We start from the raw sequence: 144,179 nt of genomic DNA on the forward strand, positions 1-144,179 counted from the left end.
ATCCAGCCACCAACACAGGGAGACAGAGATACTTGTCTGTCTCAATCTGTGGTTCACATTTATTTAGGCTTTTTCCTTAGGTCTTCCTTCCTTCCATCCTTCCATCCTTCCATCCGTCCTTCCTCCCTCTCTCCTTTTTCTTCTTTTCTTTCTTTCTTTCTTTCCTTTTTTCTCTAGATTTTATTTATTTATTTGACAGAGAGACTGAGAGAGCATACGCAGAGGAAGTGGCAGAGGGCGATGGAGTGGCAGGCTCCCAGTTGAGCCGGGAGCAAGATCCCAGGACCCTGGGATCATGACCTAAGCAGAAGGCAGACACTTAACCAACTGAGCCACCCAGGTGCCCCTTCTTATGTCTTTCAACTAAATTTTACCATTCGATCCATAAAGGTCTTGCCCATCTTTTGTTAGATTTATTCCTGTGTATATTATTTTGTTGGTGACATCACTATTATAAAGGTGCCTTTTAATTTATATTTTCTGTTGCTAGTATAAAGAAATAGCACTCATCTTAAATCCAGCAATCTCACTTAGTTCTCTATTTCTTTTTTTTTAAATCAACATATAATGTATTATTAGCCCCAGGAGTACAGGTCTGTGAATCATCAGGCTTACATACTTCACAGCATTCACCATAGCACACACCCTCCCCAATGTCCATAACCCCACCACCCTCTACTATTTCTAATTGTCCACAGATGCACACGTATTTTTTATGTAGCTATTCATAGTATTTGAAACTAAGGGAAAGTATCGTTTTACTTTCTAATTTTTAACCCTCTTATGCTTTTAACTTTTTCAACTACAGTGGTTGGATTTCCAGTACAATATTTCATAATAGAATTGATGCCTTATTTCTTTTATTATTCAAGGCTTTAAAAGGATGCTTCTAATGATTCACCATTAATAATAGTACCTTCTACAGGTTTTTGGTAAACATTCTGCTCTGAAAGTGTATGATCAATCACCAGCCCCAGCCTTCAGAGGACAGCCACTGCTGAGCCTCCCATCCATCTGGGTGCCCTTCTCACCAACATATTCGTCTCCACTGGATAAAGCAGTAGTCCTCCAACCCAGTCAGAAGACAAAGCAGGCCAGTGGATTTCCTCATTCTCTATAATGGTGCATTCTAGCATGCACTTTTCTCCAACCCTCTTGATTCCTTCTTCCACATTCTGCAGCGGAGTTCTGATGTATTTATTTCACTTCATGTGGGCCATCACATTCATCTAGGCTTCAAGATCATTCAAAATAAATAAATAAATAAATAAAAGATCATTCCAGCAGCTACCAGAAGCACCTTCCAGGGTTCTTGCAAGATTGTGAAGTCCTATGTCAAGGGAGAGTGCTCCCCTGTTTAACAAATTTTCCCATAGAGATATTTTTATGTTTTTGCTGTGGAGGGGGGGTTGGTTGTTGGTTTGTTTTGGTTCCTTTGATTCAGTCCCCACTGAATCGACTTGCAGACACACTCTCCCAATCTCTGCCCAGGTCATATTATCCAGGCCCCAGAGAAAGCCCTGTCTTCTCAGCAGTCTCAACAGTTGCCCAGAGGTTTGACCCTTATTATTTTGTCTGGTGATAAGAAGGGAACAATGAGGTAGCTGGTAAGGAAGTGTCTTACAAGACACCTGCCTCATTTAAGGAATCTGCATGTTCTTCCAGCGAGGAGGGTGTTCTTCCTTCCAGCAAGATGTCAGAAGTTTGAGAGGAACCTGGAGGTTTGGGAATTTCCAATGCATTCATCTATATATTCCCATTCTGGATTACAGGGTCTCACGCCTTCTCTCTCAAAGCTCTGACTAGGTAAGAGACTTGCCAGGCTGAAATTCAGCCTTCTCCAAAACTCTTCCAGTCTCACAATTAAGTCCTAGATTTGCTCTTCAGCTTTGTTTTCCCTCCTGCTGCAGGACATGAAGCCTCTTTCTAGGAGCAAAGGAAGCATTTGACTCGCATTTTACTTTAAATTGGTTATTGATTGCTCTGATCCTGCATTTTTCTCTCTTCAGAGGATCAATGGCATTCTGCAACAGCCACTCAATAATTTTTCCCAGTATCTCTCAAATAGAAGATATTCTATGAACCAGTTCATCCCATTCACGTGAACTCTGTCTCAGTTCAGCAGATACAGGTGGTATCTTAGCATTTACGCTGTAAGAACATGCCTAGGGAGTAAAGGGGCTCTTAACACTGTATTCACCACCGTGATGGAATCATATTGCCAGAAAGTTGGCAAATGACCCAACACCAGAATGCCATCCTTAGAGTCTCCTAGCAGCAGGTCTTAGAATGTGTTCCCTATGTGCAGAGCCTAAGGCAAGCAACTGGGCACATGTGGTATGTGGTAGAAAAACCCTTCAAGAGAAACACATAAGAGGGTAAGAAAGGCTAGACAGAATTGGAGAAAGAAGAGTATGGACTGGGGCACGTAGGTGGCTCAGTCAGTTAAGTGTCCTACTCTTGGTTTTGGCTTAGGTCATGATCTCAGAGTGGTGCAATCGAGACCCACAATGACTCCATGCTCAATGAGGGGTCTCCTTGAAATTGTCTCTCTCCCCCTTCCCTTTGCCCCTCCCCCTGCTCACAAGCATGTGTTCTCTCTCTCTCTCTCAAATAAATAAATAAAATCTTTTTAAAAACAAAAAAAGGAGAGATGTGGTCTCAGAGAAGTTCTAGCCTTGCCCTAATCCAAGGAGATCACCATAAAGTTCCCCTCTCTTAAGGAAAGGGTGTGGTCTTTTGTATCCCTGTGCAGTCATTGTCCCAGGAGGAGGGGTATATGATCTCTTGGCAAAGAGACTCTCTTAGTCAAGGGTGCTTCTCTAGCAATGGAGAACTTGAGCCATTAGTTACCACCACCAGAGAAGCTGGAGGATGGAAGCACCTGTCCAATATAGGGGATCAAATTAGGACATTACAGCACCCACTGTGCTCCTAAACCTTTAAACAATGCCCTGGAAAACATCCATTTAGTGGTCAGCAAATTCTCCCATGTTATCAGAACTTTCCCTCTGCCTCCCAGCCTTAGATTAGTCAATAGCCACTATCTTGACTTTCTTAGCCCACTTCAGCTGGACTGCTGTCTGCACCGTTCCACTGAGGCTGCCTTTGTCACCACCATTAATTAGGTACCTCTACACTGCCCAAATCTATAGTCACTTCTCTGTATTTACTTTACTTTTCTTCACTCAGTAGCTTTTAGTGCACCCCTACATAACCCTTCTCCTCTCTACCTACTTTCTTCCTAAGACTTAAATACCATCTCTCTGAGGATGATCCCCCAATCCATATCTCTAGCCCTAGTCACCCTCTGGAATTCCAGACTCATATATCCAGTTGGCTACTTGACATCTCCGAATGTATATTTAATAACCATGAGATGTTACTAACTCTTGATTTCCCTCCCCTTTCATATCTCCTGCTCCTTCTGTCTTCTCATTCTCACTTAGGTAAAAATTTTAGGAGTCATTCTTAACTCTTCTATTTCCCTCACCTCTCACATTAGATCTTTCAGCAAGCCTGTTAAAACCTCCCTACAAACATGTAACAAATTGGCATTCCTTCTCTACATCTGTACTATGACTGCCCTAATCTGTAACACCATCTTCTCAACTTTGGACTACATGCATGGTCTTCTCACTGGTCTCCCTGCTTCTGCCCTTACCCTCCTACAGCCTATTACTCTCCACAAGCAGTTGAAGGATCTTTTTAAAGCATAAATCAAAAAAAAGCAAAAATCAGATCATACCTTTTCCCAACCTAAAACTCCCCTAAGAGTTTCCATCATCCTAAAACAAAATCAAATTCCTTATTCAGGTTTACAAAGTCCCAGTGTATTTCTCAAGCTTTATCTTCTGTGCCTCTGCCACTCTTTCCTGCACACTCACATCTCACTGTTCTTTGTTCCTCAGACATATCAAATTCACTCCAGCCTTAGGGCCTTTGCATTAACTGCACCCTCTACCTAGGATGCTCTTTTCTGGTTGGTCCCTTCTTACAGCCAATGAGACAAGACTCAAATGTTATTTTGGAAAGGCCTTCACTAAACATCCAATCTAAACCAGCCAAATATTCTTTCTGCATAATGCCCACTACAATTTAATATCGATGGATCAAGTGATTGACTGGTTGGCTGGCTTTCTACACCAGAATGTAAGTTGTAGGAAAGCAGAGACTCTACCTGATGGTTCCAGACCATTTCTCTCCCCTAACCCTGCTCCTTTGAGATATGTGGCTTTCAAAGATACCACTTCCTCCCTCTCATTGTTGTTCACATCTCCCATCCTCAAGATCCTTCCATTCACTGAGCACCTGCCTCAGTCTAACTTTCCTCCCAACTTCTGCCATCACTTTCAACGATGATCTGCCCAGGTAAGCCATTCAGCACCCTTCTTAACTCTTTGGGCTCTACGTCTTTAGTGAATTTTCTCTTACCCTATTTAAGCCGTCCATCCACAGTGACAGCATGGACCTGGTCATTACCGGAATTACTCTTCCTTTAAATTATGAATACACTATTAACAGGATCTAACCACAAGCTCCTATTCTTCAAGCACTATGGCCCAAACTGCCCTCCCCCCAAAAACCAAGTAGCAATCAAGACTCCAAACCACTGGACTTTATCTGTACTTTATCTGTATTTATCTGTATTATACTTTATCTGGTACTTAGCGATCTTGTTCTATTTTATTTACTTACCAATATTAGATTCTCTGGTTTATTATGACTATTATCTTATAATCTCCCTCAACTATATTGTCCGTCTTCCTCCAAATCACACTTTTCTAGAAAATCCCCAAGTCTGGATAAAACACAATATATTGTCACCAACCTCAAATTGACACACAAAACAGCCCAGCAATTCTCAGCATTTCTCAAGGAAGTTAATTTATTCTTCATATTTTTTCCACCACCACCACAACCCCTCTGATCTTTTATCTATCTGATAACCTTGTCTCTCACTTCATAAGAAAGCACAAATGAGAACTCTCCACTATTCCTATGACATCCTGGCATCATCTTCCTTCCCATCCCAAAGGATAATATATCCCACCCTTTCTCAAGGCCAGTTCATTCCTATGTGGTCTGGATCCTCTTTGTTGATATTTAATCAAGAACTGTGTTACTTTTTGTTACCACCCATTCTCTCTGATATCATGAGGCTCTTCCTCCATTGGCTCATTCCAGTGGCATAAAGCATACTTTAATTAATCTCCTGACTTGAAAACAAATAAAACTTATCCTTGTGACATCATTCCTTCACTCCCATCCCATTTGCCGCTCCCCTTTTCTTCAAGCTATATTAACTCTGTCTTTTGTTTCTTGTACTCTGATGCACTGACATCTGGGACACAATGACCCTGGAGAGACAATCCCTCCCAGGGCTAGCCTATACCTACAGATAGTAGATAATTTGCCCACAAATGCATTTTTCAAATACAAACTAACCTATCCAGTGTCTACACCCCAATCAGCTCCTTTATCAGACTCTCACACTCTAGGCCATTATCCCCTGCCCTAATTACCCCAGGGCCAGGGACCAGATGACTAGGAACAGCCCCTGTGCCATGGAGCAGGCTAAAATTATCCAAACTAGCCAATCCTTCACCTGTTTCCCCTGCCTTCCTCATTCCTTCCTGTGGAAACTACAATAAAGACTCTTGCTCTCAGCTCCCCCTCTCCATCTAAACGACTCTGGTGTGCCCCTGTGTGACCCCTAATAGCATGGCATGTCCCCTCCCCTTGGGAACTAGAACCATCTTTCCAATGACACTTGTCTACTGATCTGTTGGCCCTACTACACCTCAGATGTTCTATTTTTTTGAAACTCTAGGCTTCTTGAAAGTATTGCTTCTAGACCTGTCTCTCCTGTTCATCCCCCATGCCTCAACTGTTCCAGTCTAGTTTCTTATCCCACCAGTGCACTGAAGCTGCTCTTACCACGATTCCCAATGAGGATCAAATTCAGTGCTGTCAAACAGAAGAGACATTTTCTGACCAGTCACTCATTCTTTCAACAAGTATTTATTAAATCTCTCTTATGAGAGGCATTCAGACTCCAGCAGTGAAAAGGTCAGATAGGGCCCAATCACCAAGGAGCTTACACACACGTGAGGCAGACACACAATGAGCTAGTGTAACAGAGTGTTAAGGGGCACATAACAGGCAACACTCCTGCTGTCTTCAAATGGGCAACTAAGGCTCCAAACCAAGGATAAAGGGAAGCTAAGTACTCTCCTTCTCAAGATAGCTGCGGTTGTCAAGAGGGCCAGTTACTCTACCACAACCTACCAAGAGGCAACACCCTCCACCCCATACCTCTGTGCTGGTAAGATAGAGGCCTGGGGAAGGAAGAGAAGGGACAGACTCAAGTCTACAGTCAGTGCCTTATGGGGAGTGTCTGTCAATACTAAGAGACTTATCTCTCACCTCCCTTTCTGGGCAGAAAGGGTATGCCCAAAACCAAATGAAATAAGGGCTCTAAAATAACTTGTCATAGAGATTGGGGTTGCCAGCAAGAGGGAAAGAATGTTCTCTCTCTCCTTGGAATGGCTACTGGCTGAGCCACAGAACCTTGTGGCTCAATCTGGTACTGCTAAGGGAGCTCCCCAAGAGAGACTGATGTTTGAGAGTAAGTGTCAATACAGAGAATGCACACCTCCCACCCAGTGTTTCTTAAAGGAGGGGTGCTGACAAGAGTAACTCCATCAGAAAGGTTAAATGATTTCCCTAAATTCATCAGACTCAATAATGGCAGAACCAAGACAAAGGGGGTCAGGGATCTGGGGGGGATGGGGAGCAAACCATCATAAATACAACTGGTTTATAGACTGGGGCTGAGGGCATAAAGGAGAAAGGCAATTTCCCAAAAGCAGAGTGAGTTACAATTTGAAATTTCAGGGTCCTGGGAAAAGATCCTGCCCACCTCCCCTGATGAAGAAACTAAAGTATCTTGAGATCTTTCCTTAACACCATGTTTGTGGACAGAAGGATATGGGGCACTGAACATAGAGGGGAAAGGAGTCAATGGAAACAGGGCAAAGGATCTCAAAAGGGAAGGCCGGGGACACAAAAGGAAACTTCTGCTAGTTTATAAGTCTGACGTGGGCTCACCATGCAGTCTGCATGAGGACAGAAGGTCCCTTACCGCCCAGGACCAGCCTGGTTTCCTTCTAAAACCTAAAAGCAAAGGGTCTTGACCCCAGAAATCAGTCGTGTTTTGAGGTTTATACAGCTTACAAAGTGTGCTTATCACGTGATCTTTCCCCACCTTTCTTTGTCACTGTCATTTAGCTGACTTCCCACTAATAAATGTATTGGCTTTGCTTGGCAGGGTCCCAGAGTCTCATTCTCCAGAGTCAGGGGGCCTCACTGGGAGAATACAAGTATCCAGGCACTGGGTCGTGTCCATCTGAAAGGAAGCCTAAGGGAAAAAGTACAGGACCAGAACTAATGTCTAAGGGCTCTTCTTATTTTCTAAGCAACTTCTTGCTGCCTTGAAGCCTTTGCAGAATTGGACGGGCTGGAGGAAAGAAGGGAAAGGGGGAGGAAGTGATGCTGGGCGGGGGGGGGGGGGGGGGGGGGGGACGTGGAAGGAGGGAGGGGGAGGGGAAGATGAGAAAAGAGATATTGATTGGTTGACTCATTTGTTGGTTCTCACCCTCTCATTCCTCTATAAAAAAACAGAAATGCCCAGTTTACTTAAGCCGTAAAGTTACAATGAGCCGCAAATGAAATACATGTGGAAGAATTATTTAAAGCATAGAGCACTGGGTCAACGTGAAGTTACGGTCAATTTTAAAAATAGATTGAAATCCCTAAAATGACACAATTTAACACAGAGAGGGGGCCTCCTGATCCATACTACTTATTTTTTTTCCCCACTAATTTTTTTTTTAAACTCAGCTTTGCCACAGAGCTGACAAATGTGACAAAAATGTTCTTTTCCGTCCACAAGTTCCTCCTGTCAAATACACACCACTGGGAGAAGATGAATCGACAACTGGGGTTTGTTGCCTCATGTATCAAAATTGAGCAGCTGGCCCGTGCAGGGGTGGGTTTGATGATGTAGCCATACTCATTTATGTAAATAGGAGGCTGTAAAATGGTCCTTCATGTATCGACTTTTAAAAATCAAGTCCAGAGTCTATAAAAAGTACCAAAAAGATTTTCATAATGGCCTGCTAAGAAGAAGGGAGGGTAGAGGCCGTGAAATGGAAATTAGATAGGGATGAGAACTGCGACCAGTAATCAAGGACAAGGCAAGCTACCTGGACGCTAGATAGAAAGCTCCCCGGCATCACAGCCCCGTCTCACAGCATTCAGGGAATTTTATACAGAGACTTTTTACTCCATGGCAAATGTCTTTAAATTCGCAGATGGACCTATTTTTGCTTTGGCTGTGCTTGTTTGGCTGATGGGTTGGTTGGTTGGTCTCTGCACTTGAGACTCTGAGCATAAAAGGGATATCATGGTATTTGCCCTGCACCCAAAGACCAAATGAAATTAAAACCAAGCATCCTATGAAATGATAATCAGAGAGTACTGGAGAGATAGAACACAGGAAGGATATCAGGAAACAAGAAAAGGGTACCTGGGTGGCTCAGTGCGTTAAGCCTCCAATCCTTGATTTTGACTCAAGTCCTGAGATCAAGCCCTTCCTTGTGCTCTGTGCTGAGCATGGAGCCTGCTTAAGATTCTCTCTCCTTTCCCTCTGCTCCCTCCCCCCACTGGCATGTGCCTGCACTCACAGGAGTGCTCTCACTCTCTAAAAAAAAAAAAAAGAGAGAGAGAGAAAGAAATAAAGAGAGAAAAATAATAAAGATGGTGTGTTAAGGGAGGGAAAGCATGTTTATTTAGGCCATCAAATCCACCAAATCAACCTTGGGAATGATGGAATGAGATGGGAAGCCTGCTCATCCCTTCAAGTGAAGGGAAAGAATAATTCAAGCATAGAAGAGTATCGGCACTACTGACTCCTGTGGTGACATTTTGCCTCAGGCCATCTTCTGTTAGAGTGGGGGTCCAGTTAGACAAAGATGGAGTCAAACAAAATCTGTCTTCATCCCATAATTGAAAAGTCAGCATATCTTCTAGTTTGTAAGGATCTCAGGCCACGTAAAAAAATCTACCAAGTGTAAGAACTTTATGGGCATTAGACACTGAGCTGACCTACCCATTAGTTTTTGCTTGAGTGTTATCTTCCCAGAGAGGCCCATTGAGGGGTTGTTTTAGGGTGCAAATGACACCCTCCCTCTGCACTTCACCTGTCCCTTATCCTGCTCTATTTTTCCCCCCAAAGCACTTATCACCTTATTATAGTCTACGTAATTTTCTTATTGTGATAATTGTTTATTGTGAGTCTCCCCGCCACTAGACTAGAAGCCCTAGAAGAATAGAAACCTTATCTGCTTTGCTCACTGATGGATTCCAACTGAATGGAACAGGGACTCACACATAATATACCCTCAGTACATATTTGCTCAATGAATGAAGAGTCCTTCCTTAATCTCCAAGCCTCAAATCCTTCCAGAATCAGGTTGTCATGAGTTTAAAAATTTTAGGGTTAATCAGAGAGACCTAAAGCCAGAGGTGAGATTAGAAGATACCAGAAAATACTTCCTAGGTATAAATAAAATTAGAAAATAAACTTTTTTAGCAAATGTTTATTTATATCAAAATACAAAACATTTCTGAAGCAGAGTAATGTTACATGAGGAGCAATTAAATACTCAACTTCTTTTAATCAGTTTAACTTGCAACACTCCCAGGATACCTTCACCGGCTACACATCTTGTCGTTTGATATGCCCTTTGTCCTCTTTTTGTTTGCGTATGTACGTGTTTGCTTGTTTTGATTTTTAACTCACTATATGAACGTGCAGTGTTACTGGCGATGAGTTGGTTAGTATCCAGCAAGCCTGAAAGCACCAGCAAGTGGAGCCTGGCATGACAGCCTGAGCCAACACAGGCTGCAGATCTCCCTAACTGAGTTTGGGGTGTCACTCGGTTTTTTAACTGGCAAGAGTCTAAGGCCAAAGGGGTCCTTGGTAGCCAGGGCAGGCATTATTGCTTAGGGCCACAGAGCAGGTGTGGCTTAGGGGTCATCTCAAACCGGGTCTTCTTTACGGTTTGGGAAGCAGGGGTAGGACAACCAATCGGAGTCCATCTGGAGGGGTGGCAGCTAGAATAGACCTGGAGCCCAGGAATGGAGGTCAAGGGACCCTGCAGGAGGAACCCCCTTCCCCAAGAAAGCAAGCAAGAGCTGGAGAGATGAAAGGTTTCTCCCCATCTTGGCAGTCTGTGATTTGGTGGTTGGAGGTGCCTGCCTCTTGGATGGGCTCTTCATAGATGCTTAGCATTTGGAGATTTTGAGGGAAAAGCACCTGGTTAAGAGTGTAGCTGTTTCCATACACCTCCATTCCCCGACAGAGAGGAAAGGGAAGGACAGGAAATAAGGGAGATGACACGCTCCCCCTTTCATTACAACTAACCCACTTCCAGAGCCAACCTGGGTCTCCCTTTCAGACCCCCATTAGTGGATTCACTTTGGCATTGTACACCTGTAAGCACACACACATACACATGCACACAGGCACACATACACAAATGCCTGGTTTCCTTTCAGAGCAGAACAGTGTCCCATCTTCACCATCATTCTCTGCTCCAAGGTGTCCCCTTGACCCACAGGTCCCCCAGCCCCAGCCCCAGCCCCAGGCTTGGCACACGCTGGCATTCCCAGACTTTTGAGAGGAGGGTGAGAGAGAGCAGGAAGCTCACCAGAGACAGGCTATACAGAGTGTAAGTATGTTCATATAAGGCTTTGGTATAGCACCGATTTAATGTTCTTATAGTTTGATTTCTAAATTGTCTCTTAGAAGAAAAAAAAAAGCTTACTGAAAAAATAGTGTTTTTATTTACTTTTGAGTTACATACCTGAAGTTCAAAAAGTAAGCCTCTAGTTGCCATTCAAATTCACACTTAAAGGTGTTCTGTGTGCAGCTGTACAATTTGTTGGTTTGTCTTTAATAATTAACCAAATTCAGCCAACCAATACCATGAAGTCAGCTGCCCATGATAACTGACTTTAACCAGTCCATACATGAAGAAAAAGGAGAGAACACAAAAGCCACCCCCATGTCTCCCACCCCCAACCCCTAGGGGGAAAAAAAATCAAATAGAAGACAAAATACAGCAAGATTTAAGGAACCAGTGGGACGAAGGAGGTTCAGGCCAGCTGGCCTCTTCAAGAACAGCACCATAAAGCACCCTAGCGCAGTTATGTGGTAATACTTGACATTCAAGAATGGAAACGAGGTTTGAATGGTCTTCACAAGAAGACCTGGCATGGGTGGGGAGCAACTCCCAAAGAAAGCTGAATAAGGAAAAGAAAGAGGTTGAAATGAGAGCAAGAACTCCCATGATGAAACTGACAGTCACATCCAGATTCATCAGAAAAGAACTCATAGAAGAGCCTACCAGGCATCTGGAGGTATGGAGTTTTTAAGAGGTCTTGGGGAGGCGGCATTGGGAGCCCCTCCCCACCCGCACTGCGTAGCCACCCCCACCCTCTGTGTGTCCGCAGGCCACCGGGTGAAATGGGCAAAAGAAATTCATACAAAATTGCCTCCAGGTGTGTGACGGAAGAAGTCTACTCAGGATGACAGAATCTGTCCTGGTAGAAGAGAAAAAGCTGAAGGTGAAGAGAGCCAAGCATCCCTGGCATGAAGCAGGATGTGGTCCCTGCAAGTCAATGGTTGTGGAAAAGGAGCAACGGGGGAAAGCACATGCCATCCGTGCCCTTGGTCTCTGGCCCCACAGATGGTAGTGTGGAAATGAAATCTGAATGAGATGTCCAGATCTTTTAAGATTGATGTATATGACTTGGTACATGAGGCTTTAAACTGCTATTCTTCCCTAAACCAACCATTCCATCTAAAGTTCCAGCAGTTGAGATCATTCCATAAAGCATTCCCTCCCAGTCCCTGGGCACTGCAGTGTGGTTTACTAAACAACAGGAGAGACGCCCACCGTCCAGTATCGTGGTCAATCCCTTAAGGACAAGCAGAGTGCTGTGTAGGCTCTCCTGTTTCCCCATCTCCCACTTTTTACATTTATATTGCCCAAAGTGGGGCAGAATGGACATCTATAGCTAAGGAGAGTAGAAGGGCCTACCAACAAGCCAAAGAGCAATAGATAAACCCCTCTTCCCCAAGCTCCTGGTTGATGATAAAGAGGGAAAGGATATGACCCACCCAGATCCTTGGGTGAGAAATTCCCAGTGACTGGGTCTACTCGGAACTCTTGTTCCGTCTAGCAGACAGAGGTAGCAAAAGTAAAACAACTCCACAGATTCCGCCACCAGCTACCGAAAGGGAAAAGCAAACATTCAAAATCCCTTCTACCACATGGGGACCAAGGAGCATGGTGCAAGCTTATGGAACAGCTCATGTTCCCAACAGGGGCTATGGGCCTCGCAGGCCTAATCAGAGCACCCATCCCACCAACCTGTCCCATTAACTGAGAGGTTCAAAGATAGGAAATCTTGCTTACTCCCTATGTAATCAGATCTCAAACCATTTTGCTTCCTGTGCCTTTGTAAAAGGCTGGTTCTTCAGAGAAACTGGAGATCTACATTGGGTTATCTATCCTTCCCCCCTTCAGTGTCTATCTTTTCACCATCTTTCTGAGGGCTTATGGCCAGGATCATGAAAAGGGTAGAAGAAAGCATTACATCCCCTGCAAGCTCCAAAATTCCAAGGTAAGGGCTATGTCCCCTGTCTTCACTTTTCCTTCCCTAAATGAAGAGTCAACTAAAGGTTAAAGAATGAAATGGGAATGTGGTCAACAACTTTTGACCTGGTATACTTTGATGCTGCTGAGGATTCTTAAGGATCAAGCCTTGAGTATAATGTGGGAAGAAGTAGAGTTTTAGAGCAACTGTAGATCTACTGAGGGTACTAAAACTCTGAGAGGCCTGGGATGCTAAAGTGATTTATTTTGCTGGTTGCATGAGTACCATAAATGGGACAGGGTTTATGGAGAAAGAAAGGATGACCACTTTAAGAGAAATAACAAACAAACAAACAAACAAAAGCCAATAATGGAAAGCCCTCTTTGTGTGGAGGCTTGGGTAGGTTAGAAGGTGTTAGGTTGTGAGCTGGGAAGGGACATAGAACGCGCTGCTTTGTCTCTTGCCCAACCTTCCTGAAAAATCTTACTAAGAAACATCTGGCTATATCTTCCTTTGGCCTCCTGGAAGACTGCAGAAAAAGTTAGTCAAGGATGGACACACAGCCAATTGGACTCATATTAAAGCTCTTCCTGTACTACATGGACAAAGCCCGTTTTCCTTCAGTATCCTTGGAAAATCAGAAGTGTTTTGAGCAAGTTATCCTGGGGCCTCTAGGATAGTGCCTGAGTGAATGTCAGAGCCCTATAAGGTCTACACGGGGGTGGGGGGGCAGTCAGGTCAGAAGTCAGAGTCAAGTTCCATCCCAATCTACTCTTCCCATAAAACTCCCCAAAGATAAAGAGAGCCCCTTCCAGTGGCTGAAGCATCTGAGTCCATCTAATGATCAGACTCCCTAAGACAAAAGCTCTTGGGTAACATGACACTTTGGTTGGGGAGGAGGAGTTAGTATTGCCTTTTGTAGTTGATGAGCAGGATGAGAGCAGAGAGATTGCAGCCACAAGTCTCTCCCAGGCTGCCTGTACCATCTGGCCCTTTACCAGCTTCAAAGACATTACTCTGAGCTCTTGGTAAGTCAGAAGAAAAAGCTAGCATCCAAGAGACAATTGTTGAGGCTGCAAGGTGCACAGCCCTTGCAGCATGTGAGGTCCTGAATTCTCAAAGAGGTATTCTTCAGGCCACACAGAGTTTCCTCCTCCAATACAAGTGAGCTCCCACTCTCTAGAATCTCTGATTCTGGGCCAAATTCTCCCAATATATTGTTGGGTTCTATAGGTTCCAGGCCAGGTGGCAGGAGGTTCTACACAGCCTCATCCTTCCCATCTTGCCCAAAGTTCTCTCACACTTCATCTTCCACTCAGTATCCCAGGATGGGACCACCCCATTTCCAACAACACCTCAATTTCCAATTAAAATAATAACTGTAAAAAGCATATATGATATATCTATATTAGATATCACATTCACAAGGGTTCCAAGAATCTGCAGCAAAAATGACCAGGGTATTCTTCTCCATGTCGGAACCTTTGCAGGCAGCCTGGCCAAGCTCTGTCAAGATGCTGCTGTCTCACAGCCACACCGTCCCGGAGTGTTCTGAGTCAGGGTGCTACAACCAGGACAAGTACTTCTGTAGGCCCATAGGTAATCCTAACCTTCTCCTTTCTAATGCTGCTAAGACAGATTCCTTCAGAGGAACTGGGTACCAACCCTCAGCAATAAGAGAATAGATTCACAGTCTTCAACTCTCCATACTCACTGTAGTAAGCACCTGTGCCAATGTGCTCAAGCCTCAGTGTCCTTACTAGTGACAAGAGATACTGGATCTGTGTTCCTTGTGGCTATCAGATCTAGCAGCTTCCCATAACCTTCAGCTCACTTGTCCTTTCTGCAAGTGTATTATTTGTCTTGCTATTTTTTTTTTTAATTTCATATACACACATTTCTATCAGAAAGACCCAAGCAACTCTGAACAGAGAGTATCTCAGAAGAAGAAAGGCATGGAGAAAGGACGGGGGAGGTGGGGACATCAAGGCATGAGCTAGTATTCTAGACCACCTGCGGAAGGCAGTCCTGCTCAAAACATCTCTAAGCACAGGTACAAAAATAAAGCAAACTATGACTTCATATAGATATATAGATATATAGATAAGCTAGCTAGATAGACTTTATATAGGTTTTCTGTATATTTATATATGTGCGCTAAGGGGGTGAGCCCCACTCCTCCTGCCTAGCTTGAGTCTCCTGTCCTCCCACTTCCCACTCCCCAGATGCCCCATTTGCCTGAAGCCTCCCACTCTTGACTACTGCAACTGATCCTTGCACCCACCCACCCTTACATAAGTTCCCCTCTCTCCTTAAAATAGAACAAATTATATGTACTTATATAATTTTATATACAATCTCCATAAAAAATACATTAAAGATGGTATATTCCTAATTTCACCCTCCTACCTAAACAGAAGTTGCCTATCAAAGAGTCAACCAGAAAGAGGGTCATCTAGGCCTGCCTGATGCTACTCAGGCAAATTAGTGTGTCCTTATAAACCCTACACACACGCACGCACACACACACACACCCCAAACCACAAACACACCCCATACCAACACACGACAAACATGCCAGACACAAACACCCACACACCACAAACACACATACCACACTCTGACATACACATACCACAAACATGCCAAACAAAAACACCCACATCGCACCACAACACACATGCCCACAAACACCACATACACACCATACCCACTCACATCCACACACTATATACTCTCACACCCCATACATTCACACACACAGACAAACCAGACACCCTCACACCCACACAGCGCACACATTCTCACTTCCTGAGCCCAGGAAAGGAACACAGACTAGACAGCTGGCTGGGACTGGAGACCAGGGAGATGACCTGGCAACTTTAGGGGGCATGTGAGACAGCCCCATTTCTCTGACCCAGCTAGGACGCTGTCTACTCATGACAGACCTCTCATTGTTCACGTAGGCAATATAGATATTCATTGACAGAATTACAATTGCCTTCCAAGGGTTGCAAGATGACCATGAGGAGGTTTATTCCTCTCCATCACAGACGAGGTTTCATAGATGACCTAAGCCAAAAGGAAGCAAAAAGCCTCTAAGTCCTCATCACCCATGAGGGGGGTCAGCATTTGCCCCTTCCACTACTATGGAAAAACCCCATACATCACCCAAAAGCATGCTCACAGTATTTCTAAGGCTGAAAAATGTTAAGTCCCCCGTCCCAGCCCCACCCATCTCCCCTCCCAGATTCCCTGCCCCACCCAACCATCTCCCCATCATAAACCATGCACAAGTTCAAGATCCCTGGAGCCATAAAGAAATGGGGTAAGAAAGGCCTAACTGGTGTGTATATGGAGTGGAGGTGGAGAGCTTGCCCTAGTTCCTAAAATAAATCCAGGAAATCCAGTGCCAGGGAGAGGTGGGGATGGTGGAGCACATTTCAAGACTAAAAGGAAGAGGCCCAGACAGCCATTCACATCCCTGTCTAGGGAGACAGGAAAGGCAAACAGCCAAGGTACCAGGGACAGGAACTGAGAATCTGTACCCGATTCTCCACAATCCAGCTCTCCCAGCCAGGACTCCAGAGCTAGCAATTACTTCTTCATCCCTCTTCAGAAACCCCAACTACTACTATAGACCCATCACAGAAAAGAATACCTAAGTGATTTCAATTGCTGGTTGCTCTCCTACCAACATATTTATTGATCAAGATCAAGATACTGCAACTTTTCCTTCTATAAGGTATGGCAAGCTATTAATGATATTTGTACTAATGCCTAATTTTTCTTTATCCTACCCAGAAATCTTTGGGGTAAGGAGGGTCTTTGAATCAGACCCAATCTATTGGAAATTATTTGATCAGCTTAAAACAAGGTTATGAAAATACTTCTACCCTCTCAGCAACCCAAAACACAGAGCACGTGGTGAGGATATTTGTTCATGAAAGACTAATATTTGAAAGTATAGACAGGGGGCCCAGAAATAAAGCACTGGACCAGTTTGGTTTTGCAACCAGTTGGAAGGAGGGGTGGTAATGGATCCCCTCCCTAACCCAACATCAAGGTGCTAGGAGGGCTAAAGTCCCACCTGGGCTTGATTTTTATAGACTTCTTCTAAAGAAGAGATTTTTAATTCTGCCTCTCGATCTGAAAAGAGGCAGGGTTGGAGACATCAAAAAGGACAGTGGCATAGCTGGTCTAACTTTAGGGTGAAACTCGTTTGTCCTTCTATGTTAATCAGACTGTGGCCATACCCTGTCAAAGGAGGAGAAAGTGAGAATCAAACCTCTAGGTATAAAGCCACTGTGTGGCTTCATGGTCTGAAGGCAGTCTCTGTGCCTCAAGAAGAAAAGGTGACAAATAAAAAAGCAAACCCCAGTCCTTCCTCTCCATCACCAGCAACATCTTACGAGCAGTTTAAGATCATGGGAGACAGGGAAAAGGCCATCTGCCATTTCCACTTATGAAAACAAACTAATGAAGCCTATGAGAATGAGTCCTGCTTCTCTAATGACATAGAGCTGGCAATACGATGGGGATCTCAAGACAAGTCTAGCTTTGGGCCTGAGGAACTCTTAAAAACAAACACATGAAGCTGAAAGACATCACAGAGAATATGACCATGTTTGGTTTGGGCACTTAGTGTTATAGGCTAATTCTAGAGGAACCAAGGAAGTCCGGCTAAGAAGCAAGACCTCTTCCAAGATCCAGTCTGGGCCTATGTGCCAAGACCCCTTACTCTTTTTTCAATGACCATATCACCCTCCCACATCTGTCCCCTCAAATGACCTTCACTGCTACTACTCTCCAGCCTGCTCCACCCCAGACAGCTGCTCCTCTTTTTCTTTTCTTGGGTTGACCCCCCACTCACTTGTACACTGCACCCTTAGGGGTAATAAGTTATCACATGCCCCATAGAGAAAGGTGAGGCTTAATGTCCCTCAGCTTTGGCCTGTCATATCTCAGAATCCCCACCTTCTTTCTACTTTGTGATTGACCTAGCTCTATATTCCCTTTCTAGCCTTACAGACACTAAGCCAAAGAATCTGACCTCCTTTCTGTCCTCCAACTCTCTCCCTTTCTTGAAGCACCCCACCCGATCAATTCCCTTATTCAGTTTAGATTTGGACCTTCTCCCCAAAGCAACAAGTGCAGCCCCATGGGGCTCCAACCCTCCGGCCTGCCAGAGCCTGCCTCCCTTTATTTTGGAGAAGATATGAAGGCAGAGCTTGCCCAAAAGGGCTAGTGAAAATGCACACTCTTCCCCAGGGGGAGCAGTGGGGATGCGCTCAGGGGAGCTGCCTTTCACTCCTACCCATCTTTCCTCTTTGACTCCTTCCTACTACTCCCTGGAAATCCCTATGATGGCGCCCAAAGCTTTACATGCAAGCAAAGCAAGCCCAAGATTAACCATTAGCTTCTCTTTTCTTATGTTTCTATGTAGTAATAAAATGTACTTTATGTACAATTCTCCCCCTAGCCCACCCCAACCCCCCAGAAGGCTTTTCTAACAAAACTGGAAGAAACAGCTGCAGCCCTGCATCCCTTGGCGCTGGATTCTAATCCCGGCGAGTGGCAAAGTCACCCTGATGCTTTGCAAAGTCTGTTTCTCCCTTGAAGCTATTGTTCTGTCAACTCAGGAAAAAAAAAAAAAAAACAAGATTAAAAAAAAAAACCCAAAACTCGTCAGAAAATTCCACATCTGAACCCTACCCAGTTTCCTCTGTGTAAAAGACATAGGAAAACAACTGGAATCAGTACAACCCTAAATATTTTTGATCCCAAATCAAAATAAAGACAAAGAGCATTGAAAAATATTAAATAATTACTCACCCCAATCCACCCCTGCTTGAGATGCCCCTAAGAGCATGATAATTGGACACAGGCTCTTCAAATTGGGGCACAGACCCCACCAGCCCTGTGGGATGAAGCACCCTTCCTTCCTACAGAGAAAGTAGAATCTCCAAAGGTCTCTCATACCACCCCCCACCCTATCTCTCAAGGAAAGAAGCTAGGGAAGCAGGTGGGGAGACACGGTGGTGGGGCTCACCAGCACATGCTGAACTTGGTCACAAATGATGATCCACACACAAGACCCCATGCAAGCCATGAAACCCACTCAGTGTGGTCAGCCAGCAATCAAAAAACAGGATTCGCCTTCTCCTTATTGCTCATTTATTCCCCAAGCAATTGCAGTCTCAGACCCTCCTACATGCTTTCAGCTTCAGGCTCCTTCAAGAATCATGTACCTTTGTCCCAGTCTGCAAATCACTTAACCCTGAAACAGTCAGTTTCTAGTCAGGGTGCAGAATGAAGGGGCAGGCAAGAGTCTGAGACGCAGGAGTAGGCGCTTATCTGAGCTGCTTCTACAGCAAAGGTACCAGACCATAAAAGAGGAAGTCTGGAAGACATTTGATTGCCCACAGAGTGGAGCATGAAAGTCATAGGAAGCTCACGAGCGCACATGGCAATTGTTCAAGGGCCGAGTACAAAGGACATTTGGTCCCTAGAAATGGCTACACCCCCATCACACAAAGGTGCACAACCACACCCTCACATATGTGCACACACCCAGCATGGAAGTGTGTACCTACGACACCTTTACTCTCCATCACACAGACAGAGGGGACTATATTCTGCCAATTTCCACCACAGCCCTTCAAGGAAGAACTGAAATAGCTCCCAGGGGTGCAGGAAGGCTGCCAGCCTTCAAGGACACTGTCACAAGGAGGCCATCTTGGGAGGAGGAGTGAGTGTGAGGCCATTGAGAGATACGTTGGTTGTGTGTCCTTTGCCTAGCCTTGGGAATGCCCCAGCACAACTGCCACTGGGTGGCCAGCAAAAAGCACAGCTCCCACTATTTGGTCTGATGTGCTGAGGTAAGGGGCACTGCCAGAGGAAGAAGAGAAGACAGGAGTCGAGCACCTTTGTTAGCCCTGGAGATAGCTTGCTGGTGGGCCCCCTGGGAAAGCACAGCCATAGTCTGAGGCACCTCAGCCCAAAGACTGGCTCTCAGCCTTGTAGGATATCCTAGAGAGGCAAAGCCTTCCACCTCATCTTCTCCTCTTCTTTGTTAAGCTCAGGACCTGGAACTCCTAGTGCATGGGGATCAGAAGATTGGCCCAACTCACCCTGAAGTCCTACAGCTCTGGCATCCCACATTCACATTTCAGCCAGGATCCACCCTGGTCAGCAAGCCACACACCAAGAAAGGCTACAAATTGAGCCAGTGTGAGACCCGTGTCCGTTCCCCACACGCCCTAGGAGAGGTACTCAGCGTGTCACTCATTGGGCACGGTAGCAGAGGTAGTGCTTCCTCGGAAAAGCAGACGGAGTTGCCCAACCTCTGCTTTCCCGTTTCGCTGGAGCTGCTGCCCAGTGGTAAAGTCAGGGGTTTTAGATGCCCAGAGAATGGCGTTAGCCAGAAGGTCCAGGCTCCACCCCAAGAGCGCAGGCCCAGCCCAGAAGAATAGAGCAATCAGCAAGATGAGGGCCAGAAACTGCCCCCTCTCTCCTCCATCACAATGACTCATCGCCCTCAGAAATGAACTCTGGTTGTGACAGAACGGTCCCCCCTCGCTAGGCGAGAGAAAGGAAGCACCAGGGCTGGTGTGGCAGAGAAGAATCCACTCCCCTAAGATGGAAGCTCCCAGCAAGGAGCAGCTCCCCAGCTCTCAGAGCCTCCCCCTGCCAAGGTCATTGGAGCTAAGCCACTAGCAACTGCAGTGAGACCAGCAGAAGCCTCCTGGGCTTTGACCTGGCCAACATCCAAGCAGGCAACGGGGGAGAGGCAGATGTCCCCAAACCCACCAAGACAACAGCACCAAGAAGGAAATACTTCAAGGAACCTGATAGCCACCTTTATTCCCAGGCAGCCAGGGGGCAGGCTCCAACAGAAGAAGAGGGGAAAGAGCAGACACACCCCCATATATCTTCAGGACCTTCTGCCCTGCTCTTGAGCAGCACCATTATCTCACTGGGAAAGAGCGATCTATCTTTAGTCATTGTAGGATAACCTCACAGAAGCTTCTGGGTGCTAAGAGTTTGAACTAGGACAAGATTTTGGCAGAAAGAAGGATCAGAGTCCAGGCCCCCACCTACCACCCATTCCACCTTCACCCTCTGCCTCAGCCAGCTCCATGTAAATAAACCTTGAGGGAATGAGGGGTGCCAGGGGACCCCCAGAACCCAGAAACCTGAGGCACCCTCGCTTCATCCGATCCCATCCTGTTGGAGCTTGGGTCCACGGGTTGGAGGAAGGCCCAGGGCAAAGAAGAGTCTGCAGGCGGCACGTGGAGAGATGGAAAGGAGCCGCAGGCGGGCTCCCCACAAGTGGCAATTAATCAATCTGGGGAATTAGCTCCCACAAAAAGAAAGGAGGAATCCAATCAGCGCCTTTGGAACAGCACTCCAGAGGGTGCCGAGCCAGAGGCAGGATATAAATAGAGCCGCTGCAGCCTGGCGCTCCACACAGATGGCTCCAGAACAGGAACCGGCCCTCGGGCCACTAGGCCCCCGGCCCCGGCTGCACCAAGAGGGCCTGACAGATGAGCTTGCGTTTGTGCAGGACCTGCCTCTCGGCCCTCCTGCTAGGCAGCTGCTACTTCTGTAGCAGGAGCCAACCCGTGGAAGAAAGACAGACACCAGTGTGCCCTTTGCTGGCCACCCTCTCTTCACCTAGGAACCAAGAAGTAAGGGCTTGCGTTTAGTTCTGTGGTAATTCATTACCTCCCCGCCAGAGCAGGCAGCTGGCCATCATGGCAAGCCCCATTTCTGCTCTGGAAGGGAGAAGGTAGAGAGATGAACGGTGAGTTCAGCTGAGAAGGCATGAATCCTGTTTCAGGAGGAATGACACCCTGGACAGACATCAAGACGCCCAGCCGGCTCTCTGCCGATCCTCCTTACAAACCCAAGTCTGCTGCCCTCCTCCTCCTTCCTTCCCTGACCACAGAAATAAACAGCACTTGGCTTCAATGTACATATATATACATAGAGAAACCCACAAACTACATACAGATGCATTTGTATCTATATCTATATATATGTAGAATTGGAAGATGGGGTGGGCAGTCCAGCCCTCTTCCAGGACTTGAAAAAACTGAAACAGAAGCAGAGAGCAGTAAAAGCCATTGCTTTCCCCTTCTTCACTTCCAAAGGTATTTGAAGAGGTGAGAAAAATCAAGCCAGTGAAGAGGGGAGAGGTGGGAAGGAGGCCGATCTCTCCCTGTCCCCAGTTCACTTCCTGATCTCTACCTATAGGTCTGCCCCTGGCCCACTGTCCCCAAAGTGAGACCAGCTGGCCAGGATTTGGAGGAGGCTGCACTCTCGCTGGAGAGAGAATGAGCAGAACAAAGGTCGGAGCAGCCCCCCAGACTACCCCTCAGCTGGCACACCGTCATCCTCCCTCCCCCGCCCCTCAGCCCAGCGTGACCCCCCTAGGACAACTTAGAGTTGTGTCGCGTCACAGCAAGGTGGCGTGGCCAGGGTCATCGTGATCCACGCTGTTAAGAATCGCCGTCTGGTCTTCCGGAAGCTGGCGGTGGCACAGGTCTGAGAGGCGGGCAAAGGGGTCAGGCCGAGAATGTCTCTTCTTCTTTCGGAGGCAGACGGCTTCATCGGGCCACAGAACCTGGGAATCTGGAAGCTGCTGAGCCTGGGAGGCAGAACCGTCTAGGGAGAAGGGAACAGGTGCACCAAACAAACAGGAAAAAAATAAAGTGGGTGAAAAGGAAGGTGGTCCCCTCACACACTCACCATTTTCATCTGCTGAGACATATATCCTGGCTCTCCAGTAGGAGAATAAGAATCACCAAGTTCAACAGGGCCCTGGAGCCTGGTGGCCAAAGGGCCTCCTGTTCTAAAGCCATCTGTGCTGAGAACCAATGACCTGAGTCTGCTCCCCTGGTCGTACCGAGGGTCAAGAAAGGAGGATGGGTCTAGTCTATTAGCATTTCTTTTTTATCTTTTATTTAATATTAAATACTTTTATTTAAATCTGTTATCTAGTATTTCTAGCATTTAAATTTTTATTAGAGTAATATCTGTTTATTTTTTAGTGCCTCCTGGGAACCAAGCATCATTCTAGGTGTTGGGGATCCGGGCTTCTAAGAGTGGGTTGGAACTCAATACACTTTCTTCACCCCCTTGTCCCCCAGCAGTGACAGACTTTACCCAAGATTTCCACCCTTGCAACAGAGCCAGGTGTGGCCCTTCCTAGACTCTCTGGGCCCCTCTTCTATCGCACGGCTCTTCTGCAGATACGGCAGCAAAGTGCTGGGTTTCTAGAAAACTATACTTTAGTGTGAAGTGAGAAGGAAGAGACAAACATTAAGGACTTAAAAAATACAGAAATGAAATTTCCAGATACTGAAAGACCTACAGAGAAAGATGCAAACAGGGCCACATGAGGGCAAAGGACTACAGCACAGTTCTACTCTCAGAAGAGGAGTAGAGTCTCGAATGACAAGCCTTCCAAAGCTCTGAGTGAGAAGGGTTCCCAGCAGAAGGAGGGGCAAAAGTGAAACCCACAGCTTAAGAGTGAATGTGCCGTACTTCAGGGACCGAAGGAAGGTTATCGTAGCTGAAGCAGAGCGAGCAGAGGACAGCGAGGCAGGGAAGGCGGAGAAGGATAATCGTAAGGAGTTTGAAATCTGCTCTGGTTGCAGTGGGAAGCTTCTGGAAGGTTTTCATCAGATGTGTGTGTGTGTGTGTGTGTGTGTGTGTGAGTGTGCACATTGCCATGACTGAAAGAGGATGCTGCTACATCTTATAAGATGACTTCGGTTGCTCAGTGTAGAATATACTGTAGGAGGAGCAAAGGATGAAGCAGGACAACCTGGAGGTGAGTGCAAGCGTCAGGGTGGGAAGGACAGTAACTCAGAATTCAGTTTTAGCAATCAAGGTGGAAAACAGTGGTCAAATTTAGGATCTGCTATCAGAGTTGGGAGCATAGACCTTACCAAATGGATTGGACGGGATGTGTGAGAGCAAGAGAAGGAGCAAGGCTCGCTCCTCCAGCAGCGAGGTCAGGAGTGGTGATCTTTAAGAAGCTGGGAAGGAAGCGAGGAGACACAGATTTGGAGAGGATAATCAATAACTCTATTCTGGACATTTCAAAGGCTTATAAAACATCTAAGTGCATGTTCAGCAGGCAACTGGAAATATGAGATTTGAGCTCATGGAAGAGACCAGAGCTAAAAACAGACATTTGAGAGCCATCAACATATTACAGGGCACAGGATGGCGAGACAGAACAAGAGGGAGTATAAGCATCTGAGGTGGCTCTTTTTGTTAAAACAAAACAAAACGTAAATACATAGGTAGGTAGGTACATGGCTCTTCAAATGCAATGGGCTTAGGGGGCTGAACATTCAGCTTTAGGCTCCAATTTCTCACCCAAACCCTAAAAAAATCATTTTCCTCTTTTCTGCCCCAGTACTCCCATCTATAAACAAATAGGATAATAGCACCACCCGAAGGTTAAGTGAGAAACAAATGCTCACTTCTTCCGAAGATTCCGGGGGCCTCTGAGGACCACTTTCCCATAACCCAGTCCCTAAAGAAAGTTACTCTCCAGTAATTAAAGATCTGCAAGGAAACAGTTCAGCTGCCTTTTTTTTTTTTTTTGACAGCCTGTGACAAGATTCCTAAAACCATTGATTAAAAGAAAAAAAGAGTACATGATAAATACTAAAGAATGTTCTAAGTGTAAAAAAGGGCTGAATTCTTTTTGCACTCTCTTAGCAGCTACTGATCAATGCTGGATATAAACATCAGACATATTTCAACAGAAATGTCCTTTCTATGATGAGGAGATTTCATTCTCTCTCACTAAGAAAAGTTTGGTCATCCTGCAGAGGCTGGGTCATGCCATGATGTCCCCTAAGGACTGAGTAGGACCCCATAATTCCCACATCCGACTAGAAGGTCTGAAATAATAGAGAAGAAATATATAAGGAAATAGAGATAGTTACAAAAGATATATGGCAGAGTGGAAAAAATTAAGATACTACCTATGTTGTTTAAAAATGCATTTAAAAAATACAATGTATTTTATCAAGGTGCATGCATGGAAAGTCTCTGAAAGCATGCATCCTGCCAAGAAGGACACTTCCCAGAAGGGAGGAGACAATCAGGAGGATGATCAGAGACTTTACCTTTCTAATTTTCACATGAAAATTGTATTTATGTATTACTTGATAATTAATATTAAAAAGAGACAATAACATAAGCTGGTGGATTTAATTCTAGAGAAAACCCAAAGACGGGATCCTAAACCAAACAATCTCACAATAACAGCGGAGAGAGGGGGGAAGAGAGGATCCGCCATTTACCGGATCGTTTCTTTGACTTCGAAGAGCCCTTGGATGACTTTTTGGGCTTCTTTATCCGTTGGTATTTCAGAGCCTCCAGCCTCTCAGGTGCAGCAGCATTCCCGGGTGCAGGTGGATGTGTTCTGGAAGGGACAATTAGAGAGGCACTGGTCAGCTCCCAGAAGAGGGAGCTTCTGAAGAGGGGCTGGAAGAAAACCATACAGCTGACCCACAGGAGGACAGAGTCCCAGGCATCCACAGTGGTTCCTTGACACCTGCCTCTTGATTGCTCCTGGAAGGGAGAAAGGCCAGAAGAAAGCTCCAGCAGTGGGAGGCCTGCCTCAGATGGAAACCAATCTGCAGGGCAACCAGAAGACCTAAGAAAAGGAGAGAGAGACTTTAATCTTGAGTTTCATCACATGTCACTCCAACCAGGAGGAGGAAGGTCAGAGAAGAAAGCAGCTTCAGTGACCAAAGTTGTTGGAAATCATCATAACAAAGACCTTTAAATGAAAAGTAAAAGGGCAGTTTAAAGCAGGAGGTGAGGAAACCTACCCCAGTGAACGGACTGTCCTCCTTTGGAAAAGAGAAGGCCAGGGCCAAAGAGAAACCCAAGATCCAGTGAGATGGAGGGTACATAAGACCCAGCTTCACTGGGCTTCTTCCCCTCTGCCCACCAGAGTTAGGCAGAACCCCAGCAGCTAACAGCAACAAATATTTGTCATCTACCCACATTTCAACAGGGGGGGTCTCCCTGACGCTCTCAGATGTCACCAGTCATGCACGAGAATAAAAGAAGGTGGGAGTAGATTATGACAGTTAGTGGCCAGATTTGGCAGCCTTGCAAAGCCCTTGCCTTCAGTAGCAAGTTCCCAGTGAATCTCTACATTTTAAGATTCAGTAGAGAAACGGGTTGGGAGAAACACCATGTATGTCGGTCTCTCCTCCTCCCTCAGCTGCAGGATGGATGCTGTCATGTGCCTGATGGATCAACCATGAGATTAGAACCAAGCCCACAGTTCCGCTGGAGCCTGTGCAGCCCCTGTGACAAAGGAGACCAAAGGGAGCCGAGAGGATGGACTGTCTGTGACAACCGGTAGATACTGGAGAGAATTTTCCAAGAGTCATAAAAGAAAATCTAGAAGACAGGTATCAATGTCTTTTCTTCTCAAAGTAAGCCAAACTTGGAGCCCAAGGAATAAAGGCGGAGAGAGAGGAGTTGTTCTTTCTTTCCCACCAGGGCTGGCCTTAGCGTGCCATCAGGGGAGCAGAGACATTCTAGGGCCACAGTGCACTGAGGTGAATCACATTCTTCCTCAGCCCCCGCATCTCCCTCTTCCACCTCCATCACATTGGTTTTTGGGTAAATCCTGATTAAAAGGAGGAGAGCCAACCCTGCGAAGGGAAAAGAAGTTCCCAGTGGTGAGCAAGCAATCTGAAGCAGAACAACAAATGACAGAGGGATGGGAGGTCTGCAGCCCCATCTCCCCAGTACTCATCACACTCGTGGGGATAAAGGAAGAAAAAACTTACAGACTAATTGTTGATAAGCCTCTGGTCTCTGGGATTTCCTGCATTAACTGGCAATGAAGCAACCTCCATCTTCTTTGATGGATGTCATCATTCCATAGCCTTTTAGTAAATAAAGTCTCAAGAAGCTCCTCCAAAGTTCAGGTCAGAGACAGCTTCTAGATTTTCCACATTCCCCTGACAGCACGGAGCTCAGAGGCCCCACCTACACGCACACATAGCAACACATGGTCTTGGAGAGAAACACAACTCACCATGAGGTCTTCTACCCCCAAAGGCCCAACCTGCAAATTCCCCGTCCCCTTCTCCTTCAGACTCTGCCCACAGAGATCCTACATTGCAGCAGTGGTGGCCGCAAGGGAATCTGGAAGGCGGGCAAAGGGTGGAGATGGCTAGGGTGTGAGGGAGCATGACTCTGCAATGCTCGCAGGATGTCCTCACCCCCTTCTCATCCTTGACTAGGGCTTCTTCAGCTACCTAAAAGGAAAATCAAAGGTATGAATCAGCCGTTCAGTTTACCTGTCTCCTGGCCCTGGCCAGCCTCTTCAAAAGGACCACACAAGGTGAGCAATGCATGGTCCTAGGAGGTATCTGACAAGCAAGCAGCCCCAGGGAGCAGTGATTAAACCACATAACCCAGGGTGCCCCAAGAGGGCATGAGAGAAACTGGTTCAGAACACTCCTCGGGTTTTTCCAACCCAGGGGAAACCTCTAAGGATACTATTACTAAAATTAACATATCATTACCTTTATCATTTCTATCACATTGCATTTATTTACCACTTACCATGCCCAGCACTGGTCTATGTTCTCTACAATAGTTTGCATTCATCCTTACAATACCCCTAAGAGGTAAACGCTAGACTGATCCTGTTTCTCAGAGGGAGAAACTGAATGCGGAGGGTTAAGCAGCTTGTCTACTAATCCAGTTAAAATGTGACAGAGACCGACTCTCAACATTAGGCTAAACTGCTCTTCCAACTTCCTCCTAAAGGAAAATGGTCCAGAGGCTCTCTAGAAGAAAACAGAGTTCCCACACTTCACCTGAGCGGTAGGTCACTTCACCGTGCTGCAGTAGTCCCTGACATTCTCTGCTCCCGGTGGCACGGCCAGAGTAAGACAGACCACGGATGGGAAAACACTGGCTGAAGTTATATCTTCAGGCGAAAATTCCCAAACAGTAATGATCCATTGAGGAGGAAAAGCCAATTTTCCCTTGTGAGACAGCCAAGCGCCAGCCCTTCCAGGACACCTGCTGTCCACCTGTTTTCACTTGGGCTTAGTGCTCAAAGACAGAAACATGACAGAAGGCTCCTGGAGGCACCAAAACACTCCACCGATGCAGGAGGGAAAAATAAAAGCAAATGTCTGGAAGGACGGGGTGCGTGAGGGGGCAAAAATGGATCTTTATTTTTAGCAAATGATACAGAAAAGACATGTGAAACAGGGCCGAACAGACTTTACCTACAGCATGTTAAGCCCTTTGGAATCAAATTGCCTCTCTTTTCTAGGAAGGGTGACCATGTCCCCAGTCAATATCAAGCCCACAGGGGACCTATCAGATAAGGAAGCTTTTGAGGCAGCTGTCTGTCAGGCAGTGGAAAGCATGGGTTAAGCAACTTCATCCTATCCCTGGAATAAAGTTGGTAAGTGAATCTGAGGTTGACCAGTAGGTTACCCTGTTAGAACAGCATCCAAACCTGGGCTCTCTAAGAAATGGAGGTCACTGTTCTCTTCCCCATCAAATTCAATTCTTCTAAAGTATATACAGGAATCCAGCAAATTCTTGGGCTCTCCTCCTCAAAGGAAGTCAGAGTATGAGGCCTAAAAGCCCAGAGGTTTTTCTGGATATTCCATGTCATATGGAGTTCCCCGTAAACCAGAGTTCTCTGTCCCAGTGATGCTTCTCTGCACTTCAGAACTACCAAAAACTGCCTGGAATTTACTCTCTCTCTCTCTGTTTTCATAAAATCCATACAAAACCCAAATCACAACCATTTAGCCCAGGGCCTTGGCTGCTTAGCTCTCTGCTTACCTAGGATAGTGGAGAAAAGACACAGACAAAAAGGTTCAAAAAATAGGCAAACCACAGGTCAGAGAAGTCAGAATCCACTGGACAGTTCCTGCTCTTACTGGCCTAATTGCTGACCACTCCAACATGTGTGGGCTGTCCCCAGTCAGCAGGCAGAGGCAGTGATTTAAGGGGTGTTTTTCTCCTCTTCATAACTGCCTGACAGCAGACTCTGCTCATCTGACCTTAGACCACAGAGGGTGGATGAGGAAATCCACCTGTATACAAGGCATGGCCAGGAAAAAGGTCCCCCCACTCTCCACTTACAAAACAGAAAGCCAGGATTGCGGAGGTCAGCTCCCACCCAGCTGTAATGACAGATGACAACCTTCTCCAGTGGGGTCAGGGGACAAACCCAGTGTTTGGCCTCAGGGCTTGGGAGACACTTGTTTCCAAATGGGAGCTCCTTCCTACAGTCCACCCAGTAAAAGGGGGGCCCCATTCACCCTTCCAGACCCACCTGATTAGAGAGGCCAAGGTCGGCACTAACAGGAGAGGGGGCTTGAGGGGGAGGTGAGAAGAGGGCTGCTCCTGGTAGGAGACAGGAAGCCGAGAAAACCACCGGCCTCCCAGCAGGCCCCAGAAAGGGCTCGTCCACACAATACAACTCCCCACTCTGAGATGGGAGTTGGCAAGAGGAGAAAAAGGGGAGAGAGAGAGGAGGAGAGGCGGGAAGACCACTGCAGGTACAGGGGAGAAGGAACAGGAGAGAGACTGAAGGAAACAGGAACAGAGCAAGAACGAACGTAGACAAGACGTGTCACACCTTCTCCAAGCAAGACCAAGTGGAGACACATGCAAAGGCGCAGCATGAAGACAGCGTCTGAAGAGGAGCCTGACGCCTCCCAATGGCCCCAGCAGCTACCACGCCCGGGGAAGGCTCTCAGCAAGCGGGAGTGAGTGGTGGCTCTTGCTGCCCAGCACCATCAAGGTCTAACTCCAAGGCTGCAGGGAGCACTTAATTCTCCTAGGCTGGGGATGCTGGCCAGGCCCCCAAGGAACCAATTTGCCCTCATCACGGCCCTTGGTTTCTGGGTTTGCCACAGCAGGGAGAATATGATAGCTCAGCTCTCAGATCTGGTGCAGTAGGGAGGTTGCGCAGGGAGGGGTCCATGACTGGTGAAGGGAGTGGCGGTAACAACGGGGAATGGGGTCCAGGCACTTTCCAGGGGTGGAGTAACAGCTGGTGCTGCAGCTATCACCTCTCTGGGGGTGACAGAAGGGTCATAACTGGGGTTCAGGGAGGAAGAGCAGGAAGGTGGAGGATGGCCCAGTCATTGTCACTCTGGAGCATCCACCCAGGAGGCCAGAGGAGGCCCCTCAAGAAGGTAGGCCCATAACTCCTTCCTGACACCCTCCCTGCTCTCCAGTGCTAATGGCCGCAGTGTGGTACCCAACCAGCCTCAAACTCAATCCCACGGCCTCCTGGCTGTTAACAAGTTTATAGCTGCAGATTAAAGAAATGGCAAAGCAGTCCAATCCTTCTTCTGGGAGGCCACTCTTCTGACTGAAGCCTTACAGTCCTGAGTTAGGATAATCAGCCTCCCTTGACATTTCTAGGTGTGCAAGGGATGCAAATGCTTCTCACCTAGAGAAGCCAGGAAGCCCTCCTGTTCCCACTCTGCTTGTTCCCAGAGGCACAGGCAATGGTGTCCATGGCAAAAAGAAGCATCTTAGTCACCAGAAAGACAGTGAGTTTCGGGTGACCCTAAGCCTCTTTAAGAGACTTGATACCCGTCTAAACTGCCCAAGTTCCTGAGACCTCCACCTGGAAGAACGCCAGAAGAGGACCAACCTCTGTGGAGAGCAGAGGAAAGAGCACAGCGCTTCACTGCTCAGCTTCCTCCTGCCATGGGGGAAGCCTGTCCTCTACCCCTGGGACTCTCCTCCCAAGACCCCAGAGCTGTGACCCAAGGAGATCAGGAATGGCTACTACAGGGATCTTGAAAGCAATTTGGACCTGAGGGGCAAGGTCCACATCTCAGTCCTGTAACAACCAAGAACAGGCTACCGAAGGCAAGGGACATGAGACATGGTGACAGTCCCCTGCCCTTGCCCTCACAGGACTACAGGTGACCTGGTCCTGAGGATGACCCAGCTGAGGGAAGGAGTTGCCAGTTGAGGGAAGGAGCTAGGCCACACCCCAACCGTGTGTTCCTTGAGAATATTAGAAAGATCTCAAGAAGACTGTGAGGGACCAGCATGGGGCTAGCATGGAACTGGGCGGCGGGGGGGGGGGGGGGGGGGGGGGGGGGGGGGGGGCGCTGCCTGAGGTTGCTGGGAAAACAGGGCAAGCGGGGGTGGTTCTGGATCTAAGTGTGGCCTGATGTTTCCAGAGGTGCAGAGATGCAAAGCGGCTCTTAGGCATTCTAGGCCCCTCCGGGTGCATGCAGGGTCCCAGGGGGCTTCTGTGGGAGGCCCTGGGTGTATGGGAAGCAGGGGTCCGAGTGAGGAAAACTGCAGGGAGGCTCTGGGAGAGGCTTGGCATGTGAGGTGGGAGTCAGAAGCTGCAGCTAGGCAGTGCCAGAGCGTGGCCTGGTGAGGCTGTGGGAGCAGCATGATGTGGGGAACCCAGAAGCCGTGGGGTCCAGAGCAGCGGAGGCTGCCGCCCACAGAGGGGGTGAGGGGACATGGTTTGGATTCCCCTGTAAGGAAGCGATGGCCCTGCGGAAGCCCCGTCCGCCTGTCCGCCCCCCGCCCCGCCCCAGCCGCGGAGCTCCCTTACCTATTGAGCTGAGGAGAGGCTTGTCTCGACAACACTGCCCAGATAGCTGAGATCAATCAGAAACAAAGCAGTTATCAACACCGGCGTGGGGGAACCACCCACGCACACCCAGAGGGAAGGAGGGGAGGAGCACGGGGGCCAGAGAACCACAAGCGAGGCCAGAGAATGGGGTGAGGGGAAGGAGAGGAGAGAGACAGAGAACCAGACGGCACGATGGACGAGGCAGATGAGCGCTGCACAAAGCACAGACGACAGGGCTGCGGCGCACAGCACCTCCTGCACAGACCGAGGCACGGGGTCCTGTGGGCGCGCCACGCCGGGCGTCCTAGCTAGAGCTCTCCGCCACCTTCTCCGCCTGCCAGGAGCAGGGGCAGTGGGAGGAGAACCTGTACTTCCAGGTACCAGAGAGGGTGGGAGTGCCTGGAGCAGGGGAAGGGCGCTGGGCTTCCTCCTCTCCAACCGCCTCCCATCCTGCCTAAGACCAGGCCAGCCTCCTCTGAAACACTCTGCTCCCCTGCACAGGCGGCCACATCAAGAAGAGAGACCAAAGGACGAACCAGAGAGAAAGAAAGAGAGGGAGGGAGGGCAGGAGGGACCAGGGGGCCCTACGGAGTCTTTGCAAACCCTTCGGAGCCAGTAGTGCCAACCCCAAGAAGATCGAGAAGGAAGAAAGACAGACAGAATGAAAGCCAGACTTGAGGAGGAAGGAAGGGACAGGGGGAGGAGGGGACAGGGGGACAGGGGAAGAAAGATGAGAGAAAAAGAGGCACAGACGGGTGTCCAGGCCGACTCTGGTACCTGGAATACCAGCTGCTACAGTTTAGAGTGTGCTCTCTCAGGCAGGCTGATCGCAGGAGCTTGTCTGTCTGTCTGTCTGTCTGCAGCTTCCTGCGAGGCACACAGGTTGGGGTAGGGTATGTGGCTCCAGGATCACAGTTCACAGGCCTGAGATTTTGCTCCCAGCCTCCAGGATGTGCCCCCTGGAGAGTTTGTTGGGTGGGGGGGACCCCGCTCACTAGGCTAAGGCCAGGAGATTGGGAAGAGGAGCCACAGGCCTGGTGGTCCAGGGAAATCAGGCTTCAGGGTCCTGCCTAGCAGGGAAGATGGGCCGGGAAAGAAAAGGAGGCTGGATACAAGGTCTCTGGGTAAACCCTGGAATCACCCAAAGCCAGGATCACGGGGATGCAGAGAGCCCTCCACTGCAAGAGTAACTGAGGTGACCACTCCCTCGGACACATCATACTCCCCCCCCACCTCCCCACGCCCATGTGCATCCACTCCCCATCACCCCGGGGCCTCCTGAGAGCTCTGGGCTGGGTGGAGAGGCTCTCTCATGCTCCTGGCAGGGTACCTGAGCAGGTAAGCCCCACCCTCAACCCCATGTCCACACCCTGCTGATGCCAGGACCAGAACTCTCCCGAAGGGATGCTGCAGCATGTCCAGACAAGCCCTGTCATTTGGGTTGATGGAAGGGGCGGAGGGTGGGTAAGGAATGGGAGGTGGAAGATGACCAGGTGGAGGTGGGCAGGAGAAACCAGCTCACACTCACCCTGAAGTAGGTAATGGCGGTGGGGGGGGCTCTGGTCTGAGCAGTTCCTCCCCCATCCTTCGAGGGGAAGGCGTCTGTCCAAACACATCCAGGTTGTCCGCAGGCCCTGCAGGGCCTGGCGGAGGGGAAGGGTAGCCTGTGGCCAGCGTGGTGAAGCCCATGGTAGGCCGGTAGCTGGGGCTCCCGCTGCGGCTGCTCTGGGAAGGGGAGCCCGTGGATGGTGTGGACTTGCGAGAGAAGCTGACAGCGGCCGGCGGCTGCAGGGTGATCTCCGACATCTCTGCCTGCTGCAGGAGGCCCGGGCGAGGCCGGGCCCGGGGGGCAAGCTCAGGGGAGCCGGTGCGGGAGCTGAGGGGGCTTTGGGTCAGAGGCGAGAGCCGGGAGGGCTGTAGCACCACTTGATGTAAACTGGACTCGGCGCGCCTGGCCTGCCGGGGGCTGGGCCGGGGCCGGGGCTGGGGCTCATACCACCGGGTGTCCAGGCCAAATGTGCTGGGGCCGCTGTGCCCCCCGGGCTCGGCTGGCTCGGGGTAAGGCAACACAGGGATGCCCATACCTTGGCTGGTATGTCTTAGCTGCCCTTGGCTCACCAGAGGTTGCATAGGTCTGTCCTGCCACTTAGCGGAGGTGGGCACTGGGACGGGGCCTCTGCCCGGCGATTTGCCTGCCCAACCCTTTGGTGCCTCCAGAGACAGGATGCCTGGGTAGGCTGCGGGCACCTGCAGGGAGGTGGGGGGCAGTCCTCGGGGGAGGCAGGCCTTGGGCTGCAGACTCTCGGCTACATCACAGGGGTGCAGCTGGTGGGGAAACATCATGGCCGGGGTTTCCAGGCCCCCAAAGGGGAATTCTGGCCGGCCCCAGGGCTCAGGGGAGCGCCCTCCTGTGGGTGTCTGAGTCAAGGGCAGCGTGCTGTTGGAAGCATTCTCTCCATTTTCCTCAGGAATGGTGGGGTGGCCGAAAGGCCCCTCAGTGTGCAGGGGTGGGGAGGACATGACCGAGCTCAAGGGGCTGCCCACTTCTGGCATGTAGAAGGGCGGCGGCTCCACCTCCCCTGGGCTGCTGCTGCTGAGGTACCCATAATACTGGGCATGGTGGAAGGGCCGGGGGGCGGGGGGTCTGGCCTGGCCTGTGGCCTGGAGCCGACCTTCCAGGCTGCCGGGGCCCTCCAACCCACGGGGCTGGAACCGAGGGCTATATGCTGGTGGTGGCAGGTAGGACTCCTGGCTGGACGACAGAGGGGTCAGCTGAGACTTCAGGGCAGCCACAGATGTGGGCACCAGCGGGTCCTCGTTCTCCTCATCCGACTGGCGGAATTCAGGGTACATGTCCGTCTCCTCGGCAAAGGGGAAGCCCTCGATGCGCCTGCTCTTCATCGAGGGCTCCATCTCGGACGGATCCATCACGAAGCGACCATCGGGGCCTCTGCTGATGAGCTCGATGGGCGTCGTGGCCTCAGCCTCGGCCTCAGCCTTGGCCACACTGTACTTCTTGCTACTGATGGCCCTCTTGGTCTTCTTGTACAATGACAGCTCCTTCTCCCGGGTGGGACTCAGCATCCTCTTGGCTGCTGGCTGGCCTTGGTCATCGGAGGACTCCGACGGGGCCCGGAGTGTGCGGATGCTCTCGGGGCTCACCTTGCCAGAGGACAAGCTGCAGGGGTGAGTGAAGGAGCAGGAGCGTGAGGTGGGAGACGCCTGCTCCTCCACTTCTTTTTCTCCTCTTAATGGACCACCACAAACACTTAAGACAATACTCAAAAAAAGGGATGCAGATGGGCCGCATATTTTGGCAGGAAATACTTTGCTCAACGCTCCACTGTCTAGATATGTCCCAGCCGTTTTTGAATGAACACCCACATTTCTGCTTTCATTCTGCCCTGTCCTTCCTGTCTGCCCCACTCTGTCTAGTTGCACCTCTAACTTCATTCCCAGCATGCTCAAGAAATGCAACCCCACCTTTGTACCAACTTAAGTGAAACACACTAGGAAGGCACATCCATTAGAATGAAAAAACATCGCAGAAACCCATTCCAAAGCTAAAGAGAAATGGATTGCCCACTAATTTGGACTGTCCACACTACTGCTCCCTCTGTGCACGTGGCCAACTTAAAAATACCACACAGATCCGTGGAAAGCAAATAGTTTCAAGGGGCTGAGCAGGGCAAACCACCTGCCTGTGTCCACCCTGCACCTCTGCCCACACACTAGCACAGCAGGGGCACTTACGGAGACTCAAGGCTCTTTCTGCAGTGAGTAATGGAGAGTGGAGGATCTGTAAGGAAGAAGAAGGGGAGGAGAGCCGACTGAGACCAGAGACACAAAACTTGTCTCAGGAGTCCACAGGTCCCGGAGCAAAGCCACAGAGGGGAGCAGCTCCTTTCAATGCTTGGTGTCTTTGGGGCCAGTCCCCAGCCCTGTGCTCACCACCACTACATGTGTCCTCTCGCCCATTCTGGCCCCTCACTCCCTCCCCAGCATCCTTCTTCCTTACTCCCTCTTCCAGATCAAGTCCCACTGGCAGTTCCACCCATAAGACCCCATTTCCCTGTTTGCAAGGGGACCCATGCTAAAAGTGGGCCATCTCTTCCAACAGGGAGCATTTGGAGCTGGGCCAGGTAGAGCAGGGCAGTGAGGAAAGACACCCACCTTTTTTGCGCTTGAGCTTACGCTTGCGCTGCTTGTTGACAAAGCAGGCGGCCAGGGTGCTGAACAGGATGGCAGCTGCCAAGAAGCAGATGGTAGCTACGATTCCAGCCAACACAGGCCGAGCTAGCCCGTCATCGGTCAGGTCCGGCTGTGGGAAGATGTCTGCAGGGGGTTGCGAGAAACACGCATGACTCCTCCCCTGCCTCCCTCCTGTAAAAGCCCCCACCTGCTCTGACACCAAGCCCCCAAGTATTTTTCCCTACCTCTGCAGAACAGATAATGTTAAGGCTCGGGATCTGTGCTCAACTCTAGTACTTGGAGAGATTTGGATAGAGGGGGAAGAGAGAGAAGAGACTAGTTTACAGAAGTCAAGTGATCGCTACAGAGCTTAGAAAGAAGGAATCACATCTGTATCTTACCCATAGCAGTAATAATTTCCATAATTATGTCTACTTGGCTAGTGCTTTTTGTAAAGGGCTCTCATGCATACTACCAGACAACCTCGTAGGAGACCAACAGAGCACATGCTATCGCTTTCATTCCCTAAGGTACAGAAACCATCGCTGGCAGAATTTGAGCAACTTGCTGGCATAAATATTGCCAGTTCCTGTACCACAAGACTGTAACTCTGGTCTCCTGCTGGGGATTTGCTGCCTTCTGCCATGCCATCTCGACAAAATTAGAGCCCACTGTGGAGACACCTTGAGGGTAAAATACTACAGCAGAGAGAAGAGGTTGTGACTACAGAATTCAGATCCATCCATTTCTAAGTCGTTACAGCACAGCTGAGCAATTCCTACAGGGAGGGTGAGCACGTCCTGGTCGTCCCAGGTTCAGAATGCTAGAGCCAGCAGAGACATTCAACATAGGTCCAACTTCATTTTACTTAGTTTCACTCTGTGTCCAAATCCATACAGCTCATTAGTGACAGAGCCAGGACTAGACCCCCAGCTACTGTACCCCACTTCAAAGTCAGTTATAATAGAAAGTGCCAGTCTTTAGATTCTGCGGATTCTGATAAATTTGGCCAGAGCTCGTCATTTTGCTGAAAATAACAATGGATGAAAATAACCCAAATCTCGCTTATGAGTTGAGTAGGCAAATGGAATGTTATAGCCTTTGGTAATGGAGGAGCTTAGAGATAGGAGGCTGAGGTTGCTGTGCCTTCATTCACCCATGGGGAGTCTTCCCAATATGTGGGCTTCCTTTTGGTGCCAGGCATAAAGCCACTGAACACAGAACAGTTCACATGAAAACCCTCAAGTCTTCTATTCTAGCCTTGACTGTAAGCTCTGTTCCCTGCTCCTCCTTCTCTCTGAGACCCCTACCTAGAGGGAAGCCAAGACAGGGTACTTTCATAATAAAAAGGAAGAAGGGAGAGAGGGAGGGAGGGAAGGGAGGAAGGAAGGAAGGAAGGAAGGAAGAAAGGAAAGAAGGAAGGAAGGAGAGAAAGAAAGAAAGAAAGAAAGAGACAAAAGCCAAGGGTGCCATGGTGTCTAACATAAGGCAGAAGTCACACCCTATGGCCCCAGTGCTCTGGTGTCACTTGGAACCTCCCCTGTCCTTCCCCAAGTCTGCCTGCCCTGGTGCTTCTGTAGCTCTGAGTCCTGCTGCATGAGCTTCTTGGCCAAGCTCCTTGTCAGCTGGTCCCAGAGGTCCTTGTGTGAGCACTGCCCATGGAAATGGTGCCATTGCTTAATCACTAAGCAAAAGCCTCTTCCCATACCAAGGGAGCCACTTCACTGGGCGAGGGAGGGGCTCTGCTATGTTTCAGGAACTGTAGCTAGAGAAAGATGTGTAGAAATGGGATCCGGGCCAAGAGAAAGAAAGATAAATGGGGAAAATGCTAGGGAGTTGGCTTTATTTAGCCTGAAAAAAATCTAGGGAGACGAAGGAGTGGAGGAAACAACACCAAACAGCAATTTTCCAAATAAAACCACCATAATTATAAAGCAGTCTTATAATAGGCCTTCAACAAATATGTGCTGACCTGTTGTCTCTCTAATTCACCGCCCCAGTCCATTACAGAGGATAGCACTAGAGGAAACAGGGATTTCATAACAAAAGAACTTAAATCAAGTTCTTCATGACTACTATCATGACAAGATTAGCTATATTTCTTCCTGTGGCTATCTTATAGAAAGTGTCATAAATACAGCTCTATAGTTGGAGAAATCCTGTCCATCAAAGGAGAAGAAGGATGGGTTGGAGGGCCTTGAGAAATGATGAGACTCAGTCTCCACCAGAGCTCTCAGTTGTTTCCATTTCAGCCTCCCTCCCCATATTAGCTCTCTCCCAAAGGGCATCCACACGGCTCTTATGTCCTAGAGCTGTAAGAGAACCTCCCCCCTCAAAGTACCTGTGCTGGAGATGCCCTACAGCTGTAAGAGAACCTCCTCCCTACCTGAGCTGGAGACTCCCTATAGTTTTAAGGACACCCCCCCCCCGCAAGTACCAGTGCTGGAGACACCCTACAGCTATAAAAGAACCTCTTTCCACCAAGTACCTGTGCTGGAGACACCCTACAGCTGTACGAGAACTCCCCCTCCAAAGTACCTGTGCTGGAGACATCCTATAGTTGTAAAAGAAGCTTCCCCCAAGTACCTGTGCTGGAGACACCCTACAGCTGTAAGAGAACCTCTCCCCCCTCCCCTCCAAGTATCTGTGCTGGAGACACCCTACAGTCGTAAGAGAACCCCAACTTCAAGTACCTGTGCTGGAGACGCCGGCGATGTTGCTGGGTTCGCTGATCAGATCCTGCATGACGGCCAGAACCCGGAATTCATACCAGGTGTCCTACAGCCCCCAGGACAAGACCCTGTCAGCCTAGGGACCTGAGACAGCGAATGACCCACTGCTGACCCTCCCCCACCCACCCTGCAACAATCTCTCATATTACAGTGTACCCAAGGCAGTGGCCTACCGGAAGCGATGAACAACAGCTCTCAGTTTAAAAAAAAAAAAGTCCTGATCTGTAGCATTTGCCAATTTCCATGGTAAAAATACTTCCAACATGGAAGATTTCAATCTACAACTATAAGTTACTGAAAGCAGAGTTGGAAAGAGACGCACACATGGGTTCTTAGGAGCCCCCATGAGCCAATTCTACCATTAAATGAGTGTCCAGGAAAGGAAGACAGGAAGACAAATGAGATTGTCCATATCCAAGAAATAAGCTGCTTCCTCTCTCCAGCTAGAGAGAGATCTAAGTTTAAAGGGGGTCTGCTAAGAAAAAAAAATAATGTATCTTCCTCTGGGGACTCTGAATTGTTAAGGCAGGGGTGCTTCCCTGGACAAAGCTAGAAGACTACCCTTCTGGGAAATTCTTTGCCCAGCCCAAGTTAGACTGCTAGCAGGGAGATAAGGTCACTGTCTAGTGACATATTCAGGGCTCCTCAGCAGCCCTGCCTGGCCTCGGCTTACGTGGAAAAGCCCTCACAGCAATAAAAGCCCATGCTGCCACACACTGGTCCTGAGTCTGTGGGACCTTGGCTGCCATGACCTGAAGATCCCAGATCTTGGTAGCAGATCTGAGAATAAAGAAATTGGTGTGGGGCGGCAGTACATGGCTGTACCTCATACACCTGACACGGGTCACTCAAAGCTTCTGGTGACTCCACAGAGTCATGTCACTTTCAGGATTTGGGAATAGCAGCAGGGAAACCTAGGCACCTCACCTGTGACAGATCCTTGGCAAAGAACTCTCCATCAGTGCCTGGGATGGCACCATCTAACGTCTCCCAGTGTTCCCCGACACGGTATTCCATGATGTAGCGGTCAATGGGAAAGCTGTGATTAGCAGGGGGGAGCCAAGACAGGAGCACACCCTGCTGGGTCCGGTTGGCTGTGAGGCACCTTGGTGGGGTAACCAGCACCAGGGGTTCTGGAGTTGTGATAGGGAATGCTACAGCACAGAGGGAAGAGAGAGAGAAGGGACATGGTGGTGCTGAGGTCTCTGCTCCCTCAACCCTCTACATGCTGTCTTCTGGCTCAGCAAGTGCCCCTCAGAACGTGTCACATTCCCATGCATGAGTCATTTCAGGGACAAGACTGTCACATAAAAGAGCCCTCCTCACCCAAGGGAAGTGGCCCACATGATCCTACTTTCTGAGCACTTCTAAAAACATAGATGAGGGAATGGAGTTCTTCATAAAAGGAAAGGGGGGAAAAAACCCAAGCTAACAAAGGGGAATCATGGAAGGAAGATGGAAGAATTAAATGTAGTCTTTTAGATAAGATAGTATCTTAAGAAGATACTACAATATGTATCTACTTCTAAAGAAGTAGGAATGCCTTCCCATAGCTCAGTCTGCTCTCAATTGCCTTCTTGGCCCAGGTGGGAAAACAGGGCCAGGGAGGAAAGTTCCAGAGTAGGGGTAAGCATCCCAACACTGCTGCACCCCTTGTTGGCAGTAAAGGATCCAGGAACAGGCTAGAGGGGTGCCACTTGCTCACAGCTGCTCTCGAGGTGGGATGGAGCGAGCCACTGGGTCCAGGAAGGAAGAGGTGGCATGACTAGGAGATTCAACGGGGAGAACTGGCCACACACCGGCCACCAAATGAGGCCAAGGGCCAGAGGAAAGAATTGGTAAGAGCACAGAAGGAAGAAGGATTTCCAGTCTGCGCTGTGAAGCCACAGGAAGATACAAACATGTGGCTTAACAGGGAAGGATAAATTCTGAGCCTCTTCCTTAACAGCAATCTGTCCAAAAGTGCTCTGATGTGGGACAAGGCACTATGGTCCAGGCAAACCCCACAGAACGGTATGACAAGTCCTTCCTGGGAGAGCAAATGACTTGATTAGGTAAAGCACATAGGAAGGTGTCAGGCACAAAGTAATCAGTAAAGTTAGCTGCTAGGACCATCACCACCATTACCATCCTTACCAGCTCCTCCAGGCAATATCCTCAAGACATCCCAGCCCGGGGCCCTCACCTAAAGTGTTCACAGTGACCACCTCACTGAAGGCGCTCGTTCCCAGCTTGTTCTGGGCCAGGACGCTGAACTGGTATGCTGTCTCAGGCTCCAGGGTGTCCACTAGCAACCAGCTGGGTCCCGACGGCACTGGCAAAGACAGCCAGTCATGGGGCCCAAACTGTGCCCGCTTCATCCTGGCCAAAAGAAAGAGAGAGGATCGGGGACAAGGGGGTGGGGTGGGTTACACTGGAGACACGAGAGTACATGCAAGGTCCTCAAGGAGGTGGCGGTGGGCAAACCTGGCCTTCCCAGGTTTTAGGACAGAAAGAGGTAATGACCAAGGTGGGATGACCTACCCAACTTCGGCTGTGCCACATTGCCAGCCACTGCTGATACCTCCTCTGCTAAGAGGAACCCTTAGGTAGAAGTGACGCCCAAGATTCTAGTCAAACCACCAAGTGCATTCTGGGAGAATCTCACCCTGGTCACAACCCTGAGAGCAGCTCTGCCTTGAAAGAGTCAGGACACACGGAACAAGGCAGGTACCATCATGGGAAGGTGAGGATGAGCAACTCAGCAATGGCAGACCCTATAGGGAAAGAACCCAGGTGACCTCAGCTGCACACCCTCTCCAGGACAGCCAAAGTGGGATGTCAAGTAACCCAGAGGGCTCGCTCTGTCCAACCAGCTTTGAGTCTTCTGAGGAAGTCTAGGGTATATGACAAAAATAACCAGGGGCTTCCCCAGTGAGGACCACAGTCCTTAAGGCCTCAATGGTTAGAACTCACCATCAAGGGGAAGGTCACGCTGCGCGTGGAGAACCCTGAAACTAGGAGTGAAGGTTAGGCCTTGTTCTATACTGCCCACCTAACTCTCCTCAGGCACTGAGGCCAGGATCTACAGGTGCAGTGCCCCGGCATCACCACAGGGAGGAGACATCAGCCTAGGAGACTGAGACCCTGGGCAGCTTTCTTCTTGCAGCCCTGAGCTCAAGCTGTAACTCAGCGGACGCCCGCCCACCGGGTTCCCTCTCTGTTTAAAGGCTCACTACCATGAATGCTCAGAAGTTTGAGCCAAGGCAGCAGAAAGCACAGCAAGAAAGAAGCTAGTGCCAAATGTCTGAGTCAGTACTGAGAGAGTCAGGCAATCAGAATGAGAGGGAAGGAGACCTCCCCAAACTTCACAACCACCCGTACCCCCAACCCAGCCCCGGGCACCAAAGCAAGTGAGCAAAGTGTAATAAAGCGGTGCAGATGAGCAGCAGCGTGGAGCAGGACCGCAAGCAGTGAGGGAGACCCTGGTCTAGGCCCAGACCTGCCACTCGGACACCCCCGAAGTTGGCTTGGCCATGCCAAACGCACTTCCCTGAACACACAGCCACCCAGCAGCACCAAGATTCTTGCAGTGGTCCCCTGGCAGGGTTGTCAGGAGCATCCCCTTCCCCCAGGCCGCCACCACTCCCCACCTCTGGAGGACCAGAGATAAGCGTTGGAGGATGTTCTGGTTGCACCTCAGAGAGGTCCCCATGCTCACCATCCAGATGCATTGTGTCTCTCCAGAACTCAAAACCCCTCATGTATTCAGGACATAGCCACCAAATCACCATGACGGGAAAGAGGGCAGCTGCCTTTCAACCTCCCTTGCTATTGAGAAGGGTTCTCCCTGAATTTCCACCAGTCGCCCTCTGCAGGGATGTTTCCTCCTTCCCAGGCTCTGGTTGAGCCTGACTGGGAATACACACTCAGATGAGGCAGGTCTGAAAAGGAGGAAGTGGGAGGACTCATCCTTCCTGCTCAAGGATGTCCCACGCTGCAGGTGGCCAGTTCCTGGCTCAGGATAGGAATGTGTGGGAAGAGAAATCCTTGGGGAACGAGAAGGAGGTCAGCTATGGTTCCTCTCTCCACCTTTTCTGTGCCTCCTGACCTCAGCCTGATTTATGTGTCTTTGAGATCCCTTACCTACCCTGAGGCTCAGGCAAAGATCTCAAATCACTACATCTGGCCAAATTAACAGCAGAGACAGAAACATACTAGAGACACAGGGTACAGAAAATGGAAATGCTGAAGACAAGGCCAGAAGGCAGGCACCACTTCAAAGTGGTTTCTGGAACCACTGGGGAAGTGACAATAAAAATTAGATTCTACGCTTCTGGCTGGGCTGTTTCACAATGACCTTGAAGTCTAGGAGTCTCTTCCAGACGCCAGAGGACAGAGGGACCTAAAAGCAGCATGAACGAAGGACACAAAAAGGGGTCGTGAGGTAAGCTGGGGAAGAGTAGCAGAGGGCGATGGTCGCTTCAGACAACAACCTAAACTGGCATCCCAAACCTTCCAGGTTGGGAATGCAGAACGCCCAAAATCCCTCAGACAGATACACCCCTCCCCCACAAGACCTAGTCACTGCGTCAACACACCTCGCTGCCTGGAGGTCTAGCAGGCGAAGAACCATATCCTTCTCATAACGTCCACCCACCCTAGGGGACTGACTGAAGTCGGGGGTTGGGGGAGGGAGAAGCAGAGAGCAAAGCATGCGGGGGTGACTCACAGAGGTCCGTACCAAACTGAGAATGTCTGCTCGAATCCTCCATCATAGCCTGGCTCCCAGGACACGTTGGCAGTTGTCATGGAGACCTGGACCCGGACACTGCCCGGGGCATGGGGGCTGGTGCCTGGAGACCAAGTGAAGTCCTCTCAGACTGAAATGAACTGGGCCCAGGGAGCTGGGCACCCACAGTGGCACTGCGCAGTAGCAAAATGCAGTGCCCCAAGTGCAGTGCTCAGGGGCGAGGGATGCTCGGAGGAGCCCTGCACAGTAGGGCTGTAGAAGGAAACCCATCCCCCTGTGCCGTCTAGTCCTTCTAGCAAGCCATGGCATGAGCATCAGGAATATGGCCAAAGGGAATCCAGAGCCTTTGTCACCCCAGGCCAAAGTCCTGTGCTCCCCTGGCAAACACAGAGACACTCTCCCTGAAGGTCACAGGCAAAGCCAAAAAGCCCCTATCCGGTAAAGTTCTCTGGCCTCATGAGATAGCCATATTTCTCCCAAACATCAAAGTGAGAGGCAGCACAACACAACTGTTAAGAACTTCAACTTGGGTTCGAGTCCTGGATCCAGCACTCATCAGCAATGCTCGGAGAGGTGTGTGATCCACGCCAGCCTTGGTTTCAAATGGACATACACTGGGGACTTACCAGTTCTCGCCTCATAGGTTATAAATGATGGGGCACCACTTGGTATAGAGCCTAAAACTGGTGGTAAACGCTGAAAAGTGTTGGTCACTGTTACAACTGGCTGTCAGTCCCCAGAGAGGCAGGCTACAATGGTACAAGCTGAGGTCATAGGGACACACACCTCAGGCAGAAGAAGTGGAATCATAATGCTTGGCATCCCAGGAAATGGGAACGCCAGGAACCTCCATGCCAGGCCCGGCCTATGGAGCTCAGTGCACAGGTCCCCTCCCAGATCCCCCTCATTCCGTTCTTCCAGCTCCCCTTCTAGGCCCTAGACACAAACCTCTGAGCAGTTGCTCCTGCCCACACACCTGCCCCATTTCTGCGTGGCAGTGTTGCTGGGTACATTCTGCCAGAAAAAGACCTCCCCGGGACAGGCCCCATGTCACCTTCCCTTATGCAGGGTGTTACAGAGGGCTAGGGCTACACAGGGCAGGCTCCGGGCTCAGGGGTGGGCTGATTCAGGAAAGATGCCCAAAAAGGGTGGACAGTGCCCAGCACCCAGACCACAGCCCTCCTGCCCACAGCCCCCGTACCGATGACAGTCAGGTGGGTACTGGCAGTGATGCTGGTGACCACGTTGGTGGCGATGCACTCCCACTCCCCGTGGTCCTCCTTACTCAGGGCTCGGAACTGGAGACTCCCGCTGGGCAGGGCATTGTGCTTGCTTCTGCTGGGCTTCCCTACCTTGGCCAAAAAAGGGGGCAAAGAGGAAGGTGGGAGCGGGGTGGCAAAGGAGGAACCAGGTCGACAGGGAAGAAGAGAAGCCACCAACACATCAGAAGGCCAAGAACAGGAGAACAGAACCCGAGCACTCAGCCTGCACCCGCACCGCCCCTCCTCCAGAGGGCCCATCACTCTAGAAGTCAGCCCTGCTACTCAACACCTGGCTCTGTTAGAACAGAGCCACCACAGATCTTGCCCATCCACCACACTTCCCAGGAGCTCCAGAACCCAGAGGTACCTTTCTCCACGTGATGACAGGGAAAGGGTCCCCCGCAGCAGCGCAGGGAATGAGCAGCTCCCGGCCAGCCTCCTGCCTATATTCCCAGCCTGGTAGCACCGTAAAATACGGGGGATCCTAGGGAGACCACAGCAAAGCCATGAAGTCGAGTGTTTTGGGTGTCCACTCCCACAGGGGCCTCTCTCAGCCCCAGGCCTCACCTTCAGGACAAGCCGTGCGGGAGCAGACTGGCCCATGGTCCCCAAGGTGTTGTAAGGCACACAGGTGTAAGTGCCAAGAGCCTCCTCTGTGGCCTCCTCAATCCGAATGGAGCCATCCTCCATCAAGGTCCAACCCAGGTTCTGCCAGAGCACAGACAGCAGAGCAGGGAGCAACGGTCAGGGGGCAGAAGCTCGGTCCTCGCCCCCACCAGGCCAGACCTCAGTTGGCAGGCCTGGGCAAAGCACCAGCTAGTCTGGGGCAGGGGCTGTCTATGTGTCCTGGGAGAATGGCAGAAGCTGCACCAGACTGCAGACCCCCCACCGGAAGCAGCTCTGCTTTTCCAGAGTTTTCTGGTGGAGAGTGGAGGAGTCCTGGCAGGGAACCAAACCCTCAGAGACAGCATCTCAGTGGCAAGAGAGTGTATTTCACTGTGACCCCACATGCATCTCTCTAGCACCTTCTCAACCTGCAGGGGGCGGCCATCCTTGTTCCACTTGACCACGGTGGCCGGCGGCTCTGCATCCACAGGGCATCGGATATAGCCGTGAATTCCCACGGGCACGTAGATGACAGGGGGCATGTTGAGGACACGGGCTGGGTCTGCACAGGGTTCGTGTGGGGTGAGAGAGAAGAAAGGCATGAGGGAAGTCGAGGAGTGAGAAATCTTGGCAGTGGGCCAAGACCCCTCACACACCCTCAGGGTCTCATATAGATACCGTCTCTCTGAGGAATTGCCCTTCACACCCACCCACCCATTCAGTAAACTCTGCATGTGTCCATGGTGCTCACAACAGTGCCAGGTGCTGGGACCACCATGAGGAACAAGATGGACAAACCCCAGAGGCCACATCAGGCCACCCCAAAGCAGTGCAGGCTGCGGGCTGCTTTCTCTGTCCAGCAGACTGCATTCTTCAAGAGAAAGGCATGTTCTAGCCTGCTCCGATCCATAACACTCCTCAAATGCTTCTACGCATGGGATGAATGGCAGAACAAGCAGAACAAGGACTCTCGATGTCTGTATCTCCAGCCCCTAGACTCCAAACTTGAAGTCAACGCTTGACCACACCCTCCACCAACGGCTCCTTATCCCAAATCTCTCTTGGATGCCAAGCAGCTCTCGGTCCACATCCTAAGCCAAAAGAGGAACGTCAGTTCTATGCATGAGGTGTTCAGAGGCATGACCACCGGTGGTTCTTTTCTCTCCTCTCCATTGTGCTAGTTGCCCAGCTCCACCCCCCACCCCACCGAACCTCAGTTTCCCCTCTGTGCAGCTGGAATGCAGACTCAATATTGGCCACAGAACAGATGAAAGGTTCTCAGGAGAGAAGCAAGAGCAGCACATCCTGTGATTTGGGGGACTCATAACCTTTCGATTCCCCTCATTCCCTCCGAGGGCTACCAAGGAGAAAGATCCAGAACTTGCAGTGAGGCAGTGAGGATGAATGAGCTGGTATCTTTTAAGCATTTGGAGCTCTTCAGAGAACAGCATTACATAAATACCAGGCCGAGTTATATATTTAGACATAGCTTCCTACTTTTGTATGTAGAGTTTTTTTTTTTTTTCCTCCAAGATTTTCAAAGGGTTTATGAATGGGAAATACTCTGAACACTGCTTTTTAGCAGAAATAAAGATCCTTGTCTCACCCACCTGAAAATCTCACCCCCTGGATTCTCTTTGAAGGCAAGAAGGAGGTAAAAAAGGACAAGCAGGAGTGGGTGATGGCACTGGGGACAGACAGGGAAACCACATACCCCTCTTGACAGAAAAATGGCCCAGGGCTTCACCGATTGGGGGCTTACTCCTGGTTAGATTCATGATCCTTCTAAAGACCACCCCTGTTGGCTTTCTTCCTCTGCCACTGCCACCTTCTTGCCCAAGTGACATAGCCAGACAAGATGCTACTACAAGTGGACTCTTCCCTTTCCCCGGCCCTTTCACATCCAGCAAGTCCTATGCAAATAGCTTCTTGACTGGCTTTTTCCTCCTGCAGGTCTGGGTGGGACAGGCCTGATGTCCTGGGTCACATCACATCACTTTTCTTGGGCCTCATAGCCCTTAAAAACTAGAGACTTCCTAATGTAGCGTGCTGAAAGCCTTTTTAGGTTGACGACCATGGAAATGGTGAAATGTTGCCTTTGTCCCCACCAGTAAAGTTACTGCATCGAGAAGAAAATGAAGAGAACATGAGGTTAGCAGCTGAGCGGGGCTCAAAGGTCCAGCCAGGCTCCGTCACCCAGGCACCCATTCGACAGGAGACAAATGCAAACACCCAGTTCTGCAGCGTGGCTTCAGAAACCAGCCCCACCTCCTGGGGTCACCAACTGTTCTTCTGCTTGTTCTCAGCTCAAATGCTGATCCAGCCATCTCCAGCCTGTCCTCCTTGTACCCCTATGGCTGCACGCCCCTGGGGGTGAGCGGCTCTCCCACACCAGCCCTTCAGTGATGGAGAGCCTGTCACCTCCAGTAACATCCCAGCGTCTTTGTTGTCTGAGTGATAGGGCCATCCACAAATCAAACGGAAGAAATTAATCCTCATTACTCATCCTTCTCTCCCTTTCTCAAAATGATCAGCTTGCCAGGGGATGGGAAAGCATTGACTACGCTGACGGATTCAAGATTAGCAAACTGAATTATTGTGCTTGCACAAAAGCCCTCGATTGTGCTGGCATGAGGAGCAGCTCATCCGTGTGGATCTCTGGCAGCCCTAGAGAAGAGCAAGGAGAAAGCCAGGAGGGAGCCAGGTGTTGGCAGAACTAGATCAAGTCACCACAGAAGAGGGTCCTGTCCCCCTCACCTCACACACCTATCCACAGTGGGGGAAGGCCGAGAGCTGACAAGAAATCTAACCCTGTGTCAGTGTCACCTACTCTCCCTCATATACCTGAGGGGAAAAAAGGCACCAGAGACATCTTGTTCACGGTCCAGAGAGAGGTGCTGGCTAGCACTGACTGCAAGGACAATTACTCAGGTCTGCCCATCCTTGAATCCAACCCAACTTGGCTGATGGAACGAATCAGCCAACACGTGTAGCAATGCCTGGCCCAAAAAAGATGCCCAGCAAGTGCTAGTTTCACCTCAATTGACCAGTCCAGGTCTCTCCCTCCTGTTGGGCTATTCCTGCTTCCTATCATTCCTTTGCCCACGTTCCCTCAAATGACCCTTGGTCTCCTGCTGTCCTCCAGCATCCAGTCCAGCTAATGAAGCCTGTCTCTTCTGGAACCCCCACCATGTGTGGCTCTCCCTCACCCCTACTCACACTGCACAGTTAAGTATGCTGAGGCAGAGGGGGAGCGCCCCAAGCTGTTGCTAGGGACGCATGTGTACTTCCCCGCATCCTCAGGCTTCACTCGGAAGATGATCAGGGTCCCATCAATCAAGATCCGCACTCTCAACTTCAGGTCGCTGCAAATAAACAAGGAGACAAGGAAGGGCAGGGGTTGGCATGGAGAGAAGAAGGTCTTCCATGAGCCAGCACAGCAAGGTAGCAAGGAGTCCCCTCACCCTGCCAATGAGGCAAGAAGAGCCAGCACTTCCTCGCATTCCTGGCCCCTCTCAAGGCCGCTCTGTACAGACACTGGCCTTGCACCTGGGACAGACTGGATCGCCTCTCTGTAAGCTCCCATAGCCCAAGGGCAGCCCATGGCAGCCCCTGCTCAAAGGCCTTGCGCCTGGGAGGCCTGGTGGCTGAGGACCACCACCGCTCCCCCCCTCAGCATGCTTACTTCTGGAAGTAGACGTTTTCATCCTGCCAATACCAGGTGTAGGTGAGGTTGCCAGGATACGCCTCTGCCCGGCAGGTGAGCAGAGCATCCTGGGATATGTTGACAGTGATGTTCTCAGGAGGGGAAACTATGAAGGGAGGCCCTGGGGAAAGAGGAAATAAACATGACCTTACCTGGTGCAGGAGGAGAGAGCGACAGCTTGGGGTCCTCCCAGGAAGTTCTGAGATGACTCAGGAAGGTGTGCCCAGAACTCTGGGAGGGAGTTGGAGGGCAGCACTGGCCCAAGAGGAACAGCATACGCTGGGCAGCTGTCCTAGATATCTTTCTAGCTGCTGCTGTGCTCAGGTCTTACTCTCCTTACAGGTCTAAGATGCAAAGGGTCCTGGGATGTGGTCACAGCGTGCCCCAGCCCCTTGAACCAGCTGGAGACACCTTTTTCGGTGTATGCGTGCCCCTCGCCTCCATGCACACAGCCTCTGTAAATCCTGGCACCCCAAGCCAGCTATCTAACCTCCCTAACACACACACACACACCCCTTCCTGCCCATCCCTCTCTCCAGCAGAACAGAAGCAGGGCACATGCAGGAGGGACAAAGGCCATTCTTTTCAATCCAGAGCAAGGAGTCATCTGGCCTCTGAAGGAGCTGAGAGGCTTGTGCTGCTTATCTGCCAGAGGTCAGGAGGGCAGATGCGGAGCGAAGAGCCAGGGGGCAAGCAGAGTCAACAGCAGGTGAAATCCCAGCCCTCCCTGACGCTGGCTTTCCAGACAGTCCACAGCTACCACCTGGCTCTCTCCTGAGAAGGCAGCTCTTCTCCAAGCTGCAGAGGGACCTCTGGCCCACACTGCCACTCAACACTCCAAGTCAGAAGAAGGCAGAAAGAAAATGTGTCTTAGCAGCCCCGGCAGCCTAGACAGCCACCCCCAGCCCTCGCTCTTCTTCCGGCAGGCAGTGGGTGGGAGGCAAAGAGTGGCTGGGCTCCACACAAAAGTACAAAGAGACCCCGCCTCCCAGATGCGCACCCTCTGGGGCACGCTGGGGCCCTAGGCAGGGTGGACCGGCATTTCCCAGTGCTGACCAGGCAGACCCCGGCTCTGCCAAATGCCCTCTGTGTTGTTTAAACGTCTGAGGTTTGGACTGAGTTCCTGTCATTATTTATTGATGCCATCACTAATGGGGTGGGAACCTGAGAGAGGTCCCCTCCCCCGGGAAGATGGAGGCATGGCAGGACACCAATTGGACAGAGAGAGAAACCCAAAACCCACTCAACATAGTGCCTCCCACCATCCCAGGTGATGGCCACAGCAGGCCACCATAGGGGCTCTGGCTGTGAGCCGCACAATACTCAGGAGGAGCTGGCCCCACTACTCATAGGCTGCCCATCTCCCTAGCCACCCCAGCTGGGCCAGCCATGCCTAGGGAAAACCCTTCTACAGCTCAGATGGGCTGAAAGTCCCTGCAAAAGGTCCAGGGCATGAAGAGGAGATAAACTGCTCTTACCTTGGACAAGCAGATGAGTGGTATGGACAGCCTCTCCCTGGATGCTGTATGCACGACAGGTATAGGCACCTCTGTCCTCCCTACTGACCGATGTCACTGTCAGGCTGCCATCACTCACCTGGGGCCAAGGAGAGACAGAGCTCAGCACCCACCCTGGGGTCCCACCAGCACCACCCCCAGGTATAGATGGACCTCGGGCTCATGCATTTAGGGGGATATGGAGCCAGGCACTTCGTGTTCCATCTCCCTCCAACCAGACACCAGCCAGACTGTGTGCTGTGCAGAGTGTTACCAGTCACGTGAAGTGGGAGGCTGCCATGGAGAGGGAGGAGGCAAAGGAAGGGTGAGCAAGGAGGAAGAAGTACAGCAGCCCCAAAGGAGAACCACACTTACCTGGTATTTCCCACTAGCACCTAGGAGTGTCCCCTCCTTAAGCCAGGTGACAATGGGCTTGGGGTTTCCAAAAGCTGTGCAGGTCATGGTAACACTGCCACCTTCCTTGGCCTCAATGTACTGGGGGGGTGTTTCTGTAAAGGTGGGAGGAGCTGCAGAGAGACCCAGGGTGGGGTTAGCCAGCCTGCTGCCCCACGTACAGCACCCACACACACCAAGCACCACATCCGCGTGTTCATAGATAACCCTCTGCGAAGTGCTGGGATAAATGAAGGAATAGGGAGATGGGCAAAATTGTCTGCCCATGAGTCTTACCGGGGGAGGAGAGACCTGAAACGGCTGGGTGCAAATTCTAAACTTCTCCCGCTATACTTGGCTAATTCCCAAGAAACAAATGTTTGCTTAGCATCTATAAGGCGGCTACTATGCTTAGCTCTAAGGACAAAGCAATAAATAAGACAGCTTTCTCACGGCCTGCACACACTTGCCAACAGCTCCAAACTGTTCTGTGATCCCCCTTTCACCTCAAGATCATCCCTGATACACCTATTTCCTTAACCTCAGCCCAGCCAGGCCCCCCGTTTCCAGGATGTCTTCTATCTGAGCGTCATCTAGGCCTAACATAGACCACAGGCCATGGTTACAAGGAATCTTACGTTTCCAGATTCTGCAAAGAAAACCTTCCACCCTGTCTTGCGTCCAGGCAGAAAGACAGCCCGCTCTGCAGGCTACCCCCTTCTCAATTCTCTTCTGATTATGCCAGGTTATCCCCACATCACGACTTGCATTGATTGGAGTTTTGACTAAAATCCCATCCTGTTTGGATAATCAGCTGTTAAGAGACTCAGCCTCATTAATCTGAGCTGCTTGCATAGGCAATCAGGTCAATCTTAACCCGTTGGACTATCAGTGCTTTTGAAGTGACAAGGAGGGGCCCCACTGTTGAACACTAGCCCCCTGGGGTTCACAAAGCCAGGCTGGGGCAGGACATTTTTAGCTCATCTTAAGGTACCCAAAGGTCAAGACCAAGTTAAAGTGCTAGCCTGCCACTTGTTGGGTAACCCTGGGCAAGTCACTCAGCCTCTCTGGGTTTTTACCTAAATCTGCCCCCCTCCAGGACTGAGGTGAGGAGTAAGTAAGATAGTTTGTGAAAGGGATCTTGTAATGTAAATACGTGTGAAATGCTGGTTATTTTGTCATTACTCTTATCATTATCATCTCCCTGGAAACCTCTGAGGCATCCATGAGAAGCTTTGAGGTGGATGTCACCTCTCCAGGCAGTGCTGCCCTGAGAACCAGTCAGAGAGCTTCAATATTTGGTCCTGCCTCCCCCTCAGTCTGCCAACCTCGTCTGCTACCACATACTCCCTTCACTGTGCTCTAGCCCCACTGGCCATCTTTGTCTTCCTTGAATGTGCCAAGAACACCCAACCTCAGGGCCTTTGCATTTGCCGTCCTCTCTGTACCCAGACGTCACTCCTTTGGTTCATGCAAAATTTTGCTAAAATGCCACCTCTGCCTTAAGTGGTCAACCCATCTAAGATAGCACTTCTAGTACTCTCTACCCCCTTGGACTGCTTTATTTTCTTTAAAGCAGCGATCACTGACTTTCCCTGAGAACAAAGATTTTTCCTGTAAATCCCACTGCATGCCCGGCTTTTCTCCCAGTTCCTTGCATGTAACAGAGCACACAACACACATATGTTGAATGGATGAATGAACTTAATATACACACATACACACACCTACAAACCAACACAAATTCAAACACACAAAACTTCCCAGGAGCAAGATCATGACAAGACTGCTTTCTTCGATTATTTCCAACACCCTTAGCCTATGTGGGCATACAAGGGGAACTGGATATACTGAGTGAATTAGGAAGCACACTTCATCACACACGAAACATACACAATGGACACCTGCAAACATGGCAATCCTCATCCAACATCTAATACAATAAAAATGATGGCAAAAACCATTCCAAATCCTTATACGGAGATTCTGAATTCCCAACTTCTGAAACGGAATGTGTGCTCATCTCCAACAGAGCCCCTCTTGCCAAGTCTGCCCCTTGAAATATAGCTAATGCAGCCTCAGCCTCTATTACCTTTGGTGTCAAGCTTAAAAGAAAAGATAACAAATTAAATTACGTCCTGAAGTGACAAATTAATTACTAATTACATAATTACTTTATTATTTAGGTGCTAATCGGGAAAGTACTTTGAACAATCTCGATTTTCAGGAAAATAATGGTTTGACTCTCGATTATTTACAGAATTAGGTGTTAGCTTGCCAGCTGCATTTCCAGGCTTAATTCTTTTTTACAAGTGCCCTATAATTAATAGTGCAGGTTAGAAACAGGCTGGTCTCTCCTCCAAGTAATTCACCAATCTAAATCAAGACTTGGCTTGGGCTTTTTGGGTCTTTTATACGTGATGAAGGAATAATTGGGTTTGTTTCCACCCAACTGGTCTTCAGGAAAACACAGAAGGGGAATGAGACCATTTGTAATTCTAATTTTCCCTGGCCTTTCATTTTCCAAAGGTGATCTCTGTCAGAAAATGCCTGACACTAAACATTCTAGTTTGGAAGCAATGGAATGCTGGCAATCCAGACTCTTTCCTTCCATAACGGAAATATTTATGCTGGAAGGTACCCCAGAACTCGGGGTGAAAGGAAGGGGGGAATAGGTATCTGTTCTGTTCTCCCCATTTGGGAGGTGGGTTTCTTGGTAAGGGCAAAGTATTCTATGGTAAGCTCTAGTTCTGAAGCCTGGGGCAGAGAGGGGAGCATTCTTAGCTATTCTGCCCAACACTTCCCTATGAACAACCTGCCTTCTGTCCCTGAATGCACTGACTCTCCTTTCTCTGGGCTTCCAGGCATGCTGTTCCCTCTACCTGGACTACCCTTCTGTACCTTCCACCCCTTCCACCCCTGCACCTGGCTAACTCCCTAGTCACATGTCTACACAGGAGTCATTCCCTCAGAGAAGCTCTCCCTCCTTTGTTCTCCCAAAGCCCGTATTGCAATTGTCCCTGGACTTGCTGCCTCTGAAAGTCTCCTTAAGAGCTAGGTCTGGGTTGGGTCCACTGCTGTGTCCCCAGAGCCTGCCACAGAGAAAACATTCAAGATGGGTATATGTATGTGTGTTACTTCTCTTTATTTACAAGATTTACAAGGAGCACTCCAGTCTGATCTCCAAGCCCAGGATATACACGTTACAGGATTCAAGATGTGTTGTGAATTGACAACCACTTTCCAACTACCACAGTCCTCTGCATCTTCCAGTCTGAGGACCTTCCCGTGCTCCTGCCTCCCTGCCACTACACGCTCATCTGATTTCATCTTCTTTCTCTCCTGAGAAAGAGGATGGCCAGCAGCTGACCCATATGTAATTAACGTTCCAGACACTGTGCAAGATGCTTTCTCACACAGGATTTCATCTGATCCTCACAACACCTCCGCAAACAGGCACCGGAAGCTGATGCTCAGAGACTTACTTGGGATCCTACAGCTATTGGATTCATGAAATGAATGCAGTGAGTTCGTGAAATAAACCAAACCTTCTCAGGGTCTTGTCCCATGCTCATTCCACTCTGAGCAATTAGGAATTCTCAAAGAATCAACTCCCACTCATGCATGCAGGGACATAGCAGAACACACAATTCTTAACTAAATTCTATTTTGCTGTCATGTAAGCACCTACTGAGCCCCTGATGTCTCAGGTTGTCGAATGGACACTGCGAGGATAACATGAAAAGAAAAAGGGGTCAGGATTTCAGCCCAGCTCTGGAAGGGTGTTAGAGAGACAGAAACCAACGTGGGGACTCTTGGCTCAGTGTTCAGTCAGTGAAGCTTTTAGCAGCCGATTTACCTTCCTAATTATGTTTTGCTTGGGCTAATATTAAGATGAGTTTTCATTCTCGGCACACACAACAGCTGGCATCAAAAGGAGGTGACTCAAAAGCTTGCTGTGTGGTGGGGACAGCCCACCGGAGACTTAAAATAAGCCTCCTGTCTCTTGGGACTAACTGACAGGCGCCAACTGCATTGAACGGGTTGGGCAGTCTGGACCAACACTGTTCTAGGACCGCAACGGCTAACAGACCAGTGCCCTGGCTAAAATAGTCTGTTCTTTCAGGACCCTGGAGAGGTTCTCAAGCCATGGAGCATGGCCTGACTCCTGTGGGAGGAATGATCCAACCCCACAAGACAGGGCAGACAGAGTCGTTCTTCAGAGCAGATCGATACCATCAGAAGCTTCCAAGCCAGGAACGACATCAATTTCTCTCTCCCACCCACAGCATCTATAGTCACAGACATCACAACCATAAGGACCCAAGCTGTGTGTGGCACATCCAAAGCATATATGCCACTTCTCCAGATTTTTCTCCACGGTTCCAGCTTCTTCTGGCTCCTCCAGAGTATCTCCTCCCAAGTAAGGACTCCCAGGGACACAAGAGAGACTCTCCATCTGGGGACACACACAAGGTCCAGTGCCTGGTGTGGTCACAGCCTCAGACCCAGACCGGAGCCTTCACCAGCACTGGGAACTGGGCCTGAGGCCTCTGCAAACACTTGAAAAGCATCAACATACAGCGCCAATTCATTTCATATGAGCTATCAACACCTAATAGTCATTAAAACGGTTACTCTTCACGGGATCCTTACATTTCCTTGGACAGTAAACCCAGTACAAGCAGGGACCGTGTCTGGGCTTCGTCACCACTGTTTTCCCATCACCTAGTGTGGGCAAGGCACACGACAGACCCTCACTGCATGTCACTCAAATGAACATATTTAACAAGGAACCAAAATATTCACCTAAAAAGGAAAACTGTCATGGTGGAACTCCAGGAATCCCACTAGAGTGGGAAGGCATTTCCTGGGCTAGCAGGGTCTTTCCAAGGTTGAGAAATGGAGCCAGCAGATATAAATTTGGCCTCCACAAAGCCTTAACCCTCCTGGTTTCAAGAACCAGATTCTGACCTCCCTGTAAGGAGCTCCGATGCCAACACCTGCAGCAAACCCTGCCTCATGCCTGAGGAGCTGCTGCACCTCCCGTGTGCCTCCAGCGACCCCAGAAGCTCTAGGGAGACAACTGAGGGGGAAGCAAGAGGTGGGAACTGCTAACTCAATGGGGCCCAGCCCTGCTGACACCTCTTTGCAGCAGAGATTTGGAGCAGGGATACGGTAGTCAGGAAAGAGGCTTTCCCCAAAGCAGGTCCTTGGGGTGTAGCCTTCCAGGTGGCTCCCCACCTACCCATCCCCAGGAGTGAGCCCCATACGCACCGTTGATGGTGAGATGGACCCAGCTGCCATTGTGAAAGGTGTCATACTGCTGATCCAGCATGAGCACTTTGCACTCGTACCAGCCCTGGTCCTCAGAGCGGACCTGTTCCAGCCGTAAGGATGCTTTATCATGAAGGCTTGCCCGGCCTGCAGGAAGACAGTGGGCAAAAGCCCAGGAGGCCGTCAGGGTGGGGTGAGCAACACAACACCCGCCAAAGGCAGAGGAACCATTGTAACCTTCAGACCATTTCCCATCGCATGGCCCCAAAGTAACAGCCGGCACCAACCGCAGGCAGCAGGTGGCAAAGGGAAAGGCGCACAGCCCAGCCATGGAGCCGTTCTCCCAGCCTCAGTTGGCCCCACCCAGCTGCAACTGTAACTCTGGGTTTGGCACTGGGAAGAGCTTCAGTCCCTTGGAATACTCCTGTCCTGCTACAGATCTCTTGGGACAAAGGGAAGGCATGAGGGACAAAAGAGAGTCGGAGGAAGCAAGAGAGGGAACAAAGGTACAAACAGAAGAGGGTGAGGTAGGGGACCCTAGAGCAGACCCCTGAACCTCATTTCAGGCTGAGTGACATCCCTCTCCCCACTGGATCCTCACCCCCTACACCTGTCTGCCAGGCTTCCCTATGATAAAGCAGAGGGAGGGCACACAGGGACCAGAGTGGTGGGGTCCCCTCCCAGTCCTGCTGCCCAGGCCAGACAGACTGCTCATCTAGCCAGAGCCCAATGTCCCCAGGAGCTGAGACAGTAGGGCCCATAAGCCCGAGAATGAGGATAGGACCAGCAAGCAGAGCAAAGCCCCTCCCCCCGCCAGCTACTCTCCTTAACTCCATCCTCTTCCCCATTAGGAAGCCATATTTGTCTCATTCATGGTGATGGTAAGGTAAGAGATGCAGCAGGAGCCAAGCAGAATGGGAGTCCAAGATGAGGAGCAGCCCTCAGGGCCCACCCGTCCCTCACCCACCACCTTAGCTCACCCCTCACTCCAATGTCACTACTGTCTCTGTTTTCATCCTGTCTCAATACTGGCAATCTGCCTAAAGACCAGAATGTCAAAACCAACCACAACCAAAAAGAGAATAAGAGATAGGTCCAAGAGGGAGAGAGAGAGAGAAATGGAACTTTCTGGGAGAAATGCAATTCAGACCTCAGGAGCCAGAAGTAAAGATAAAAGCAAGGTCTGCCAGCTTACCGCCTTCCTTTGAAAATCCCAGCACACACATGCATTCATGCACACACACACTTGCTCACACTCACGTTCACATAAGCACACTCACACACATACACACCTCACACTCTTCTTCCTCCAGCCAGGCAGGCTGGTGGTCAGGCACTGGCAGTGACTCAGAGCGAGGCCTCTGCTGGCAGGAGCAACTGCAAAGCAAGACACCCAGGGCGCCTGGAGGAAGGAGGCTGGTGTGGCAGAGGAGGCAGAAAGCAGGTGCCCACCGTATGGCATGAACTAGCCCCCAATGTTTGCTTCCGCTCAGGGATGGGATGAGGCCCCAACTTCAGAGCCAGAGGCAGGGAGTGGGCCAAGGCAGAGAGAGCAAACTCCACAGCTGCCGCCAGCATGCCTGGCCAAGGGCAGCAGGGCTCTGACTCAGCTTCTTCCTGCACAGAGCTGCCCTTCAGCGCAGCCCTACTGTCCTACGTGGTGGGCTCTGTAGGCTTCCCTGTCCTTACCACTGCTCCTGCCCCTGCACATCCCTAACTGTGCTGTGATCTTTGTGTCTGCGTCACCTCGTCCCTCTCCTCCCCACCACTTAATTAAAACCTACCGAAGTCCGAAGGATGGAAGGAAAGAGGCAGAGACTGTGCAGCACAGATAACAGACCAGTTGTAAAAAGATAAGTGGCAACAGAGAGATAGGCAGGAGGAACAGTGACCATGACCACTGAAGAGAAGGCCAGCCATGCTAAAACCGGCAGAAGAGATGGTAGGGTGGGGCAGGGGGAGCTCCTGCAGCCTAGACCTTACCTGCATACTCAGGGTCCACGTGAGGTGGATAGTAGCCAAACTTGATGAAGATAGGGATGGGCACCCCAAACTTGAACCACTCCACGACATAGGGCGGGGGCTGTCCCGTCACCGGATGAATCACGTCGCATCGCAGGACCACACTCTCACCGGCTCTTGCGGTCACAAACTCGGGCTCCTCTCGTAGGCCGTGGGCAGCTAGTGGGTCAGCAAAGTCGGGATGCACAAAGGGAGGTGACAAGGAGATCCTGCCCCAGCAGCCCAAGAGGCAGCCCTCTGCCCATCCACTCCCATTCCCAGGGCCAGCTGGCCACCCAGTCATCCTCCTGAAAAGGAGCTCAGTCACTCCCTAGAGGGTCCACAGTGCACCCTGAACCCCTTTCTCCCCCCTCCCTACTCATATCTCCACAGCCCTGGGGGCCCCAGGTATCCATGAACCTGGGATGGGGCAGAAAGGGGGAAGAAGAGAAGGAAGCGGTTCTTTCCAGTCCTGCAAGCCGAACCTCCCCTCCCCAAATCCCAAAGAGCACAGCCGGAACTATATCCTCCCCCACTGTACACACCCCCCTCAGTTCTAAGAGGTCTGGCTACTGAGAAAGTGGAGGGGGCCTCCACCTTGTTGTGGAGACCCACAGCCTGGGCTACAGGGGCCTGCTGTAGCTGAGAGTATAAATATGGAATCTCTTCCTGTACTGGATGCTTCCTACCAGAGCCTGGTAAGAAACGCAGAGCCAGCCTCCTCCTACGCCCCACCCCCAGCTCAGCCTGATGTTCGCAGCACAAAACAAGAGTACTCCATACAGGAGCAGGGGAATCCCTAACAAGCTGAGCAGAGGCTGCTCATGGCAACACCAGAGGGAAAACCCCACAGGCCTGACTGGCCTCTCCAGGCCCCTCCTCCCTTGCCCCACTGCACCTGCTGCAGAGAGGGGAGCAGGAGGGACCTCTAGCCCTCCAATTTTTAAACTCCAGACATCACCACTAGGATAGCAGGATGCTGGGACAGAGCGGGGCCCTTGGGATTGCTGAGCTCAGCCAGCTAAGGGGAAATCATCCCACCTTTGGCAGTGATAAAACATACAGATGGATAGGGTGCACCCATCCTCTTGGCATCGGGAGGGCAACGTGGAGAGAGACCCACCCCCACCCCCACCCCCAAGCTGGAGGACACAGAGGACAGATTAACCCAGGCAGGGCTTCTCTAGCCTGGCAGCCTGCTCCTGAGCCCCTATAGGAGGCGTGCCATCCCCACCTTCAGCCTGAAACTGCTCCCTCCCACACAAGGACTCACTCCATGCCCACAAAGTCACCTTGTCCAGCTTGTTTCCAGTGAAAGGGACAGCCTGGAGAAGCCTCTCCCTCGGCTTTCCCTCACACTACCCAACACAACTCCGGACTAGACCACAGCTCTCCCCATCCAAACTCACCTCCCTTCCCAGTCTCTGCTGGGCCCCTCCAGGCAGCACCAAGGACAGCAGCTGCTCTACTAGAGGTGCAAAGCCAAGAGCTGATGGGTCCTCCCACCACAGAAAATATGCCCGGAAGAATGGCACCCGCCTGTCCTTCTATCCCTGTCTGTCTGCCTATCTGTTGTGGTGCCTCTGCATCTGACTCTGACTGCATCTCTGACCCCTGTGTGCTCCCGCCCATCTCCTTCTCTCATCTCTTCTTTTTTCCTTCATGCCCCTGCATCTCTGGCTCCTTCTATGGGTCTGTCTCTCTGACTCCTCCTCTGTCTCTCTGGCTCTGAGACAGAAGTCGCTCTCCTACTCCTTTTCCATGTCTCTCTGCGCCATTCTGTCTCTCTTCCAGTCTCTGTCTCTGTCTTTTCCTTTTACGCTCTCACTCTATGTGAATGCTTCCACTTGTCAGTCTTTCTCAGTTTACATGTCTCTATCAGTATGTGTGTCTGTGTGTGTGTATTGGGGGAAATATGTGGATTTCCCTTGCCTATGCACCGAGAAGGGGTTTTGCCAGCTTTCCTGTGTGGAGGGACCTCTGTGTGCTTACGTTTCTGTGTTTGCATTTCTCTCCATGTCTGCCTACATGCTGTCTGTTCATCTGTGTCTCTCCTTCTCTCCCTCCCCATCCCCCTTTCCCTCTCCTCCCTAAGTGCGGAAGGAGGAGGAGGCAAGCTCTTCTAGAAGCTGATTGGCTACTGGTGACATCACTGTTTTCTAGAGAAAGAGCTAAGATCACAGAGTATTTTTGGAGCAGAGCAGAGTGTTGCACTCACCTGCCTGAGGCCCCAGCAGGTTTCCCAATTCCCCCACCCCCAACCTTGCTTCAGGCTAGGTTTGAATTCCAACCCCTCAGGGAAAGCAAGGAGAGAGCTCAGCTGCAGCTGGCCCCTCCCCCACAACCCCAGGGGTACCTAGAGAGGGACAGAGCCTGCCTCCCAGCCTCCAGGAGCACAAAGGCTGATCCTGGACTCAGAATGGGCAAGCAGCGGGCACCATGAGCGAGCAGGGGGAGCAACGTGTGTATGCATGAGAGTCTGTGTGCATGCGAGTAGCTCTTGGTAAAAGGATGTATGAGTCTGTATGAGTGTAATATGTGCATATGTGTAGCTCTTAACAAAAGGACAAGGATGAGTGTGTATGTGGCAGAATGTGTGTGTGCATGTGTGAGTATGTATATGTGTGTATGTGACTGTGTGCATGCATATGTGAATGTGTGTTGGGCAGAATTTCCAGGAGGTAAAAGAGGAAATACAGGAGCCTAGGGAAGAGGAAGGAGTTATTCCAGGGCCTGGTTACTGGGTGTGGGGGAGACATGGGGGAGACAGGCTGTCCACAGTAGGGGGCTTCTTCCCCAGCCCCGGAAGCCCAAGGCAAGAGGAAGAAGCTGTGAGGAAAAGGCCATTACTGTTGAGCAGGCAGTTGCCCACCTTCAGCAGCAAAGCTTGACTCTGTAGCTCCCCAGCTCCCGGGGTTCAGGGCTCTGGGGGGCAATGCCAGGAGGTGGGTCGGCTTTGAAATGGGTTCCCACAATGCCTGCTGCTCAGTGCTGCCTCATTCTCACCGCATGGCAATGAGGCAGCCTCTTTTACACCTCCCCCAGCACTTGTGTTGGCTCCAGGTTTCCACCCCCACCCCCTAGCTGGCCCCTGGGCTCAGGACTGAGCACCCAACCCAAGGTCGGCCCTCTTGAGCCAGTCAATCCCACCCCTCCTCTCTGTGTAAGGACCCTTTCAACCAAGGACAGGCAACAGAAGAGGGGACTCGGTGAGATAAGCATCACAAAGATTCTAACCAAGGCAAAAAGAGAGGGTGTTTCCCAAGAAGAAAGTAGAGGGGTGGGAGCCCCTCTTGGTCCAACCTTCCTGGTTTTCTGAACCCTAAAATCTTGTTTTTTAAGATTATATTTATTTGAGAGAGAGAAAGAGCAAGAGTGATACCACAAGAAGGAGCAGCAGAGGGAGAGGAAGAAGCTCCCTGCTGATCCCAGGGCTCCATCCCAGGACCCAAGACCATGACCTCAGTCAAAGGCAGATGCTTAACTGACTGAGCCACCTAGGTGCCCCTGAATCCTAAAATATTTACCAGCTTCCTCAATTCTTCAACACACACGCACACACAGCACTCTCAGTCGTCACCTACAAGCACTTCTTCCTAAGCCTGATCATTTCTGAGCCAAAGCATGTCTAATAAAACACATTCCCCAGAAAAGCTCAAAGCAAGAAAGAAAAATAAACAAGCAGGCAGTAAAAAGGGAAGAGGGGCTTGGTGGAGCAGAGATAAACTCTGACCCAGGAGGACACCAAACCCAAATTGAGGAGTGAAAGACTCAAGAAACCAGGAAGGAGAGAGAGGCAGGGATGGGCACAGTGCAAACTGGACACAGGCAGAACCCAGCCCAGGGCAGAAGAGAGAACTCTGGGGCACAGGGGACACAGAGACACAGGCCTTCAAAGGATCCCAGAACCAGGAGGGGGGCAGAATGGAGGTGATTCCTTCAGGAAGCAAGTGGACTTCTCCCCAGCAGGACTGACTGGAGTAACTGCCCACCAGTTCTGAAGGGAGCAAGGAGGAGGGAGGGAGAGATGAAGGGAGGGAGGGCAAGGGAAGGACTGATAGTGACCTGGGTGAAGAGGGGCTGCAAGAGGGGTGACACCCCCAGGCCCCTTCCCCACCAAAGAAGCCTACAGCAGCCCCTGGAGATGAGGCTCCAACCTCAAAGGGGAAACCGGCATCTGCAGGGGTGAGGGCGGCATCTGCAGGGGTGAGGGCGGCAGGAGGCCTGAGGTGCCCTGGATTCTGCATACCCGTTTTAGAGGAGGCAAGAAACAGCAGTCCCCTGAGCAGAGCAAATCTGCATTTTGGGGCTCTGCCCAACCCACTCTGGATTTGTTTTACCAGGATAGGGAAGAGAAAGCAGGAGAGCAAAGAAGAACGAGGTAGCCCCTGCTTTCTGGCTGACCTTTTGGGAAGCCCATAGGATACAAATCCCCTGCTCTCTATGCCAGGTGGTGCCCGGTGGGTAGCCAAGTTCAGGCTGCCATTGGATCCCTCATGGGCATAGAACCATGAGGATCCAGGCCCTGGCACAGCTCCTGTGCCTGACACTCACAGCCTGGGGCTCTTCCACCAGGGCAGGGCTACAGGAGGAAGGGCACCTGAGAATGAGAAACACTCTAAATGCCTGAGAAGGTGGAAGAGCCTGAGGAGGAAGAGTTTTGGCTGTCAGGCAACCTAAGTTCCCCTAAACAGCCACCACATACCAGGCTTTGGGCCGGGCGGGCATGTAACACAAATTTCCCCTAATGTTCACAATGCCCACTGGACAGAACTACTACCAGCTCATCTTCACAAATGAGCAAACTGGGAGGCTACCTGGCTCAGCAGTCACTCGGGGACAGGTGGGGGAGTCAGGCTCCAGCTGCCATGTCCCCCTTATGCCCACACTCAGGGACACCATCCTGCCAGACCACAGGCCCAGGCACTAAGGCCTCTCCGGCACTGCACCCCAGACACAGCACCCCACCCCTCTCCTCCCTGAGTCAGAGGGCAGTCCCTCCCCATGGCACACTCTGTTCAGTCCTCCACCAGAGAAGGAAGACACAGTGGGCCTGCTGTGGGACGCAGCTGGTGCTCTCTGACTGGTTCTGGGCTCAGCATCACTCTGCAGTCTCTGGCTAGGTCTGGTAGTGGCTGTGGTAAGGGAAAACCTCAGGGTGAGCAGCAGCCTCCATGATTCATGAGCACAAGTCCTTACTGCAGCCTCCTGTTCTTGTTCCTCCTCCTCCTCCTCTCCGCCCCCTCCTCCTCCTCGTCCCCCTCCCCCTCCTCCTCTGGGCACCAGACTCCCAAACCACAGGCCTGTTGTCTAATAATACCAGCGACAGCCACCGCCACCTCCATCTGCCAGCCTAAAAATAATCCCTTCTGAGTCCAAAAAAGGCACAGCCCCCAATAGTCCCCCAATCGCTCCTCCCCAACAAGCCAGGAGGCTCCAGGAGATTCCAGGAAGCCCGGGACTCAGGCTTCCAGGGAGCCTCCCACAGCGGTACACACCCAGAGGGATGGCCTGAGGAAGGCAGAGGACAGACTCCCTATTGCCCAGAGCAACGAACACTACAAGTGTGTGATGGACACAGGACCAAAACATCTGGCCATGTCCTTGTTCCTTCCAGAAGGCAGGTGGGCTAGCGGTCATCTGGCCATCATTCTGCCTCCAGCAAGGGCCCCCATATCCAGCCTAGGCAGGCTCTCAGAAAAGTCCTTCCATGGTCTCCCCATCAGTGTCCTCACAGCCCTTTCGGGTCACACTCCCCATCAAACCTCTCAGGGTGGGAAATCGGAGTTCAGGGAGCCCAGATGGGCCCTAACCAGGAAAGCTTCCCATCTTTCAAAGAGCAAGGCACTGGGGAGGGAGGGGCACTGGGGAGGGAGGGGCAGGAACTGCAGGCCTCCTTCCTCCTGTGGGTGCCTCTCCTTCCTAACCCTCTTGGCTGGGCTCCCCTCAACAGCCCACGAGGCAGCGATGCTATTAGCAACCTTAATTTGCTCTCAGCTAGATTGTATTTCCAAGAGCCTTTTCCCCATGAGCCACTGACAGGAAGCAGTCAGTAATTCAACCTCCGCTCTGCTCCTTTAATGGCTCCTCGGCAGAAAGGCAAAGCCACACCCCACCCCCACACCCCGCCACATGGTGGAGGCTTGCACCCTGCACACTCACGCACGGCCAAGTGCACGCGTGTATTCCAAAGCCAGCAGGCAGGCAGGCCCAGACAGGTGAGGGCACTGTGGGCTCTGCCTGCACCAGGCCACCCTCCTCTCCTCAGGTAAGACAAGATAGGGAAGTAGGAAACAGAAGCTCCATATATACTCACAGTGAAGCACCAGCATTCTCTACACTGAAGCCAGAAAATGAGGACAGAGGCTCACCTCATACAATTTGTGAAGGCGAGCCTGTGTGCAAGCTATCTGCCACCAACCTTCTGGGTGGGTGGGTGCCTGTGACCAGAAGGGTGGTGAGGACCCGGGGATACGACAGACTGAGGGACTGTCCCAGTCCCCTCTCTTCTCAGAAGGACAGTTAGGCTGGTTGGCACCCCCCTCAAAGCTTTGGCTCACATGGAATTGTTCTCCAAAACCCCTACAGAGGCCCTGTCTCTGCTCACCAGTCTCCTGCTTATTCACGCAAGAGAGAACAGAAAAGCAGGAAAATTCCTAAGAAAAATAGGTCAGCTGCCTCGGGCAGACCGAGCTGGCACCCGTGGGCAGTGCCCCAGAGGGGGCCAGGCTACAAGCGGCCTCTGCAGCCCCAGCACCCTCTCCCATCTCCCCAGGGGTCCAGCCACTTCTCTACTCCAGAGTGCACTGGGTTAACAGGGAATGGATGCCAGAGCCCACTGTAGCAAGACAGGCCCATTTTCTATGTCCCCCGGAGCTCTGCCTGGCTTTGTCCCCCCTCCCCCGCCCTTTAGGCTTCCTCTTGGGGACCTCAGGTATCTTTCAATCAGGCCCTTGGGCTAAGCCTCCAACTTCGAAAACTTCTGGGCTGCCTAGATTCAGGTGCAAAGCGGGGGGATGAGGAAAGTAAGGTGTCTGCTCTGAGTGGAGTCTCACTGCCAACCACAGCACTTGGAGGGGAGTGGCTCCCCACATCGTGCCTGGAACCTAACTGTCCCCCTGCCCTCCTGCATTCTACACATATGCGTGCAAACACACAAGTAAACACATACACATACATAAGGGTATGTACACACACATGCACACATATAAGCACAGGCATGTATACACACATGTGCAAACATGCACACCTATACAGGCATATGCACACATCTGTAGACAGCTCACACCAATTACAGCTCCTTTCATAATTCAGATTAACCCTTCATAAAAGCTGCTTAACCCATCCTAGGCAGCAGACAGAAGGAAACTGCCCCCTGAGACCCTAGGCCCCAGCCCGAGAAGGTCATAGGATGTGTCTGGGGAGGGAGGAGATTTTCAAGAGGAATACAAGTGTGTTAAATCTCAGGCCTAGCCCCCTTTAACTCCCCACCACACCACCTCCCCCTTTATCTCCCTGCCCTCACACACAGCGCCCCCCACCCCTGCCCCCAGCACACATGAAGGCTGGGAGAGAGGAGCAAGCAGCCAGCAGGGCTGAGAAAGACAGGGCCAAGGGAGAAGACAGAGCAGCAGGCCAGACTCTGAGAGCTACACCCTAGCTGGGGTGGGGAGAGGGGAGAGAAAATGCATCAGGAGAGCAGTGCCAGCAGCCAGGAAAGAGGGAGGAGCAGAGAGATTCTGAGTTTCAGCATCTCCCCAACTAGGCAGCCTCTGCTCCTTGGGTAACCAGATCCCAACTTTCTGTCTCAGAGCCACAAACATGAAACCACCCAGCTCTGGGACCTGCCTACTCCAAGTCTGGCGCATGTTGGGCCTCGGGCCAGGAGCTGAAAGCTGATTCTTCCCACTGCCCCTCTGCCATGCCCTTTCCGACACATCCCGTCCTCAGCTTCTCCCAGGATGCATGCTGCCAGACACACCCCCGCCTTTGGTGTGTGTGCAGGGGACACACACACACATACCACTTGGCCACTTGCTGAGCAGAGTCCCTCTTTGCTGATGGACTGCCCATGGGGTCTTGCTAGCAGCCTCCTGATCTACACCTCCTCCTTCCCACCTTCATCGGCAAAGGGAAGAATGGAGGGTCAAGGCCAGGCCAAGAGTAGAGGGCACTCTACCAGCAGGATCTGAGTCAGAACGCCTCTTGGTTTGGGTACACTGTAGTCAGGGATAATCCAACCAAAGAATCTGTGGTGGACAGGAGGCAGCCTTGGGAATAAAGGCCCAGACTTCTCCTCTATGCCAGGCCCAGGGTCATCCCAACAGGGCCCAGGGTGCTCCCCCAAGCTTGCTCAGTCTGGGATGCTGAGTCTCCAGTTACCATATCCCAGAATCCAGATACCTATCTTCTCCATACCTTCCCCAACCTCTCCACTGACCTTTATCACCTTCCAGACACACATGATCAGAGTCAAAAGGGGGAGCCCATCCCTAACTCTGTCCCAACCTGACACTGCCTAAGAGCCCATTCCTTTTTAACCCTCTGATAGAGCAATCTCTGCTTCAGCCAAACCCTAAAGGTGGCATCTTCAAGTCCCTACCTCACAGGAATCTCCCCCAGAAGTTGCCTCTGCCAGTCAGAGAACAGCTGAGTTCTCACACAGAGCCAGCATTTGAGCAGTGGCTGGTATTTCCCATGTGAGCAAAAACCTGCCACACAGGTCTCCCCTCCCTCCCTCCAAATACTGCGATGCTATGACCTGCTTGCCTCCTCGGTTTCCTGCATCCTTCCGACAAGCCTCTGGCCACTGACAAAACTCCCAGTTCTACAGATCTTTGAAAGGATTTCCAAGCAGTCCCGAGGTCTGCACACCCTCTGCTCACCTTCCTGGGATTCAGAGGAACAAGAGGTTCTCCCCAGACAAGGTCAGCCTGCGAAAGGGTACTTGGTTCCTGACAGGGTAGCCTTCTGAGCTTCCCTCAAGACATTTCTAGCTCCCAATGCCCTGAATGGTCCAAGGGAAAGAAACTGAGAAGGGGTCTGGAACCCCAGAGATACTGAATATAATAATAATAATGTTAACATTTATTGAGCACTTACTATATATCAGGTAGTCATTCATTTCTTTACAGCACTAATGTTCACCAAAAAAACCCTATAAGCTCATACTGTTCATCCTATTTTCCACTGAGGCAAGTGACATTCAAAAGGTTAAGCAACTTGTCCAAGGTCACAGGGCCAGAAAGTGGCAGAGCCAGGATTTGAAACCAGATCATTTGACTCTATACCTTGGCCCTTAACCAGCATACAAATAGTCTTTTTAAGCTAAAAGGACCCCAAGACCAATTGGGGTGGCAGGCTCAAGGGTGCAAATCAAGCCATCCCGGACAGAAGGACCTCTCCACACCCAGAAAGAGGGTATAACCTTCATGCCCAACAACCTTCCATGCTGGGAAGTCCTTCCTTCTGTCTGGCCATTCTGTGTGTTGCTGTAATATAAACCCATTTGCTTTTATTCTGTATTTAAACTTGCACAAAGTCCATTACCCTCACCCTGACTTCTCAGGGTGGAGGCTATTTCAGAGCCTCCTTTCAGTGTCTCTTTTTTATTCAAAGATCCCAGCAGCTCCTTTTGTGCTTTCAGCGACAGTCCCATAGCAGGAATGTACCAAAAACTGGAGGGGAGGAGGACGAGGGCACTGGAAGACTACAAGAACATAGGGGAAAGGAGGAGGCTGAGGCTAAGGGCAGATTCTCATACACAACTGGACCCACCCTACCCCCACCCCAACTCCATAAGCTTCTGAATCTCCCTAGCCTCAGTGTTCCCACCTGACAAATGGAGTTTTTAAACCACCCAAGTCAACATACCATTTAACAAAATCACCCTTCCTTTCGCCCTCCTCTGCTTCGGTTTTTAGACTCACTCCCTTCCTCAAATAGCTTGGAAGACATTCCGTTCTAGAAACTTTTTCAAATCACTCCCCCTACACATACCAAGAGAAGTAGAGAACCCTGGCTGTAAAAGGCGCCTCCTGCGACCCCCTCTGCCCTAGGGCGGCTGGGAGCGGGTTTTCTCTTCGCGGGGTCCTCCCAGCTGATTACCACCCAACAATCGGTTGTCTCCCGGCTCTCCACTCCTGCCGGCTTCGTGAACTTGCCCGCAGCTGGGTCGTGTCTGCGTGCTGAAAACAGTGAGCTCAGAGTCCTAGCACCCTCAGGCTGTCTCCTACTTCCATACAAGGGCCGAGAGCCTGGGGTGCCACCCAGAGGCTCGTAGGTCGCTTTGCCCGTCTCCAAAGCAAAAGCGCGCGCGCTCACGCACGCATCACCCAACTCGATGGCTTGCGTCTTGTCTCATCCCCCAGCTCAGAAAGGGAAAATCAGAAAAAGGAAAACCTCCCTCCACTAGGAGATGGAGCAGAGGGGACCCCTAGTCCGCCGTCCTCACCCCCAGCCAGTTCTGCCTCACAGAGGGGAACGGCGGCGTAGGGTCTGCCGGGCTGCGGCCCGCTCCCAGGGAACTTTTGCCTGGCCCGGGCCCAGGTGTGGCTAAGACAGGCGGGGACACCTGGCAGGGGTAGGGAAAAGCGAACACTCCTTCCCCGAGCCGGCGGAGGGACTCAAGCGCTTAACCAGCTCTTCCCTCTCCTGGCTCCGTGCGCCCCATGCCCAGCGAGGGGGATCCAACTCCCAGCTGCCAGATGTGTGATCGGAAGGGGTGTGAGCTGGAGCGGGGGACGCCCGCGGGGCCCAGAAACCTGTCCGTTTAGCTAGCGGTGGGTGCCAAGAGTCCCAAGGCTTTGGGTCGCGCCTCCCTGCAAGGGCTCGTCTGCGGAGCGGTGGCGCTGCGCGGGGCTTGAGCGTGCTGCAGCCTACCCAAAGACGCGCAAACTCCCCGGCAGCCAGAGTTAGGAAAGCCGCCGACTCCCCAGCGCTAGAAGAGGCTGCTGCTCCGGCAAAGAGCACCTGTCTTGGCACACTGGTATGAAGTCCTGGGGCTGAAGGTGGGCGAAGTCGACCCGAATCCTAAGATCTTTACCCGAGTTCCCGGCAGCGTATGGACTCGGGCCCCTTACCCGCCCGGCCCCTCCGGCCCGCGGCCCCCAGCCCTTCCTGGCAGTGCCCCGGAGCGCGCCTCGCTGGAACAGGAGCCTCGCCCGCGGAAAGGCGCAGCGCTCGGCCGGGCCGGGGAGCCCCAAGCGAGAAAGAAGGGGCTGAAAGCGCCGTGGAGGGCCAGAGGAGGGGCGCTGCACTTCAACTCACCTTGAGCCGCAAGACCTCGGGTGCTGATCACACTTGCTATCAAAGTGGCCACATACCAAATCATAGTACTACCGCGCGCCAGCCAAGAACCTCATCCTATCGCAAAGTGCTCCTGCGCCCGCACACTTCTCGCGCCCGAGCTACGCTCACGCCCGCTCGCGCCCGCCTACGCCCCGCGCCGGTGCTCCTGCAGCCCGGGCGGCCCGCTCTCCATCCCTCCCCGGCTCCACTCGGCTCGGCGCGCAGCCTCCCCGGCCCCGGCGCAGCGGCACCTGCACTACTAGCCCAGGCAGAGCGCAGCCAGCTCCACGGTGAACCCTAGCCAGGCCGGGCCTCCGGGACCGCCCCCGCCGTCCTCCCATTGGACACTGCTCGCAGGCCTGGGGGCTGATTGGCTCGAATGTCTGTCCGTCGCGGCGCGAAGGAGGCGAGCCCATTTCAAGGTGCGTTGAAGTGTGGCGAGCACAGAGCCGCAGAATCATGCGCATTGCCAGGGAGAAGGCGTTGTAGCGTCTCCGCTCTGCTCTGTTCTCTGCTCACACTGCATGGCAAGTTTCTGGTGAACGGAATGGTAGCTTCTCGGGCTTGCAAACGGGACCCCGGGAATCTCAATTACCCCCAAACAAGCCCGAGGGGACGTCGCCCCCGCCCACCCAGGAAACCCAACATCCGGTTTTTAACCAGCAAAAAGCTGTTCCCTGGAGAATGATGCTGATTCAATGATGGGGAAACCCAGGAACAGGCAGCCTGGGAAAGCTAGGGAACGTCCTTCGCTGGAGATCTTTTCAAAGAGGTCACGGGATACACTCCCCCACTCCTTTCCACACACGGATATTCTTCCCTCCGCAATACACCCCCTTCAACCCAAACGTGATGTTAAGTCAAACTCCATCCGGCCTGAAGGCAGGGGGATGACTAAAATGACCTCCAAAAGTCGCTCCAATTTAGAATGAGCCATTTGGCCCAGCTGAGGGAGTGTCAGAGACCCCCCTCCTCAGGAACACAAGTTCATACACACATACTGCCACCCCCAGTGCAGGTCACCGTTGCTCATTACTAAGTCTCTATTTCTTAGCAATAAAAGTTTGTTGTTGTTTTTTTTCTTCTCTTAAAAAAAGCCTGCCTCTTCATGCACAAAATCCCTCCCCTTCCCACATATCTGGGAACCTAGTCTCATCTCAGCATCAGGAAGGCAAGATGGATTTGTGAAACAGTTTAAGGGTTTGGGATGGAGGGACCCAGGGAAAAGGCCAGATGGACTTATTCCTACAGAGGAAGATAGATGAGGCAACTGGAGGGTTCCCATATTTCTCAGTCTTTCTACTCTAACCTCTCATCCCCTCCCCCAACACAGTTGTATCTGCAGAAGAAATAAATGAGTGTCATGGAAACATCTACTATAAACAATCACCTCACACCAGTGTTCTGAGGCTGCAGAGAAGATGTTTGTTCTTTCAAGGAGTGAAAGCAATGTGAGAGTGGCACAGTTCCCTAGGATGGGCTATGGGCCAAGGAAGGAAGACGTAGGGGCAGCAAAGGAGAGCTCAGGAATTTCACCCTCTCAAAGCACTCATTGACCACAAAGCACTGGCTCTAGGACATGAAGCTCCTAAAAGAACAAGAAGGAGACTTACTTCTGGGAAAACACATCCCCACACAACATGGCCACACATCAAAACTGGCCTTGACTGCTGGAGGAACAGCCTTCCCTGAAACCTGAGCCTTTTCAGTTCACAGCCAGCCAGGAGATGAAAAATTGGGACCCCTAGCAGAGTAGCAGACCCATTGATAAGGTTTTAGCATCTGGATGTAACCTGGAGAACCAGAACATCCCAACCTACCCACCCCCTCCAGTCATGCAAACACACTCGAGAGCATAACACTGAGGACATCTCTCCATGAGTCTTTGCTCTAGGCTCCCTTTGTCTGCCTCAATGCCTTTCTTGGGAATATGAAGTGGATTAGAAGCTCTGACCCCCCATTGACAGGCTAATTTCCAGCTAGCTTACCCAAGAATGACAATTTCATCCTCAACATATATCTAAACACACATACACATACTTTCCCAGGGTTCCAGGTCTGTAAAGCCTTACAGGGATCCATTTGCAGCAGTAGTGATAACTGAATACTTTCCTTCCAAAACCTCTAAGCAAGTAACTGGCGTAGAGAGAAATGCTGGATTCCCAAGGGCTAGTCCCAGCTCCATAAAGAAGGCAGAGGAGTGGGAATCATCTATACTCAGGAAAATGTTCTTCCAATGACCTGCAGAGTTAAAGAAAAAGATGGAGCCACTCTTGCCATCCGTCCTGATTGTATCTGCTGCTTTGCCATCTGCTTTGTCCTACTCAGTGTGGAGGTTTCTGCTAGAGAATTAAAACTCTGTCAAGTTGGCAGCAGAAAAAAACAAAAACAAAAACAAAAACATAAAAAGCTTAAAAGCATGAATTGCGTTGGGAAGAACTACAAAGGAACTTTCTAAAAAAGTGACTACATTTCTACCTTTTTAATTTTTTAAAAGATTTTTATTTACTCATTTGAGAGAGAGAGAGAGAGAGCGAGCACAAGCAGGGAGGGGCAGAGAAAGGGGAGAAAGAATCTGAAGCTGACTCTGCACTGAGCGCAGAGCCAGGCCTGGGACTCCCTCCCACAACTCTGATATCATGACCTGAGCTGAAACCAAGAGTCAGATGCTCAGCCGACTGACCACTCAGACACCCCAAGACTAAATTTCTTCTGAATAAGACTATTGGAGATGAAGAGGAACAAGAAAGTGAAGACAGAGAGAAAAGGGAAGAAAATTGAGGTACAAAGGGAAAAGTTAGCATCATCACTGTCATCATCATCATCATCATCATCATCATCAGACATGCCTCAATTTGGTTTCACATGAGCTCAAAAGAGCTAGACTATTTCAGGTTACAGTGAGGACTCAGTCTGATTAAACCTTCACTTCTTGGCATATGGCTAATTTCTGGACGCTTAAGGATGGCAGACCCTCCCTGGCATGGACACATCCAGTGGAGTATTCAAGATGAGCATGGACCCCAGCTGTCCAAGAGGGACATTAGGGAAGAATAGGAGCTGCTCATGGGAGTGTACCTGATTAATCATTAATGACACTAATAAACAGAGTGTATGTATGTCAAGGAGGGGTATATGACATCCCTTCTTCTTTTTGGAAATACAAAATGCTAGTCTTATCAGTTACTCCATGAAAAACCACATCTGGTCACCTACCTCCACATCTCCATAGGCCTTGAGCTGACAGAAGCTTCAAACCTAGGAGAAGAGGACACCATCCTTACTCCCTCTTCATATCCACTGAGCAAATAGGACTCAAAGACAACAGCCCACTCACCTGTCACCACCTAGCTTCCTCAGCAGATCTAGACATCTCTGTAGAATCTAGGTTAGAACACTTGTTGGGACAGCTGCTTGTGAGAAAGAGAGGCAGCTCTAAGTCAAACCAACTTACCCAAAATAAGCTCCAGAAACCATGTTTAGGGTTTATATAACTAAGGAACCATATCAGTTATCTTGCCTTCTAAAAACCATACCAAAATGTAGTGACCGAAAACAACAAGAGTCATCGATTTGCTAAACATCTGCCATTGAGACAGAGCTTGGTGGCTGCAGCTCTTGTTTACTTCATATGATATCTGACCAACTAGGGGACGAAGGTTGTATTTCAAGATGGCTCACTTACATGGCTAACAAGTTGATGCTGGCTGTTAGCCGAAGCTGTAGACAGAACTGTAGTTTTCTCCATATGGGCTTCTCCACAGGCTGCTTGGGCTTCCTCACAACATGGAGGCTGGGTTCCAAAAGCTGGCATCCTAATAGAACCAAATGGAAGATATATTACCCTTATGTCCTAGCTTTAGAAGAGGCTTAGCCTGAGTTCTGCAAGAGTCAAAACTCTGCCTCAATTTCAAGGCAGAGGATGTAGGTTCCTACAGCAGCAGTGTCCATGTTCCATTGTAAGGAGGGCTCATGGGATGGGAGGGAATGTTGCAGCCACTCGGGTATGATATGCTCTACCACAAAAATAATCTCCAAACTTGAAAAAAAAATAAACTTTAGAGAAAAATCCCTAAAAAGAAAGGGTTTGCAAACATCATCTAGATCTTAGGATTTTCTCACTTCAATTCAAGCTGCTGCCACAAGTCCCAGGCACAGAAGGATGTATGCTTGACCCTTATAAAAGTCTAACCCATGTGTGAAGCAAATCCTCTCACCTCCTCTCTTAATACACCAGGGACCAGTCAGCATGTTTTAAAAGAACTTGGAAGGAGAGAAGAAAATAAACAAAGGAAATTGGATTTCCAAAATATAAATATCTAATCTTAAGATCTGATACAGGAGAAGTAGAGAAAAGCTTTACAGGATTTTCAAAACTTCTTATCATAAAAATTTTCCATCTAGGCTCAAAATGTTCACAGAATCTTACAGGCACCCTGCTCGGCTTATTTCTCTCCCGGATCCCTGCTCTTTTCTTGGGCAGCTGGCCTCTGGTCATATATTGTTTTTCCAGACATAAGTAACTACTCTAGCAATCTACTTTTCCCTCTCCAAAAATAAATTCCTGAAGACTCTGTCTTAATAAAACTCAAACTGAATTGTGACTCAAATTTTTCAGAGGATCCAATGTTCCCTATTCTGCTCTCGATTCCCCTAAGAGCCATATCTTGGTTAGGTGGAGGTGACCAGCACAGAGACACATCTAGTCCTTTCTGGCTTAATACACTTATTCTGATCACCATAGGATCATCTTATGATATTTCATCCAGATGAATCTCCAAGCATGCGAAGAGAGGGTGTCAGAACCCTAACCACTACAGAGGTACAGTATGACATTGCTTAACTGTACCCTAGCCATCATGTGTCTATGATAGATAGAGTACACCAGTGAGTGGGTAGGAGATGACACTCTCCCACAAACTGCTTTGGTCATATATGTGTGCACACTTACCTGTTCCTGGCATTTGAGCCACACTATATTCATTTCCTGTCTGGCTGACAGGGGAACAAGTTCTTGCCCAAGAAAGAAAGTGGGTCCACAATTTAAGATAAGTTTATCGGAAAACCAGATAGATATCCCTCTCAGCCATACCAACTACTTTCTTCTTGGCTTTCTAGGACAGCTCTGAACAATCTCAAAGAAGGCGTGCTTCATATTTCTATAACTTAGTTTAAGAATGAAGAAAAGAGGGTCTCTGCTTTGCATCCAATTTGTCCACAGAACCCAGGTACTCTAATGAGAGCCCTCCTTATGAAGTCCCCCACAGGAATATGTTACCATCAATCTTTACCAACCCTCACCTTGCCAAGGGCTACATTATAGAAAATGTGATTTGTAGGACTCCCAGGCAACTCTGGCCCACCTGAGTATGCTCTTGCCTACACAAGACCAAAGGCCCAGCAGTGAGATGCTAGAACAGATGGGCAGCAGTGGTTCCCACTTACACACTCTGGCATTCAGGAGTCTAAAAGACAGCTGGGAATCAGAATTCTGCTGAACCATCCCAGCTCTGGCTCTACCAAGTGGGGGGAATCAGTGTCATTCTTTTGTCTGAGTTATAGTTTCTCTTTGTACAGGAAGGACAGCAGACCAGAGATAGGAATGAAGAACTGCAGGAGAACGATCTAAAGGCTCTTACGTATTGTTGCTCTGTCTCAGTCTCCAACAGTCTCAAGCCATCGCCCAATTCCATGCCTCTGTTACATTATATAGGAGGAAAATTGGGCCTGACTTTATCCCCAAGCGTCCTGAATGGTCAGGGATTCTAGTACGGTATAGGAGCTTCCACAGAGGTATGGATTCATGGGTTAGAGCAGCTGGCATCGTTGATATTAGCAAAAGATTGATATTAGCAGAAGATCAGGAGGGTACGGGGAATCAGCCAAGAAGCAGGTCATGCTAGAATGGAGAGATCAAGGGCCTAGGCTCAAGAAACACTGGAAGAAGGAATTCTCTAATTAATGAGTAGCCACTGCACACCAATTCACAGCATTGAGTATTCTAAGTATTGAGAAGGACACAACAGTGACAGACCAGGATTCCTATCACTCGAGACCTTAGTATCTGATTGGAAAGCTAAAGATGACCCCCTTAGCAGCACTTAATAAACTGCCAACATGTAACCTGGAGAGAGAGGGTGGCCCAGGCTGGAACTGCTGTAGAACCTCAAGAAGGTGGAAACAGTAGGAATAAGTAAGAACTGAGTGGAGGAAGTGAGGTGTGAGCCAAACCTCAGATGAAGGAGAATGAGAGACAGAATGGGTCGAATAAGGCCCTGCAGTCATGGGAAACTGCCGGTCTGTAACCCCCTGAGAGCAAAGAACTGGTCTATCTAGTTTACTGCTGTCTAGTGTCCCCCCGGTACCTGCCACAAAGTGGGTGTTCAATTGAGATTCTTGGGAAATGAACGTACAGAAGTGGTAATGAGTGACATGGCTGGCATGTCTGAGAAAGCTTCCATGTTTAGAGCGGGGACTGTTTTAGGGGAAATCAGGAAATAGGTCAGCTAAGAAAGGTGAGAGGAGGAGTAGGCAAAGAGGAGTAACACAAGTGAGTGTGGGGTTAATTAGAGAGGAAAGAAGAGAGGCAGTGAGAAGCAAGTCTGGGCCCAAGCAAAAGATGAGGAGAAAGCATCTCTTTTGGCTCAAATAAAACCAAGGGGTAAGGAGGTGGGGGATGGGGAGTGACAAGGAGCCCAAGCAATGATGTGGAAAGGCCTGTGCTTCTGCTTTGGACCCACACATGGATGGGCTGGGGATGGGGGAGGAGAACAAGCTTTGGAGCCACAGCTGGAGGGCTTTAGGGGGTCGATTTCTGGCACACATTCGACCCCCAGAACTCTCATTCTTGGACCCCTCCACACTTAGTTCTCAACCCCCACACAAAAAGGCCTTGTGTAGAAGTGCTAAGAGATGCCAAATGCATCTTTATTCCCTTGCCTCCCCTCCCCTCCTTCCCCAGAGCCTTGGCTCAAGCATTGCTCTGCCAGGTGCAGGAAACAGGAAGAGAGGGGCTGGGGACCAGACGTGAGCCAGAGGTCAGATGGAAATGTCAGCCCTGCCCTCCCTGTGTCCAGTCCCCCTTAACTCTCTGGTGCTTCCTCTCTGGCTCCCCATCAGCTGCACCCCCATCTCACCCCCTCCCTTTTGTCCCTATTCCCATCCTTCCTTCACTGCCCCCCTTATTACAAGACCTCACTCCTCAACGCTCTCCCCTCTTCCTCCCTGTTCCTCCCCTTGTTAGGCTTCAGAGTGGTGTGGAAAGCCTAGAGACAGAACTGGATTTATTCTTGGAAAAAACATCCATGGCAGAGGGTACCACAGCAACAAGTTTCCATGGTGCTTGGACACAAGGTAAATATGCTATGAAGGAGCAATTACTGGACTCAGAGTCGGAAGACCCGAGCTCCACCCCGGCCTTACCTCACCAGCAGCATATCCTGAAGCAAGTTGTGCAACTTCCCTAAGCCTCATTGGAAATTTCACGAATGTCCAACCATTTAACCAGCAGCTGGCATTCACAAGTAGGTATTGAGTACCTATTGTGAGCCAAGCACTCTAACAGGTGCAGGATGAGCAATGCAGACGTGGTTCTTCCCTTCACAGAACTTACAGTTGACAGCCGGTAGCATTGTTCAGAAGAACAGAATGAGTTAAAGGATTAACACGGTGGCCAACCCATAGTAGGTGTTAAAGAGGCACTGTGCGCAGGAGGCATTTCAGAAGCCCAGTGAAGACAGTGGTCTGGCCGCATAGTCCCCATGATATGAGCTGCTGTATACATGTAGCAGCTGCTACAACACTGATTTAAAATTAGAAGATGGTGCTGAACTTCTAACCTTGCTTGCAGCTCAGTGTCTGTTTCTAAGCAGTTAGAAACTAGAGAACAACGTGAGGTAGTGAAGATTTATCTGCATAGGAGACAAGATTGTCCAACCTGGGAAGGCCCAGATATGTGGGAGATTCTGGTGGATATACTTGAGAAGGGTGTATTCCTGGGGGTAGGATGGGAGAAATAAATAAATAGTGATTTATTTATGTAAGTATAAATAGATATTTGGGAAAGGAGAAGAATTCATCCAGAATCCTGACTTCTGACAATTTAGAAGCTAAGCTGCCTCTCCATCCCTTTCTAGGAAACCAACTTGGAAAAGCTTGTGGACTTGGGGGTAGTCACAGCTGCCAGGGAAGCCCAGGGCAGGAGGGTTTGGTGGGAGGAGGCCGGTTGAGGCACTGAAAAGAGAGTCTCACAGGGAATCCCGGACAATGAGCTGATAGAAGGAGGAATGTGGAGAGAAGGGATGAAGGGGCAGGCTGCCATGACGGCTGCTTTCCTGGCAACTCCCCAAGGTTAATGGAGGGACACCAAGAAGCCACTGCAACATTCCAACAAGAGGGAGGCTAGTCTGAAAAGAACATTTGCTGTGGGGAGAAGGGGCCTTTCTCTGCCCTAGGCTGCTGTTTCTTTGTGAAGTTTCTTTGAGGCATGAGCCCTGCAAAAACACGTGGGCTGGGGGTGGGGGGGCAGAATGGATGCTTCACCATTCATCATCCAGGCAACTGGTGTACCCCTGGCAGACAAGAAGGGGTCGGAGGCTAGTTTGACTGCCTTTGGACTCTGAGATGGCAGTAACTGAGAAATTTCTATGCATGGAATTCCAGAACTTAACTGCCGCATGAACTATGGGTATTTAAAGAAGGACAGAGAGAAAAGGAGAAAACTGAGTGTTAACTGGAAACTAGGCAGTACCTTTAGAGGGAGGGAGGATCAGGAATGCAGAGTAGGAGATGCTGACACTTCCCAAGCTCAGGGCCCTGTGTCCAGATTGAAAGATTTGGTATAAAATGCCAAGGCTTTTGCCATATGGTAGGTTAATAAAACTAAAATCCATGTCTACACACACACACAGGTAATACACTGTACTCACATTGCTCTCAAGACTCACATACACATATGCAAAATCACATACATGAATGCAGGATGCTCTGTGTGTGCACACATTCACAGGTAGGATCTTTTCATATAACCACACCTATGTCATACCTATATCTGTACATATTTACAAAGTCCACATCCTCTTAAGCTGATCACATGAGCAAGTGGATGCCATGCCATATCCTCGTGCATCACAATATGTGTGCATCACACATTAATCCATTTTTATATGTACATGGGATCTCCTGCTTTCCCATAACAAAGCTCCCAGCATGGATGTCCCTAGAAAGTTCTTCTCTTCTTCTGGCCAAATCAGGTCCCACCGAGACTTATCCACATGAAATCCACCTTCTCAAACTCATCCTGAGCCCAGTGTCCAGGTTGCCCTAGGCTTCACTCTAATTTTTGTCTCCAGGGTACCCAGCTCCCCATCCCCAACCTGTTACAGACACTGGGTAGCAACTACCAGCAGGTGGCGCCAGCAGGAGCCTCATGTAACCAAGATTTGTATTAATGAGAAAAAATCCACGTTTCTGGTGGAAAAAGTGGTCATGCCAGTGTGTATCCCTCCTTACTATGTCCAGGGATGAGCCCAGTATATGGATCTACTAAGAGCACCAGGCCAAGGAAAGCCACTCCCAAGGAAGGGGAGGAAGAGGACAAAAGATGGAGAGTTCCAGGGAGGATGGGAAGCTGAAGATCAGGGCTAGAAACAAGAAAGGGGAAATCAGAGAGCATTTCTGTGTGATCTGCCAGAAGTTTTCACATGGGTTCTTCTGTTTTGTGTGCATGTGTGTTAGTGTTTTCATGCACATTTGAGTGCTGTATTATAATGCTAATGGGTTACTTGTGTGTCAGTGAATATGCAAGAAGTAAGTGTGAATTAGCTTGAGAGTGCAGGTGTGTGAGTGCATCTGTGGATGCTGCTGTGTGTCATATGGCTCAGGGAGGAATAAAGATGAAGCTGAGCAGACTAGACTCCTCACAACTACAGTGCCACAGGCACCACACACACCACAGTTGTTAGCCCCCTCCCACACATTTTTCACACACACACACTCCAGGGACACACACACACACTCTAACACCACCCACACAGACAGGTGCTATGCCGCCATGTACAGACCTGCCCACCCACACACTTTCACACATATATATGGGCCCTGTACAGAACCACAGGAATACATACATGCACATAGACACCCAGGCACACAGTGGCCCTGCACACACATGCACATGTATGCATTGCACATTCTGCCCTGTATCTCCAAATTCTCAGTGCCCCACCTCACTCACAGGAAAAGGAAAGAGAGGTTAAGGATAACTCTCCTGGCCTGTACAGCATCCTAACTTCTGAGCCTCTGAGGATTAAAAAGAGATATGTAAAATCTGAGAACTCCCTTGTCTGAGGATTGTGGGAACACACAAAACAACCACTCTACACACCGTCTGCTGGAGTCATGAGCAGCAATGTTAACTCCCTGGCCCTTGGGTCCTGCTGAGATCCCTCAGCACTGTGGACAGCGCCTCAGCTGGCAGAGTCCTGCATCTCCAGAGCAGTTCCCAGAGGTTCAGGACACTGGCACTCCCAGTGCCCGGCATCCAGAAGGGCAAGTGAAGTCAGATACATTGAAGTCCTAAGTCCTTTGACTTTGGAGTCTTATGATCAGGGAATAAAAAAAACCTGCCTTTCTGGGCTGTTGTGAGGATCAAATGACTTGAAGACTGTAACACTCCCAGAACTATGCCTGGCGTGCACCAGAGGAAACTTTAGAAATCACACGTGTTCTGGGTTCCAGCCCTTGTGAACTTACAGCCCAGAGGGTGAATGGTCTGTGCAAAGAATATTGATTGACTTGGTAATGTGGCATTGCTGTACTGTGGGACCATGAGCCGGCTGATCTGAGTTCAGCCCTAAACTTGCCAAAATTTAACTCTAAAACTTAGGCAGATCACTTACCCCATCTAAGTCATAGTTCCCTCTTTTATCAACCTGGAATAATAACAGTAATGATAGTAACGCTAATTGTGCTTTACACTTTAGGCCCTGTTATAAATACCTTACAAAGATTAAATTGTTGTATCCTTGTGATATTAAAAATGGGTTATTATCCTCATTTTATAGAAGAAGAAATGAAAGTGCTTGCCTAACATCACACCAGCAGTAGGAGCTGAGACAGGATTGGAATGCAGATAGCCTGCCTCCAGAATCCATGTTCCTAACCATTAACTGCACTGCCTCCTTCACAGTGAGTTGTGGGCATCAAATGACATCATGGGGATAAAAGTAGTTTGAAGATGGCAAAGCATTATACAAATGTGAAGGTATCTTGTTATGCATCTCAGCCTGGCTCAGGCTGTGAGTAATTGCACAAGGAGTGAGAAGCAAGATGAATACAGGAAACAGGTTGGGGATGGGTGCCATCTGGGAATGGCACATCACACCAAGAAGAGAGAAATGGGTAGAGGATAGGCCAAAAGGAACAAACAGCCATAAACATCTTTGTATTGCTTTTCACTCTTAACCCATTACCAGGTTGGAGGTGAAACTACTTTGTAGTAGATTAAGAAGATCATTTGTCAAGTCACCCTGAAGTGTTCCTCTTAATTCTAACCCATGATCTCACCAGCTCCTTTCCCCTCTGCACCATTTATTACTACTCTTCAACCACAGCCCCTAGTGTAAAACATGTCACCTACTCCATGATGTATCATGGTTATGGAAGACTGCTGTTATTGCCCAGAGGATCCTTGGGTAGTACAGTCAAGTCAAGTGGCCCCTGTGGATCAGAACAGGTCCCTCTGCTCTCTCCAAGAGTAGGATAGGAGACCAGGAACTGTGTTTGCAACCTACTTCAGGAAAAGGAAAACTCTGGACACTCTCCTTGGTTCCCTACCTGACATACGCTGATATGACCTACTGCTTTCTGAAGAAGATCCTCTATTCATCAGAAAAGAATCATTCCATGTATAATGAGGATTATCTTTTTGAAGTCTCATTTCCCTGATCCTTGGATGGCTACCATATAAGATAGAATAGTCACTGGCCAGGGAAAGAGGGTGCTTAAACCCCTTACGTTATCCCATCTCTTACTTTCCCCCAATCCTCCTGTTCTTTCTAGAATCTCCCCAGCCTAGCTCTTCCTCCCTTCTTCTCCTGGATGATGAGTTCTTTCCTTGAGACCTTCAAGCTGACAAAGTGAACCCAGATGTTTAATAGGAATGGCTGTGAGCCTGATACAATTAGCAGTGCAGTGAGGGCACACACGGACTCCTGGCTCCCTATTTGGTTCTTGCTCCTTTTCCATTTCCTAACATGTTTCCATACAACTTAATTTGGACCACCCCCCACCACTGCCTGAGAAAGCTACTATATCTTCTTCTCTAAGTCCAGCTGGAAAAACTGTGAGGAAGTCTCAGTGAACCCCAGAATAGCCTGGGTTTTAAAGAATTGTCATTCTACCCTTCTCTCTCTATTCATGGTTTAAAGATCCCACTCTCTCCAGCAGCTTCCCTTCCTTCTTCCAACTGCCACAGGCAGACAAGATGCCCCACCATTTATATTTCCTTGTAGTTGCTCTCTGACCTGAGCTGGAACCAGCTGCTTCCTTACATCCTTCCTCCTCCTTCTACTCCCTAAAGCTATGTTTCTCCAGACATGTCTCCTGGGTCACCTGCAGTAGGATCATTTAGAGCATGTGATTAAAAAAAAAAAAAACTCAGAATCCAGGCCCCATCTCAGCTCTGCCTCAGACCTACTGAATCAGAATGTCTAAAGGTAGAGGCTGAGAACCCACACTCTAAGATGTTTCTTGTGCCTCAGGCATGCTACAGTTTGAGGAACTACTGCCTTAATGTAGCAAGAACCATCCTCCAATGCCATCTGGGTTACTTATTTTCTCATCAGCCTTCACTCCAGATGACTTAAGGTCATACACATGTATGTCTGTGCCTTATCTGAGAATCATTGGTATAGGAGAACTCCTATTACAGCCCACAGCTGGGATTGTGACCCCCACACACACCTAACTCCCTATGGGAGCTTAGGCAAATCACTTTGCATGTGTGCCTCCATTTCCTTGTCAAAAAATGGGGCCTGATACTTGTGTTTTCACCTCATAATTATGTTGTAAGGCTCAATGAGAAAAATGAAAGCTTGCTGAAAAGCTAGAAGTCTTGAATAAACGACATTTGTTTTTATAACTATGCAAGAGATACAAGAGAGTGAAAGATACTGTATTTGTCAAGAGATCCTGTTCCCATGCTGCATATCAACAAGGATAGAAAAACAAGTTTGTCTTCCAGTCCCCACCACTCCACAGGCGATCTTCTCAGAGCTTGTCCTGAGCCCGGTAGAAAGAGGAAGGCTGAGTTGGCATCACGGGTGCAAGGAAGAATGCCCTGGATCCCCTTAAATGAATCTCCTCTCCTCCATGCTCTGCCACCTAGGGCCCCAGTCTGCTCCTAGGCCAGCAGCCCTGTCAAGGGCAGTGGGCCCAGCCCTTGGCATCAGCTCCTCTCCCTCTAATTACTTTTCACACACTCTGGCGCCAGGCCTTCCAACCAAATAACAATTGATTCTTCACTCCTCCTGGATCAATGCCATCGACCCAGAACAGGGAGGACGAATCCAAACTCACCCTCTAGGAAACCAATGGCCCAAGGCAAAGCCCAGCAGAGAGATCTGCCTACCCAAACTTTGGCAGCAAAAACACAAGTGCACACACACGCGCATATGCACAAGAAGGCATATGAATGAGTATGTTCGTGAAATGCACTGGGCCACACATAGATATTCACATGGAGACACATAAATAGTTTGATATATAGGCCTCGATACTCTCATATATGTCTACACATGTGTACACAAACACACACATACATTAACACACGGGGGCACATCCACACGCCATTGACTAGAAGAGGGCCCTTTTGGAATCACAAAAAGCATGTTTTGGCCAAGTTTTGAACAGAATTCTAGCTCCTCACTAGCCCCCTTTCCACCTGCCCTCTGAGCTGCACACTCAGGAGCACACACGGCCTGTGAGTCATGGTGAGATGAGCCCGACACGCTTATGACACATACCTCCAGCAGAAGCTCTTCTGCCAGTTGTGTAGGACTTTGGCTCCCACTCCCATGGGACATGCCCTGCCTGCTAATCTCTTCGGGGGTGTTGGAGAAATGCCCAGTGACTTCTATACCAGACAGAGCCCATTATAACTCAGCTGGGCTTTCTCTGCACCTCCATCCTCAGAGGAGCTTGGAGCACATCTGCACCTGAGGCCCCAAACAATAGGAAATGAGGTGCCAAGCCTTACAGAAGCCAATGCAGAATGACAGCCACCAGCCAAATCTCATCAGGCACAGATATGGGGACACAAAGAGAATGTCAAGTGCAGAATGGGACCACCCATTCAAAACAGCCCAAGCGCATGCCCAAGACCTCCGATTATACTGCCTCCTGCCCCTGAGGCCTCAGACTACACTGCCTCCTGCCCCTGAGGCCAAGCATGTCTACTCTCCACTGGCTTCATGCCATGTCCACGTCTAGGTCAAATCACAGAAATACACAACATGAGGAGTAGAAAAGCCCTTAGAGATTTTTAGCCTCTTCATCCTCTCAGTGCCTAAATTTCCTTAATGACTTTCTCAACAAGGGACTATCCATCATACTGAACTTGTTCACTGGGACACGTTAAGGAATGGAGGACTCTCATCAAGCAGCCAGTTCTCTGGATGAACTATAAAATTCAACACAGAGTCAAAATCTTCCTTCCCATAATATCCACCAATTGGCATGAAGAAGAAGGAAAGCCATCTTAATTGGAGATTGTTGGTGGTCTTACTGAAGCTGCTTACAGGAAGGAATACTGTTTTACACTTCTACTCACAGTTCTTAATATGGGACTGTGTGCAGAGGTTGAAGACCTAGACCCTGGGCATAATCTGGTCCTTGGAAGGATGTGCAGGTGACCTTAACCTCCTGTATGCAAGAAGAAGTCCTTGAAAATGGCTAAGATAGGGGCACCTGGGTTGTGCAGCCAGTTAAGCAACTGACTCTTGGTTTTGACTTAGGTTGTGATCTCAGGGTTGTTAGGTCCAGCCCCACGTCGGGCTTCACGCTGGGCAGAGTCTGCTTCAGACTCTCTCCTTCTCCCTCTGCCCCTCCTACTCATCCTCTCTCTGTCAAATAAATAAATAAATCTTAAAAAAAAAAAAAAAAACCAGAATGGCTAAGGTAGTTTTCAACCTATGGAGAAAGCCCAGTTTTGTTTCGTCTCCAATTTTGTCTACTAATTTTCCTATGTGACAGTAGGAAAATTCTTTCTTGAGACCTTCTGGGCTCAGTCTTCCCCAAAACAAAATGAGTTAATGGGATTACAACAAATGATGATGTGTCTAAGGTCTGAGGAGAAAATTTTCCGTGCTGTGCATGCCTGCTGGCTCCAGCACCAGCGTCTGTACCTTCCCACGTAATAAGGAAGTCTCCAAACTCATGTTCTCCAAGTGCATGGTTTGAAACTTCTCCATGTAATCTGTTGCCATGTCTCACTCACACAGAGCTTTTCCAACCCCTCCCTTAAGGGCCTGAGGACCACCAATTATGCCACTGTGCCCCCACACCGCAGCACCTAGAACTGCTTGGACTGAGGAGCATTTCTTGCTGTTCACCTGTCACTTATAGGCCAACAGAGGGTCATCCGTTGTAGAAAAGAAGCCTGTGGATGGCTCCGCCCCCCCACCCTGTGAATTAGATGCCACCCATTAAATGCATTTACACAAGATTTAGAGGACAGACGGGAGATGGAGGTGATCTTTGTAAGGCTGCTGATGGTTGTCAAAGTCATAATAGTCTTGTAGGAGTTTTCAGTGTTCTTTCTTCATTTTCTGAGTTTCAAAAACAGCAGCAGCGGCCTCTTCATCTGACTGTTAATCCCTGGATTCTACTGTCTATTTTCCCACCTCCAGCTCTCCAGAGGTTTCTCTGGGGCCAATGGCAGCTTCAACCTTGATGGGCTTAGCCCCAGGAGCACCTCAGAGCTGTAGCATTCCTAATTCTGCATTGCTGTAGGAGTCATTCTAACAATCTCAATATTGAATCTGCTTCCTCTGCACTTCTAACAAATGTGTAAGACCCCAAATTTCTGTATTAAGCCCCTTTCTGCTTGAAATCTCTACAGTGGAGAATTTTCCTTTACTCAAGCTTGACAGACAAGGTGAAGCTAGATTAAGAGGAGTTTTGCTGTCAGCTCAGTTTAACAGATATTTAATGAGCACAAACCATTTATCTTGGCACTGTGCCCACAGAAACATGTAAGGCACATGTAAGCAAGGTCCTGACATGACAGGGTAGGAAGGGCAGGGAGAGCAGAAGTTTTAGTATCCACACAGTCAGACAAGCAAAAGGAGAGAGGCATGCAGAAGAAAGGCAGCCTCTGGAGTCAGACAGATGGGTTAGGATCCTGGCTTCAGTGTTTATCACTGAGAGAACTTGGGCAAGTTGCCTATGCTTTGTCTAAGGTTCAGTTTCTGTCCTTTACTTCTGCTGCTCCTCCTTTCCTTTGTGTTTGTTATCATTCATCCTTCAAGACACAGGACAGATGTCCTTACCCTGAAGTCTTCCTGGATCTTCTCCCTCAATATCTCTGTTCTATGTGAACGTCTCCCCTGACCCTTTCCTTGTGGTTCATGGAAAGTGTTCAGTAAATTGAATTAATCTGATTCATTATCTCTCTCTCTCTCTCCCTCTGTCCTTTTCTCCCTCTCCTCTCTCTCTTTCTCCCCGCTACACACACACACACACACACACACACACACACACACACACACAAAACCTTCCCTGGAGTAAATTATGTCTAAGGTCAGGTTCCCTAGATGTGGAACCTGAGATGGGGATTCTCGTGCCAGGAATTTATTGATGGAGGGGTCTAAGAATGAACCTAGGAGAAGTGAGACTAGCAGGATGGGTAGAAGAAGCCAGTGAAGGACGGAGTTTCAGCTGAAGCTTAGCTTCTGCCTGCTCTCCCCCTGGAGTTCCCGAGTATGAACTGCATGAGTACTACAGAGTTGTCCCATCTTGAAGAAGGGGGATTGCCCTTTGTAATCTGCATTGGTCAGGTTAGATCGCCCCAGGTGGAGGGCATAACGTCCCAAGCAGGCAAGGGTGCATTTATAAATCAATAGTGGCCAATACTCATAGAGCAACTGAGGTGGGTACTGCAGCCCAATAAAGAGATCTGGGAGAAGCACCAACTGCAAAGAGGTATAAAATAACAAATGCACTACAAGATTCTAGAGAATAAGAATTGGGCAGGTGGGGTCAAGGGAGAGAAAGCGGGTTCCTAACCAGGTTGCCTTTCTTCCCCATCAGTTGAGCCAGAGCTTGGGCAATGCAGATTCCCACCAAGACTGCACCATGACATAACAAAGAATTGGTTATGTTTGTAGGTGTTTGGGATTAATAACAAGCTTATTAATTAAGCAACATAAAGCTACAGGATGTGGTTTTTGTTTTGTTTTGTTTTGTTTTTGCCACAAACAGAGATGTTGTTTTGTTTGCAGTAAATTTTGACTGTGTGATTGGACCTGTGGGTCACAAAAGGGCACAGTGGGTAGAAGACATCTGGGACTGTGCTTTAGCAGCAAGTATGCTACTCTGCCTGAAATGTTTTCCAAAGCCACATGGTCTCAGCTTCTTCCTGGGAGGCAATGGAATGTCTGGCCCCTCTTCTTTTTGACAAGCTTATAGGGAGACCTCCTTCCTCCCCACTTGGAAGTCAGTGATGTTCTATCCAGAACCCAAGAGTGGACAAGAGAAGTTTTGTGTCGGGAATGCAGTGACAGCCTTGTAAAGACATAGCAAACAGGGAATGTATTGCCTGAGCCAGTCCTTAGCCCAGAGAGAGAAAAAGCAGAGCTGACCAAAGCTGGCCTTCCTCAAACAGAAGAGACATATCCCAGGAGCCTGCAGGGTGAGCTGGATCCTTGCACACTTATGAGATCCCACCTAGAGGCTGAGGCAAGGAGGGACAATGTCACAATGACCTGATGCCTGGACTTCTGTACCCAGGGGACTGACATAGAACCATGAGCTATTTGCCTTAAGGTGAACCTCCAATCTTAGTTTGTTAGACTTTTTTCACCACTGAGCCAGGAATCTTGAGTTCTACACCCCCTACAACAGACTTCTGGGAGGCCAGAGTCACCAAATCAGGAAAAGAATGGCTCTGGGGAATTCTGCAGAAGTCTTTTCTAAGCTGGTCTGCTTCTGCTACCCTCAGCCTTACTGTCTTCCCATTTCTGCCTTTTCTTGCCCTAATGGAGCAGGTGGTGATTCTTCTCAGAGCAGAATTAGGCCAGGGGAGTATCTCTTCTGGCCAAGAAGAGAAAGTGACAGCAACAGGTCCCAGAGAATATGCCTGTCTGGTGACGTTGATGCCAGAGAATTGAAACCTGCACCTGGCCCCTTCCAGCTCCAGGTCCCTGGCAGGGTGCCCCCATTCTGTTCCTAAAGAGACAAGACAAATGGTAGCTTCCTGCTCACTAGTCTGGCATTGAGTGAGCTACAGTAGATTGGCTCTTGTTTATAGGGTGAGTGTTGAGCCAGAGCATTGAAGAAAGGGTCAGTTTTTGCAATAGGACCATTCCCCACCTGGTGAGAAACTCCTAGAAATGGAGGTTTAAGTCAAGAAGATGGGAATCAGGCTCCAGGGAATTAAGAAAGATGGGAATGACTGGGCTGGGGTAGGGAGGAGGTATCAGCAGCAAAGCAGGCACAAGCATACAGTTTGCTAGGATCAGCTGGTAGGCCCTGGTCAGTCTCTCACACTAAAAGCTAGCTACCCTTATTAACCTTTCACATCCCCCATGTCCTCCAGCCAGCATCACCCACTTACTTCTTCAACCTTTGCAATGCTGCTTCTGCTGTGGAAAATGCAGCTTTGGCTCCTCTCCAAAGACTGTTCCTTCTCACTTGAGTCATTTTCATTGGCAATTGCTGAAAACTGGAAAGGCAAAGGCTTGGTGAACTTGGGGGCTATGAAAAGAGGTCAAGCCACTTAACCCCTACCTCTAGAAATTTACACCTCTTAGAATGTGAGGTATTCTCCTATTACTGTGCAAAAGTCATGTTAAGATAGAAGATGATGCTTGACCAGAGATCCAGAGCTGTCTTGCCTACATCCTGCCCTGTCATAGCCACTGTCAACTGCGTCCCAACCTTGTAGTGTTCCCGTAGAGAGAGATACATACATGGAGAGCAGAGCTAGGCAAGGCATGCTCTTGAAGTTTGTGCTGCAAACCCTAAAACAGCCCCTGGGGAGCAGTCTATACACATAGAGGTCTCTTGTGGCCAAGACTGAAGGCAGATGTTCTTCCTTTTCTCTCTAGATCTATACCTTCTTGACCAGAGAAGAGAGAGGACCCCAAAGCAAAGCACAAAATGAAAGCAGAACATTTCTTCTTCTTCTTTTTAAAGATTTTATTTATTTATTTATTTATTTATTTATTTGAGAGAGGGAGATAGAGCATGAGAGGGGGAAGGTCAGAGGGAGAAACAGACACCCTTTTGAGCAGGGAACCCAATTCAGGACTCGATCCCAGTACTCCAGGATCATGGCCTGAACTGAAGGCAGTTAGTCAGTCAAGCAACTGAGTCACCCGGGCATCCCAGAACATTCCTTCTTAAGGCTCCTGCCAGGAATCCACAGGTCAGGACAGTTCATGAGTGGGAGAGAAAGAGAGTCCTAGGGCTTCACAATCCTGAGGAAAAAAGACCATACCTGTAGCACCTTCACCCAAAACGACCCTTGCCTGTGGCTCATGGAGACCCATCTCTTTTCCATCTGTGCATGAAATGAGAGCGGTTGTAAGGGAGCAGAGAAATCCTAAAGCTTCCGCTGGTAGCAATGTCCCAGGCAAGCTGGGTCTCTAGGTCAGTCAGCACTTCTCTGCATAAATCTGTTAGGAATCTGACTGTATTTCCAGTGTCTTCAGGGTCCTCTTACTCTCACCTGAGCTAACATGATGAGAAGCCAAATTGCTGTTGCTGTGGGAAGCTTCAAATGGTGTTTCCTGTGGGTATTATTTCCAGCCTAATGTTGTATTAACATAGCTCTGCCTGGTGATTACTATATTATTATATATTAATCATAGGATAATGATGCACACTCACCCTGCTTCTCTCCTCAGTCAGTTATGAGATCCCACCTAGAGGCTGAGGCACCACACCTGCTCTCCCTATATCTGCAACCCCATTCCACCCTCAGGGACCAGCCTTGGGCTCAGCACCCTTTCTTACAGGTAAAGTCAGAGGAGGATAATTTGTGTGTGTGTGTGTGTGTGTGTGTGTGTGTGTGTGTGTGTGTGTGTGTCTATGTTCCAAGGTAACAGTGTCCAAAGCCAGAGTTTGGAGCCCACAAGCTTTGGTACCAATTAGCCCTCTTTCCTACCCTCAGCTGGGGAAAGGTCTAGAAAGCAAAATAAGGTCCAAGAAGAAATGAAAGATGATTTTAATGATTTGCTGGGTCCAGAATATAAAGAAGAGGCTGGTGCTATGGCAATTTGAGACTTGTTAACTCATTCACGTACTGCTTTAGCACTACTTGGTGCCAGCATTCATTCATTTAATAAATGTCTGTTAAATCTTTACTTGGCAAGTACTGTTTGAAGCAAGGTGAACAAGACAGACAGAGTTCCTACCCTCATGGAATTTTATTTCTATTTATTTTATTTATTTCAGTTTCCATGACAGTCCTTGGGGATACAACAGTTTAAGACCTTAGTCCTTGAGCACCTACTGAAGTCAGTCAAACCAGGCATTTAAGGGTAAGCCAGATTCTCACTGAGACACCACCCTTAGAAGGGGAGAAAGATACCCCAGGGAGAGAAGACATACTCCTTGACATCAAGGAATATAGGGTCAAGTAAGAAAGAAGTACAAATGAACATTGGAACTGATGAGGCAGCAAAGAACCAAAGGAATGTACCACTGAGATGAACCTGATAGAGCTATCTGGGGAGATGCCACTAAGTGTATCTGCCCTGTTCAGGGGCCAAATCCTATGCATGTGATTTATGCTTTGCCCTTGTGGTCTTTTACCTTTCTTCGGGAGTCTCTGTGTATCATAAAGGCCATTTGTACATGCTCACCCACAATATGACCAGGACACAGACTTTGTCCAGATACAGGGTATAACATCCTGTGCTTTATAGTTATTAATGGTGGTACCATGATGAAAAGGAAGCTGGTGGTGATGATGACACTGGAAATAAGAGGACTCCCTAAGCAGGAGAATTGGCTGCCTAGAGATAATATAGGCATATGCCAAGCTCCATCCATGCCAATTTATTCACAAGACACGTGAACCACAGGGAATTTTTTCAACTTACTCATCTTCCTATCCTCAAGTAGATCTACAAGATGGCCCCCAATGCTCCTGCCCTTTTGTATAGGTTCGTCTCTTCCATGCTTTTATATAGTCCCCTTCCTTAGGGCTGACCGGTGTTTCCAACAGAACTCTGTGGAAGTGATGGTATGCAACTTGCAGTGCTGGATCATAAAGCTATTGTAGTGGGATGCCTGGGTGGCTCAGTCAGTTAAGTGTCAACTTCATGATCTCAACGTCATGAGATCAAGCCCCACAGTGGACTTTGTGCTGAGCATGGAGTCTGCTTAAGAGTTTCTCTCCCATGGTGGGTAGGGAGAGGGTGGTTGGGTTATGGACATTGGGGAGGGTATGTGCTATGGTGAGTGCTGTGAAGTGTGTAAGCCTGATGAATCACAGACCTGTACCCCTGGGGCTAATAATATATTGTATGTTATTAAAAAAAAAAAAGAATCTCTCGCCCTCTCTCTCTGCTCCTCCCCTACTGATTGGGCACTATGAAAACTTAATAAATAAAGGTATTGTGGCTTCTGCCTTTGTCTTGTGAACTCACTTGGGGAATGTTCTTGCCATGCCACAAGGACACTTAAGCAGCTCATGAAGGATACACATGGAGAGAAACTGAGCACTCCCACCAAGAACCATAGCCATTCTGGTAGCCATGTAAGTAAGCCACCTTGGAAGCAGATCCTCCAGACCCAGTCAGGGCTTCAGATGATGACAGCCCACTTTGGCACATGATTACAATCTCATGAAAGATTCCAGACCAGGACCACCTACGCAAACCACTGCTAAATTCCTGATCCACAGATACTGTGAGAGATAATAAATGTGTGTGGTTGCTTTAAACCACTAAGTTTGGGGATAGTATGTTATGCAGCAGAGATAACTAATGTATACCCTTAGCATTAGCACAGTTCCAAGAACACAGCAGACACTCAAGAAATATTTGATAATTGAATGAATAAATGAATGAATGAATGAATAAAGCTCCTTAGCAGAGGAACCACATATCAAACATTGTGACCTTTGGCAGGGAAAGAGGGAGCGATCATAACCAGGAGAAAAAATATTTGAAACTTTGAAAGATAATAAAACAAGCCATAAATGTGGATATTCAAGAAATGTCCTAGTACTTAATTTTCTTTAAATCAAAGTAAATTGGGTGTAAGTCACTGTTGCTACCCAAAATCCCTTTCTATCCCTACTTCAACCTCATTCAAAAATCTAAGAAAGGACCCCAGGTGGGGGAAGGGTCTCTATTACGCAAGTCTATTATAGTCACCTCCAATGCCTTCAAAGCCCACACACCATGGTTCCTTAAAGCTGTGTTGCTCTACAACTATAGGGAATTTCCTAGGAATCTCTGTGTCTAGAATATAGTCTCTTAGAAATACAATGAAGCCATTCTTTTCTGAGGTCTTACACCTCACTTAGTTATTCATTCAACAATATTTATTGGGTACTATATTGGGGTTCTTCAGATAAAAAATCAGTAAGATATATAGAAAGATACATATACATGGAGATACATATAGATAGGTAGGTAGATAGATGGTAGTTACATAGATTGATAGATAAATAGATAATAGATGATAGATACATAGATAAGTGACAGATAGATAGATAGATAGATAGATAGATAGATAGATAGATAGACAGAAAGACAATAGATAGATTGAAGCTGGAACATCCAAAGTCCATAAGGCAGTCTAGTAAGTTGGGGACCTAGGGAAGAGCTGATGTTGCAGTTCAAGTCCAAAAGTAGTCTGCTGGTAGAATTCCTTCTTTTTGGGGTGACCTCATTCTTTTTTTCCTAAAAAGAGAAAACCTTCAACTGATTGGATGATGTCCACACACTTTATGGAGAGTAATCTGTTTTACTTAAAATCTACTGACTTAAATGTTGATCTCATCTAAAAAATACCTTTATAGAAGCATCCACATTAGTGTTAGACTAAATATCTGTGTACCATGGCCCAACCAAATTGACACATAAAAATAAACATCATATGTATCATTAGCTGATCTAGGCACTGAGGCTCTAGTAGTAAGTCGAAACAGACTATATATATCAGGTAGTTCTAATGCTGAGAAAAAACATAAATCAGGTGAAGTGAAAGAAACCACTGAAAGTTGCATTCTTGATAGGTTAGTCAGGGAAGGTCCCTCTGGGAAGATAACACTTGAGCAGAGACCTAAATGGAGTGAAGAAGAAAATCATATGAATATCTGGGCAGAAGAGCATTCTAGGCTAAGCAAAGAGCAAGCGCAAAGACCCCATTTATCAGACAGGTTGGGTGTGTGTCCCCTGCTCACAGGGACCTCCACCCCACTCCCTCCCATGGAGAATCTCTCCTCTGATATTCTCTGTCCACCTTTTCCCATCCCCAGGAGAATTCTTCCAAGGAGCCCAGACTTTCAGGAAACAAAAGTTAAGAAAGAAATTTGCCTGTGAGCAATGTCTCTTTTGGCAATACAATCTGCACAAGCAAGAGGACATTAAAGAGCAGACTACTTTTTTGGAAAGGAGTTGGGTGGGAAAAATATAACAAATGAAAAGTTAATTTCCCAAAAAACCAAACAACCATAGGAACAGCCCATCCCACCCCTCACTCTCAGTTGGGGTCTTCAGGTGAGGAAGGGGGACAAAGAAAGGAGAAGCAAGAACTCTCTGATTCAGAAGAATTCACAAGTTTCCTTATAAAAAGTAAACAGTAAATTTAAAAAAGTAAAACTATAAATTAAACCAAACCTTAGGCCTCCCCTTCCCCAAGAAGTCCAACATAGATTTAAAGACTAGAGAGGTCGGGGCACCTGGGTGGCTCAGTGGGTTAAAGACTAGAGTGGTCTGAGCAAGGGGGTGACTCTCCATTCACACAACCTCAGAAGTTGCAACAGAGAGCTCCCTGGAGAGAAAGCCATGTGGTGCCCACTGTACCTGACTCTAGCCTGTGGTCAGGCCCTGGAGTCTAAGAAGACTTTTGGAAGCCAGTCCCAGAGATATTTGAAGTCATAGTGACTAGTCCCCCAGGGAGAGAAGGAGTCAGTAAAGGACACTGTCCTCCCCATGACTGAGCTGACTTAAGGTGGCAAAGCTGGAGGAGAGGTAAACTGACATCCAATACCTTCCGTAAGAATGCTGAGCCTATAGCCAGAGATGGGAGGGTGGGGAGGCGCGGAGGAGGAAAAGGAGTCAGAATGGCTTATGGCCAAATGGCCTCTTTTTTTTTTTAATTTTATTTTTATTTATTTGACAGAGACACACAATAAGAGAGGGAGTACAAGCAGTGGGAGTGGGAGAGGGAGAAGCAGGCTTTCCACCAAGCAAGAAGCCCTATGTGGGGCTCGATCCCAGGACCCCAGGATCATGACCTGAGCCAAAGGCAGACCCTCAAAGACTGAGCCACCCAGGCGCCCCAAGGCCAAATGGTCTTGAAAAGATCTTATGGCTCCCATGAACCCTTTCCTTCCCCCACCCATACACTCCAGCTCCAACACCCACCCACACACATGCACACGCACATAGCCCCTGAAAAGATGGTCTCTGGAAAATTGAAATCAGTTCCATTCAACAAGTGCATGCATTAATTGTCTCCTCTAAACTAGGGACTCTGCCGGTGCTAGAAATGCCACGAGACTCAAAAATCACCTTTTGCCCTTTGGAAGCTTACCCAAGGTTATGGCATGAGAACTGGTATGCCATTGTTAGGAATAAAATATAATAAGAGTACAGAGGAAGAAAAGATTAATTCTGCCTAGGGGGTTGTGGAGGAGAGGCAGATTTTTCCAAGAAGATGATGTGACCCTTGGGGACTGAGTTGGGGTACAGAGAGCAGCTTCACCAAGGGCGAAAGGCCTGTTCCCAGAGTGGCCTCAGATGAGGCCGGGGAAGGACCAGTGCTTCCATTATGAAAGAACTTGACTTTTATCACAGAGGCAATTCCTTAAATTAAATGTCCTTAAACAGGGAAGTATTCCTATGAACCCTTAGCTGCATCAGCAGCATGGGGTGAATGTGGGATAGAGGGGAAAGGTTATCAGGGAGAATTTGGAAGAGACCAGGAGTCCAGGTCCATGGTCCCACAAGAGGGTTTGCAGGCCTCTGTGAGGATGGAGAAAAGAAGCATATCTGAGCAAGATTTCAAGTGGAATTCCTAGGGTTGGGGGATAGCCAGATGGGGAGGAGGCAGAGAGAGAGCACTCAGGGATTGCTCTTAGGTTTCCAATTTGGTTGGAAGAAAATGGACGAGATCTTTGTCACCGTCATCCCCTATCCCTAGCACAGTGACCAAAAATAGAAGATCCCAGTAACATGTCTGGACCAAATGAGCAGAGTAGTGGAGGAGGAAAAGGAATGGTCAAGTCTCCTGGCACTTTAGGAACTCCTAGGGACAGCTGTGTTTCACAAAAAGACACTTAACACACAGAAAGGGTCCACTGCTGACAGAACATTCGTCATCACTGTAGAAAACATATCTAGTTGGTGGAATCTGCCACTTGCTCCTACCCTGCTTAGCCTTCAGGCCAGGGTCCAGTGGTGAGTGAGAACAGCAGATTCGGTAGTGAAATGAGAGCTGTCAGGAGGCAGAGGGTACAGCGACCACAGCAGAACAGGCAAGAAGAGAAAAGCAAAAGAACTCAAATCTATTAACAGCAGGAAATCCATAACTGGGTCTGAGGCCAGAAAAGGGATTTACAAAGAAAATTCTATTCATGGCGTATTTCCTTCTTATCACAGCAAATGGTCTGCCAAAGTGGTACTGCTCCGTATTAAAAACCTGCTATCTTTTTAAAATTGCACGCAGACACCCATGCATTGTATCTGCTGTGTGTACATAAAGAGAGAAACATATCCACAGCTCCCATTCATAAACGCAGGGCCTGAGGTGTTCTGATTGAAGCGGGGCAGGGGAACTATTTCTGTAGTAGAAACCCTTGTCCCTTATGCAGGGCTTCTCCTCCAGTTACAGATTATCCTAGAACTTGTGCTTCTGGATAAATTCCATCCCTTCCATTTTTAAAGGTATTTTTATTTATTTTAAAAATATTATGGAGCAAAATTGACTCTTTTTTCCATCGCTGTATAGTTCTGTGAACTTTTACCCATGTATAGATTCATGAGATCACCACCACAACCAGACATATAATAGCCTGTCACCCCAGAAAACTCCCTCCTCCCCACCTCTCACAACCACTATCATCTTGTCTCTGTCAGCATGTCAAAATCATACAGGGCATAGTCTATGAGACTGGCTTTCCTACTCAGCAGGAGGTCTTAGAGAGTACAGAACTGTGGCCTGTACCAGCAACCTGAGCTTCTCTCTGCCAAGTCGTGTTCCCCAGGATGGAGGGACCACAGTGTGCTCCCTTCATAAGCCCTGAGCACCTTTCTCAAAGACTGGACTGAGAAAGGAAGAAGGAAGGACACACTGACTTTTCACCTTTCACTCAATAAGTGTTTGGGCATCCATCATGTGCCAGGCACAATTCTATGCCTCGAGATGCACAGCAGAATGAGACAGGCAGCCCTTCCCGGGTGCCATAGCTCTAGAGGGGATAAGAGGGGAAGATGCTTAGTGATAAGCACTAAGGGGAAAAACAGAGAAGGGCAGGAGGAGTCATAATTGTGGGGAAGAGGCTGGGTTTAGAAGTGGAGGAGGCATTCAGAGACTTGAAGGAGAGAGAGTGAGACTTGCTGGTTTCTGAAGGAAGAGCAGCCCAGCAGAGGAAGACGGCTTGGTGGGGGAAAGGCTTGGAGGGTTCTGCAGAAGCCAAATAAGCAGCACGGTAGGATTTGGGAGAAGAGCCCAACCACCACCACACCCCTCCAGCTCCCTCTTACTGTGACATCTCAGAACATGTAGGACAGCCATCTGTCTCTCACTCATCTCTGGAGACCCAAACCCAGAAGAGGTTCTTGAAGCAGACTTCAGCATGTTCTCATGGTGGGGAGCCTTTGGCAGGCTTCCCCAAGCCCCATCATAATGACAGTCAGCCCTGAAAGCAACCTGACAAACTGAAAGACTCCCAGGTCCTGACCCAAGAGACTTTTCTCTGCTCCCAGGAAAGTGGTATTTGGGTTACACTCTGCCAGCAGTGCCTAGAGCCAAGGAGCCAATAGGAGATGTGCCAGAGGTCAGAAACATCCTGAATCCTGGGGGCATGGGCCTTGTGAAACTGAGGTCACAGGGACACTTGAGTCTGTCAGTCATCCCCCAAGAGCACTCTTGTTAAGCCCTTCTCCTAGAGCCAGGCAGAAGAGCACTAATCCATGTCTGAACCACTGGCTAAGGTTCCAGATCTCATTAGCATTTACAAAAGTTGAATTAATCCTCCCTTGATAATCTGGTGGTTATTGATTTTTATTTTTAACTCTTGTTTTATGAAGACAAATAAAATGCTTTCAGTAGCACAGATGTTCCCGGAAGTGCAGAGAAAGAGGAGAGAGGGGAACCGGGCATTCAGACAGGGTCAAAGAATCTCTTGTGGCCCAGACAGTGGGTCCTGGCAACAACGTAGTATGTCAGATGTGACCAGCCAGTTCAACTGATCAGGAGCAAAGAAGACCCCTAAAGAGGACATAGAGATCCAAAACCTTAATGCCCCAGTTAGGACCATCTGCAGCTGGTAGAGACAGCTCTGATTCATCTTAATCACATGCAAGTTAAAATAAACATCAATAACCAGTGCATGGAGAAAGGGGTGACATTTTGAGGTGTAAATGATGTGGGAAGTCCCAAAGCCAGGCAATGAGAGTAGTCAACCTTTGGCCCCCCTCAGCATACCTGGCCTGAGGACAATTTGGAAGCCATCCCCCAACCCCCATACCTCTCAGGAACCAGGGCAAACAGTGCTGGAACTATCATGTCCCATTGCACCCAGTGCCTTCAGAGTTAGCAACGGCCTACTGGACATACTTGGATCTTCCCAGCTGTGTGAGCTGGGGTGAGGCAGAGACCCACACACCTCAGTTACAGGTACAGTGCAGGTACAGTGCCCAGCAAGGATCTGGTGCACAAGTGCTAATAAGAACTTACCTATTCGTTCATGTTCTGCTTCTCTCAGAACATGAAATTCACCATTTAGAAAGTTGATTTAAATTACAGAAATTAAAAATCTTAATTAAACATCTCATACTAAATCAGGTGCCAAGGATTTTACAGGAATATGTGAGATCTTTGGAATATATACTAAATAATAAATTCCCAACTCCTGCCCACACAGAGCTTAAAAAAAATCAAAGAAGGGTGTCAAGGCCACTGAGCACGGGGGAAATAGTAGCTGATAAGGCTGTGTTATCCGCTTCCATGTAGGTACCGCTGTCTGGCTCAGATTCAGTATCGCCCAGAAGCAACAGCGAGATGGGAGGAGAAAGAAAGCTGCCATTCAGATCTTCTGCCTGCTTGCCAAGCATGTCTGCCTATGATCTCATATTCCATCCTCACAGGTTTGCAGATGAGGAAAGGGACTCAGGAGAGCAAGGTGACTTGCCCAAGCCTGGGAATCAGACTATCTGCCCAGAGTGGTGGCTGCTGCTCGTCCCACCCAGACATGCAGTTAGGAGAACCTCAGTCTGGAAAAGAGATGAACTAACTCACTGTGATTGACTCATTGTGGCAGCCTCTCAGAGCACATCCAAGGTCTCCTAACTTGCCCTCATTAGCACAAGCTCCCCGAGCCCCTTTCCTCATGTGCTCCCCTCAGCTTCCAGCGGGCTCTTCTCTGCTCAGCTCCTGAGCCTAAGGGTCTGACAGACTCCCAAGCTGCCACCACAGCCTGCAGGGTTTTGGGTGCTGGGGTGGGGCTTAGCCCACTGTCCCAGTGCCTGCCCCTGCCACGAGGCCAGATCACCTCCGGGGACAAGGGAGACATTTATCTGCAGAGAAATCATCATCATCTCATTCCTGGTATGGGGGATCAGATGCAGCAATTGGCTGATTAGGAAGGCTGCATTAACACACAGTCAAAACAGCTCTTTAAAACAAGCTTTGACAAAATTGTCACATTAGATGTATCTGAATAAAGTCAGCCGGGCGGCTGGCAGAGCACACTTCTACATCATTCTGACAGCCTGCATTAAGAAGCTGCAGGCACCACCGGGAAATTACCTCCAAGCTAAGTCCAGATTATAGCCAATGCAGCATATTCAATCCTTGGTGGGTGAGGGGCTACCCAAGATGGGGCTTGGAGGGCAGAGGATGGACAATTTTCCTCTCCTCTCTTCCCACAGTCAGCACTGGAGAAGCACCACTGCCTGCTGGGGAAGCAAAATGGATTTCAGTGCAGCTAGGGGAGACCCTTCTTCTTCCTTCCAGCTGTGGAGTACTCGTGCTCACATTTCTGTCTGTGCTCCCACATTTGGGGCCTGGGAAATACTGGAGGAATATGGAGGCCATATACCCAAGTCTACTTCCTTCCTTCTGTTCCTGATGAGCTGCTTGATCTTGAGCAACTTACATTTCCTCCCTGGCCTCCCATTTTCTTTCCTGAGGGGGAGGGGGAAATCAATGTTTCATACACTGTGTTCCTTGGATCTCCAGAAAGTATCCCAGAAGTGATCTGATGGGAGAGTAGGTAGAGAAGGCAGAATTCTTTCTATCCTCAACTGCACATTAACTGGACCAGTGTTGTTTTTATCTGTTCTATGTACTGCACGTCTAGGGGAGATGCCTTCGAAGGAGACTCTGTTGCTAATTAAAGGGGAAAAAAAAGGGAAAAGGAAGATCACCTAGGTGGTTCAGCTGATTAAGTGTCTGCCTTCGGCTCAGGTCATGATCCCAGGGTCCTGGGATCGACTCCCGCAGCAGGCTCCTTGCTCAGCAGTGAGTCTGCTTCTCCCTCTTTCCCTCCCCACACTAGTGCGCTTGCTCTCTCTTTCTCTCTCTCTCTCTCTCTCGCAATCTCTCTCACAAAAATAAATAAATAGAATCTTTTAAAAAAGGAAAAGGAAGAAATTAAGAAGGGAGAGGAGAGGAAAGGAGGGAAGGAAGGAAGGGAAAGAGGGAGGGAGCAGAGAAGGAAGAAGGAAAGAAAGAATGAATGAAGGCAGGGAGTGAATGAGGGAGGAAGGATACAAGGAAAGAAGGAAGTAAGGGAGGGAGGAAGGGAGGAAACCACCAGCAACCAGGAGCAACCAGACTTAAAATTGCTCTAATAGTCTGTGCTTAAAGGACCATATAGTCTAGTGCTCAGGGTGGGCCTTTTCCAGAAGTAATCAACTTCATAGACTTTGTAGCAAGTAAGGCAACCTGTGCATTTTGCATTTTCCAAATAGGGAGATCTGATGGCCTGAGCTTTCTGGTCCTAGAAGAGGGGAGGTGGTGAGAGCTAGGCAACCCTGTAGCTCAGGGAGAAGGCCTGAGCTCTATGGGTCTCCGTCTCCCATCTGCAGATGTGAGAATACAATTTGATGGTGCAGGCTGGGTTGGGAGACACTTGAGGGAGGAAGATGCAAAAGGGCGTGAGGGTTCTGAGTATTCATGTTGCAAATTAAGCAACAGCTAATTGGAAAATGTTGGATTTTATTAAGACCTCAGACTTATATTGTTCCAACAGGCACCAACATAATAACAATCATCTAATGGGCACTTTGGGTTCTTTCCAGAGTTTCTTTCTTCTCCCCCTGGCTGTTAATGTGCCGGAGAGAGCAAGCCAGTGAGTAGATGAGTCCAAGGGAGCTAGATTTAGAGCTTGGTTTGTGCAGCCTAGAAGCAGAACATTGGGCTGGATGATGGCCCGTGGAGACTCCTTCCACATCATCATGAGTGGAGTTGCTGAAAGGAGGGCTGGAGGTATGTTCTGTCTTCTCTGCACCCAGGATTCCTGAGACTGGAGGAGCAGGGAGATATGTAGAAGGAATAGAATTTGATACCCTCAGAGGTGGGAGGAAGATTCCACACCGAGCATGATGCCTTGCACTCAGCAGAGAGTCCATAAATATTAGTGACGATGATAAGAACAAAATGGGCTTTAGGATGGAGTTCCTGCAGCCAAAATGACTTGATCTCCTGTGGAGCTGGGTACCAGCTACTCCTCGAATCCTGGGGGTACATTTCTCAAGGTCTATGTCAACCTGAGGCATAGAAGGAGCCCAGAAGTGAGAGAAACTCCAGTCTACTAGTTTAATTCCCCTACCCTGCAGAGAGGAAGAAACACTGCCTTAAAAGGAAAAAGTATAAAAAGTAAAGGGTGCCCTGGATCCTTGGAAAAGTGTCTAATATGACACTGATGTTACATTAGAGGACAAGATGCAATCATACTGTCTCTACCCTGAGATTTGCTCAAATACGGCAGGGTATGAAGGGGAGCAGGGAGGGGCTGTCCTGATAGGCCCCTCCTTGTGAATGTCCCTGTTATTTATGACAGTATCAGAGCTCAAACACACGGCAAGTGCACAGTTCCACCTTTATCATAGAAATGACAGAGAGGGAGGAGTAATAAATGTCTAGTTAGAAAATAAAAACTGAACATTAGAATCAGGGGAAATGGCCATAAATACCCCCTGATGAGTGGTGTATTTGATTAATCTACCTGCCTGGAAGAAGAGCCATAGATGCCAGCAACAGGCGGCTGCTTCCCTGGCACCTAAAGCTCAGTGGGGGAAGCCAGGGACCCCTGAATGAGGAGCAGGATGCAGAGCTGCTCCTGGGCCCCATCCAGACGAGAGGTGCTCCCCTTCCCGCACACCCTGCAGCAGACCACCATCGCCCTCTACCTCCACTGCTCTTCCCAGCCCAGACCACAGGCCCATCTGACTTGATCTGTAGGGAGATCCTCCCAGGAACAGTCTTCCTCAGGCAAGTGGGGCAGGCCTGAAACCCCACAGCTAGGCAGCAGATGAGGAGAAAGAGGAACACAGGATCAGTCATGGCCAGAAGACACTGGCTCCCCTCAGCAAGGAATGCTTCATGACCAGGAAGCAGAAGGCAGGCAGGATAAGGAGCATCTCGAGGACGGGTTCACTACTTGAGGGACTTTATCATGGGGAAAGGCCACAACAGAGGCCTAAACTCTGAAAATACCTCCTTTTTTTCCCCAACCAGTGGCAAAGATTTATTTTTACGGACAAGGAAAAATGTTTGTTACATTTAATCAAAAAAAGGAAACTGGGGGTGCCTGGGTGGCTCAGTGGGTTAAGCCTCTGCCTTCGGCTCAGGTCATGATCTCAGGGCCCTGGGATCGAGCCCCGCATCAGGCTCTCTGCTCCGTGGGGAGCCTGTGCCCCCCATTTCTTTGCCTGCCTCTCTGCCTACTTGAGATCTCTGTCAAATAAATAAATAGAATCTTTAAAAAAAAAAAAAAGGAGCCGGAGAGGAGCAATTTCTATGCAGATTAAAAGCAAACAATATATTCTTTTTTAAAAAATATATATTTATTTTAAGATTTTATTAAAAATCAGAAAACAGAACTACCACATGACCCGGCATTTGCACTTCTGAGTATTTATCAGAAGAAAACAAAAACATTAAATTTGGAAAGATCCATGTTCCTTGTAGCATCATTTATAATAACCAAAATATAGAAGTAACCCAAGTGTCCATCCATAGACAAATGGATAAAGAAGATGGGATGGATATAGAGTGAAATATTATTCAACTGTGAATCTTGTCATTCATGATAACATGAGCAGCCTTGAGGGTATCATGCTAAGTGAAATGAGTCAGACAGGGAAAGACAAATACCATATGACCTCACATGTAGAATCTAAAAACACAAACACATACAGAAAAAAAACAAGCTCATAGATAGAACCGATTGGTAGTTGTCAGAGGTAGGGGAGGCAAGGAGTGAAACTGGTGAAGGGGGTCAGAAGATACAAACTTCCAGTAAAAAATAAATAAGTCAAAGGGTTGTAATATATAGCATGGTACCTGTAGTTAATGATACTGTGTTGCATATTTGAAAGTCGCTAAGAGAGTAAAAATTACTTACAAGTTCTCATCATAAGAACAAAGAAATTTTGTAATTACACATGCTGACAGACATTAACTAGATTTGTTGTGATCATTTCATAAAGTATATAAATATCAAATCATCATGTACACTTGAACCTAATACGTTATATGTCAATTATAGCTTGATAAAAATTAGTTAATTAATTTATAAAAAAGAAAAAGATGATGGATAGATGGGTTGGTGACAGGTAATAGATAGATGATGATAAATATAGGTACAGTTGTGACTAGAAATGATAAATACAGACTTATGAAACAATGTAAAACCTCAATGATCAACAATACTTGCAGCATTTTTCCAAAATATTTTAAGGCACTTCCCCATCTTTCCTCAGAGCCTATAAAGGTGCCCGGGCAAGTGCTCTAATGACTATTGCCACAGCTGAGGAGCATACAATCCAGAGAGGAATGTTACTTGCTCCGGGTGCCATAGTCCAGAGCTCTTTCTCTTCTGATGGACTTCAAGGGAGCAATTAGTCAGTAGCATTTTTGAGTCCCATTTGAGGGCTGGGAGCAGAATACAAGAATTTTCATCAAGGATGGACTGATAGCTAGAATCTCTCTAGAGAGGTTGTATCTAAAGCCAAGGGGAGCCACAGGTGTGAAGGTTAGCTGAGTTTCCAGAGTTCCTCTGTGTCATTCTGTCAAGGGTCAGAGGAGCCCCCTAACTATCTGTGCATCCTGGAGCCTGCTTGTGGATGCACCTCAGCCCTTCAGGGAAGTCCCAAAGGGGACTCCTGCCCCCATGATTATACACAGATAAGAGTGTCAGAGTGTTCCTCCACAGTAGAGGTCCCCACACCCACCCCCTCAGCCTTCCCAGAGCCTATCCTTGGGAGTACACGGCCATCTCCCTGCCTGCCTCACTTCAGGGGCAGATTAAGGAAGGAAGGAGATGGCTCAGTGTCTGCCAGTTACAAGTTAGGAAAAATGAAGACACTTATATTCTCCCAGTAATTTGCATTGGTCACTACAGAGTCAACATCAGTTGGGGCTGGTTTCCCAGCACGGCATACCACAGATATCAGGAACCTCAGGGCATATTCCAGTGATGTCTGACCTTATTTGCCCTCAGCCCCAGCAATAACCTCACAACCCCTGATATTCTGGAGACAAAGACTTCACTGAACCCACCCAACTCTGGCCCAAGCCTTCCTTCAATCTAAACCGTGGTGTCCCCGTCTGTAGGTGGCTAGAGTAAGCAGCAACCAGAGTCTGAGGAGAAGTACCTGGACATCTTTGTGCATGGTTCCTTTGTCAAAACTTCCCATGAGGTCTACAGTCAGTCTTAACTCATTTCTGAGCTCTGCTGCACTGCAGACAACGGAGTCTGGCTTATACCATGGAGAGGTATACTCAAACTGCGGGTGTCAGTGAAACTGGCACAGAAGTGAGGGTATGCATATCAGAACAGAGGGTCAGAAAGAGGAGAGAGGACGTGACACAGAGGGTCACACCAGATGGAAATGGGGGCAGCTGCCTACACCAGCAGCATGACCAGGCCCACATGGCTCAGCACTGAGGAACACACACATCCAAGATGGGAGCCTGTTCTCACTTCAGGCAGTCTGGCGCCAAAACCCATGCGCTACACCACATTAGGTTGCCTCAGAGGAGTCCGCAGGGAGAAAAGAGTCATTATTTTCCAGATCTCCACATTTTCTTCTTTTTCTTTTCTTCATGATCGTATTTCATTGAGAGGAGATAGCCAAGCCAGTTGAAGCCCTCCAACCCTGTCTCTCGAGGCTGCCAGCTTCACCCGCCCCCTGACCCCCTGGCTGGGTCCAGACTGGCCTGGAGTGAATCTGTTTCCTGGACACTGACAGCTCAGCCAATGGAACTGCTTGCCTTCTGTCCTTTTGGTGGCACAGTATTGTTAATTAGCTGTCCTCGTCCCACCTACACTAGGAACTCCTGAGGACAGAGCCCCTCTTTCCTTCTCTAAAATCCCAGAGGACCTCATGCAGCAACACCTCATGCAGGCTTCTCTCCCTTCAGCAAGCATGCATCAGGGTCCCCCAGGTGGCAGCCACAGGGCCAGGTACCAAGGATCCCAACATGAAAAGACTCAGCCCTGGTTGATTGACACTTTAACAGAAAACACTGGGGAGGCCACAGAGATCTTAGCTTGCCCTACTTCTCTGTGCCTTCATCATCAATAATGAAAGGTCCTAGAGCAGACTCTCCTGACACTTCTTTAGCCCAAGCATCCAAGTAGGAAAGTGGGTCCAGGCAGCAGCTTCACAGGGGGGTCTCCAGGAACTGCCTGCAGAGACAGAGCTGCCCCCACACTGTCTTGAATGTCCCTGGTCTCATCCTCTGAGGCTTTAGGTGACAGATTTGGCTGCTCCTCACCCCAGTCTGGCTGTCTCCCTGCCAGGCCTGGGTTTCTGCTCCCTCTGAGTCACCCTGACCCCAGCTGCCACTATCAGCAGGCTCTGTCGGCCACGGCCGTCTTTTCCTGGTAAGTGACAGGTCTGCTACATCACTGCCATGCGGCAGCACACTGCGCCCTTGAAGATTTTCTCCTGCCTGCAGTGCATGCACGTGGCTGTCCCCTTGCCCTCTGCAGCCTTCTCCACACTCTGCGACCAACCTGTTCTTTCCACCCTGAACCCCCCCCAACATCTGGGGGACACCAAAGTCACCCTAGCCCTGTTTACACCATGGCAACATGTATAACCTAGGTAAACCTCCGACCTTTTCTAAGTCTCTTTTCTCATCCGCAAAATAGCAATAATAATACACCCTCACCCAGCTCACAGGATTACAGGGAGGTCAAATAAGATCATGTATGTGGATTTGCAAAGTAGTATATAACACTTACTGTCCTGCTTATTCCTATCTAATAACCCATCTCAAACCTGATCATCATAAAGTGGAACTGGGGGCAGTTTTCATGCCTGGGGACTGTCACCTCCTACCTTTCCCAGTCACATTCTGCTGGAATCTCTAATGGCTCATCACAGGCTCTCCCAGGTCTCAACACAGAAAGAATATCAATGCCCTACATGGTTGTGATGGTTAATTTTGTGTACCAACAGGGTGCCCAGTTATTGTGTGTGTCTGTGAGAGTGTTTTTGAATGAAATTAACATTTGACTCTGTACACTGAGTAAAGCAGATTGCTCTCCCTAGTGTGGGTGGGCCTCATATAATCAGTTGAAGGCATGACTAGAACAAAAGGACTGATTCTCCTGCGAATAAGAGCGAACTCCCCCTGCCCAACTTACTTGAGCTGGGACACCAGTCTTGGGAAACCAGGGACACCAGGATTCAAGCTACAACATCAGCTCTTCTGGGGTCTAGAGGCTACTGGCCTTCAGACTGGCACTTACACATCGGCTCTCCAGGGTTTTCAGTATGCTGACTACAGATCTTAGGACTTGTCAGCCTCCATAATTACATGAGTCAATTCCTTATAATAAATGTCTTCATATATAAGTATCCTGTTGGTTCTGTTCCTCTGAAGAACCCTGACTAATACACTGATCTTCCAGAGGTCTTTATTAAGCAATGTGTGGGAATGGAAACATGGTGGGGAATTTTTTGGTTGTCAGAATGACTTGGGAGAGGAGGCACTACTCACATTTAGTGGGCGAGGGTGAGGACGCAAAATGCCACCTAATATCCATGCTTGTCTCGCCCTAAATGCCAACAGCACTCCTTTAAGGAATTCTGGATTGATTCTCTGCCAATCTCTCTAAGCTCATCCCCTCCACTTGGAGTGGCACACTCCACCAAAGCCACATGAGCAACACTGACCTCCTTTCCTATTTCTCAAACACAGGAATTTTCCCAAACACAAGCTTGCAGAAGAATTTTGTGTTCCCCATCTTCTCTGCCCAGAGTGGTTTCCACTCCCTACCCCCAAATTGTTGTGTCATTTGTTCTTTCTTGTCCTTCTGGTCCCATGTCACTACCTGAGAAAGGATTTTCCTGGCCACCCAATCCATGGTGGTCCTTCCACCCACAACACTAATCCTCTATTCTCTCTCCTGAGAGTATTCAATTCCCTATGAAATGAACATGTGCATTTGCTTACTTGCTTCACTATTGTTTATCCCCTCCCATGAAGACAGGATCTTCATGTCCTCCACCCCTGTATTCCCAGAAGGTGGTAGGAGCTAAATATTTATTAAACCTATGTTGGGAACTAACTTTGATTCAGACACCATGCTGGGCACTGAAAGATGTAGAGTAGAATAAGCTCTACCCCATTATGGGGGAGGGGGGCAGGCTCTGGAATTGGTTTGACAAAAGCAATCATGGTCCCTGGCATTCCTGGGTAAAAGCTCTGGGAACCTACCTGTCTTTATATAACCAGGCTTGCCCCCATCCACAGCAGAGCTAGTGCCCCCTTTTCACCTCTAGGCTGCTTAACCACAAACTCACCTCTGCCCCACTCTGACTTTCATCAGCTCCCTCCCCCAGGGCACTCCAGACCCAGCTGTCTCCAGAAGTCAAACTCATGGTGTGCTGAGGACCCACGGATGCTGCGGCCAGTCCTGGGCTCTTCCTGCCTGAGCAGTCCTCCTCACATCTGTTAGCCCAGAGGGGCCCTTAGTCTGCCCTGCCTCTCTGAACTTCATCTAGTGCCACCTGTGAATACAGGAAGCAGCCAGGGAACATGGTCATGTTTTCCATAGCCCCTACTCTGTCTAGGGCTGATTTCTTACAGTTCTCCAATTTAGGTTTCCAGAGTCCCAGCTTGCCTTGTCTACACAAACCCACTTACATTTGGACCAACAGACTCATCCTGCCCAGGGTTTGGTCTTAAGAACATTTGCATAGCGACTGACCTTTAACTTAGTCCGAAGTATCCTCACTGGCCCCATGGCACTTCAGCTTAGCAAAGTCTTGGAAGCTCATTGATAAATCTCTTATCTGATAGCACATCTAGAAACCAAGTGCTAGGGCTATCTGCAGAGACTAATGGGCCTATTCATGGCAGCAAATGTAAGAAGCAGCCTCAGACATGCCAGTGACCTCACCCAACAGGTAAATACCCACTTGCTGTGACTTGGGGTTCCTGGCCTTTAATTCCCTGCACTGTCTCTAGAAGCTTTTTGTTAAAAATGTAAATGGTATCATTAACATGCAAACTGGAAGAAGTGAGACATCTATGGATGTCACCATACCAACAGATCAAATACTCAAAGAGAAGGGAACCAGAATAGGGTATAGGTAAAAGGAAGGGGAAGCAAGTATTGCAGACAAAGGGTTTTGTTTCAGAATTTTGCCTCAGGTCACACCTTGGAGATATTCTCTCTGGAAGGGAACACCCCAGGCGGGAAAGATCACCAGATGTCATCCAGCTCACTTCACAGGCTGCCTCAGCAGCACCCTGTTCTCTGAGTGGGAGCAGTCACAGCTGTCCCTCCCTCCCCTTTAGAGATGCTCAACTGATCTCCAAGCTAGTCCTGGACTGCGAACAATGATCTTTTTGCCTTAGATTAGTTGATATAAGGTTGAAATTATTCCAAGGGATTTCTTGAAATGTAACAAGAGAAAAGCAAAATGAGAAATCAGAAAATAAGGCCAATTTTTTTCTCCCAACACAATGTCTCTTTTTCCACAGGTGGGATAACCTCGCTTACTAATAGAGTTTCCAAGTGTCCTCAGGATTTGAGATTTCTGTTCATTAAAAATAATATTAAATCTACAAATGTCCTATTTTCCTTCAAATTGGGTTTTATTATAACTCATTTGCACAACAGCAGTATACACTCTAATAAATTATATAAACTGCAATATGGAGTGTAGTCAAATATTCTGCTATCATGCATTTTCATTTGACCTGTATACTTTTATCATGCATAACTAACATATTTACTGAGACCCTTCTGGGGCAGGGATATCTCCCCTGGGTGTCTTGTCCAGGCAGAGGTGGTTTTTTGCCCGCTGCCCAGGCTGCTATGGCTACACTCTGATCTCTGCCCCCAACCTGAGGGATGAATTACTCCCTCTGGCCCACAGGCATTTCCATCCCTGAGGCTGAACCATGAGGACTCTTGTTTCATCCTCCTGCTGGAAGGGCCCATGGCTCTCAGCCCTGGAAGCCTCCTCTCACCTCAGTCTTTTCTCTGTCACTAACCAATTGTTGTTAAAGGTTCAGTGAGATGTATATTTGGGACTAAACTTTCTACTTCTGTAGATAGGACTTTCTGCTATGATGGAGATGTTCAATATGGCAACCACTTAACCAGAATGTATGACCTTTGAGTCCTGATATGGGTCTAATGCAACTGAGAAACTAAGTTGTTAATTCTATTTAATGGTAATTATTTTAAATTTAAAGAGCCAGATGTGACTAGTAGCTACCATGTTAGATAGTGCAGCTCTAGTCCATATGGCCTGTGGACACTACCATCATCCTGGTGTTGTCTGGCTTGTGTCAACTGCCTGTCCATCATTCCTTTAAGTTACAAGAGCATTTACAGTGGATCTTACATTTAAACTCCTATTTAGTCTAAAAATTGTCTTATTTTCATCATATTTCCAAAGCAGATATATATCTTTAACTTCCAATTATACCTTTAACCCATTAAATGACCTGTTTCTTTTCAGTTTAGGGTTGTGAACTCTGCCACTTCTAGGAACTAGGAACTTCTCCCTCATGGGTACCTGAGAAGCTGAGGAGAACTCCCTGACTGGAGAGGAGAAAATAAAATGGTATTATGAAAAAACAAAGAAACTTTTTTTATTTTTTTAAGAGTGAGAGAGAGATTGCAAGGAAGGGAAGGCCAGAGGGAAAGGGAGAGAGAGAATCTCAAGCAGACTCCTCACTGAGCAAGGAGTCTGGAGAAGGGCTCGATCCCATGACCCTGAGATCACCACCTGAACTGGAATCAAGGGTCACTGCTCCATCCAGGCACCCCTATGATGAACCTTAATATGAAGGAGAAGGAATTTAGATGTGATGACTTAAAAAATGAAAAATCACTGAAAATTTCATAGCCAAAAAATGATAAAGGTAGCAGGCATTTGAAGAAAGTGTGAGATGTGAAGCCTAAATGAGCTGGATTTGCATCTTCTTAACTAGCTATGAACAAGTGACGAGCCATTTCTGAACCTCAATTTCTTTGTCTATAGAATGGGGATAATACTCACCTGTATTAATCAGGGTTCTCCAGAGAAACAAAGCCAATAGGATGGGTCTATCAAAAGACCAAGAGATCTACTTTATTTTTTTTTAAGACTTTATTTATTTATTTGACACACAGAGATCACAAGTAGGCAGAGAGGCAGGCAGAGAGAGAGGAGGAAGCAGCCTCCCTGCTGAGCAGAGAGCCCAATGCGGGGCTCCATCCCAGGACCCTGAGATCATGACCTGAGCCGAAGGCAGAGGCTTTGACCCACTGAGCCACCCAGGTGCCCCCAAGAGATCTACTTTAAAGAATCAGTGCATGTGATCCTACATCTGCAGGGTGGGCTGACAGGCTGGAGACCCAGCGAAGAGCCAATATTGCAGCTCAAGTCCAAAGTCTGGTCTGCAGGCAGAGTTCCTTTTTGCCTTGGAGAGTCAGGCTTTTGTTCCATTCAGGCCTTTGACTAATTGGATGAGGCTTTTCCACAGCATGGTGAGCAATGTGCTTCACTAAATGTGCATTGATTTAAATGTTGATTTCATCCAAAGACACCCTCAGACACCATCCAGAATAAGGTTTGACCCAGCCAAAATAAACATAAAATTAACGTAAAACAAAACTAACATACTGCCATGGAGTGAGGGCCGTATTCACTCACATATCTGACAGAATGTATATGAAGGTGTTTTGAACCTGTCACGTGCCGTAAGAATGCAGTCAGGATGAACACAATGTCCCTGGTCCGGAGGGAGTAAACAGAAGTGAGTGGAGTGAATCTAGAGTCTGGGTGGGTAAGGCGGAGGAAGACAGTGCAGTAATGGCTCCGACGATGGGGCTGGGCATGGTGGATGTGGATGGCCATGGACTGTGGGAGCCGTGGATGTGAGTCCCACTTTAAAGAAAGCCCCCGTGAACGTGATAAGGAGTCAGACATGGCAAGGAGAGAGAGCACAAGGGACATAGTTTCCTTAAAGCTAATAAGGGACCACTGACAGAGGCAGGAACGCTGTGCTATGGTGGGGGGCAGGCAGTAAGAACGTGAACGATGGTTTCAGCTCTCAACATGTTTAATTTAAGGTGGCAACAAGGTGTTTCAAAGAACCTTCCCACAAATGGTGGAATATTCCAGTTGTTAAGCCGTGGGGAGGGTCTGAGATTTTACTCCATCTGCAAGCTAACAGGGTGGCCTGCTATGGCCTTACAAATGCTGGCATTACAAAATGCTGGCAGAAAACAAGAGACAGCTGGGTCAGAGACAATGACTTACGTCAATTACAACAGCCACAGTATCAAGGCTTATGCTGGTTCCGCGAGCCCCAATCCCACAGGGCACCATGAAAGGGGCCAGGTGATGGCTGTGTGAGTGGGGCAGATGCATTCCAGGAAGGGGTCTCAGCTTAGAAAACTCAGAGTCTTGGGGCACCTGGGTGGCTCTGTCAGTTGAGACTCTTGATCTCAGCTTGGGTCTTGATCTTCTGGTCATGAATTCAAGCCCCATGTTGGGCCCCATGCTGGGTGTGGAGCTTACAAAAAAAAAAAAAAAAGGAAACTCAGATTCTTTATAGTGAGCTGGAAGCCTGCCTGCTCTTTGTCCTGGGGGAGACATTTTCTTACCTGTAATGGACAGTAAACAAGCCTGCCATTGACTCTGAAAGGAGACCCATTCTCCATCTCCCAAATCCAGCTGCTCAACAAATACCCTTAGAGAGATTGTCTGGAAGAAGGGAGTTAGGGTCCCTGCCCATAAGATGTGCGGGAGTGTGAGACCCAACGTCAGTGTGGATGTTAAGGAAGAGAAACAGCCCCAACAGCAGCAGAGCCTGCAGCTGCCGGAATGATCTCTTTCAACGCAGATTCCCCTCAGTGACTCGCCACCACTCAGTGAATATAAGGAAAAGTCCTTACTTTCGTCTGCAAAGCCCTCCACAATCCAACCCCAGCAAGAAGATTTCTAAGCCCTAGCTTCTTCATTCTCCTCTTCTCCCAGAATATTCAAGCCAACATAGGCTCTTTTCCTTCCGCAAACATGTCAACCACGGTCCCCATCTCAGGGCCTCTATATTCATTGTTCTTTCACTTGGAATTCTCTTCCTTTGGGTTCCATATGGATTGATACTTCTCTTTATTCGGGTGTCTGCTAAAAAATAAAAAAACCAAATTTCAGGAAACCTTTCCTAATCATTGCAAATGTAATCTCCCTCTCCCTCCTCCTCCCCCCCATCTCTCTCCCTCTCCCTCATTCCCCCTTTCTCTCTTTCTTTCCCTCCCTCTCCGTCCTTCTCTCTCTCCCTCTCTCTCAGGCACACACACACACACCCCTCTTAACCCTCTCACCTTGCCTTTCCCCCCTTCATTTCCTCATATCCCTACTTAACAGTTTATTCATCTGATTCCCTCTGGGTTCCCCACTAACAAATAAGCTTCATGAAGGTAGGAACTTTTCTCTTTTCCACTCTGTGTACAATGCCTGGACCAGCACAGAGCATCACAAAAGTCATTACTGAATGAACACAAGAACGAACAAAGGTGTTTGTGACGCAGATGGGGAAGGGTGAGAGAGTGCGGGGGGTTCCACACTGAACGTTCCAGCCCAACCTTTTCCATTTCTGCCTCCTCTCCTCCTGACACAGGCTACAGCTGTGATCTTCCAAGGGTTGACTCAAGTGCCTCCTTGTGGGGCTTGGGTCTGCTAAATATTGCAGAGCCCTCCTGGGCAAAACAGATGCTAGATGTCAGGAGAAGGTTTGTCTCCAGGAACAAAAGCAGGAAATGCGCTCACCACTCTGAGCCTCCAGATGTCAGGGTCCCTGACACAGCAGGAGGGAGAGTTGGCTAGAAGTCTTTCCCTTTAATGTAGAAAGTGATGCTCATCTCATTCCATTCCCTCCTTTCCTTCTGGGACTTTCTTCAGGGAAGATAACTGCCCCTTGCTCCCCATTTGCCCTCCTCGTTATCCCACAGAAGTACAGGAAGGAGGCAAGAAGCACAAGGGAGGGATTTTATTTCTTTTTCTCCCTATCCAAAAGAAAGTAGCTTCCTTGGTGAAACTATTTTTTTTAAACACAGGGGCTTCATGAGTAATATTTCCAAATATTACATAGTAGGAGCTTATTATATATGTTTTAAAAGAATAATAATGAGATATTGCCAACCTCCGTGAGTCACGGAGGGTGAATGAGAAGGGCCACTCCCACTACTACGCAGGGAGGCTCATGGCGAGATAAAGCCCAAAGCCTGTTTTCCACTCTGGGACCACAGTGTAGAGTCACAGGTCCAAACTTTGATGTGGCACCGGGTCATCTCCTTCCTCCCAGCTGCCTCCAAGGACACTTGATACAGGCCTTTACACAGGGAAACTTAAACAGGGAAAGAGGGAAGCCTGCCCTCGGAGCTCTGAGAATTATAATTACAGATTTTCCAGATCATTCACCACTGACATGGTGATCTCTAAACCCCAGAGGGGAGAGTCTCTTGCAAAGTAAAGAAACCGCAGCAGTGAGGGCCGCAGGGCCCAGGCCAGGGCTTCCGTGGTGGTAGAGTTGCAGCAGGGGTCATGAGAGCCCAGATGGTCCCCAGTAATGTGCATGGGAGCTGGGCATTCAGGCCTCTCTGTGCAAAAGACTCCCCAGCAGCGGACATCTGGCCTGGGCACTCAGGGCTGCAGGGAGAGGCCCATAGGAAAGTCAGGGGACCCTGGCCTGGGAATGAGAGGACCTGCTTCTGGATTCAGCTCTGCCACCAACTCATTGTGTGTTTTGAGCAAACCATTCTACCTCTTGGCAGCTCGCGTTTGCAAGACTGATGACACATCCCTCAAACTGTTACACACAAAGGCTGGGCTCGGGGCCTAACTCTCCACAGGATCCCCACCTCCAGGGTGCTGAAAAGGACCTGCATTTCCCTTAGCCCTCTCCTTGCCCAGCCATGTTCAGTGTGACCTGGTGGAGGATACTCCTGCTTCCTTGGCCAGGAGAAGGACAAACATCCTTCACCTGGCTCTGTCTCTGCATCTCCAGCCTTGATTTTTACCCATGACACATGATTTGACACAGATGGGAGGCAGTGGGGCAGGGGAGGAGCCCAGGAAACAGCCCCTGCTGCTGAGCCTTGAGACAGAGGTCCAGGGAGCAAGCAAGTCCCTGGAGCAGCAGTCAGGCATGATGAGGAGAAAGCTAGGATTCTCCAGACTTTTTTGCAGGTCTGAGCATTTGTTTGCTTATGGAGTGGAAGCTGTGCTTAGGATCAGGTCACAGCAGCGGGCAAAGGGTGCCATAGGGACTCTGATATCCACTATTATACTTCATTTCTCCTCTTCTAGATATAAGGCGATGATATAAGGTATCTGCCAGAAAAGGCTTTGACACAAAACTGGTCTACTGCCTGGAGACCTGTGGTAGGCATCATTAGAATCCCTCTGGGGTGACCAGTCATCTTGGCTTGCCAGGGACAGAGGGGTGCCTAGGATACCCCTGAGCGCACCACTCTATCCTTCCCCACCCTCAGCTAGCATGCTCTCAGTAATGGGAAAGGCGGCCTTGTGATTCCAAACCTGCCTTCGCTCTCAAATCCCTCCACTTTCCACAGAGCCCTCCAGCCCCTATATTTCCCTCCATTCCTGCACTGGCCGTACCTCCTCCAGCCCAGGAAAGAAAGAGGTGCAGAAAGTCTACGCCCATCTGAGTCCTGGGCACAAGGAAAAGCATTTCCAGGCAGGACTAGTCTTTCTAGAAGCTGACCTGGGATACGGAATGAAGGCAGAATCCAGAGGTGGGTCAGAAAACAAAAGAAGGCTCAGGGTCATTTTATTAATGAAATCCCACCCACATTTTTGAAAGCTGGGCCGAGTCCCCCAAAACCTTCCCCTTGGGGCTCTGTATGTTCCTACTTCCTTGCTATACTTGAGAAGGCAGTAATATCCTGCTGACAGCTTTGACAGAAACACATCTAACTTAGACACAGCAGCAAGGCCTTCTCCCTGGGCCTATGTCCCAAAAGAGATGGACCTTTGCCCCCCCTGGGGAGTCTCCCTTGTCCCTTCCCTGGGAGGGCTTAGGGCCAGGATCAGGGCTCAGTTGCTTGGGTCAAAAATTTACCTTTGAGAAATCATGGCATTTCTGACTTTCAGAAAATTTTAACCCCTTTTGTTTTTCCTTTAAGATTTTACTTACTTATTTGATAGGGAGAGAGCACAAGCAGGGGAGCAGCAGGCAGAGGGAGAAGCAGGCTCCCCACTGAACATAGAGCCTGATCCAGGACTCGATCCCAGAACCTCAGGGTCATGACCTGAGCTGAAGGCAGACACAACCGACTGAGCCACCCAGGTGCCCAATTTTAAATCTTTCTAAGTACTATTGTCCAGACATCTTTTCTTTAAGGAAGTTTTCTTTATTTTTCCAGCTTTATTGAGCTCTAGCTGACACATCACACCATGCAAGTCAAATCATCACATCGTATACCTTAAATCTATGTCATCTCTTGATCTTCACACAACCCTGGGAGCTCCTGGAGTCTGGGTGATCGCTCAAGGTCACACAGCACAGCTGTGCTGGCTGTTCACTCTTCCCTATAGCCTGTTTTGCTTCACTCATGGACAGCACTGTCAAACAAGGCCTGCCAGGCTCTGGGGTGCCCCAGGCCGACGAGGAAAGTGTCACAGCCCCATCCTGATGAGCACCAAGCCACAGGCACCAATGACCTGAGACATGGCCCAGATGTCGCCACCCCCAGGGGCTCCACTTTAGCTGTCTCAGCCCGGCCTGAAGCCAGAGGAAACACCTTTCAGGACAGACTGTACCTGCAGAGCTGTCGGCAAGAGCCCAGTGGGTCCCTAAATACCAGCACTCTTTCCAATGGATACCAAAATATAACAGAGGTGTCAGCTCTTTTAAAGCTGCATTTCCTATAGTTTTTCCAAGTTAAAGAATCTTTCAACAATCTTACATCTTCTGGGTGCTTTCCTGCCAAATGAGAGGGGTGGAGAGACCATACACACACCAGTGTTGAAGATGGCTGGAAATAGGATGTTTCCCATATAGTCCTTCCTCCAAGACATTAGCACTAATGGGACACTGACATTAGGAGCAAATACAAAGGGTGAGGTCTTTCCAATCAGTTCTTGGAAACTTCGTGGAATCACTGTGTCGAGACAATTCTTATTCCAAACAGGAGGTGCCACCCTTGGTGACAAACTGGAGAGTGCTGTCCATAGGCTTCCATGCACACATGGTGGGCAGCGTCATTTAGAGTGAAGCCGTGGGCACTCAGCCTCCCTCATCTATAAAGTGGGAACCCTCATACTCCCCATATATGGCAACACAGGATTGCCATAGAGACCGCATGAGTGAAAAGAAATTGATAGGGAATGTCCTATAAATCCTAGCTCTTCTCATCACTGTGCTCAGGGAGCACAAAAAGAGGTACTCATAGGAACTTAGGTGAGCCATTTTGTCTAATCTTTTTTTAGAAAGCCTTGAAACATGTGGTATTAATACCTATTTTACAGATGAGAAAATAGAGGCCTGGGTCTGAGGGACATTGGGGTGAAGGTAGAGCAAGAGAACAAAAGATGGAGGTCACTTTTATTTTTATTTTTTTTAAAGATTTTATGTATTTATTTGACAGACAGAGATCACAAGCAGGCAGAGAGGCAGGCAGAGAGAGAGGAGGAAGAAGGCTCCCTGCTGAGCAGAAAGCCCGACTTGAAGCTCCATCCCAGGACCCTGAGATCATGACCTGAGCTGAAGGCAGAGGCTTTAACCCACTGAGCCACCCAGGCGCCCCTGGAGGTCACTTTTAAAACTACAAGTCCACATGGGGGCACCTGGGTGGCTCACCCGGTTAAGCATCTGACTTCGGCCCAGGTCATGATCCCAGGGATCCTGGGATCCTGGAATCCAGGGATATAGCCCCGTGTGGGTCTCATGACTGAGCAGCGAGTCTGCTTCTCCCTCTGCCCCTCCTCTTACTCATGCTCTCTCTCTCTCATAAATAAATAAAGTCTTTAAAGAAATTAAAAATACTTTGGGGCTTCTGGGTGACTCAGTCAGTTACCCATAAGACTCTTGATTTTGGCTCAGGTCTCGATCTCAGGGCTGTAAGATCGAGTCCCACATTGGGTTCCTTGCTGCGTATGGAGTCTGCTTAAGATTCTGTCTCTCTCTCTACCCCTCCCTCTCCCGTGCTCTCTCTCAGATAAATAAATAAATAGAAATAAAAGCCCTCATGGGCTTCCCACTGCGCTGAGACTGAAGCCTTAGCACCTGGAGCAGCCCACAAGGCCCTATTCCAAACCCACCGCATACCTGCCTTCCCTGCCTCTTCAGGGCCTCCTCCCATGTTCTGAAACTGGCCTTTCTCAGTGTCTTCCTACATCTTGTTCCTCCTTTCCGAGCACCTGTCACCCCCATCACACCTGGTGGCACATCCTTGGGGCAACTGAGTGAACAAGGAAAAAGCATGCACTTTGGGCAGTCAGGCCATGTAGGCATTCATCCTGGAAGACACAGAGCAGTGGGACCTGGCTGCCATTCCTACTTACAATCACCACACAGTTCAGAGTGGCTCCCAAGCTCACAGCAGCTATTTGACACCTAGCACTTGCAAGTCATGACTGTGTATTCATGTGTGTTTATTTGTACATATTTAATGCATCCCCTTCTGGACTCAATGAGAGCAGGAACTGTACCTGACCTATTACTGTCCTTGGTACATACTAGGTACAAAATAAATAAGAAATATATGAATAATTGGATGGAAGGAAGGAAGGAAGGAACAAGATATGCCGCGATGAACTCGGTCACCTGTCTGGATTCTGAAAGCATCCTTGGTTAAGGTGAAAGAATATCTCTGGTGAGACCTACAAAAGGACCTCAACCAGAAGATCTGGACCTACTCGTAGTGCTCAGTATCATATTCTGAATTTCCAAAATAGTGGCTGCCACCGCAACATAAAAGGAGGGCCTTGCGGGGCACCTGGGTGGCTCAGTGGGTTAAAGCCGCTGCCTTCGGCTCAGGTCATGATCCCAGAGTCCTGGGATCGAGTCCCGCATCGGGCTCTCTGCTCCACGGGGAACCTGCTTCCCCCCTCTCTCTCTGCCTGCCTCTCTGCCTACTTGTGATCTCTGTCTGTCAAATAAATAAATAAAATCTTAAAAAAAAAAAAGGAGAGCCTTGCTCTGCTTGCTCACAATTATTTCCCCAGTGATGACCACATGGTAAGTCCTGATACATTTTTGTTAAACAAATAAATACTTCTGGCAGGTGTGGTTTCAAAGCTGTCACATTTCTGTGTGTAAGTCAGAATCCTAGTTCATTGATGAAGTGTAAACTGGAAACCCGTGGTGGCTGGAAATTTTCGGGAAGCTCCCTGGAAATTCAGGGGATGAGCATCCAAACATTAGGATATCGAGGGAGTAGATGCCGGTGCCATAGTCTCTTTATTAGTAACAATACCATGAACACAATAAATATAAACAATCTCCATCCAGATCCAGTCTCTGCCATTTTCCGTCATATGCCCTCTGAGCCTCAGTTTACCCACCTGTAAATGTAGGGGAATAAGAATGCTTATCACCTAGGAAAGTTGTGAAATACCACCTGACACATAGCAAGCAGCTATTATCATAATGGCTTAAACAGACAGCATCATTTCAGAATGAAGCTGCTTCAAGCTCTGAGAATATACTGTCGGAAAATTTCCCTGACATCATTAGATACCCAGAGGAAGCAAGGAAATTCCTTGAAATGCACCATCCAATGACAGTATTCCCTCTAAATTCCACTTCTACAGCAATCAGCTATCCAGTTTGAGGTAGATTCTGATTGAAATTATAAAAAAAAAAAATTGGCAACAAGAATGTATATTGCAAAACAAAATGTGTTGCTTTTAAAGTGATTTTGGAGCCTCAGTAATTAGTCTAGCAAGTTCCAAAGATACATTCTGTAGTCATCATTCAGTATTTGTTTCGTTTGGTAATCTGCCTTTCTAAAAAAATAAGATAAAAATAAAAATAAACTGGGGAAAAAACATCTGTTATGAAGCTGTTTGGGACCAAAGGACCCCCCCAGGCTTTGTTGGTCTCCGTATTATAAGGAACCCCCCCTTGGATCCCACATTCTTTCTTCCTGCCAGGCTGCTCCTGGGTCACTTCTCAGCTCTGGTGGCTGCTGAAACAAGACAGATGCTGCTATACAAAATAACTCAAGAACATACCAGAGCCTGTTGCTTCCAGCACTTGGAAAATTTGACATTCAAATATGCAAATATTTTATGGCACAAGGAGAAAAAAAGAGAGAGAAGGAGCTGGAAAGTCACATTTGAAATGAAACATACTAGAGATGTAAGCAAACTGGAATTTACACTTCTCGATTATAATTAAACTGGTGCTATTATCAGAGAAAAGCACAGAATTTGCCTTGATCCACTGCAAGGGTCTCCTGTTACTGCTGAAGTCACCAGATGGGGCACCCAGACTTCAGCACCTCCTGCCTGCGGCATGGCTGTATTTGAAACCCCAGAGTGCATACCTTTCTCCGCCCCAGTGAAAACACCTATTGGCACAAAAGCGCCACAGGGAAGTCAGAACACTGTCTTCACCCCATTTTCAATAGTGCAATCTTTATGTCGTTTAGGAAATGGCATGTCTTTAAATAGGTGGGCTAAAACTCTGTAAACAATCATCAGAGTTCTCCGAAACTTTGAATTGGTTTTCCAGGAGCCAAGTCAGTCTTATTGTCTCAATGATGAAGTGAAGAGAAAAACAAACCAGAAGTCCAAAATCAATCTGGGTTGCACCATTAATAGCTGAGCTATTTTGATCAGTCGCTTAACCTCTTGGAGTCTCTATGTCCTCATGCATGTTAGTGAAGTTAGTTCATATGATTTCAAAGTCACCTTCCAGATCTTCGAGTCTATAAAAAACTACCACGGAAAGACTTGAATCAGACAGACCTGAGTTTGAATAACAGCTTCATTATTTACCTGTTTGGTGGACTCGGGCAAATTGCTTCATAGCATGGGGCTCTGGTTCTCATCCATAAAACAAGTATCATAATAACTTCTATCGCACAAGGTTGCTGCAAAATTTAAACGCAATTATGGAAGTGAAGTCCTTGCCATAAGGTAAAGTCCGGTTTTACTTCCTCTCTCTTATAATTTCTTCTTTTCTGGGATGGAAACCTCAGAGTACAACTAGATGAGAGGAGCGAGAGTTTGTGGCTGGGATACCTGCAACGTTAACTTCATAAATCCTGAGACAACCTTCAAAGGTCTAGATTCAGATGCAGTCATACATGGGACTAGTCACTTAAATGAAAGATTCCTGCCCCGCGTGCACTTATATTGGCCATCCTCTAATGTCAGTTACACTTCTGCTACCCTACCATCATGATGTGGTACGTATTTAGTGAAAGTGGCTATTCTTAATACCAATCTAGCAATAACTTTACTGACTTTGCCAAATTTACTACCTGACTTCCCCTCCCATATAAGTCACAAAAAGATGTACAGAAATGAGTTTTATTTTGCTTTAACTTTTTTAAAATTAAGATTTATTTATTTATTTTAGAGACAGAGGGAGAAAGAGGACGTGTGAAGGGGCTATGGGACAGAAGGAGAAGGAGAGAAGCAGACTTCCCGCTGAGCGTGGAGTCTGACATGAGGCTCCGTCTCAGGACCCTGAGATCATAACCTGAGCTGAAATCAGTAACACTATTCTCCCTTATTTAACATGGAAACTTGGAATTCATTGATTTAATTATTTCAGCTAATTCCACTCACATTTGCTTCCTATTTTTTAATACTGAGATATTATTTACTAGGCATTATGCTAGAATTCAAAATAAATGAGAGGAACATTTCTTTGTTTTGGTAAGTAAAGCAACTATGATTTATCAACAGGTGTGGCTACATTAAAAGACACTATTGGAGGGGCGCCTTGGTGACTCAGTCTGTTAAGCAACCGACTCTTGATTTCAGTTCAGGTCATGATCTTAGGGTCATGAAATCGAACCCCACATCAAGCTCCACATCCAGTGTGGATGTGCTTAAGATTCTCTGTCTCCCTCTCCTTCTGCCCCTCCACTCCCCCCATATGCATGTGCACTATCTAAAAAAAAAAAAAAAAAGACATTACTGGCAAGGATACAATGAAAGAATACTAGTCCTAGAGAAACACATTGTACTGGTTGTCTACCACTGTTTAACAAATTACTCTGAAACTTAGTGGCTTACAACAATAAAAGTTTCACAAAGTTTGTAGAATCCAGGAGGAATCCAAGAGCAGCTTAGCTCAGTGGTGCTGGCTCAGGGAGTCTTGTGAGACTGCAGTCAGGTGTCAGCCTGGGCTGCAGTTATCAGAAGGCCTGCTTGGGGCAGGGGATCCACCTCCATGGTGACTCATTTCCATGGCAAGACAGTTTGTCTGGTTTCTGGCAGGTGTTCATCCTCTAGGGTACCTCTCCATAGGGCTGCTCGGATGTTCTCATGACCTGGCAGCTGTGTTCCCAAGGTGAGAGCAGTCCAAGGGACAGTGAGGTACAAGCCAGCGCCTTTTGTGGCCTTACCTTGGAAGTCATGCTGTCACATCAGCAGTTTCCTACTGGTCACAGGTCAAGCTAATTCAGTGTGGGAGGGGACTTCGAAGGATGGGAGGCTGACCACCACATGGATTGAACAGAATGCGAATTTTGACTTTAGGCCATGGAGAGGACACCTGGGCAGTAATTCTAACCAAAGAGTAAAAGAGGAAGGAACAAAGCCATGCATTGGAATAAAGACCAAAGAAGAAACTGTTCAATACATACCACCTCTGTTAGGAAGGTAGGGAGTGGCTCTGATCACCAGAGGCTAAGCACCCACCACAAGGAGTGCAGGCAGGAAGGAGACTATGGAAGGGTTAGAGGCACTGGGCCCTGGGAGGTCTGATGCTGTCCATCTGGGGTCCAGTGAGCAGAGGGAAGAGGCTGTGTGGGGCGGAAGTCATGAGTAGTGCCATCACCTCCAAGGCAACATCCTGTCGCAACATCTGGGACACAAAGCGGGTGGGAGGGTCTGCAGATGGCCATGTACCATCACCCTGGACTCAGCCTGTGGTTTTTTTTTTGGTCAAAGAAAACAGATCAACTCTTAGATTTAGCCCACCTACAGGCTGGACTTCCAGTTTCCCTTCCCTTCTCTTGTTCCACATTCCTCCAATGAGCCCAGGACAATCCCAAGAAAGAAACATTATAAAGACCCTTCATTAAGAAGTTTTATCTGGACATCAATGTCCATGTGGCCCATCAAATTAGACCCTGAAACTGGGTCTGGCTAGGTTTTTTTCCCCTTTAGTAATTTATGTGGTCAGTATTGTCCTTCAAAATGATGACAACTTGTATTTCAAAGTGTTATCATCTAAGGCACATTCCAACACTCCCTGCTCCTTATTTCCCATTAAGCAGATAAATGTGGTTTCCTAAGGCTCTCTTTTCTTGCCTAGGCATATCCTCGAGGGAATGCCTTCTTGCCTCTAGGCCCAGGTTTGGATAGCTCCTCACAAGTCTACCCAAGCTGTTTGCTAGCCTCTACCCCAGAGTGAACCCCCAAGAGCAGAGATGATTGTGTCTCTCCTCCCCTTTGAGATGCTGATAAGTAATAAAGTGGGCCTCTTCTCTCCCTTCCATGTCCGTCCCTGAAGATCCCAAATGTCAAGAAGAGGAAGGAAAGGAAAAACTGCCCACCAGTGCATTACTTTCCTTCAGGGGGCTGACAGAAGAGGGCTGGTATTGTCCTCCTGGGGTCCTCAGTCCTTTGGGGAAGTAAATCTGATTTCGGAGATTAGTGGGCTGTGCTGACACTGTTTACTCTGGTGAGGTGAAGAATAAAATCAGGATCAAGTGCTCAGAACCACCTGGGTTCTTCTTTCAAGGGACAACATGGTGCAGAATGCTGACTGTGAGATGGAAGGGCAGCTGGGAGTTTTTCACCCCGGAAAAGGACAACCTCTGACAAGAGAATCATGCAGAGATCTTTGGCCTCAGATCTCCTGGGGGAGAGCTTCTTTACTGGCTTCTACACCCTTCAGGGCCCCAGGTAGGTGCCAGGATCTCTGCCAGAATGTGGCAAGTCTGGCCAAATGAACCACACTATGCAAATCATAAGATCTGCCAAAGGGGGAATTGAGATGCAAATATGGAGAACAGAGATCACATTTCCCTAAACCCATGTTTCAGCAGAAAGATGTTCCCCTTCCACTCTTTCCTTCCATCTGTCCGTCCATCCATCTCAGAGCTCTTTAGTTGCCTGGAGAAGTCACCAAACCCTTGCCAACTTCTCTGCCTCTGCTCCACCGCCCCACAGTTACGGCAGGCTCTGACTTAGCTATTGGGCCTCTAGGTCCTTCCGTTTCTAGGTAATCCCGATACCTAAAAGATTCAGTCATCTCACTTCCTGAGAGCTGTAAAACGTTACTATGCTTCACTCTAGTGGTTTTGCATGGATTATATCATACATGGGTTCACATCTTACCTTGGTTTAGAGCCATCTTGTTTCTAACATGCAATATTTGTTTCTCCTGGCACAATGTCCAAAAGAGGAGAATCTGCATATATTCCCCTTCAAGGAGAAAAGTGCCTAATCTGAATCCCAAATCGGAGTCCCTAATCCCTTACCTAATGGCCTGGTAAAGGCATCCCTACCCTGACAAAGGGCTTGAATACACACACACACACATTCTAAGAAAATTTTATTTCCGAAAACGTATTTAAAGAATATTTTAAAATTCAGGCACCCCAAAAGTAAAGTGGACAAGAAAGCTGAACAGGCAATTTACACAAAAGAATATCCAAATTGGGGGCACTTGGGTGGCTCAGTTGGTTAAGCGTCTGTCTTCAGCTCCAGTCATGATTCTAGGGTCCTGGGATGGAGCCCCACATAGGGCTCCCTGCTCAGCGGGAAGTCTGCTTTCCTTCTCCCTCTGCTGCTGCCCCTGCTTGTGCGCTCTCTCTCTCTCTCTCACTCAATCTGCCAAATAAATACATAAATAAATAAAATCTTAAAAAAAGAATATCCAAATCGCCGTTCTATAATGAAAATATCTCAGCTTAAGTAGTGATCAAAGAAATGCAAATGAAAAGCACAAAGAGATACCACTACACACCCATCATGATAGTTAAAATTAGGGGCACCTGGGTAGCTCAGTGGGTTAAAGCCTCTGCCTTCGGCTCAGGTCATGATCCCAGGGTCCTGGGATCAAGCCCCACATCAGGCTTTCTGCTCAGTGGGGAGCCTGCTTCCCGCCTCTCAGCCTGCCTCTCAGCCTGCCTCTCAGCCTGCCTCTCTGCCTACTCGTGATCTCTCTCTGTCAAATAAATAAATAAAATCTTTAAAAAAAAAGGATAGTTAAAATTAAAAGGAGTGATAATATAAAATTTTCACTGGAATATAGAGCAACAGGAATTCTCATATGCTGCTGGCAGTTGCTCAAAGTGGTACAGCCACTATGGAAAACTGTCTGGCAGTATCCACTAAAATTGAACACAGGCATCCCCTATGACTTAGCAGCCTTACTGTTAGATACATACCTGACAGAATTGTGTATGCATGTCCTCCAACAGACATATTGGGATGTCATAGCCGCAACATAATCTTTAATGAAGACTGGAAACAAGCCGAAGGTCCATCACCAACAAAATGAATAAATTATGTTATATTCATATAATGGAATATTATTTACTGATGAAAATTAACAAACTATAACTACACAAAACCGTATAGATGAATCCCAGGAACAATCATTAATCAGAGAAAGTAAGCATAAAAAAAACATGCTGCATGATTCCACATATATAAAATTTGTAAGTGGGCAAACTACTAGTCTTAGGTTGTTTTCATAAGAGAAATGTTCATGATTACTTTTAGGGCAATGGCAGAGATGGTGATTGGGAGAAGTTACTAGGGTACTGGCAGTGTTCTGTTTTCTTGACTTTGGTAGTCAATATTTGGTTTCAGATTTTTGGTTTTTGATAATTCATTGAGCTGTACATTTTTCTTTTTTTTTGAGATTTTATTTATTTATTTGACAGAGAGAGATCACAAGTAGGCAGAGAGGAAGGACAGAGAGAGAAGGGGAAGCAGGCTCCCTGCAGAGCAGAGAGCCTGTTGCAGGGCTCCATCCCAGGACCCTGAGATCATGTCCTGAGCCGAAAGCAGAGGCTTAACCCACTGAGCCACCCAGGTGCCCCGGGGCTGTACATTTTTCTGTATGCTGTTCTGTTCATGTGTATGTTCAGCAATAAAAAAAAATATATAGACAAAAAATGGTCCACCCCTTCCAGCCCTACATGCTCCCCATAAGATGTGGGTTAAGGACACAGATGGGCCCAGGCCCACATAGGATTAAGTCGTGACTCCTATCTTACCACTTACATGACTGGCAAGTTACTTAACTTCTATAAGCCTCAGTTTCCTTTCCTATTTGATGGGATTATAATGATTAATAAATAGAGTTAATGAAAGGATTAAATGTTCAAGAACATATTAAGAGCCCAGGATAGGGCTAGAACATGGTAGGTGTTCAGCTGGGTGTAGGTAAGAGTGGCAGCTGTTAGTGCTTCTTGCTCTGCCATGAGCTCACCTTGATCTATTCAGCCAAAACTGTGAGAGAGGAAAGTACTCTAAATATGAAATTAAGTTGAGAGCCATTTGTCTTCTTTAAGATTCAGTTACCATATCTTTAAAATGGGATGAGTAATACCTGCCCCAGATAGCTCATAAAGATTAAGTGAACTAACATATGAACATTTCTGGCACACACTGAAACCCCAAAGTTCATTTCTCTAGCAGTTTTTTTTTAAAGATTTTATTTATTTATTTGACAGAGAAAGAGAGGTCACAAGTAGGCAGAGAGCAGAGAGAGGGGGAAGCAGTCTCCCTGCCTTGCAGAGAGCCCGATGCAGGGCTCAATCCCAGAACCCTGAGATCATGACCTTAGCTGAAGGTAGAGGCTTAACCCACTGAGCCACCCAGGGGCTCTGAATTTTTTGGATTTTGATTTTAACTTGGGACCATCCTTTAGTGAGGCATTGTAGGAAGGACTGCATAGAAAAGACTGGCTAGGAAGACTGTGGTGCTGCTCTGGGTTTCAATTGTTATATAACATTCATAGTACCCCAACTCAGCAGCTGAAAACAATTTTCTTTTATAAATTTCTTTTATAACTCCATGGGTCAGAGAAGGGAGGGAAGGCAGGGGTCAGCTGGGTAATTTTCACTTGAGGTCTCTCATGCTGTTGCATTCAGATGTCAGCTGAAGCTGCAGTCATTTGATGGCTCAACTTGGCTGGACATCCAAGAGGTTACTTTCTTTCTGGCGGTCAATACTTGCTTTTGGCAGAGAGCTCAGTTGGAGCTACCGACTCTGACTGAGCACCTCCACATGACCTCTCCATCTGGTTTGGATTTTCTCAAAATATGGTGGCCCCAAGACTCCAAAAGGGAATGGGCTGATGGACAAAGCAGAAGCCACTTTGCTTTTGATGACCCAGCCTTGGAAGTCATCTAGTGTCACGTCCCCCAGAATCAGTTGGTCAAAGCTATCACACGCCAGCCCTTATTCAAGGGATAGGGACATAGAATTTGCAGCCATCTTCCAAAGACATACATACATTTATTTATTTATTTATTTATTTATTTATTTATTTATTTAACACAGAGAGAGAGAGAGAGAGAGAGAGAGAGAGAGCGAGCCCAGGTAGGCAGAACAGCAGGCAGAGGGAAAAGGAGAAGCAGACTGTCTGCTGAGCAAGGAGCCTGATGTGGGGCTCGATCCCAGGACCCTGGGATCATGACCTGAGCTGAAGGCAGTCTCCTAACCCACTGAACCACCCAGGCACCCCATGCAGCCATCTTTTAAAACTGTCATAGGTACACTAAGACTGCATGTGAATTCTGGAAACCTTCCCTCTCATATTATAGGCAACATTGTATGAAGGTTAAGAGTGCTGTCTGGCTTCAAATTCTAATTCTACCACTTGCCGCATATCCTTTCCAAGTTATCTGATGACTCTGTCTCTTAGGTTCTTTATTTGAAACTGGAGAGTAAAAAAAAAAAAAAAAAAGAAAAAAGAAATGGAGATAAATAATAGTACCATCTTCATTGGTCCTTCATAGTGGTCCATGGTAAACAAGCTCAATGAATTTTAACTTTTAATATTATTTCTACCCACAACTGTATCCAATTCCATAACCCTGGACTCTAGTTGTATCACTCCCAACAAACTTGGACCTCTGCATTTTTCCTATTGGATATCACCTTCTTCCTGGGATGCTTGCTATTTGATTGTTTCTGAGGAAGATGGAACTGGGCACCTATGTTACAGTAGGATAAGCACTTGAATTGGAGTCAGCTGGTCCTCAACCCAAATCCTATTTCCACCTTTTTTTTCAACGGATATGGGATAAGTTGCACATTCTTTAAGATGCAGTTTCCTTTAAAAAAAAAAAGGAGAAAAATAATACCTCCTTGACAAAAGGGCTGAAAAAATTAAATGAGGAATTTATAAAAGCCCTCAGTACAGAGTCCAGCTCTGGGTACTTGGTATTTTGGGGTTTGGAGCTTTTTTGTTGTTGTTTTTTAGTTTTCAGGAGAAACAAAACATCAGTCTCAGAGAAGGTAGTCAAAGAAACATTTCTCAGTGGCTGAAATAAACACCTTAATTAAATCATCCCCTTCAGCCAAGAAGTATAAACTCCTGGTCAAGGACAGCATGGTGATTATACTCCCAAGCATCACGTTCCCTCTTTCCTCGTCCCCTCCTTGGTACCTCCCTTGCCTAGTTCCTTGCTTTCCCTGAGCCCTGGACCTCACAACTTGCCAGCCATTCTCTACAAACACACAGGCTAGATGGGCAGGTTCATGTGGCTCTCAATGCCTCTGATTCTGGTATTCTTTCTAATGCCTTATTTTCCCACTGTGGCTGCTTTGACACAGTAACTTCATGCTGGGACTTTCTTGGGCTCTGCCCTCAATCCACCTCATTGACAAGTCATTCTGGTACTTACAGGAATTTTCCAAAGAACAAAACATCAAGAAAGGACTTGGGATCCTTGCTGGGAGCAGGCCATGTCCTTCTTCATCTGCTCATTTCCTTCTCTGTGTCTGCTTTGTGTCAAAGAGCTCTTATTCTCTGCCTTTTCTTCTCTCCGCCATATTCATTCATTCAGTCATATTCATTCATTCAATAGATATTTATTAAGCACCTATTATGCATAAAACAAACAAAAACCCCTCCTCTCCTGGCCTTCATTTTCTTAGTGAGTGTGTCTTCACTGCCTCCCCAAGGGTGTCCTCCAACGGCTGCCACAGAGGAAGAGACGACCCACCCAAATGGCCCAGATTGGGTATTTCAGAGAACAAAGGTTTACTCTGGTGATGGCCCCTAAGAGCTTGTGATTACTGCCATGCCTGGACCACAAGGATAGCTTGGCCAAAGGTAAAATGGGATTACGGGGGTCAGTGCAGGAATTCAGAAGCACAGACACCTCCTGAATTTGTAGAAAAGTATCAGTGTCAGAACTGGGTAAGACGCAATGGTCAGGGGGAGCTGCACCTGGTCAGATCAATGCAGAAAAGAGGGCCAAGAGACTATGGGGTCCAGACACAGTTACTTCTTCTCTCAGGGACCCATGAGTAATGTCAGTGGCCTAAAGATGGAGGTTGAAAACCACTCTCCCACTGCGGTGTGACAAACTGTAAACTAAGGGATAGTTCTGCTTTTGAAAGCAGAAAATGCCATCAGACTCAGAGTCCCTGTTCCAGGGACTCTCCTGTTCTCATCTCTGATGAGAATCAGATACTGGGCGTAAAAAGGCCTCTTGGCTCCAGGAAAAGTAGAGCTGCTTCAACTTCCCTGGATTCCAACCAACAGTGAATTTACCATTTGTCCATCCATAGATGTGAAGCACTTCAGAGTTCCTGGATAAAGCAGAGCCTACCTAACACCAAAGCAAACTTGAATGTTAACTTTTTTAAAAAGATCTTATTTATTTTTTTGAGAGAGAGACAGAGAGAGCATAAGCTGCAGGGAGGAGCAGAGGGACAAGAAGAAGCAGACTCCCACTGGGCAGAGAGCCTGAGCGGGGCTTGATCCCAGGACCCTGAGATCATGACCTGAGCCAAGGTCAGATGCTCAACCATCTGAGCCACCCAGTTATCCTGAGTGTTAACTTTTTAAATAATAATTATATATACTATATACACAAAAAATAAAAATTGTAGAAATGGGTCAAACCTGAACAGATGAAAACAGGTATTTTACAATTTTGAAAAACTGCCCAAGAGTTCATCAATAGTACTCAGTTCTCTTGAGTCACCTCATGACCTCTAGCTCAATCCATCCCTCACAAATCACGAATCAGCATCAAATCAACATCTCTCACAAATCAGCAGGAAGATTCTATCATCAGAAGGTTACACAGATCTCAGATCTGTTGTCTCTGTCCTCTAAAAAGAATAGACTTAGAAAATCCTTTTGGGTATAAGGGAGGGAAAGTTTCCCTCATGAGGGAACAGTTAGGAACAAATTAGCCAAATTACATCAGGGTGGCAAATATATTTATCTTGATCTATGCATGATATAAATGCTTAATGTTTTGTGTAACTTTTTAAAACTTTGTTCTTTGTGCCCTATAGATGGTTGCCCATATTTTGACATCTGTCTTTAGACTACTGATTTCTCCAAGACAATTCTTTGTCTCAAATAATAATTGTTATTTTAAAATATGAACAACTATATGATTCTGCATGTTTTTCAACAACATGGAGAATATGATTCTGGGTGTGCTTTCAGGGAAAAAGCAAATCTGTCCCCCAACCCACCATTTGTCTTCTATCCCATCCTTTGCCCCTCAAGTTAAGAGGCACTTGAGAGGAGGTTAACGCAATTTGGAAACATCTTGAGCAGAGAGATTAACAGGAGTGGGGCCATTGTGCCTGGAGAGGGAGAGCCTGAGTATTCTTAAATTGCAATGGAAGAAAGGGAGAGAATGTGCCAATGGTAAATGTTCCCAATCATTAAGAACAGAAGGTTCATAACTGGAAAAAGCAGACTAGAGAAAATATTTGTCAGGGACACATGATGTAGTGTTAGAAGAAGTAGGATCCTGAAACAGAGGTAGACAGAGAATGAGGAAGCCTTAAAGCCAAGTTATAATTGTTACAGAGGGTAGTGGGGAGCCATCAGAAGGTTTCAAAAATTCATGCAAACTTTCCCCCAAAGTGGGTGTGTTTTTAGATTTTTAGTTCTAGGGCTCATTGAACATATAGGCTTCACTATCAGACTGGACTATTTCAAAAATATAACAGAATCTAAAACCAGATGTAACATTCTCCCCAACCTTACCAAACTGACTCATGGTTCAGTCCCCAGAGCAAGAGCCTGAGATGTGTGCTACAGTCGGCCCGTGCTCTAAGTCTCACGCCTTCCATGGAGAGCTCACACCCATCCCTGCACTTCTTGATCGCACTGTTCCAGGGGTATTTTTAGCTTGGCTTCTTGGCAGTTTCTCAAAAGCTTTGCAGGATACTTATGGGCACATATTGAGAACTACACTGTACAAAACTGGGGAAACCTGCCCACTGCATTTTTACTCTACAGCTTCCATCTATGAGGGTCCCTATCTTGCTCTCTGTCCTAGTTTTTCTTTCTGACATGCTTGGGTGCCAGAAGCCCAGGCTGGATCCAGTGTATAAATCAACTTTAACTTTGGCATGAAATAAAAGAGAAAGCTTTTAAAGATATTACTTTTTTGTCATTAGGCAAAGAGTCAGTTCTCCAATAGACTAACCTTTATTTGACTTTAGGGGGCTAAGTATATGGCTTATGAGCACAGAAGTTCTGTTACATTAACTCCAACAAGAGAAGGCTAGACCAGAAGAGGGGAGACAAGGCTATAGGAAGGACAAATTTGCCTATATTACACCTATGAAAAAGTATGTAAGAGTAGATCCCCTTTTTCTATTCACCACAAAAGTTTAAGAAATATGGCAGCAAGACGAATGAAAATCAGATAAGAGTTTTTTGGTGTTAGTTAGATAGCATGTCCTGTCTTAAAAGATTTAGAAACACTTTCCCTTATAAGATGTTTAGGAAAAAGATGGCTTAAAAGGAATTGTACCTAAAAGTGAAGGCAGAATGAGCAAATGCTGAGTGGGAGTAGTAGGAAGAACATTGAGGAAAGAGTGACTTGAAGGTCAAGTCCTTTAACATCTCTGGACTGTAGATTCCTCTTCTACTGAAAAAGTTTAGGTGAAAATCTTTAAGATCTCCCTTGGCCTCTAACATTTTATAATTCTGGAGGTCTCATCCACCTTGAGAATAATTTGATTCCAAATGGTGATTCCTGGAGTTTGTAAGGTTACATCACTGGTAAATGGCAAGTCAATTTTCTCAATTATCTGTAGTAGTGTCTTGGACTCCTCTAATGCCACACACACACACACACACACACACACAAAGAATAGATCATGGCCAGGCAGAATGCAGGCTCACAGAAAACCCCCATTAACAATGCAAATGAGACAGATAATCTTTGAATTACTGAAGACTTTTTCACTTGGAGGGGGTTAGTGGAAAGAATGGGGGCTAGGGGAGACATAAAAAAAATATGGCAGGAGAACCAAGACTTTCTTCCAAGAAAACTCCACCATTTGGGGACTTGGAGGGGGTGGGAGGGGACCTATATAGATCCCTGTTCAAAGAGGAGAGAAAATCTTGTCAGAGGAAAGCTTGTGCATATTTATTCTTGCTCCTAGACAAATCGCAAGCTGAGCTGGGAGACACTGACCTTATCATCATACTAATGCCCAGATCTTCCATGTCCCTTTTAGACATGAGGCCAGTGACAGGAAGGGCAGAATCACAGGGAGGGCAGACTCACTTCTCCCTGCCAGTGATAAATGTTCCTATTGCAAAGGAGTAGCATTCACTAGGGCTGAAAACATGGCAGGATCTTAAAGCAATTGTTCTTCATTCAAACATCAGTGCCGCTATCCTGTTCTGTATTTCCCTCCATCATCTGGAAAACCCATTGCTATGTCCTTTGATCAAATGTATCAGCATTGGCTTAAGCAGTACAGCCTAGTCAAAAAGCACTATGATTGGGTACTAGATGCATATCTGCCCCTACTTTGATAACTCACCACTTTTTCCCACCTGTGAAATGATAGACATCAAATTGGCAAGTTGCCCTCCCTATGGCCTTATCTCCCCTCCTCTGGTCTAGACTTCTCTCTCTCTCTCTCTTTTTTAAAGATTTTATTTATTTATTTGACAGAGAAAGATCACAAGTAGGCAGAGAGGCAGGCAGAGAGAGAGAGAGAAGCAGACTCCCCGCTGAACAGAGAGCCCGAGCTAGATCCCAGGACCTGAGATCATGACCTGAACCGAAGGCAGCGGCTTAACCCACTGAGCCACCCAGGCGCCCCTAGACTTCTCTTTTTTTGAAATTAAAGAATGAGAACTTCCTAGCTCATAAGTCATATGCTTAGCCCACTAAAGTCAAATAAAAGTTATAATCGGCCTCCTCTCGTAGGGTGGTAAGGTGATCAAATAAGTCAATGTTCATGAGAAGCTCTGTGTTAATGCAGGTTGTTGCCCCTGGCTTCTCTGCTCAGTGCTTCCCTGTCATCCTAGACTTAGTTGCCACACAGAAGATTTCTCTGTCTCCCGCCACCTGGCACAGACATCTTGCTTCTCTCTGTTTCAGAGGTTGCTGTCTAATTCTCTTCCTTGTGTAAAAAATCTCTTCTCTCTGGCTGATGTGTCTTAATTTCCCTCTCCCTTGACTGTTATTTCAGCAGCTCTGCTATTTAGCTCCATGGTGTCATATCAGACAGTTGGTAGATTGGTGGGGTATATCAGACAGTTGGTGGGTTGTTGGTGACATAGCATCAAAATCCAGGACTGGCTTCTTGGTGGTGAGGAAGCCCTCTTCATAGCTAATTGCCATTTCATTGGTTTGCAGGGAGTTGTTCCCTTTGGTGAGAGAAGAGAAAACACCCTTTAATCCCACTTCTTCACCCACCTATTGAATACACCACATGTTCCCCCTAAGAGGTCATCCAGTAGGCCTTTAGAGCCAACAATGTCACAGTTGTCACTGCTGTTCCTATCCTAGTGGAAGGAGACAGAGCTGCAATAGAAGCTTGGGTATGCCAGTCCCTATTCTAGAACCGCAAGAGCCTGACTGCCTCTTGCTGTTAGAATATCTGCAGTGTTTCCCTATTTGTACATTTTCTTCTCAGCACGTTTGAACTTGGTAACACTGGAGGTAAAGCTGGTAGGCTTCCTGGCGTGCATGACGATGCCTGCTGGCAATCAGGAGACAAGAGTTCCATGCCAGGCTCAGCCTCTTACTTGCTGGGTCATCATGAATAGTTAGTTCCCTTTCCTCCATAGTCTCAGTCTCTGGATTTATAACAGAGTTCATGGAACTGTCAGGACATTGCTGCCTTTGTCCTTTCACCAAGAAGAACCACGATGCAGTAGAAAGAAAATGAGCCTTGAATCAGGTGGTGTTCTAATCTGATCCCTGTTCCTACTAACTGTGTGACCATGGGCGAGATATAAAATGAGAATCAAATGATGAAATATGTAAATCTTCCATTCCTACCCACGTCTTTAAGGATTTTAAAGACAAAATAATATAATGTATGCAATACAAGTCTGTGAGGAAACTGGCCTGGGACTTTAAGACCCTTTATGTTCCAACAGTTCATGATTCTGATTCTTTAATAGACTTATAAATCCTGAAGCTAGGGTTATAATCATCAGCAAAATCAATTATTTATTATTTATTAAAAACCTACTGTGTATTACTCTACTCTTTCCCTTGAAAGGCTTAAAATATAGATGGGCTGTATTTTCTTTAATCACTAACATATAAGATAGCATATGCTGAGTGACAAATGATGCAATTGTACAACAAAATATCCTCCTGGTTTCCGAGGAGGAAGCGATTATCCAGGGACACCATGGTAACATGCTCTTCCCACCCCATCCCTCACATGACTCAGGGCTCCACTTGACCTTAACCAATTTCCATTTCAGTCAGAAGTCAAGCAAAATGAGTTATTGGGAGGATTTTAAAAATTCCAAGGTTTTAGTTTCTAAAGGTACAGCGTGTGGTCCTTAGGTCTTCCATGAAAATGTTCCTCTTGCTAACCTAGGGTGCTAGCCTTGCAAGCTGGTCTGGGCTGTCAACAGAAATTCCATATGATGGCTCTGTGGGAGAAAAGAGCAGTGCTCTCAGCTATGTTCACCATATTCAGATGGGAACAATGACAGAAGAGAGAGACGTGGTTTTGGTCTAACCAATCATCAGGCTAGAACTGAGTCCTAGCATTTCCCTGGGCTTGTAAAGGAAAGCTGGTGTCAAGAACTTTCCTCCCCATTTCAGAGATAGAAACTACAGCACAAAGTCAGAGAGTGCTGATTAGCCAGGCTTCAAATACATTCAAAGTAGAAACTTGTAGAAAGCACTGCTAGCCCAGGACTGTGAAGGCAAAGCATTCTGGGCAGACTCAAAGATGAAACCAAGCTCCTCTTGTGGACCACCCCTGCAGCCCTTCCCACACAGAGTGGGCTTACAGTGAGTGTGAAGCAGGTCCTATGAGCATGGGGACAGCTTGCAGGAGGAGAGGAAGAGGACAGAGCTCTCCTCTGGGAGCCTGTTATTCTTTTGCTGTTTGGTTTATGTTTTTGGAATAAATTGCTTGGTATAATAATAGAAATGAAGGCGCTGGAGTGAAACATCGTGACAGGAAGAGTTCCCACTGGCATCTCAATCAATTGTGGGTTTTGGCCCCCATGTCCTCTTGCTCATAAGCGAAGAGAATACTGACCCAACAAAGGGGGATGAGGCTCTCTTTTCCCCTCTGGCCCAATTTACCCACCAGGGAAGGACAGTTTCTCTCACCACCATCTTTAATGACCCCAGTCTGACCTCCTAGGAGGAGGTCTTAGTGTGTTTGAACCTTATTTGTTTTCGTTTGGTTTCCCAAATGTTTTAGAGGGAGAGGATTGTTCCAGAGCTGGAAGAGACTTTAGAAGTCTTCTTGTCCAATTCTCTCACCATACACAAGGTAAGGCTCAGTGATTTGCCAAGGCCCTATAGTTAGCTCACAGCAAACCCAAGGTCTGTGTCTGTGTCTTTTTACTCTGCTTGTTGGAAGGTTCTTTTCTTCATAACATCCTATCCCTGGTGAGAATACTGCTTACTAGGAGCCCAGCCATCTCCTGGATGGAGAGATATCCAATGAATTCAAGGCAACTGTACGCTTGCCCAGTAGTCTTTTACTTTGCATTTTCCCAGGTGAGAATAGGAGTAGCCTTCCCTCATGCCCTTCCCCTCAGCTTTATTTGCCCAGTTGAGTTCACCCCTATCCATCCTCCAGTGCTCCAGACAGGCATGACTTTCTCTAATAGCTTTCTACTGCCCAGGTTTGTTGGACTGTCCCTCCATTTTGTTTTTAAAACTCCTTTTGCAGAGGTTCGTTATGAGCCAATATATAGGTCCATTATGCTGTAGTGAAGGCATTGGTATCCTGGTTGCTTCCTCATCTAACCAAACACTTCTCTGAGGGCAGAGACCCTCTTTTAGGTGACAGTGCACCTCCAGCGTCTGGCATAGTGCTTGACACATAACAGGTACTCAATAGAAGTTTGCTAGTTATGTACAGAATTGCTTACATCACCAGCAGGCGTCTGGTCTGCTGAAAGATGTATGCTCTATCTCTGGGTCCTAGTGAGCCTCCCTATGCTCTGTTCCAGCTTGGGGAGAAGAAAGTATGCCTAATGGGGACAGAGCAGCTATACAGAGTACTGAAGGGAGCAACACCTGGAGTGGAGGAGGCACCGTGGAGGTGGAGGGAGGGAAGGGAGCACTCTTGAGATCAGTTGTGGGAGTTGTGATGATGACAAGTCCAAGTACACAGAAATGACAGCAGTCACTGGGAAAACATGAGCCACCTTGGATGTAGGAGAAATGAAGGAGACTGAGCAGAAGAGCCCAAGTAACAAAACCAGGAGATTCAAAGAAATTTGTGACTTTGTTCAGAGCTCTGATTTGTGCAACGTCTGGGGTCCCTATTCAGGTTTAATGCCTAAAGTGTCATGGCCTCCCTGTATGTTTCTCCCAGATGTTTTCAGGCTAGGACAGAACTCAGAATGTGCATGACCCTTGGTGAGAGGCACAGGATGCCTGAAAAGTATTTGAGGTAACAAATGATTGGCAGGGTTGCTATTCAACTGCCAGAGTGGTGCAGCCCTATCATCAGCAAAGCTCCCTGCTTAGACAGGCTCAGTCAGCAACAGAGAGGGCCAGGAGTTCAATGACCTGAGTTTTAATCTTGCTCTTCTGCCAGTGTGCAAGATCTTTGGCAAACCATTTCATCTCACAAGACATCAGTTTCCCAGTCTGGAATCCCAAATGTATTTTCTAAGTCTATTCTCCTATGGTTACCTGTCCCTCAAGCTCCCACACCCCATGTGATCCCATGCCCCCAATCTGCTCTCCCACTCCCCCACACCTAGGGGGGATCAATGTTGCATCTTAAATGCCTCACAGTGACAGAACTCAGCAAAGATCTGGTTGCGGCAGAAATTCAAAGTAGGTGGATTCGAAGAGGACCAGGATTCAAATTCACAAATAGAGGATGTACAGCAGAAATCTTCCCAGCAAGGACATGTTCTGAATGATCACTTGGTGACTGACAGATGAAGGGAGGAACAGAACACAAGTCAGCAGGCTGGGCCCAGCTTAGGTCTTCCCTTCCCCCTTTCTTTCTGCTCCTGTATGCTGCAGGTGGGGGTAAGCATTGTGATTAAAACCCCCTGTTAAAACACTCTCCACCTCCTTGACAAAGTGGCAGAAGCAGCTGATTTCCCCTCCTCCAAGAAGTTATGTTCTCCCTAGAAGAGGCCAACCTGGCTCTATAACATTCTCTTCTCCTTTCTCACTTTATTCTCCTTATACTAGCAGCTCAATCTATATGCTGATTGCTGTTGTCCGTACATTAAGTGGCAAGAGGCTGCAGCCCACGAATGTTAAGTGGGGAGGAAGCTTCACCGGAGAGAGTGGTTTACTGCTCTGCAGCTGGTGGAAGCTGAAGCATTTGTGAGGAGAAGGACTTGGGGGAGAAGAACTGGACTGCATGTTGTGGAGAAGGGTGCTTCATAGGCCACCATAGAGCATTGTGCCTCGAGGTAGGTGTAAGAATTAGGATTTTCTTTTCTTTCTTTTTCTTTCTTTCTTTCTTTCTCTCTTTCTTTCTTTTTTTCAGTAGGCTCTACACCCAGCATGGAGCCCAACACAGGGCTTAAACTCATGATCCTGAGATCAAGACTTGAGCCAATATCAAGAGTCAGATTCTTAACCAACTGAGCCACCGAGGTATCACTGAGGTTTTACTTCTAATGGTCTCCCCGGGTAATGTGTTGGTTAAATAGCTACCCAATCTGAAGGTTAAGTCATCTCCATTGTGGAGTTCTCATGGCTAACAAAATGCTCTGGATATAATCTGCATCCAGAATTCAGACAGGCTCAAAGCCCAGACCTACCAAGGGACACTCGTGAAAAAAAAATGACCTTTGCTCTTCCTAATTTCATACTAAACACTGAGGGATGGAAGGAAAGCTCTGTGTAAATCATTTGCACCTGCCAAGCAGACTGAATCATTGGCAGGAGTCCCTAGAATGGTCAGACAGTCAGGGGTGGCATCAGAGCAGGAGGGAACCAAAAAACAAAAGAAACAAACAAACAAACACAGAATAGAGAGAACATCTCAGAGTGAGCAGAATCCTAACTCCCTTGGTTGGACCACCTTCAGCCGTGGATCCTCACACGAGCTCTGGGGCACTTGAGGAGCTGTCTGGGAGCACACCATAGTCTCTGGCTCATGTGTCCTTGAGGTTAAAGAAATGACATTCCAAATTTTGTCTATTTGGATCTCCTGTCAATCATCCCATCTCTACATTCTCTGCAAAATCTAATCCTCATTCTTACTGGTCAAATTTTCTTCTCATTTGGGATAAAGAGAAATCAAAAAGAGTTAGATCTTCTTTCAAGGCATATGTTTGATGCTGCCCCAGGCAGAGATGATACAGTTGATGAACCCATCCAAAACCTAGCCACTGCCCCATGATATGGTCTGCTCAATCTCCCTCAGAACGACAGCATGAAAACAGCTAGACTAAGGTATCTTCATTGTCCTATCCTCCGCTCTTCTGAAAGCTCGCTGCCTAATTTCTAATTCCGAAGACTCTTATTACAAACAGAAGCAGCACCAACTAGGTCTCTTTAAAAGCTAACTAGGCACTTTCAAGATAGGTATGCTTTGGTGCCTTCCCCGAAGGTGGTAGCCAATAATAAAATAGCCTCTTTTATTAAATATTTGTTGTAATTGTTGGTGATTTGTATCTTCATGTCATCCATCTTACTGTTTCACTGTGAGAGTGATGTGTAGGTTTTCTTCTCTTTGGAATAGGGAAGAGAGAAACTAAGAAGTAAGCGCTTCTTTTTCTAAGGTGCATGCTTGGTGTTGTCTCTGCCTGTGGCTGCTGCCCCCACAGGTCCAGTCTCCACTCTGTCGGAGGCTTCATGTGAGCCATCTCAGTCCCCACAGTACCCTGTGGGTAGGAACTTTTCTCCTCTTTGTGGAGATGAGGAAACTAGCATTCAGTGAGGTTGAATTATTTGTGCAGATCTCGTGAGTGCATATTAGGATCCAAGTCCACATCTCTAGCTATAGAGCCTTGGTTAGCATCTCACACCAGAAAGTTCCCCAGATACCCTGCTTCTTCTTATGGGGGCATATCACTGTCTAGCCTGTCCAGAGACCTAGGAGCTCCTGCCCCTAGTTCTCAGAGAAGACCTCCAACCCCTTCGCACTACCACTGGAAAATTAAAGAAAATATCTTTGCTTCAGAGTCTCAGAAGTTCCACAGCTTAAGAAATGCTGCTTTTTTTAACTGCCTCTGAATCACTCACCTTTTCAACCAGCCTCCCTGCTCCAGGCTGCAAGCGGGGCAGGTAAGGTGGGAGAACAGAGCAGCAATGAGCCAGCTTCATCCCTGAGTCAGTGATGACTCCCAGCGGTTTCTCCTCCACAGATTAATCACCTCCAATTATGGCTTCTGACTGGGCCGCGAGTCATTCACAGCGTCGCCTCCTTTGTCTGACCCGCGCCTCCCCGCCATCAGGCTGCCTCTTTGTCCAAAATGCTGGCTGCGTGATACACTTCCCAGCACCCCGAAAACGTACCCCAGCAGCCAAGTGACTCAAGAATAAGGACTCCACCCTCTTCCCCCTCACCATCTGGTCTCAGCACCATGAGTCTTTTAGGGGCAAAAAGAAGAGGGAACATGAAATTGCTCCCCTTAGGAGCCTATAGATGACTATGAACCCTCCATTAGCTGATTGGATAATACCTTGTTGTGTTTCTCCTCAGTAGTGACTAATAAAGCTTTTTCTCATTTCCACTAATTACCCCCTCCTCACCAAGAAGGTTGCCACACAGCCCTAGAGGGTGTTCCATGGCTCACCCCACACCCTCACCCTCACTTCCCTCTCTGGCCCCACAGGAACACCTGCCTCCCTTCTATCCTGCCAACAAAGCCTGGGGCAGCTGGGCCCCTGCTGCCTTACTGCTTCCTCTTTGCAATTCCTAAGCATCCTCACTTTGGCTGCTGACCCAGGCACATGGGTACCCAAAGACACAGTGCCATCTGCCCACCTCAGGGAATACCACACTTGGCTTCCTACCTTGAGCTGCCAGCCACGTGCAGTGCACCAAGCCCCCTGGAGGCATGAGCGAGAACTTAGTGCAGAATAAAGAATTGGGTACATCTCTATAGTCTGGCTAAGTTTTACAAGAACTTTCCCAGACCTTGTTTCACCTCATCTTCATGTCAACAATTGTGATTCTTATGCACACTATCCTCTGAGAAGAGGTAGTGCATTAGTATTCCTGTTCTTTAGAGATAGGGAAAATGAGGTCCCATCTGCAGATCCGAATCACTCTCACTCAGTGAGTTGCAACCCAAGTCTAGACCTCGTTTTCTCCCTGATACCATGATCCAGCCCTACCATTAGGATTGGGAAACACTGCTTGGGCATGATATAGGAGCTTAGAATTAGGTAGACCCATGGTTGAATCCTACCCTAGTTCTATTTTATTTTGTGACAGATACTATTTAAAGCACTTTTCAAATACAGCATCAACCCTTGTAATTCCCACAACTTCCTTTGGGCAAGAAATTATCAGTACCCTCAATTCGCCACTGTGAGAATGGAGGCCAGGCCGCAGAGCTAACAAGGAATGTCACTGGGGTCAGACATATGCACCCTGGTCCAGCTCTTAACCCCTCCAAGATGCTGCCCCTCACTTCTGCAACTCCTGACTGCATAAAATTGGGCAATCACTTCAGTTTCCTCATGGTTTCAATATTCTCATCTAAATGTGATGGTAAGACAACCTTTCTCCCTGGCATTGTGTGAGGTTTAGATGGGAAGACATGCATACTGTATATAAAACACCAACCTCAGGGTCTGATACACAGAAAACAGTAGTGATTAGCACAGTGGACCCAAGGGCAAAACTGCAAGACAGAGGAGAATGAGAAGGACAGAGTATTTTGGACGGCATTAGGAGGAAGATTCCCAGGTCCCTATTCCCAGAGGTTCACAGTAGGGCAAACAGCAAATCTTAGGGCACTGTGTGGATAGGGACCAGGTAGCATGTCATCTGCTCCTGCCCTGGCCACACTCATTCCTTTTTCTAAGCATGTCTCTCAAGCCTGCCTGATAATCAGGATCTAAAATAACTCTGAGTCTGAAAAGCAAAAGGCTCTATAATTAAGGTTTTTACCTACTGGGGACCTTAGTCATCTTTGAGAGTCTGATAAAAACTATAAGCCATTTCTCTAGAAAAATCCACATATACACAATACATGAACTTGTTCTTCGAAGTTCAGGGATGATCAGCAGATTGCCAAAGGTCCATGTGACCCCGCGTTTAGCATCCTTATTATTATCATGGCTAAGATAAGCCTGCCAAGCCTTTTCTTTTCCAACTTCTTATCTTGGTGATCTCTTCTCTCTCTCTCTCTCTCTCTCTCACACACACACACACACACACACACACACACAATCCCTAAGTCCCCCCCACCCCAGGCTTCCTTGGACACTGCTCCTGGCCAGTGCAGAAGCTGCAGTGGTGGTTGCTCCGGTAATGATGATGGTTGTTGCTAAGGGAGCCAGGAGGCAGTGAGGGGGGAGGTGAGTGGGCAGCAGCCCAGCAGGGCAGCACCCCCCCCCCATATAAGTCTGAGCGCCTCAGGCCCTGGAAACGGTGTTCCCAGCTGGCTGCCATGGCAACAGCAGGCTTGGGAAAGTATTCATCATGGTCTGGACAGATTTCTCCAGCTTGCACTTGCTCTTTCTTCTCCCTAAGTGGCTAATTGAGGTTTGAAAAGGTCTGCTGTGAGTGGGCAAGGGGCACAAAGGGCAAAGGGCTGGTCACATGTCCTGAATGGAGCAGGCTTCCCGGGAGGCTAAGAGGCTGGGGGGGTATAAGCCAGCACCCAAGCAGACACCCTAACTGCTGGGGAAGCAGCCCCAGAACACAAAGATATTCATCTCTCTTCCGGGGAACTCTGCCCATCTTCCTGCTTGGAAGCACTCACTCCTTGCCCAATGAGTCACCTTTGGAAGGAGACTCACTGGCTATGTTCAGGTAAGCTAGCAGCCAGGTGGGATCTGGTCACTTCCAGCAGAGCCATTCATGAGATGCAATGACTATGGAGGGTCAGGAAGAGGTTGAGAGATGGCGTCTAATTTAAATGGAGCTAAGGGACAGATGAGGTGAGAGGTTAATGGAGCTGTTTAAAGCCTCACCACAGTGTCGAGATCACCAATTCACTGGTCTGGTTGTAAGTGATTTTACCACTATCATCATCTAAAAGTACCATCCCTGTTACCAATGTATTGGGTGGTTTAAATGGTGTGCCTATCTTGACTTGATCTTCTAAGCAATTTTCTGGGTGAGATATCGTCCTTTTTTTACAGATGGAGAAACTGAGACTTAGAGAGTTCAAACCACTTAGCCAAGTTATACAGGCAGAAAGCAGTAAAGCTGAGACTTGAACCTGGCATCTGTCTGCCTATAGATCCCATCTCTTACTGCAGGTAGCAGAAGGCCTGATGTGAGCGTGACCTGTTCACCTCTCAAGGCAAGAGCAAGCACCTCAGTGTGGGGCTTTGGGGTTCAGAGCCCTCATGGCCAAAAATGCTGCCTGCTACGATGCATTCCTGCAACATGTGGTTTTTGAGCAGCTCAATTTCTTTTGAACCCCAGGATCTACGATGGTGATCAATTTGTGTCATTTTTTTAAAACATATGTACAAAAGTAGAGAGATCTCATCTATGACCCCAGGCTCTCATTGCTAAGTGTGACTCCCAGGAGGCCCCCATTGGAAGAAGACCCTCGGTGAGAACCACTGGACTCCCCCACTGCCAGAACAACTGGGGAGGTGGGGCATCTCAAGGAGGTGGCCTGGTCTTCTCTGTTCTCAGAAGCTGTAAGTGTAAATGGAGTTGGCTAGGCCCCTCTGGGATTATGGAAGGAAACAGAATTATCATCTAAAAGTACCTACTATATTATGGGAATTCTGCACATGTATTTGTTTAATCTTCACAATAACTCTTTATGGTTGACATTATCATCACCCCATATTATGGAGTGAGAAACTAAGCTCATAAAGAACAGGTAATTTGACCAGGGACAAACGGGACTTTAGCCTGAATACAACTGGCTCCAAAATCTGTCTGGTTGCTGCTCCCTTTTCTGACCTCCCACAGGTACTGCCTGTTCCTCATGGCCTATTGAAGCCAGGAATCCCAGTTCGGTCTCTGTGTGGAGAGTCCAAGTGGTGTTTGTCTTCCTTGGGTCTCCCTCACCCCCACTGAAGATGAGCATCTTTCATCTCACGCTATTTTATTTCTCTTTTCCCATTCTTCTTACTCTCCTGTTTCCATCTAAGCCGGAGATCAGGAGTCACAGCCAATAAGCCAGAAGCCAAAGCCCAGCTCTTACCATCTTCCTCCAGCTTCAGGCAGAGGAGGAGTTGGCATTCCTCACCAAGTCAGAGTGCAAAGAAGAGTCACCAGGGAGGCCTGGAGATTGGGTCTCCCTCCTTAAGCTGGCCTTACCACAGACTGTGCCCTCTCCAAACCTTGCTCTATGATCTCTGGTTCCTTGAGAAGTTCTTACATCAGCAGGACCTGCTAGGATCAAGGAGGAGGTAGGGGTGGGAAAGCAAGTGCCGTTGGTATACCATTCCTTCCGGGAGAGACTCTCAGCCTGTATCTGGTGTCCCAATCCATATCAGAAGTAGACCTTAAGCTCACTCTGTTTGGGGTGTTGTGTCCCACATTGGAATCAATTGTGAGAAGGTAGTTTGCAGTCCTGGGAGGAGCTCAAGATGAGGAGTTAGAGACCTTTGCTTGGTTTCCAGTTCTGCCATCAACAAGTTGGATGATCTTGAGCAACTCACTTAACCTTTCTGGGCCCCACTTTCCTCTGGTAACCACTGGACCAACTAGCCCCTTTTAACAGTCTACATTGTTTCTCTGAGCTCTGTAGTTCCAAATACCCATTCCACATCTCCCTCCACAAACCAACAGTCCCTTCTACCCCCAACAGTCAGATGTCCTTATCCTATCCAGACCCACCAAGCTATAAAGAGTACAAGGCAGTTGGGTTGTTGCTGTTATGATTTCTTTTCAGGTAGGAAGTCGAATTTAAATTGTGCCCCAATCAGGACAAATGCTGGGATGCTCAGGTCTTCTACACAATAGATTATATAAAAACAACTCACCTCTTATTTCCCTCTTTCTTTGTTCCTGCTCTTTTCCAATCACTCAGTCAAGTAATATGTATTAAGTGGATGTGTCTGCAAGGCAAAGTGTAGAAATGTAATCCAAAATGACAAGGTCCTTGTCCAGGAGAAACTTACAATTCCATAAGGATACAACCCAGACAGGAACATTAAAGGCAAGCCTGCTGCCCTCATATAGTGAGGAATGACAAAGGATTCCTCAATGCCTTTTAACGTTTCTTTTACCCACTTTTGCTGTTAATTTCATGGTGATATCATGTATCTGGTGCCTGTCTTTGAGCCACGATCCTGTCTTCTGCCTTCTTATCTATGGAGAAAATCAAGCTCCCCAGAGACATCCATCCCCTCTCCTGCCAGGGGCCTCACTTTCCTACCTGGTTGTGTTGACCTAGTTTCCACAAATCTGCAATGCAAAGGCAAGGATTTGAAGGCTGGGACACGCCGTTTGCATCTGTCGGAGCAAACGATAAGACTACATACAGATGGAGGTTGTGAAGACAGTGGAGATCTGCCCTCCTCCCCACTGAGGTGCCTTGGCTGCCAGGTGTCTGTGCTCTGAATGCTTTCTCTGAATTCCCTCACTAAGCCTCTTAGAGGGCAAGTGCTACTTGCTGCCTCCCTCTTCTCCTTTAGTCCCGGATGCCTCAACATCTGCTCCATAAATAATAGCTTCTCTAGAGCTCTTTATAATTTACAAAGTGCTTCACTTGTATTTTCTCATTTAATCTTCTCAACAATGCTATGAGATAGGATTATTATTGCTCCTTCTTTACAGATAAGAACCTGAGGCTCAGAGAGA

At 48.2% G+C, this 144,179-nt stretch overlaps 1 protein-coding gene across 9 annotated transcripts; it reads right to left on the bottom strand.

Annotated features, from left to right (window-relative positions):
* Positions 1–10,891: 10,891 nt before the first annotated feature.
* On the bottom strand, positions 10,892–69,348 carry IGSF9B (immunoglobulin superfamily member 9B). Of its 9 annotated transcripts, XR_007121008.1 has the most exons (22): positions 69,058–69,347; positions 57,772–57,969; positions 55,789–55,935; positions 50,494–50,645; positions 50,101–50,218; positions 48,602–48,743; positions 48,136–48,281; positions 45,336–45,478; positions 44,878–45,018; positions 44,678–44,794; positions 44,250–44,400; positions 43,028–43,151; positions 40,502–40,677; positions 39,244–39,470; positions 38,278–38,362; positions 35,567–35,728; positions 35,147–35,192; positions 32,922–34,571; positions 32,171–32,260; positions 31,373–31,418; positions 25,068–25,189; positions 22,391–22,404 (listed from the first exon to the last, which is right to left on the bottom strand). XR_007121008.1 is itself a non-coding variant. In XM_047692170.1 (21 exons), the coding sequence occupies exons 1-21, from the start codon at positions 69,119–69,121 to the stop codon at positions 22,196–22,198; spliced, it is 4,464 nt and encodes a 1,487-aa protein (XP_047548126.1). In that variant the 5' UTR covers positions 69,122–69,348; the 3' UTR covers positions 10,892–22,195. The 9 variants fall into 9 exon arrangements, 6 of the variants coding, with proteins under 6 accessions (XP_047548126.1, XP_047548129.1, XP_047548127.1 ...); XM_047692170.1 differs by lacking the exons at positions 31,373–31,418; positions 32,171–32,260 and adding an exon at positions 25,280–25,423 and having other exon boundaries at positions 10,892–22,404; positions 69,058–69,348; XR_007121009.1 differs by lacking the exon at positions 32,171–32,260.
* Between the last annotated feature and the right edge of the window lie 74,831 nt (positions 69,349–144,179).

Source organism: Lutra lutra, chromosome 10, assembly GCF_902655055.1.
Source record: "Lutra lutra chromosome 10, mLutLut1.2, whole genome shotgun sequence".
NCBI classification, from domain to species: Eukaryota; Metazoa; Chordata; class Mammalia; order Carnivora; family Mustelidae; genus Lutra; species Lutra lutra.

Coding starts and splice junctions, on each gene's coding strand:
- IGSF9B (XM_047692170.1), bottom strand. CDS start 69,121: ATGATTTGGTATGTGGCCACTTTGATAGCAAGTGTGATCAGCACCCGA. Junction 45,479..48,135: donor AGCATACTTAACTGTGCAGT/GTGAGTAGGGGT, acceptor AACCCTGTGCAG/ACCCAGCCCGTGTCCTCAAC. Junction 39,471..40,501: donor GGTCACTGTGAACACTTTAG/GTGAGGGCCCCG, acceptor TCTGTGCTGTAG/CATTCCCTATCACAACTCCA.